At 37.3% G+C, this 144,179-nt stretch overlaps 1 protein-coding gene across 1 annotated transcript; it reads left to right on the plus strand.

The window, feature by feature from the left end:
- The first annotated feature begins 25,030 nt into the window (after nucleotides 1–25,030).
- On the plus strand, nucleotides 25,031–68,764 carry LOC149779080 (uncharacterized). The gene is made up of 11 exons (XM_089938559.1): nucleotides 25,031–25,071; nucleotides 25,918–25,949; nucleotides 41,697–41,738; nucleotides 44,984–45,066; nucleotides 47,172–47,243; nucleotides 48,077–48,206; nucleotides 51,154–51,186; nucleotides 63,413–63,525; nucleotides 63,947–64,015; nucleotides 67,377–67,557; nucleotides 68,482–68,764. The coding sequence occupies exons 2-11, from the start codon at nucleotides 25,925–25,927 to the stop codon at nucleotides 68,544–68,546; spliced, it is 813 nt and encodes a 270-aa protein (XP_089794685.1). The 5' UTR covers nucleotides 25,031–25,071; nucleotides 25,918–25,924; the 3' UTR covers nucleotides 68,547–68,764.
- The last annotated feature ends 75,415 nt before the right edge of the window (nucleotides 68,765–144,179 follow it).

The raw sequence follows: 144,179 nt of genomic DNA on the forward strand, positions 1-144,179 counted from the left end.
ATATATATATATATATATATATATATATATATATATATATATATATATATATATATATATATATATATATATATATATATATATATATATATATATATATATATATAATGAATTACGCAATTGTTACTGATATTTTTTCTGCAAAAATAAATAGGGCATAAAATTTGAGCTGGATCCAGAAAAAAATTCATTTCGAATTATTACAGGCTCATAAGTTTGAAGATAGATATACACTACAAGCGGACTATAAATTTATAAAGCAGATCCAACAGTGTAGGTTCCAATCTTCGGCTACTGTGAAAGATAGAGAAGTTAAAAATTTCGTATCCCTCTCAAGCGTGATTGAGAAAAATTGATTGGCTCAGGAATACGAATCGAAAAATGTTATTAACACGCGCTTGAGGCAGTTTATAATTGTATTGTTTCGATGATTCTTTTTTAGTTCGTCAATAGGATATTCCAGAAAATAATTTAGAAATAACCGTTTTAATTCTGCAGATATAATTGCATGTTCCTCTTTCATTTGCTTAGATAATAATTTGAATAGATCTTCGTTAACAATATGTCTATTATTTTCCCTATCTTGAATGATAAGAAGTATATAATAAATAATATGTAGAGTGTAATGGAGATCTTATTTCTTCTGCATATTTTGGAGTTATTATAAAGTTTTTCTCATCTGTGAGAAAGTCATTTAATTTTGGTTTTGGCGGTCCTTGATGTTCAGGTGGAATTTCAGGCCTTCCTAACTCTGATCAGATTGATGATTGATCAATATCTACAGCATAATTTAGAGAGTTTATTTTAAACGCAGCTGATAAAAGTTGGCTCGTTAACCGCAATATCGATTTCTGATTCTTTTACGCTTGTCGGTTTAATTTTGCGCTGGATAATTCATCATTGATTTTTACAATCTGATAATTACCTGTGGGAATTCTGAGTACGTGCCAATCGGAAGTTTCATCATCTTTATTTTTAATTGCAAATATTATTGAATTATTTGCTGGTAATCCATCGAATGACTTTGATCTGATATTTTGTCATCTGCAATGTTCTCGTAATTGTGCTAGCGCTATTTCTTTCGCTTGGAATTGTAGTTGGAAAGTTAACACTAAATTCTGCATTAGTTGAGCTCACTGATATCATCGTAGTTTTTGACCGAGATTTATTAAAGACAGTCTGGTGAAGTAACACTTTCGGAGTTGACAATATTATTTAAATCTCGATTTTCTATATCAGGCGTGGATTTTGTCAGCGTCATTACGTCCGAGTAAATTTTAATTATCTCCGTGAACTCAGAATCTTATATTTTTCCATCAGTAAGGCTTGTTGATAATAACGAGTGTAATTTGGAGTATGCTAACGTCGCTGTATGTAATTTTATTATATACTCATGTTATTTTGTGTTTGTACACGTGCATATTTTTTTGCGCTGATATTAAGAATACCCACAATTGTTGTTACAGCTGAAACACAAATTGCTACAACCACTGGTAATGTCATTGTAACTGTTGATAATAATACGCCGGTTCCAGCAATAACAGGAGACACCGAATATACAATTATGTCAACAGCAACTACACGTTTGAGATATAGTTTAACTTTTACTGTATATTGGTATTCGATAATGTTTAGTTTTATTTGCGATTCACGGGCTTGATTGTATCTAAAACGTTGAACATTGATTTGGGAGCTCATTATATTTTAAGTAGGTGGTAGTTTAGCAACAAGTCAAGACACCAATATTACAACACGGGGTTATCTTTTCATTCGGGTTCCACCACGAATATTCCCTCGTAGTTTTGATCTAACATCACTTACATATGTCCAGAGGATCCAATTAGTGGAAAACACAATGAAATTGTAATAGTTAATATATATGTCGGAGTGCCGATTATTGAATATATATATATATATATATATATATATATATATATATATATATATATATATATATATATATATATATATATATATATATATATATATATATATATATATATATATACCGTTAACCTCAGCGCGATGTGTAATGGGTTTATGGAGTTGTGACCATAATGCTGATCCAGATCTTACCACATGCACTACACACTCGGTAATTATATTTATATAAGAGAGCTGAATGTCAATGTCAGGTGGATTTTAAAAAATGCATTACTGGCTCTATTTATATTTCTACGAAAATTTAAAAACATTTGCACATGATTAGAGTATTCATATCTAAATATGGTTATTCCATCACTGACTGTCATTATCGAGTTCATCATCGGAATGTTGCTACCATTGACATATTTCTTCGTTGCAGCCTCATCGCTTGATTTTGGTTCTTCAAGACCAGTATTTATATTATTAGTCATACTGAGAGAACCAGTCATTGTATCACATGTGGTTAATAAACGATCACTTACTTCAGTTCAGATTATGTTGTTGATGCTCTCTACATATCGTTTCGTTGCTACTTCATCATCTCATGTTGGTGTTCTTACATTAATAATTGTATTTTACTCATTTTGAGATCGCCGTAGATAATATCTCCATTCTTCTGATACGTCCAGTAATTTCTCCAAAATTGATAGAACTGATTCATCTGATTTTTCAATTTACCGTTTTTTGTAAACACCATTATGTTATCTTCTATTGCATGTGGAACCCACATAATAATATTTGTCAACGGGATATTATTCGTCTTTAATCGTCATTGTTTATCCTGAAAAACTTCATTTTGGTCCACATTTGCAAGACTCAAAAGATTAGCGAGTTCATCCTTGACCTCGTCAAGGGTTGCATATTTAGATAAATCGCCTTGTCGAGTCTTACTCGGGCGAGAAGATAGTCTATAACTATTTACCATTATTCATTAAGATCTGTTAAAAACGATTATCGGCTACTTGTATACTCGTGCACGACTTTATGAGGCGGTAATGTTGATGAAGATATATCGTCGAGTACGGCAATTGCTTCTTGGTGGATCGGTTATTGTTTCTGTATGTAATATCGAATACCAGACAGGAGCTTTTATTGTGTTTACGTAATTTTAAAAATCTTTTGGTGGAGCCAACTCATACGAATCAAACTAAATAATTCCACGCGGATCAATCGCGTATGCAACCAAACGAGAACGAGGACCAGAACTATTAACGAGATTAAAAATGCCTGTTTCAATATTGACTGGTTGTTTTGGTAACTGATCACGCAATAAAAACACCTCTACAATTTTAAGATTTAATTTTAGCAACATCAAGTAAATCAAAAGTTAACATTGGAAAGATTAACGAAGTGTTCCTGTATCTGTATCTGTAGATTAACGAAGTGTTCCTGGTAATCCTAGACCTCTTGCCCTTTATAAATCCTTGTTATGCTGCTTTCGTTACTGCCAGTGCAGCATCAGTTGCAACAGCACGTAGTGCAGCCGCTTTTGCAACAGCTGAGACTGCGAAGGCTATTAACGCTGATATAGCTGCAATAAGTGGAAATATACTGCCTGTTTTAACTAAGTCTTTAACCGCACCTGCAGAAAGTGTAAGTTTAACGTCAGTGTTTGATTGTTTGGAGCTATTGAAATCTCTGAGTTGACGTTCTGACAGTTTATTATGACCACCTTCGGTTTGGTCTTTTTTAGTGATATTCATATTCCGCAGTTATTTGCTGAATTTGATGGAAGATATTTAATCTGAACAGGAGTCAGAGTAACTCTAACATGATGATATGACATAAACATCGTGAGCGATTTAATTACATATTTTCTACTAGAGCATCAATAACTCATTCGTCCGCCAACACCTTCAAATATCATTGCTTTGTCTAAGAGTATAACGCCATCTGTAGTCATTGTCAACCATGATAACAATGATTTGCCACCTGAATTCATAAAAGCATGTAGTTTTTCATCATCAGCAAGCGATGGAGTCATTACCGGCATCCACAGTGATAGTTTAGTTAGTATTACTTTACCACCATCAACTGCGTTGAGTTGCCATATTGTATCATTGTCAGTGGCTTTTCTTAAAAGTACCACAGTGTGCTTAGCTCCAAATATAAATTTTCTATCATTTAAACAAAATCAATAGATATGTGATACTGGAATCACGCATGAAAAATTTTCTACTCCATTTAACATTGATCTGTGTTTAGCAAATCCTAGGTTGACATCTTCTTTCATCGATGCAAATGTGTCCCCAGCTGTATTTAGTCTCACGTTGCTATTCTTGGGGTGATCAGTGGTATCCTTTGCAAACATTATTGACGGACCAGCTGACCTCGAGTAATCATCTCTGTGTCTTGCCACACCCAATATCGTCGTAGCAATATCAACATTTTCGAGACACGAGTCTATATTTTATTCCGTCAATCATATAATAGCACCGTTAAATAATACCATGACACCATTATTAACAAAACCAGGTCGATCTCAAAGTCCATATGCTGTATAATCTGTTTTCAAAAGTCTACATTCTACTTCGATAAATGCTGCAGCAGGCAAAACATGTCTGCTTGTATCTTGAACTTGTAGTTCTCTTCGAAGACGCTGAACTTGTAGACATGCGTCATAAGAATAATACAGATAATCGTGCATCGATTCATCTTTAAGAACAGGTGGGTCCATATCAAACGCTCGATTGGATATACCCTTGAACATTTTTGTGATTATTATTGTCTAATACAAGGACCACTTCCAGAGCTAAGCTTGCTGATATATTGTTTTCATTTTCTTTTGGTATATATACAGGCATACATTTATTAGTCAATTCTGCAGGAACGACTTCATTAACAGCGAACTCTGCTAGTTTTTTTATTTGCAGCTTGATTTACGATTTTACTGACATTTTCAGACATAACTTCAGTACTGGGAAGAGTAATTGGGTGTAGTTGAGGTTTTTGTACTAATCTATCTAATCTTTCTTTGATAAACGAAACTGCTTTACCAGCAAGATTGTCAGCGCAACCTAATGCTTTATTTCCAACAAAATCAATATATTTCGTACCAAATTATTTTGCAATTGGCACGGCTTTTGGGGCCATCCTTCTGAAGAAACCAGTAAAGATATCACCAAGTCCGTTTCCGTAAGTCACTTGGTATGTTGGTAGTCGTGAATGTACTACCCAAACTATTACAAGTCCACGTTGAACATTGTGTATAATCATTTTTTAAATGAAAAGTTGATCAATTAATTGTTTTCCGTCGCTGCAATAATCATCACCAATTTCATTAATGAATGAATGAGATAAACATTACGATCCATAACACCGATTGTAAACAATCTTCGGCAAATATCAAGTATTTTATTAATACTTTCTGGAGGATTATGTCCTGCACGTTTTCCACCGATCAGAATTTCTAGCCGGTCAACATCTGCAAGATCACTTTCACGACTAGTAAAAAGGTAGCTTCCTTGATTAGAAAAAACACTCCAGTTGCTCCTTCTTCCTTACTTATTGTTATATCTGGTTCCTTCTCCCTTTTTCCTGAGACTGATTTCCATTTTGCTTCTTTCTTACTTGGTGAAGAACGTAATTTGTTACTTCGTCTAATTTCTCCAAATTCTAAATCTTCTTCTTATCTTTTTTCCTTTCTCGTTCAGTCTCTTTAAGTCTCAGCTTATCTTTTTTCCTTTTTGTTTCCTTGACTATTTGGCTTCTTCGTGTTGCTGCTTCATATCGTCTATATTTTGTATCCTTTCTTGTTTTTTGGTTCAATACACTCATTTACTGTCTGGTCAAAAATGTTAAAATTGTTAACATGTTCATTAGACCTGATTTACTGAATACCATTATAGACACGATATACACCCCTAATCCAATCGGCATCTTTTAAAAGTTTAACATATTCGGGTTTTACATAATTATCTCTATAATGATATCCAAACGCGGCAATATCAAGTATATTTTTTGTGGGGGGCTAGATATCGGCAATAACTTCAGGCGTGAATGTATTCATGATGTTAGTTCTGAATCTTGGCAAAGGTTCAGGTCGAACTTCAGGTTGTGGTCGAGGAGGTTGCTGAGGTGTTGGTTGAGCTGCTCGAAGACAGCCAGCAATATCAACAAGCAATGTTTCAAGAGCTTTTTGTGTTGCCTCAGTTGCTTTAACAATTGTCTTGGTTGCTTCGACAAATGGTTTAAATAATTGTTCTGTACCTTCTGCAAATTCCACCTGAGACTCCTGGCGTGCTTATAGTTGCTGTATGACATCATCACGAAGAGGAATAAATGTCTTAATGGCCTCTAGTCGCTCTCGAGCTAATCTAGCTACATGCGACTATACATCTAGCGTCATTATTGATATAATGATTTAATTACTCACATATTTATCGCAACAAAGAGGGTGCGAACTCAATGACACGTTCTATGGGTAAACGAACGCACATACAAATTTAGCAAAACACGAACGAGAAAGATAAAGTAACAAAAAAAAAAAACTAACCCAATTAGAGAAACTCTCGGTAAGTAAGAGGTTTCTGTTTGACGTTATTGACATTTCATTTTCATTTTTCGTACAAATCTTTATTTTTCAAAAATGGAATTTCCAGGAAGTGCTCTGTTCACCCTCTCTGCTGCTCAATGAGCATAAGTTTACGCTTATTGTATCCATAAAAACAACATAGGCTGGAAAGATGGATGGGTACAATGATGTGCGGCCTGCATTGACCGACCGGGAAGGGGCAGGTGTCTTCGATATAGATAAACACTCATAATTCAAGACATTCCTCAACGGATATTTGCAGGACCACTCAGATTTCTCGAAACGAGTGATTATACTCATGACAAATAGGTGTTTGCATGTGTGTGCATATCTATTATTTTAAACAACTAAATATTAAAACCACTCTTTTTCTCTTGTGAGATATAGTATGCTCTATACGTGTCGTCATATAATAAATCATTCAATAGATCACAGTATGTGAAATTCAACAGTACCAGGATGTATTAGAAAGCAAAACATATTTAGTTTTTGAGAATTCAATGCGCACTTTTGAGTCTTTTGTTGGTATTGAAAGACATGATAAGTGGTTATGTTCAATACTGGTGTCATCCACTCCTGTTCTTTCAGCATAACTAACAATTTGTCATAGTTTTAATAATTGTCTGGCCAGGTTGAAGACCTTTATTTTGATAAAGAAATATTATATAACGGTGTAGGTACTGCAAGATTTAATTTCGGCCTATAATCAGATCCTGACGAAACTTAAATGGACAAAATATAGCCATATATACCCTAAATATGTATTTAATGCGTATCCTGGACCGCTTTTAATTAAGGATATTAACAAATGACTAGCCTCTGGGTTTTTGTCTCTGTTATGGTACCTATATTCATAGAGCATAAAGATGTTGGCGTAAAAACAATATATAAATGATGTGTATAGTTTCCATTAGGTACGGCGGATTAGCGCTGACAACTATGTTCGCTTTCGTTTAAAACGTTTCGTGCATGTAAATGTCCAGCGCTGATTTGCAGTCAAAATCCTGCCAGAATCACCCCAGCAAAGAAAATTTATATATTACCTAATAATGTTTTAGTGCATACATTTATAACAGCTCTGTGTTTATAATGTGTGTGGAGCAGGGGGAAAAAAGGTCATTACGAAAGCTGGTTTGTTTATGCATGGTTCAGTTGAAAGTTAATTTATGTTAATACTATTTCGGGAACAATTTTCCTTAACATGATGATTGGTCCCAAACTTTGATATATTTCTAGAAATTTAAAGAGAGAAAGAGAGAGTACACGAGCTGTAAACAATACATATATATTACTATATCCACCAAGCATATTTGTTTCGATGAGTTTATTGTCAGGAAGATCAGTCTACAGACACTCGTTTCGTATTATACATAAAATCGGATTCCAGAATGGATGGAATGAGGATAAGCAATTTACATCAGGAAGATTAATACAAATGTATCTTATCGTTGACGTCATGACTGTGTCATAATAAATTAGAACTTAACATTATCCTGTTAATTTTTAAATCTCTTTTTAACACGTGGCTTTTTCCTTTAAGCTTCTGTATATTCAGTGATTAATGTAATTAGAAAACGGCTTAGACTTCCTTTCAGTCACATTTATTTCCCGAGTTTTTAAAGTTTACATTAAATGACATTGAAATTATCGAAGGATCATTATAAATATCAAAATATACACTATAACATTTTCTCTTTATGAAGTTTGTATTCCCGAACCAAGAGGTCGTTATTTGCATGATTTCAAGATGGCATGGTTGCATTCGTCTTCGTGTAAGCATGTAATGACAAAACTAAACCTTGAAATGACGTAGACTACTATTAACATTAGAATGGACAACTAAAAAGGAAAATCAGCAACACTTCTGAGTGATAAAAACGTCCAAAATATTTTACATGGGCATATAAAGTCTTCCTGAAGGAGAAGAATTTATATACATTCACGCGTGCGTGAAACTGACTGCTGGCGGGCACACTCACACACACATACGCACTAAAGAACGACTCCAGGAAAAACAATGACTTTATAAATGAGCCTGTTAAAGAGTCCCACAATAGAACTGTTCTTTTCAAATTTGATGTTGGAAAAATAGAGCAGCAATAGTCGACTAGCTCGCCTAATGTTTTCGATTCAGAAGCACTTATACATCAAGTATATATACATTTAAATATATTATATAAAGGAAGATATATATAAGACGCTTAAACTCCAACAACCGCCAACTATGAGATAGACAGACTGCTAAAGGCTCCATCTCTTTTTCTCTCTCTCACTCTAACACACACACACACACACACACACATTAATCGGAATGATCAAACGATTTATTGTCATCATATCACAGGAAACAACGGAATGATAAAAAATAATGAACTTGATAATGACAATTTGAAATAACAGTAATTGAAACAAAATTACTTTCATTTTTCTTTATTAAGCTAATTTAAATCATATTTCATTTTAGGTCGAGCGCAAAAAAAATATGTTTGAATCTGCGTTTGTTTTAAATGGTTTTTAAAAAATGGAGGTCTTCTGTCAAAACTAAAATATGTTCGCAATTGCGCCGATAAGTTTTGAGGTCTTTGAAGATGTATACATATGGCGAACGTTGCGGTTTTTGACGAACATACGCCCATTTGTTTATGAACAAAATTAAATGTCTATATCCTATATCAGTGTTTTACTATACCATATGTATACATGTTACAGTGGACATGTAGTTACGGTGATATGTGTCTAAATTACTGTATGCGCTCATGCGTCAGAACCGTACGTTTAGATGAAGTTAATACTTCGAGGTTCAAGAGATGCAATGTACGAATGAACCATGACGGAATTAAATTTTATCGTTTTCTTCATATGGCCCACATGCGACAGTGAAACAATATTCAAGTAAAATATTATTCACGGACACCTTTATAGTCTGTAAAAGAAATATGTGAATTTGATTCTGGCATGTGGACCACCTTAATTGGTTTTAAATATCTTAAAGTTTGGCTCAAGTGCTATGTTATGTCTAAATTTGACATGATAAGCGTGTGCCTGTGGCGTCATATAAAACACTGTACCACGGTATCATCATCTCAGATATTCTTATAAATTTCTAAATTTTCAAGCAAAGTATAGGATTTATAGTAACTAGCCCTTTATCGTCGTAACACTTTTTTGGATATATTATTTCAAAAGTCAAATCAAAATAATCAGTTTTTGCTTTGACCAATATAAGGAACGTTCTTGACACGCGACACAAATGTGGAACGGTTCAATGCTTTATTAGCAGAAAATTATAGAGACAGAGAGACAGAGGCATAATGAAGTTCTTATATTTAAAATATCATTCCGCATTAGCCGACATGTTCTTTAAGATATTTAAGTGATGTGTTGGCATTAATTTTAATAACAGTGAAGAGTTTGCAAATTGAGTCGATAAACGGAATTATATAATAAGTTAAACTTTTATGCAGAAATGCAAGTACACCTAAGTACAATACTAAGAAATATTTGTCCATTTATTTCAAGTATGGTCACTCATATTTAGTAAACTCGAAACTAATTACAGAATATAGTCAATTAAGCAATAAATACATACTTCAACATATTCATCAATCCATCCATAAATACATTAGACAGAAAGACAGAGATAGAAATGGATATACGCATCATTCATAAAAATAACTATAGGGTGAAATTCGGTGTATTTATCCTCAATCATTTATTTTATTAACTTGTATCGTTCTGTTTGCCACTAAGCCCTGAGTTATATAAATATCTGACAAATATACGCTTCATCCACGGTACAATCTTCATCGTCTAGTCGATAGTTGTAATCCACTTCCATCTGTAGACAACCTCCATCTTCAGGAGCATCGGGTTCATTAGTCCCCCATAAAACGGAATCTTGTGGAATAGCTTCTCCTCTCACCGTTACATAATTGACCACAGGAGTAGACGAACTAGCTCCTATCCAGATATCATCATCGCATCCTCCTGAAAATCAACAGCTCTGGCTATATATTCCGTCTTACCATACGGAAATTTTATCTCCGTAATAATCATTCTTACATCACTAGAACTAAAACTTTCAACACAACGGAAGCCAAGTAAATCTTTATAATACGGGTGGCTGTGTTAAACCATTATTTGTTTGTGCAAATATAAAATACAAATATTTAAATGTATCCTTAATGTCCAGCTGTTTGGGGCCAAGCCGAAATATCCTGTTAGTATTATCCTTTACTATAATTATTATCCATTCTTATGTCTGATGAATTTATTTAGAATAACTAATAGATACAGTGTAGGGGCCCCGAGTGACCAAGTGGTCTAAAGAGCTCACCGTTACGGATCACTGCCATCTCACCTCTGTCTGCGTGGGTTCAAGTCTCAGGTTCAGCCAATGTGGGTATGTGAGAAAGCTTGTCATTAGCTTCTCGTGGGTCGGTGGTACTTCACGGGGTTTTCCCCATGTTTTTCCTCCGCCATTTATCCTGGCCGCCATGTATAACCTATCTTGTGCTGAGGAAAGGCGTTAAACCCTACAAGAACAAGAACAACACCACACACACACACACACACACACACTGTACCGTATGTTCAATGTAATTATCAATCTTATCAAGGGCAGATTAAACCATAAGTAATATTTTGCTACTATTATTACGTACGAAATATTTGATATTTATTCCAGACAATTTGGTTTCATTTTTGTCTTAACTAGATCTGACCAGTAGAATACTCTAACTTATTTTGTAAACGGCGTACCTCTGTTGACGTATGTATTCTAAGGCCATTGTTATTGCGATGTGTACCTCAATTCGTGTCATTGATCTTCATTTCATACCTAAATAGGGGATACTAGCTCTGTTGGATACATTATCGAGTTGATAGGCCTCTGCCGATTGGAACCGCCATCCATAATACACACAAGCTGTATTTATATATTACTGTGCTGTCTTGTGGATTTATCTGGGAGAAGGTGATTCCATCCTCTCCAGAGTCTTTCTTTTGCTTTGAATTTTCATCAAAATAACGGAAGCTAATAACATGCGTCGTACGCCATTCGTAAGGAAAATACTCCAACATACCCAATTAGTTGTAGAGCACGAGTTTCAGACTTTAATAATTCCTCCCCGAATGACATATAATTAGTATTCAGTTACTTATAGAAACATCCCTTATCACTTTAATATATGATCCTTATTGCACCATTTCACCATTAATTTCATATCAGATTCAACAAAATGTCAGCATTTTTACCTTGGTTTCGCTCCGCAAGATCAATGAAAAAGTCGTAGTAACACGGGTCAACATTCAAAAGATCACCTCCATCGAGTACACAGTATGCCCGAGCGTTGGAAAAGGAGAGGCAGTGTTGTTTTTCGAGCCGATAACAGAATCGTCCACACCTGGTTGAATACAAGCTATATCCAGATGGACATTCTGAAGTAAAATTTCAATATAGATAGCTTTATAGTCATAGGTTGGATCGCGGAACAAGTATGTAGCCCTAGATAGACTTCCACTCTATTGATATTTATGTGATTCACTACTATATGTGGATTGTACATCACGTGATGAATACCGTATATGGGATATATTAGGCGGACGCAAATTGTGGTGAAATTGAATGTTGAAATTGAATTTAGATTGTGTAGTGTAAATCAAGCTGTTTTCTTGTTTGCTAAGAATGCTAAGTGAAATACACGGGAATATTATATTTAGGGATATTATCGACGTTCTAATTATAACTAAAGTTTCTCCATCCTCGTCTTAAAGAAAAGCTAAAAATAAATAACGAGTCAAATACACCAGATACACATTATCCTTCTTTGCGACTCATGGTTATTTCATGCCTTATGATTTGACTTTGTTTTATAATAACATCTAGAATCGTTGAAAAATATCAGGCATGGGATGTTCATGAATCGAAGTTAACATGAAGGGGAGCATTTTGCAGTCACTAATGTAACTATGATATAACTGAGAGACGAAACATGTGAGAGACCGTCAGACACTATTAAAAATAGTTCCAGAACCTGTATCAAATACTGTTTACAGAAGACAAGACTCTGATTGTATGTGGCACAGCGCACTCGGGATGGAGGACTGTGGGGAAGATATTGTTTATTGTTATGTAAGAAAGAACTACGAAAACAATTACATTTCTTAATGAGTCTATTTGAAACATATTTGGTTTCCTTCTTTAAATCAAGAAAGGATTGGACACACGCTCTTACAGTTTAGTTTCGCCTCCTCTCGATCAAAGGTTATTGCAAAATATTAGACATTATAGAAAGTTAACACGCTTACAAAGATACATTTAGAGTATTATAAATATGTTTGATAAAAAACATTTTTAACAACGCATCTCTTCCGTTCAAACTAACAATAATGGATGAGTGGCCTGTTTAAAGAGGATAACTCCGATATTTGCATGCAAATCACTCATATTATGTATTCACTCTTTTTGGGCAAACTATATGTTATTGTAATTAGTCCAGTCAACAATGGGGAAGATGCATCTTAATCCTGATTCAGTATCTTTAAGTACTGCATTCGCCAATGGAGAGAGTTATACATCATGATTCAGGGTTAGCGTTGTCTGAGCCGGAGATAAGTATTTTAACGATGAGTCGGCAAGAAATTATCTTGTTCAACTGTACCATCGGATAAGCTATTGCGTGTATATTAAACAAACATATCAACATTTACGTCAGAGGCATATAACAGGTCCAGTATCATTTTTGATACTCAAATTACCCTTCTAGATGGGAACATAGAAACTTTCGTACACGCCAAACATACTGAGTCTCCCCAGTATATACTACCTACTGGCTGCCACCCTCAGAACGCAATAAAATAACTCCCTTACGGTATGTCTGTTCCAATCAAATGCATATGTTCTAATCCTGCCATCTTTTAAAAAGAGACTCGGAGAGCTCAAGGGTCATCTTTTAGAAGAAGAGGACACAAAAGAAGCTACATTGAGGAGGCCATTAATAAAACTAAAATCGACAGAGGAATACTCTTGACATATCACCCGGATTTCCCAAACTCCAACAGATCATACGCAAGCATTGGCATCGTATTGAATCATCTGAATGTCTCAAGGATATATTTCAAGAAGTTAAAATGGTTGCGTACCGTAGACCTAAGAAATCTCAAGCACCATCTGGTGCGTGCCAGAGTAACTTCAGAGAAGACCACAGATTCAGGCACATATCGTTGCAAAGTCAAGCGTTGCCTAATTTGCAAACATATGGCCAAGACCAAATCTTTCAGACGTTCGACAACAGGAGTTAACTATACGATCAGTCAGAATATTCGATGTCAAGCCACTGATACAATCTATCTTCTGACATTCAAGATTTGTGCCATTCAATATGTTGGCGAAACCACTGATTTCAGAAATCGAATGAATAATCAGAAAAGCCATATTCGTAACATATTGAACACAGAATGCACACAAAAGGAACGATGATGGATACTGCAATTAAAATATCATGGGGAATTAGACCTAAATGACAAAATCTGGCATTCAGCTTTGTCACAATTATAGCTAATCATTAAGTTTGCACCCGAGGTAAATTTTATGCTAATATCTACCCAAGTAACTGCACTTTTTATAATTTTATTGTCTTTATTATTATTATTATTATTATTATTTATCCGACACGCATTTTTCTAAACATCTTTCTCTCCAAGTCTCCTTGGCTAATTCTCCCAAGATATAATGTATGGCCTCTATCTCTCACCATGCTTTGTCTCGTCCTTTGTTCGTAACTTAAAATTAGGTCAAAACATAGTGCCTGGTTCGTAATGTAAAAGATACAAGAACAATTATAATTTAAATATACACCAGACAGAACGTAAAGTGCTATTCCTGGAATATATTGAAGAATGCTTGATACTAGTAGGCAGCATTAATATTTGATATTGTTAGAATAATAATATTTTAACGTAATTGTATGCAAGCATACGCTGATGTCTGTATGCAGATAATTACGTGAGGAGATGTTAAATATACAACGAATTTTCTTTCATAGCAACGTCTTTCAGAGTAAAATGTATTAATGTACTGGAGATAATAATTTTCTGCGTTTAAATGCATTTAAACATTTGTTGTGGACGCAAATGCATTATATATATATATATATATATATATATATATATATATATATATATATATATATATATATATATATATAGAGAGAGAGAGAGAGAGAGAGAGAGAGAGAGAGAGAGAGAGAGAGATATGATAAATCACCTGTTGGTGATGTCGTTGGCAGAGTAATGATCTGTTGCGGGCGTAGAATATTCAGAATAATAGCGACCAAAGCTGAAACAACCCAAACAAATTCCATTACTTACAAATATAGTAAATGTAACTAATTTTCCTACTGGCAAAAATAATCAAGGAATAAAAACAAATATAGAAACAAACAAAGTAGACTATGTTAAACAAATAAATAAAACATGATTCATTTTGTTAATTAGTCGCAATTTCATTCACTCACTCACGCACTCCATCAATCAATCAATCAATCAATCAATCAATCAATCAATCAAGCAGTCAATCAATCAAGCAACATGTAAGTGATATGAGCAACGTGCGCATGTCAACCTTTCAATTTTCCATGTGCAAAGAGAAAAGAAAAAAGCAATATAAAAATCTAAGTATATGTTTTACTAGCGTTAACATAAAAGAAAACAGATATCTGAACTTGTTTTATCGTAAGCGTTCAGTCAAACCTTTTTGGAAAAACAAGTTGAAGCTTAAAGAAAATGGTTCTAATATCAAATTTCATTCAAAATGCTGTATATTAGAATGAAGATCATTGAAACTCACCCTCTCATGATCTAGAATACACATACATACATGCATGCATACATACATACGTACACACACACATACATACATACACATACATACATACATACACACACACACATACATACATACATACATACATACATACATACATACATACATACATACGTACATATATACATACATACATACATACATACATACATACATACATGCATACATGCGAGGGTGTATAATTTGGATTTTTAACGTAGCTTTGACAATTTTTCAGTCATATCGCTACGATATCTGCAGTGTGGCAGTTTATACTGATGCATAGCACTTAAGCATCATGCCACAAACATGTAGCATGATGTCCCACCCAGTCACATTATCCCGACATCAGGCCAACGAGTGCTAAAGCTAAGCTTTTAATGTTGAGCGTCTACAGTGGTAGCTGTTAGTTCAATTTATATGTATTTGGTATGACTCGACCGGGGTTCAGACCCGCGACCTCCTCATTTGAGGTACATACATACATACATACATACATACATATATACATACATACACAAAGATACTGCCTGAATACATGAAGAAAGGAAAAAAGAGAAAGAGGAGACAGAAAGAGAAAGAGAACGAGGTTGATAGGGACCTAAAACTTCGAAAGTAGATCCAAATCCACGCAGTGGTAATCGAGGTGCTGTGGGTATTAAATATCCTTGGAAAAAGCTGGTTATTGGAATAGCACTGAACATCACAAGCAACCACAGTACGACAGATCTCATGATATTTGTTTCTGAATAAGAAGTTAGAATTTAAAATAAACATAATGTCTCCAGTCTATCTATCTATCTATCTGTTTGTCTGTCTATCTGTCTGTCTGTCTATCTATATATCTATCTATCAATGTCTGTTTGTCTGTCTGTATGTCCTTCCATCGATGTCTATCTATCTATCTTGTCTAATAGAATACATAGAATATGGGTCTCTAAAATTAGTCGGGGGAAGCAGTCTTTTCGTCTTGAAAGAATTACTTTTACGGGTGTAGGTAATGCAGGTTATTTGAATACTGGGTGATTTTATTGTCAGTTTATCCGCTCTTTATCTAAGCCTTTAAAAGTTTAATATTATACCTATGAATAGTGCCCTCTATAATACGGGGATTAGCTAAATAGTAGCTATGATTGACTATTACATGGAAGCATTTTGCTATGCAAATGAGGGTTCCGACAAAGAGAGATTCCGGCAGGAGTGCGTATAACAATGAAACAAACACAACTCTATGTTTGTACGAATTCAAGGTTATCACCACGTCTAATGCAGCAAACACTTTTTGTACAATCATGATGATTGTAATAACTATCCTATAGTTCATCTATAACACGGGGATACTGTGAGCTTTATTCTTGACTTAAGTAATTGTATTTAAATGGAGAGAATCATATTTCAAAGTCTGATAAATTCACACGTTTATACTTACCTTATTTTAATCGGATTGATCAGACCTCCATTCCTGCGTATACCATAATGCCGGAATAGTCAGACAAAAGTCCTTAATAATTACATAAGGGGGATGTCGTATAAACGAACATCTTAAGGCGATGAATTAAGGACTCAAAATTCTTGGATATGTATACATAATTCATCAAGCATGCTTCCTTAAACGTGTCATCTTGAGTAAAGTTAACTTTGAAATACAACTTAGGGCGACTTGGATTTTAAGTCCTCTTGTGCATGCATATCGTTTAAATTACCGTAGGGGCATCATGACATTTGTTGTTGCAAGATATGCATGGTATACGCCATCTTGGTGAGTCACAAGCGCATCGTCTTTTGATTATGTTCGTTATCACGCTGTATACCTCCACAAATCCTGGTGATGATAGAAAATTATTTTATTATTTAGTCTTCAATGCAAACATTTAACCTAGACTTCAATAGCTACGGATGTGGATAAAGGTCCTTTTAGAACTGATGCCGTCTGTTCAAAGATTTTCATTTTTGTTGTAAATGTTCTGTCATTTATTTTCTTTATTGTTTGCTTCACTTAATTGACGTTATTTTACAAAGATATTGTAAACTTTATTGTGCTTTGCCATAGCATATCTTCAATCCATGTCTAAAACACACGCTTTTTCATCGTCACATTTTTGTTCTACACGAATAAATCAGAGTAAATTTGCAGCAACCAAACATTCAAATATCCGAAATTCAAATAGCAAAATGGATCACGAGTCTCAGACAGCACATAGGTCAATTTTTTTTATATACTTCAGAATATATGTAATTGTGTAGTAGTAAAAAAATAATTATTAATCGTATGATTGAAATGTTTCGCTAGGGGTTCCTCAGAAATATCAGGTTTCGTGTTTGCTGATAAATTAAAAGTCAGTACGCATGACAAGTCTTATTCAGGATACAGATACTTTATCATACATACATATGACCCTCGTCTCATTTTGAGTTTCGAGCATCAATTTAAAAGGCAGAAAAAAGTGTTAAAAATCAGGCACTCTTTGATAGAAGAAACACTTAATGGTATGCGAAGGTGTTGCCATTAGTTGCATTTAATTTTAAATGAATGCATGTATAGTCATGTAACTTCGCGGTGGTGTCGGTCGTCAGGAATACTACGCATTACTTAAAAACATAGCTACTCTGAATAATTTTTGTTCTTCTGTTGTTACTTAAGTCTTTGTTTTTAATAGCGATTAAGTGATTCACGTACATGTTTTAAACTTGAGTGCATTTACTGAGGTGTACGACTCTTCTTTCACAGAAGTTGATCACAGGGACCTACCATTTTGATTTACTTGCTATGTTATAGGTTTTGATGTTTGACAGCATATTAGCTCATAGATGGATATTTAGTGAAGGCAACGGAAGTAAATTGTTTACCGAAGGATACAGAACGTAACTTGGTCCTCATAGAATTTGAAAATGGCCTTTTGTATTTCGAGGCATGCACACTACGACGGAGCTCCCGCGGATGCCGTACAAGATACAGTGAAGGCATTAAAATCGTGTTGGATATACTCATTTGTCGCGAATTATCAGACAAACTACGGAGTACAAGTATGAAAGCTAGTTAACAATGATATAGCCTGCCATAGCTGAATTCTGCTGTAATTCCACTGCCTCTTTCTCAGGACAAGAAGAATTTTCAACATTTCTTGGACGGTAACGGAAAGTATATCTTTTTTTAAATGATAATTTCTACGGAAATAAATCGATGATGATTTTCTTAAATAAGTTGGATTCTAATGTTATATTTGCTTACATTGTGGGATTGCATTACAAATTACATAGAGGGTGTACACGTGTTCATGTTTGTACAGGCAATGGTTGAGTTTCGATCTGGAGTAATCAGCAAATAATATAGAAAATTAAAATAAAAATTTCCGATTGGCGCGTTGTAAGAAAAGGATGTTTCGTAACAACACGGTAGCCGGATTTCCGAACCACTTAGCATAAACTAGGAAGTCGCTATGCGAGTGTTTTTCATACGACAAATTAGCCAGACAAATTCAGATCAAAACATGCATTCTCTTTTGTACACAGACGGACGTTTGTACACAGACGGACTTTTGTACACAGGCGGACTTTTGGTCAGCTGCTGAACTAGTACAATAAATGGAAGAACATTGTATTGCAGATGTTGATGTTCAACAACAAGACGAACGCGGACAAAGTGTAATAACACAGTCCATTCAAAACTTGGTCCGTGATCGTAAAGTATAAGCACAAATAAATGAAAATTCTCTTTCAAATATATATTGCACTATGTCTAGCTATATAAATCGTTGTTTGTTATTTCATTACTTCATTTACCAATTGAACACTGTTTTAATATGATAGCAACTCATTCAATTATTAAGACGTTTATATTCTCATGGTACACATGATCATAATGAAATATCTTTGAGATTCATTGAAGAAAGCATAGAAGTCTTATGTATATCGATATTGTGCTTAATATTTGTTTATAACTGTACTTTGTAATGATCACTTATAAACAACATATTACATAGCTAATTTTTGTCGATGAGTGTACAGATTATAGTTTTAGAGAATGAGCTATAACTTTTCTTTTCTAAGATTTCAGTCTTAAGCTCGGCCTTGGCAATCAACCTGTTTATAGTTTGTAGAAAATGTTGTATTCGATTGGTTAGTATTATTGCATCAGTCAGGTGAGGAAGTATTGCAAAATAGATCAGGTAGGTATGTATTGCGACAGAGACTCGTAATATGATCTTCGTGATTTATACAAGGTTGATACAGTGAACAATTATTGATTCCTATTTATTTTGCTGTTATTTATTGCATTTCCAATCTGCAGAAATTAACTAATGCTGTCTTGGCATGAGCAATTTGAAACCAGTCATAGTTATTGGAAATAAAAACTGTTAATATGACTATTTGGAGTAAACAATATTTTGGGATTATTCTGAAATTCATTTAAAGACGTTATAAGCAATGTCGCTTTGATACATAAAAGCTATACATATATATCAACACACTGAAGGCTATTGGTACGGCAGCACATTAAATTCGTGAAGTCCATCAGTAAATTCTATTATTTTGGAATTGTAGAATAACTTTTAGGATTATTTAGGACTTAATTAACAATACTGTAGGCTCTTCTTAAGTTTTCATTTTATGACTTATAGAATTAATAATATTTGTTAAGTTTTACAACACTTGCTGGTTTTGTTTCTCTCTTTCACTTGGTTATAAAGATAGACTCGTAATATATAGAGCACATATTCAAAAATTTTGTATGAATGATTCAATGATATTTATCCATTTTGAGAAAATTGTGATTTTAAAAATTAGACCATTTGCTTTTGTAAAACTTGTTTACGATGAATTGATCAGACTTATGAAACAAACTATTAATGAAGTGGAAACATATATATTAACTTAGATTATTAACATTCAACAAAACCTATGAACATACTGAATATAGAGCTTATGAATGACGTCACAGTATTTTAATTATATATATAAGGTTATTAAAATTGCTTTGACAATTAACTCATTGACTTATTTTAAAGTTATGCATGATTGGAAGATTGATTCCTGTGGTGCTAACTTTTCTGAACAGTAAGTTATGTAACATTCATTTTCCAAATAAAATTCATCATGATTATTATTTAGGGAAAGCTCCAAAATTTGTATTAAAAAATGCCACGAATTGTTCCCTTTCATTGCAACTGCAAGAGGCCATCGCGAAATCGCGAAAGATGATGAATCAACATGTGTTCGTACAGCAAACAGCAATGTTCAGCTGATGTAACCAAAACTCCATCTCAATAAATGTCGATCAAGAGAACCAGTTATTGAAGATGGCTTATTTGGTGACTTGAGGTAGTAGGTAGTCATCGGTTATATCAACAAACATGGTCTGAAAAAATGGTCCATCTCATAAACAGTTTGCCTGAGCAACACTTAATGTATTCTGCGAACTCGTTGCATGTATGTTGTTTAAAATGCTTAAAGGGTGTAATTCGCTTGCATTGAAGCAAATTACCATGATTAATACAGTTTTCTTGTTTACGAATGTTGTATTGACCAATGATCTAGCTGTGCCGATGGACGCACTGTGCTTAGCAACCGTGAAGCAACCTTGAAGCGCTCCAAACGACTTCGTACAGCCCATGCGGATACAACGCTTCAGTTGTTCTGGGCAAAAAAGTAATTTCTGTGATTCAGATTACAGCCGTCTGATGATACTGCGACTTAAAAATGTATGACCAGGGAATGCGGAATTTCATTTCCATGTAGTTGAAGTACACTAAGTCACATTTCGCATGATCGTATCTTTCAATACATAAAATACGCGACGTTTGTTTAGTGCTTTGGAATATATTTCAGACACACTATTTGGGGACCATTGAAACTATCGTCAGAGAAGACTTCGTTCCACTGAAAAGTCGGACTTGAATCTTCTTGACTACGTATCGAAATTTAAAAACAGATTTCTTGGCTTGATAAGCGTTCAGATCTAATTTTAAATCTGTCCAATCAAGATTGACACTGAGGTATGACAAACATGCAAACGATAGGAGCTTCAGCAGGGCCATATCCCTTTGGCTCTGCTACCCATACATCAGAATGCATACCACACTCCCAGCAATAATACTAAGATTACATATTGGATAGTGGTGACTTTGAATTGACAAATCTTTGCTATTCTGAAGTTTTGGAGAATCTGGACCAGAAACGGTGCTGCATGAAATGAACGAACCTGAAACCGAATTAAAATTATGAACACATATTTGAAGATAATCCAACAGAAACGAATAAGATTTCCACTCGTTGAAATAGTGAAATTAGCGCCTTTAAATCCTTATATATAAGATTACCTGAAGAAAGAAATTCATTATTTGTTCGAGAACGAATTTATTGAAGCAAGTAAAAGTGACAGTGTCACTAACACAGATGTATTTCTAATTCCTAGGATTGATGACTATATTGACAGTATTGCAAGTGACAAGTACGTCACAAAGTTTGACGTTTTGAAGGGATTCTGCGTAATTATACTTCCGAAGAGAGCAATAGAAATTATTCGTGATTCTAGATGGACTTTACCAATACAGTCATGCCTTTTGGGATGAAGAGTTCACCAAGTTTCCTGAATATGATAATATCTGGAATAGGAACTGACGCTTACATCGATAACATCAACATCTATAACAACACCTGGAAAAACAGCATCGAAGACAACCACAGGAGTTCGCAAAGGCTCAGCGAAGCAAATCTGAAAATAAGATTGGATAAATGTGACGTTTGCTTTGCTGTGCTTGCGTTATCTTTTAAGGACATCTTGTGGGGCATGGTTAATAAAATACATTCATACATACATACATACATACATACATACATACATACATACATAAATTATTAGACTCGTTTAATAAAAATGTGATTTAAAAAAACAATATAAACAATCTTTATTTATCTGAAAACGCTTGTCATTGTCATTAAACATCGTTGCATCATGGCGTCCCACAGAGAAGCAACACATAGCGATTCTTTTCAGTAATATACACTAATTTCTGTTATGTGATAAATACAATGTTAAATGAATATTCATCTGAAAAATAATATTCACTTTCAGTAACGTGTAACATAGGATTTTATTCAGTAAGTTTCGAAAACGTTCTATAATATGAGCTCTGGTGTGAGATTTCACATATCGAGTGATCCGCGGTAACATATCGCTTTGGGAGAAGGTCGCCAAAGAAGTCGAATCTTTAAAGACACAACATTGACATAATTAGGGAAACTGTGCTTGAACACGCGGGTTTAACGTTCCTGGGTTCGTTGAAATCCGTTACATAGATTGTACAATGAGTTCTCATAACTCCTGTAAACGTACTGGATAGCTTTTTTGCTAGATTTATGTTCTTTTCTGTGTAAACAATGAGCTCAAAACATTATAACAGTATTACCAGATGCAATCAATTTGTAAGGCCATGAGACAGCACATATTTAATAAGGGATTGTAAATAGGTCAATCGTTCGTCATGTACCTGTGTAGGTCCAAATTTAGCAGGTCAAAATTAATCTTATCTACAGCTAAAAATAACTTACCTTATGTAGACCTTACAATCGACCAGTTCAAGTTCTGTATCAATAACGAATTTAAATGTGCCAATCCCGCACTGGTTTCATTAAAGTGCCTAAAATTGCAACTGGTAAGGTATTGTAAATGCAAATAGAACACCACATGGATGAAACAAATGAACATCACCTGAAGAACAAAGATCATACAAAACGTAATAAAAATTAGATGAACAAATGATATATTCCATTAATACACTTCACACAAACCTCTTTCGTTAATGATTTATTTAGCTCTCCGTTAATGATTTATTTAGCTCTCCCTCACCGCTAGGATGCAACAAAGAACACATCCTTAAAACATAATGCTTCTGACGCTACCTCACAATCGGAATTCAGAGTTCAAACACTTTGAACGTTTGTAGATTTTAATAAATATTTGTTAGAATAGTAAGCATTCTAGATCGTATATAATACTGAAGCCATCAACCAAATAGTCTAATTTCATGGCATGATAGTAAAAATAAATCGAGAGAACAAACACGAAAAAATGCATTTTTGATGGAAACATATATGAATTGTAAAAAAGAAATGATCTCTAAATAATACATATAGAGCACAGAGACACACTTAGAGAGACAGTTGTAACAAAATGTGTCGACTTGTCCAAAAACATAAGCAGGAGTTGGATAGTAAAGGCAATTAAAAATATCAAAATATCAAATATCAAAATATTCCTCCACATGGAGGAAAAAAAAATGAACATCACCTGAAGAACAAATAGCTTACAAAAACGTAATAAAAATTAGATGAATAAATGATCTATTCCATTAATACACTTCACACAAACCTCTTTCATTAATGATTTATTTAGCTTTCCTTCACAGCTAGGATGCAACAAAGATTTGGATTTGGATTTTTTAACGTAGCTTTAACAATTTTTCAGTCATATCGCTACGATGCCTGCACTGTGGCAGTTTATAGTGATGTCTAGCACTGCGGCATCACACTGAAGAAACGTAGCATGATGTCCCACCCAGTCACATTATCCTGACACCAGGCCGACAAGTTCTAACACTAACCTTTTAAAGCTGAGTGCCAAGCGAGGCAGCTGTAAGTACTATTTTTGTAACTCTTTAGTATGACTCGATCGGGGATCGAAGCCACGACATCCCGCATCCAAGGCGGACGCTCTAACCACTAAGCCACCGGCGCCGTATGCAACAAAGAACACATCCTTTAAACATAATACTTTTGACGCTGCCACCCAATCGGAATTCAGAGTTCAAACACTTTGAACACTTGTAGATTTAACTAAATATTTATTAGAATAGTACGAATTCTAGATTGTATATAATACTGAAGCCATTATCCAAATAGTCTAATTTCAGAGCAACAAGGAGGATAGTACAAATACATCAAGAGAACACGAAAAATGTATTTTTGAGGGAAACATATTATATCAATTTTAAAAAAGAAATGATCTCTAAATACTATATATAGAGCTCAGGGACACACTAAGAGAGATAGTTGTAACAAAATGTGTCGACTTGTCCAAAAACATAAGCAGGATTTGGATAATAAAGGCAATTAAAAATATCAAAGTCCCTCAAACGTGGCAAGTTCATAAAATACAGCAAGGCAAAAGAACAAAAGCTGTTGCATGCATCACTTCTAAGGATCTCATACGGGGCGAGTATATTCCAGTTTCACATGGCCATACGATTTAAATGTTTATAAACATAGCTGATTCTTGCTTTCTATCTAAGGTTTGGAAGAGTAATTACATAATTAATCAATCAATATAGGCATTAATCTAATTTGACTCAATCTTGCAGTGGATTGTAACAGGATTTACATTCTCCTTAACGTTTAGCAGATCCAATGCGTTATTGTCTTTTCGAATAAAGAAACGCTTGCCCATAATTATTGTCCCTAACTACATAAATGTCTTTGGAGGCTATATTAAAACACTTTTGACAAGATTTTAGTTTGCTTAATTAGTACTGAAGCATCTTCACGATGACCTGATACTTGAGTGCAACGGTGTATATGTTTAAGAATTTCTGACCAGTATCCCTTGTAGTGAATGAAACGTGACACCAGTCACACGCTGCCCGTGGGAACACAACCAGATGAATTCTTATCGTTGTGAATAAGGTAAGTATGCCACATTGGAGATAATCAGTTCCACATTAAAGGTGATACACGCAACTTCTGATATATACAGGTAAGTACCTTAGGGACTCTCTAGATCAGAGTCTGCTACCATATGTCAACACTTACATATTGATGCAACTTAGAAACATCAGCTTTACAGGTAGATGACACGAAGTTCTCGAAAAATTATATCCGTTTCATGTAAGAGAAAATACAAGAATGCTTTTGTTTGAATAATTACATTAAATGTGTACTTCGTATATACGGATCATTTACAAATGCTATAATAAACAAATATCCCGCAAGTAATTACCCCTCCCGTAAATAGGAACATATCATAACCCAATGAAAATGATTTACATGTGTCAGTGCAAATCCCGTCATATTTTGTATTACGACCATAGGACAATATAAAGTTTACGACCATTCACGAAAATACGTGAATAGTTTAAAGAAATCTGGTAATTAAATAAGGAAGAAATGGTGAACAGCAAAACTATAAAAGTGGGGGACGTATTAACATTAACATAGAGTCACAACATCTATGACACAGGATATTTCAACTTAACTTATTAGTTTAGGATTTTACTGCATATCGAAAATGAAAATATGGACTTTGGAACGTTGTCCAAACTAAATCTAATACTAGAATTAAGTTTGACAAGTTTGCATTCGATTTGCTCTCCTTGACATGTAAAATGATGATGAATATGTCCATGGTGATGATGATGACAAGTTGTTCTTCGTAATCTCCTCATGGGCTTTTTCTTTATTATATTTTACATTGAAGATCTTGCACAGGGAAGAAATATATAAAAGAAAAAATGTCGATGAATGCTTTACCTTTTGTAATAGCTATGTCCTCGATCTTAAAAAAAAAGGTTTAATAATTTGTTTTTATTTGTATTCCTTTAAGTGAAACCATGGCGCAACATCTAATACTTAATGGTAAGCATCATTTCTTTAGAATTCTGATTAATATAAAAATCGTTGAAGCTAGATACAAACTGACACCGCCTACATAGACACTGGTACATCCATACATCCATACATACATACATACATCCATACATACATACATACATATACACACACACACACACACACACACACATATATATATATATATATATATATATATATATATATATATATATATATATATATATATATATATATATATATATCCATACAAACATACATCCATACATACATACATACATACATATACACACACACACACACACACACACACACACACACATATATATATATATATATATATATATATATATATATATATATATATATATATATATATATATATATATATATATATATATATATATATATATATATATATACCTGGCTACCAGCATGCCTGACTACCTACCTACCTATCTAGTTAGTGGCATACAATGCAACTCCACAATTATTTTATGGCGTTTTGTTTTTATTTTACGAAGATGATTTTCACAAAATCCGACCCTAAAATCGTGATAAGGTAATATTATTTAAATAAGAAATATTTTTAATTAAGGACTTTTAACAGATACATCCATGACCGTCATTCGACCACCAGCACCCTGTAACAACAGAGTTTCGTCAGAAAGTATCACAACATGACATCTATAATTAGTACCAGAGGAAGCAACACGTGCATGAAATTACATATAAACGACAGATTGCCTCCTGAACAACTCCAAATATTCCGCTTCTTCCTGTTCAGGACCCCTCTTTTGATCCTATTCTTTCTTAGTGCATTATGAAGCCCAATGTCCTTTGTCTTTACAGTGATAACATGTATCTTTAATGTTTTCTCTTCTGACACCTGTATTGCTTTTTTCACGATCTGGAAATGCTGTAGTCCAATGTCCTTTCTTCTTGCAGACATAGCAAGTATTTTGACTTTTATCTCGAAACGAGTTGGAGTAGTCCGTCGGCTTGTCTGAAGAAAACTTTCGTACGACACCTCGCAAAGCTCTGACCAGAAGTTCGATCTACGTGGGCTCTTCCATTGTTCTGGTAGGCCTGAGAGTAAAATGAATACTAGAAGGGAAGACACTAAACCTTAATATATATATATATATATATATATATATATATATATATATATATATATATATATATATATATATATATATATATAGCGTTTAAGATGTTCCGTCAAGACGAAACGATCGCATCACGTGGTGGAGAAAGAAGAACAAAGTAAGTGTCAAAAACGTGATTTATCGCTTCGTACAGTAGCTGCAATCTTGGCACAAATTCATGCCAGTGATTTTGTAGGTGACATGGGTGAGCCAGAATCCAGATCCAGAGAGTCTATACCCAACCAACTTTCACCACCATTAGTTGATCATCAAAAGCACTACCACATTCAAGAGACGGAAAAGCGCTTCTCTAAACATTTAGAACTATGGCTTACACGTACAAGGTGAAATTTAAATATTAGAAAAAGCAGATGGATTTATCAATGAGGTGTGAAATTCTTTGTTAACCACACTGAAACGACAATGTGAAGCCAAACAAGACGATTGCTTGAGACCTTACATCCATCACGAAAGTTTGAAGTCCCTAATCTGGATTGAGCTAAGCAGCCCGACAGAACTGTAACCTTCCAAATTGATCGACAAGATTCAACACATGCAACAATTATAATACATGTTTGACATCACCGATGAAAAAGCCTCACTGTTCAATTCACTTTCTCGTCCCCAAGGGACAGGATGCAAAAATGTTTTACTGGTAGACGACCATCGCGGCACCAAAACGAGTGTCGGTCAAATTAACAACCCTCAAGACAAGATGTGTTTATTCCGTGCCATCGTTGTGGGACGAACGTATGCCGACAAGAACCACACTGTAGAATGGAAAAGAGTTTGGCAAACAATTCGAAAATCGAAATATGCCAAACAACGAAGAGATACAAAACTCCTGTTACAGAAAACAGGACTATCCAAAGACACATCCTGTGACATTCATGAACTGCATATATTACAAAACATCTTGGCTCCACGATAGACCTTGAACGTAAACCCTCAAGAAGTGCGTGGATCTCTGTTGTTTCGAGACAAAGATTTCAAAGACGGTAAATACATTCACATAATATCATCGCGATGAACATTTCGATGACATTACCATTATTGCCGTATTCGTGTGATACTGTTATTGCTGTGAGAAATGTGACTATGGCTATAACAATCGAGAGCAACACAAGTATTGTGGAACGAAATGCTAAGGATGTTTGGCTTCTCAACCTTGTTTCGATGAAGGACAAGAATGAGTGTATTGCCCTGCATATCAGCAATGTTATGTTAGCCCAACCTGTTACCAAAAAACATCTGCAGACGCAAGGTTTACATCAGAAATGCGCTTGTCATCTCCTGAGATTGTGCACTACCTGTGGACACGTCATACGTAGCAATATAAAAGGCACACATATGTTCAGGAAAGAAACGAAGTCACATTTGTCACCAAATCGGGGACACGGAACACGAATGCTACATTTCAAAATACTATTCCAGAAAGATGATGACCAGAAGAAAGGCAATTTCGTCTTTTTCGATTTCGAATGCATGCAAGAGACTTGCATTCACATTCCTAACTGAGCATGGTTAATCAAGCGTGCGAGAAGTGCCTGCACTAACCTATCATTAGGCATTGCCCTCACTGCAACAAGATTCCTGGAGGACGTGTTTCGAGGACCAAACACGATTGCCGTTTTCATAAATAGATCTTAGACCCCATACAAAACGTGGAGCCAAGGGGACATCGATCATTACTGATATTGACATCGCCATGCCACGGTGATGGCTCACAATTTCTCGGGCTATAATGGACAGTTTGTGTTGCGAACAAAGTACCCAGCGTCCTACAATCACTTTGAACTGAGCCAAAATCATTTCCATTCACGTGTGAAGTGAAGTTTAAAGATTCGATTAGTTAATTGGCTATGCCTTTGAGTCGAATGCCTAAAACGTTTTGAATGACAAAAGTCGCCAAAGGCTATTTCCCACACCTTTTCAGTACCGAAGATGATCAACACACACAATCTGCTACATTTGCCTGATGATCACTACTACGACCCCGACAACATGCACACCGAACAACGAGTATTGTCGTTCCGACGTGGATATTTCACAGCGCAATTGCTGTACTTGCGCCTAAACGCACAATCAAGACCAGCATTGAAGTGTACGATTTACAACTTTCCAAAGAGAGGAACATACGGCAAGGTCGACCAAATTCAGAAAGGCGTTTTCGCAGACTACCTGGTTGCCTTTTTGATACTGAAACAAAAAGCCATTGGCTATCCATTCTGATACCACACTCCCAAAGACGAAAAGAAATTTAAAGAGGAATACTGGGAGCAGAAAGGCATCAATTTAGGTCACATCGAGAGCAAAGAAGGAAGGCGATTGTTTGTCAAAGTGATGTTAAATTGATTGTGGGGCAATATGGCACAACGACCGTGTTTACCCACGACGGGGTATTGACAGAACCTTCCCGTTACTTACAACGGTTCATGACCAATCCAAATACCTGAAACACGTAGACTTCGTTCGTGAGGACTTGATCTTAGTCAAATAGGAGGACGAACGGGACATTGTAGAAGCCGACAAATTTGGAAATGTTATCATTGTGGCTTACGTGACAGCCAATGGTCGCTTAACATTATACGACGTTTTAGAACTGTTAGGAGATAACGTCATGTACTTTGACGAGGACAGTTGCATCTACATTGATCGCCTGGGCCACTGTTACCCTAAATTCTAAGAAGACCGTTTAGGAGCCTGAATGGACGAGCACCCCGACGACAAAATTCTAAGTTTTGCCAGTGGCGGTCCTAAAAATTACTTCATTTGACCGTGATGTCACAGTTATAACACGAAGTGCATTCGTTGATTGATCGCTACTATTTGTCCGAAACATAAAAATTGCAAACGTACGGGCAACTATTGCAACGAATACAAATCTTTCACCAAGCTTTAGACAAAACAGCTCTGCCCATTCTGAAAATTTGTAAGACCTTCATAAAATGTCCATCACCATCACCACCACTACCACCAGCGTTGAAGACGCCATCACCACCCGCAGTAGTCAAGACATACGCAGCCCCACGAATGCCTGAGGAAGAAGAGGTATGAGAAGTATTTCAAACACCGTCAGCAGCTCGGCGTCTTTGTTGACCCCTTACCCTTTTCCGCAACGAAAAGAACGTATATCTTGGATTAAAAAGATCATGTCCGCTTCTCCTTTGACAGAAGTGAAAATAAACGAAGGGAAAACAGAAGTAAAATAAGAAAAGGAAACAAGATCCACCACCACCTCTACCTTTGACTTCTACTCCCGTGGCGCATTGTACACGAAAAGCCGGTTCCAAACCACTATCTCTCAACCTCCAAAGTAGCATCAGGGAAAAGTGGGTGAACTATTTAAAAATGAAGAATGTGTTAGCCAGCAATTACTACGATCCATCACATCCTGCATGTTACGGACGAGCTACGAAATTATATCATGCTCCCAAAACCCGTCTAAAAAGTCTCCATTTACCTCAAGTGAAACGGTGGTTACAAGAACATGCCAGGTACACTTTACAAACTCCCATACCGACGAAACTGTTCCAGAAGTCGCAACTGAGTGGAGGACATCGATCATGAATGACAAGCGGATTTAGCCAGTGTCTCTCATTTGGCCACCTAAAATCGTGGCTACAAATATTTATTTTGTGTCATCGACTTCTTTTCTCAATTTGCCGGGGTCATGTCATTTACTTCCAAGTCGAGAAGTAAATGAGTACGTGCCCTCAAATTGGTGCTGAAACAAAGCGGTCGTCACTCTCTTCGATGGCAAACCAGCAAAGGCATCGAATTACTGGACCAATCTTTCCGAAAAGAATTAAAGAAACATGACAGTCATTGCTTCACCACCGAGAATCCCGAAACCAAAACCATCATCGCGGAACGTTTTTAACGCATCTTGAAAGAACGCAAGTGGAAATATTTGACTCATCAACAAAGTACATCGACGTCTTTTCACGCTTGATTCAAGCGTACAATTAATCTTACCATCAAAGCATCAGAGGCGACTCACAGGAAGTCACTTTGAAACTGAAATGACCAATATTTTTGCCTGTTTGGTACGTCACCGACAATGTCTGTCCCAAATAGAGGTGATGTGTTAGCAACAGGACATTGGGTGCTCATTGGCTAAACCAAACGCACTTTCGGTAAAGGTTCCTTACCCAATTGGAAATCCTAATTGTTTCGTGTCCCTGGACGCGTGCGTGACCATCATCGTCCGTCTATAAATTGGAAGACATGACCGGCTAAGTGTTAAAAGGGACGTTTTTCTTGCCCGAGTTACAATACGTAAGCAAAAGAGAAGAAGAAGTATACGACATCGAAAGCATTCTGGAAGGAAGAACACCGTAAAGTGGGAAAACGACGTGTCAAATAAGTTAAAGTACGTTGAAAATAATATCCTCCGCGTTTTGATTCATGTATAGACGCTTCGGAAGTCATCAACTATAAAAGGAAGTGACGATGATACCCTTATACACAACCTCAGCTACCGCTACCACCGCAGTGACCACATTTTCACCGAGTTCTTCTCTGACACGTACAAAAGCAACTCTTGTGGGTCTGGTATGAAGAACGTTTGCCTAATACGCAAATCATCTTTTTCTTGAGAGCAGCATAAAATGTCTTGCTGCAAACAGACAAAGGCATTTTGGGACGGCGAGAAACGCATCTAAATGCATTGGACGCTACCAATTCAGTATTTCTGCTTCCCTAGTGTCACAGCAAGGACAATGCATAACGAGACGACGAAAAAATTACCCCTTCAGAAGTCTTCACACTGATGAAGTTAGAAAGACTAAGAAAAGAAAATCCATCCGAGACTTAGACGTTTTTGATTATAAAATCATGGAGACAAAAAATGATGCACCGAGAGGCTTGCGATTGTTTCAAGATAGAACGGGATCTATTTGCCATGCCACCTACTATAGTGACGATGCAAGAATCCCAATCGGTCGAATAACAACCCGTCTTCTCTGTCGAGTACCGCTTTCCATTTGATGGCTGATGCTACTGACAATCCCAAAACTATCATCCAAGACGCTAGACTCTGCTTACTCCGGGCGGAAGTGTTACCTAAAGTGGGAAACGACATCAGTCACACTTTAAGGGGAACGACCTCCAGGTGTCCGATACGACGCGTGGAAGTGTAAACATTCACCATTCACAAGGATCAGCGATCCATGATTGATCGAAGATCATCTGTTCTAAGGACATTTACATTTGGATCGTCGATAATTCAGCCTTCAACAGAGTTTTCAATCAATCTTCTTTCAACTTTCAACACTTTGGGATATCCAACAAGTCAGTCGCGATTGCAAAATCCTTGTGTACAGCCCTTTTGAACATCAGTTTAAATATAAGAATTACTTGAGATCGTACTTGTCCCTGTACGAAGCCACAGTACAGTTAGGAGCTAACAGCAGTCGCGGCATTACGTACGAGGATTATGCTGCAGATTATGGTTTGTGGGCTTTTGATTTTAAACCAGACCAAGGCAGCGACGACGGACATTTCCACCATATAAAATCCGGCCAAATTCGTGTCGAAATTCAGTTTAAAGACCGAGAACCTGATTAAAGGGTGATTGTCTTTGTATGCCGAAGTTGACATTAACATAGATATCAACAGTTTGAAAAAAGTCTGTATAGAGTACTCGAAACTATGGAAGACTGTACTTCCTCTTTGAGTAGTTGATACTCTGTGGAAACTGAATGGGATGATTCCACGGAAACAGACCAAAAAAGACAAAGACAAAAGGACATAGTGATGAAGTCCAGATGGCCAGAACAAGAACAACATTTAGTCTCCTGTTTTGCCAAACACTTAGCAGAAACAATTACGAAATTGATCAAGAAAGTTGTTGTGGGGTTTAACGCCATTTTTCAGCACGTAATAAGCAATACATGGCAGAATCTACTGGCAACATTTCTCACATACCCACATTGGCTGAATCCTAGACTCGAACGCCGCAAATAGAGGTGATATGGCAGTGATCCATGACGAGGAGCGCTTTAGAACATTCAGTCACTCGGGGCCCCGATCAAGAAAGATTGCTATGGATGTCAAAACGAGCATCACAGTCACATTCGCATAAATGTCTGATGATGAATCAAAAAGAACAATTGGAGTATCTAGAAGAAGCTTGGGGCCTCATCTCAGAATAAGCCATGTTGCATCAGTGGTATAAAGACTTCCGTGATAATTCCTCTTCTACACTGATGACTCATGGCTCATTATGCGGAAACGAAGCGAAGAAACGGTTATTTGTCAGAGATTTTCAAGCGAGAAGTTCAGGTTGATTTGATAAATTATCATTACCTGTGAAGAAAAAAACAAGAAACAACACCAAATGGATACCTGGGATCTTCATTAACTTTTGAACTACAGTTCGTACACTACTTCTTGGAATCATATCGTGTATGCTTAAAATAAAATTCCTCATCCCAAACCTCAAGATCATCAATCTTATGTCATCAACACATACGACACTCATCTCCCAAGAACCCACTGGTTAGCCATCTACTTGCCAAAAGAAGGCTGTGTGGAGCATTTTGATTCGTATATGTTGCCAACTTTGGAAGACGACATCATTGACTCTATGAGAAGAAATGCCCAGATAATACGATTCCGTGATGTGTGGACAATATTGTGTAGATTTCCTTAATCAATCCAGCCTTCGATATTGTTTTAAACATTTAGTGACCTTTTTATTATCAGTATTCTAGAAATGATGATAAAGTAGATTGAAGTCTCTGTAACCTTTATGGTTATCTTTTGTATTTAGCTAGGAAACGTAGTGTACAGCAACGGCCCAATGACTTCCATCAGTGGAAGTCTAGCTTGACTTCACAATGTTGTCAACTTTGTCCAAAATTGTTTGTTATTATAAAAAATGTGTGTTTATTTGTTTGATTGACTATTGGTGATTGTTAGTTATTTGAATAAGAATGTTGGGTTTTGGAAAAATGTGTATGTCATTTGTTTTCCATTTTTATCATGATGCATGCCCTTAGACTTCTCTCTATCCCTCATCCTCAGATCAAATTGTGATAGCGTTTCAACTCTAAACATGGCGTATATGTTTTCTATCGAGCCAACGCTTGAACAATATAAAGCGATTCAGTCTCCAGTCTGACCATCAACTGCTGGCTTATCCTCCTATGAAGATATATACAAGACAATCCAAGCTAAACGAAGATTACCTGAATTTGCATCGTGTCAGGCAACGTCTGACACTCAAACATGAAGAGATTGAGAATATCCGAATGTTGAAATTGACCGGAGACCTGATCGAAAAGCTCTTCAGAGAGAAAATCAAGAAGGTAAAATATGAATGAAAAGAGAAATACAGACTTCAGAAGCATAGAGAGATCAGAGAGAGAGAGAGAGAGAGAGAGAGAGAGAGAGAGAGAGAGAGAGAGAGAGAGAGCAGCAGCAGCAGCAGCATAAGCCACGTGAATCAGAGTTTTATTGTCGACTGCCGTGTATACACAAAATAGTTCTCTTTTTCTTTCCGAAGAAGCAAGCCATATTCTGTGGGAAAGCCTGTCACCAGATGGGGACTCAATGTTATACAATAAAAGATTGCCATAACTCCCCGTCCACAAAAAAGCCCCATTGCAGAGCTATCCGATACTCTAGAAAAGAGATGCTAATCCAATTGCCAATTATATGTTATTAATTTTTTTACGGAAGTGTGCCTATAAGCACTTCGTTTGTTTGACTTTGTTAAAAGTGTGTCTATAATCAATTCGTTTCCGTGACTTGTTAAAAATAGTCTGTTGTTTGTTTGTAGTTAGCGTTTGCCAGTAAAATGTGAGTTTCTTTTATGTCCGTGCGTTCCATGTTTGGTCATGGTTGTTATATAGGTACTGTAAGTTTTGGTATCAGGGAACGTTTTCCTTTACGTCAACGCCTTAGTAATGTAAAGGAAGCGCTCTTCAGCCTAGCTACCCATCGTTGATTCGGGAACTACGAAGGCTGAGCATCAGACTAACCAAGCTTCTGCAACTTCAGAGCTATCTTACCTTACCTCATCCTGAGACAGACCGGAGAAGTCAAGAATATGATAAAGACACCGCCCCAGCGACAAGCACACCAGCCACAACCACCACCAAAACCTGTGGTTCACCAGACAGAAAACTGGGACGCGGTATTGGAGAGTCAAAACCAGGCGTGGGAGCCTCAGCGACCACAACATCATTAAACTGATGCATCTGAAATTCAAACAAAAAAGACATTGTCAGGGCTACCCAGATCTAGAAAACAGACTATTCAAATTGCCAATTGGTGAATATTTGGAGCGGTGTGATTATAAAAACTGACTCCTTTGTTGATGTAATTGTGTGTGTGTGTATGTGTGTGTGTGTGTGTGTGTATGTGTGTGTGTGTGTGTGTGTTTGAGTTAGAGGAAGTTTGTGTGGATATATATTGTGTTTGTTTTTCTCCTTCCCGTGTGGATAGTATATTTGGGGTTTGTTTTGGCTCATTCCTGTGTGTAGATAGTATATTTGGGAATAGTTTATTCTACTTTCCTTGGGGAGGATAGTATAATTTGGGGTTTTTGAACGTATATTTGGGAATAGTTTATTCTACTTTCCTTGGGGAGGATAGTATAATTTGGGGTTTTTGATAGTATATCTTAGGTTTATAAGGGTTCCGTGTGTAGATATTATATTTGGACTTTTTTGTTAATCGACGTACAGGAGATCACGTAGCATTCAACAAAGGGAGCGAACGGGGAATTCGCAGAACCTACTTGCTAGTAACTTCGATGCCATAAGAACCCCTACTAGAATTGCAACAGCAGAGATTCGACATAGTAATCGAAAAACAACCATGGACTATGTCTCAGCTTGCCAATAATGCCTTCAACATTAACCGACTCTGTGAGAAATACTCAACAAACAGAGGCACCAAAAGGGACAAAGAGGAAGAAAAGAAACCCAAAAAACAGAGGCAACAAAGGGGGCAGTTGCAATGGAGGTTAACACGATTCAAGGAAAAACTATATATAACATAAACGAAAATTCTATTGACATCATCAAATAATCAAGGAAACTGTATTCAGTAATCTCAGTTGAATGTTTACCCATCCCAACACCAACTCCAACATATTCATCGACTGAGGTAAACCAAATTATTCCTATGGCAAGACATAACTTACAAGAAAATCCAAATGTCGACTCAAGGGCAACAATGCTACAGTCAGATATGAACTCAACAAAAACGAAATCAAAAACGATAACACCAGTCGTAAATGTGGCACCAAAGAATATTGCATTTACACAAAGTAAACTTTAAACATCAAAAACAACTACTGAAGATACAGGAACCACTGGAATTTTGATCACTATAAGAAGTAAGAAAAAGAAGAAGAAAAAGTTAAGAAGATTTACCCATTTCTCTACATTTTCCAGAACAGGACATGCCAAGTTAATTGCAACAGCAGCAGCAATGACAACAACCACCACGGCAAAAACAACAACAACATGGACGGAAAACCCGACCTACAGCCGAACAAAGTGCAAAGATGGTCAAGTACATATTTGACCAGGCCGGAAAATTTGGAATTGGCAATATGATGGCTGACCGAACTGATGTACTAAACTTCGTTGAAGACCTAGGACGTATTTGATGTACAATTACCAAATGACAGAATGCCACGGAAAGTTCTTAATACCACGAGATTTACGTTTCCAGCGTGCAGCACACAGCACCCGCCAATTAAATGATGAATTCCATCTGACTCCGATGCCACTATTGATATTAATAACCAACGAACTGATTAAGGTACGTAATAAGGAAATCCCAAAATTCAAATCTTCACCTGAAATTGAACACCTGGCCATCAGGGATATCATCTGGCCGGATATCATCGAGACAGAAGTCAGAGTGTACAATGCCCAAACATCTGAAGGGATTACTGTTTCCATATGAGGATTAACAACAGTCCTTTTTAGGGCTACCTAATCATTGCCTCTTATTAAGAGATTTCAATTTGGCTTGAGATCTGGACTTGATCATACTAACGTAAACCTAATACAATCCTTTGCCCACCATTGAAATTAAAAACCTTAATTCCTAACTGGACAGTCAAAAATTATTAATGGTCTCCAAGACCTAATTTTCTAATTTAAAATAAATCGATGCACACTATGTGCTTTTGGAATTAAATTAAGATATGAAAATTTAAAACTTCAATCCTAGAATCTAATTACGATTGTGGCTAATACAGAATTGGAGATACCCAATATATAAGTAACTGGACTGAGTTCGGTAATATACATTTTGGCGTTTTAGGTACGTTCCGGCGACCTTTGGTGGTTCTCCTTGGTCATTCACCTCCCTGTCACTTCGGACGTTAAAGACGAGTGTGTGGGCCGACTCCCACTCTTCTTTCAGTCAGGTGCCCCAAAGAGCTTTTACTCACGGAACCGGGGTGAGGTCATAAGCGCCGTGCCTAATCCAGCGAGACGTCTCACCTGCTGTATACAGACACTGAATTAAATTGAGTGCATGTTTGGTCGAATCCGACAACCGATAGCCCACCATACAGGTCGTACGTGACTTACTGTTCCACACCTGCTGGCCTAAAACAAGCAGCACTATGAGTGCATTAATGCGTTGGGAGAAGCTGCTTCTTTCCTTCCCGCTCGAAATAGTTCTTCATCCTCCGTTTTGGCATTAACCAGTCGTGCATGCCTAATTGGGCGAAAACGACGTTAATAAAACTGATTGATAGATTGATCGATCGCGCCATTCAACATTGAATAGTAAAACTGGATTTGTTTAACAACTTAAAATACAATTGGTACTAAATGGTGGGTGCAGCCTATGTGGTGGAAAGGATAGAACATAAATGGAGGCATGAGAGAGGCGGAAGTAGAACAGTTAAGAGGCTTCATTCAAGCAAATTATGTAAGAGTATGAACAATGAAGGAGGCACTTGACGGTGTCATCAAAGTCATGTGCCTTTTAGAAGACATTTTGTATTTGACAAATTGGTATTTTGTAAAGTAGGGACTAGATCAATTAAGTCAAGAGGAGTAATGGTGGAAAAAGATAACTGAGCTAAAGAAAGAAAGGATAAAGAAAACAGAAAGCAAAAAGAGGAGTTTGAAAGACTGAATGAACATTAGATGAAGGTGCAGGATAAATTTAGATCTACGGGACATCATGACTGGATGCCATAGAAGAAAAAGAAACAGAAAAGAATTATTGAGAAAGTTAGGAAATGGTGGACAAACTGGAGAGAATGTAAGAACCCAAATACCCTTTCCGGGGCCACTCATATGCCTCGAAAGATTTGCTTTCTTGCCTAATTTTTTTAGTTGTTGTATAGTTGTTTGTGTTTGTATGTTGTATGTTGTATGTGTTTATATGTTTATGTCCCGCCAAACGTTATAGGGTGTTTTCTGCTCTTTGGTCCCGATTGAGGTCAGCCCCTTGCTATATTGTTACCAAGCTTCAGTAATGTGATGTTACCTGACCTGATCCATTCATATGGTCCCTATACAACAACCTCACATTCCCTTGTCCGTATACATTAATATTGTTCAACATGTTAACTTCCCATTGTCCGTAGAGTGTCCCAGGGTGATCTGAAAATACTGGTCCGTAGAGTGTCCCAGGTGGTCTGTAATGTTTTTTCATATTTTCCGTAGGGTATCCCCCTTCACTACTGGAGTCTCATAAAATGTTTGATCGCTGGCATTATTTCAATATCTTTTCTGGCGTTCACCGATGCATGAATGTCATTACATTCTTCAAACATCTTACCAGAGGCTTTTAATACCCAGTAAGTTATCTGTACAACATCTTGGCCCATATATATTTATGTTCTGTGACGGTTCTTTGATTACTAGGTCTTTACTGTCTATTTTGGGGATGGGGTGGGGTGGAATCAAACCTGCATGGATGGGCTCTTCAAAGATCATCTTGTGGCCTTCTTCACCAAATGTTGCTGTTATGTTTGCATCATTTACTGGTACCCGGGTGGTGCTGAATGTACTTCACTGACGGCTCACCCTTCTGTCATTTCTACACGTTAACTGACTTCTTATCTGACTTCCCAAAATTACCTATGCAAACCAGGTTGTTTTGGCTTTCTTGATAGTTTTAGTACGTTTGCCTATGTTACAAATTAGACCCCGTCCTTATTCTGTTCTAGATATAGCTGCCACTTGGCTTGATGATGCTAGCGTTGCCTTTTTAATATCGTCGGTACCTTCGAAAATTTCTTTTTTTTTGGTTTAATAAGAGGGGCTAATGTTTGCTCCAAACCTCTCGTAAGGTTTTCACGTGCAGTCTGTTGCGACTGTAACATATCTTTGACACTTTTCCTACCTGCCATAACATTACGAATCAATTCCAAATCTTCGCAAGCAGGTTTATGGCGTTGCTTCTCATATTTGTTTATGACATCTATGGCAGATATTTTAATAATGATTATAAATGTTAAATCGAGGAGTTAGACACGTTCTTGTCCAAACCCGCACAATATTTACCGCCAAGGCTGGTAGTTCCGGTCAAATTAATAATGAGAAAAATATACTGGTTCGAACTTCAACGAACGTGAAGTCGGGGCACACATATGAATATTTACAAGACCATGCGAGTCAATGCCACTAAATATCATAATATTACATTTGTCACATATTGCTTTAGACCACGTGAACATATTGCAGGATTGGCTTGAATTTCAAGCATTACATCGTCGTACACGAAATGACTGCTTCGTCGATGGTCGAAAATAAATCAACGGTCGAGTTGCCACTCTTTTCACTCAACGTCTTTTGAAAATCATTTTATACACCAAAACACGGTTTATCACGCAACTCCGCAAGCCTAATCAGCAATAGTTGAGTTTTCATGATCCACCAGAACCAATGATTGGTGCACGAAATGACTTTTATAATATATCAACATGATTGGACGGTTTAGGTGTTCATGTGGGACAATGTTAATGACGAAAAAATCTCCTTTTTCTACAATTATCTATGAATTTTCTTTTTTGTTACGCAATTCAATAATACGGTATAGAATGCAATCATGTCCAAATATTTGTGTGTTACGTTGCGGAAATATACACACTGCAAAACATAAGTGTGTGCGGTATTTATGACGCACATGGAGAGTTATAGAGTAGGCAGCATTGTGACACTGACCCGATATGGTTAGTCGGTGTGTTTATGGCTTCGGAAAGGATTGGTAATCCACGACAATTAACACTTTACTGTTTGGGATATATTAATGAAAGAACAGCAAATCCTCCCAGCTCAGCATTAGTTCGAGAGAACTGCAGGTCCTTGCAGCATATATGGAACTATATACCTTTGACATTATTATGTTTTTGTTCTGGATCCGACCATGATTGGATACCTTTTAGGATCCTGTTCAACATAATCTTCGATTGGTTTCACAAAACATTTGTCTTTAAACTTGTCATCAGCCTATTGTAATTGTTCTTTCGGATAATCGCTGGTATCGAATCCATTGACCTAACGAGTCAGTGATCAGTGATCAGTCTTCGAAGTCTGTTTTGTTCACCACACGGAAAAGATCTATGCGGAAATGTTTGCACAGATTCTCCATGGTCTATCTGAACAAAACATTGTTCATTAGTTTAAGGAAATCTTCAAACTCTTGTTATGTCCGCTATGCGTTTATTCATTTGTATAGACGGAGTCATCTAAGCGTGCCTGCCCGACTCAAGCACTCAGTGGATGTTGGTCACACGCATACGCAGTCGCAAGAACAATACTGTGCATTTGTTATGTTACGCATAGCTGTGTTTCGTCCAAAAATGAATACGCTATAAATGATATCAAATTGAATCGTCGTAAGCCCATGAAGACTTAAAATACCAATCTTGCATGGATTATATACTTAAATTCGTTATGAGTCTATGCACTTGTAAGATGTTATGAACACAACATCAATAAATGTTCATTCAATGCTTGTATCTTGAGTACACTTATTCAACCACATTTTCCGTTACCTACAGTTAGCAGCTGTTGGTCCATAATCAACTCCTATGGATCAGCATCATTTCAATATTCCATACTTCTACTTTATTATATATTGCCATAGTGTTGTTCAACAGGCACCTGTTTGTCTCTTGATTTTTGATTTTTCAGTTAAAAAATATTTTTATAAACTATAAAGAATAGCTTCTGATAGTTACTTCGCTGCCATGATTGAACAACATGCCATTTATTTTCCTTTAGTTCCACATAAAATTCAATGTCACAAATTCCAGAAATCATATAGGTTCAGTATATTAGTAGAAGTAAATTGTTGATGAAGCTGATGTGTTATTTGATGTGTTATTTGAATTGTGATTAACTAGCATTCAACAAATGTGAAGTACAATTTCATCCTTAATGACGTGTAACAACCAAACTTTTACTGTTTTAGCATGCTCAGGATGGTTCATGTATCTGTGTATCAAATGAAACAGTATCGGTAATATTTTCACCTAAACAAGTACTAACAAACCGCTAATGAGTTTTGAACAACTTATTTACTCCCGTGTTCAATTCAGTTTTAAATGTTTAGTGTATTTTTTATTTACTTTTATCAACGGGAAATTTTGATTTTTCAGGTATTTTTCTCACCTGTGTGTTTCTGTCTATTGAAGCCCAAGGTTAGTATAAATACATTCATGACCATTCACAACAACCTAATACAAAGGTTGAGAGATAATGAAAATCAGTATAAAGAGTTCTTCTCTCATATAATTTAAGGCAATATTAGGAATTGAGACGACACAGGTAAACATAGCTTCCATTGTATCAATAAGTGTTTCTGCTTTTTACTACTGAGATATTTATGTTATGGTACAATTACATTTATGATTTTTATACTAAATCTATTTATTAAAAATAAAGAAAGCATTTTAAGATTAAAATTACCATCGCTAGTTCAGTCTTAGAATTTATGTCAATGTTTAACGAAATCTAAACCGCTCATAATTGTATTAAATCAATGACTGTTGCGCCAGATTGTACAAATGAAAAATATTAACATTATTAACGGTATATATCTACTCAAATTGATAGACTCGAGCACCAACTGCTGGAATGGCCGCTATGTTTTCCAAATGTTAATGAGGCACTATGTCTCTGTTCTTGTTTCAGATTGCAATGCTTGATGCACATATCAGATATATATTTCAGCGCGTACGTTATACCATATTTTTACGATATATTGTTCTCAATATAATTTCAAAAGACTATGGTTACAACGTATATGATGGAATATATACTGTAGCACACACAACTGTGGCAAATCGCAAACTAACCTTGAAAAAATACATACTTTATTAAATTAATACGTTGCATGTGGATGCATTGTGATGTAAAGCCGTTAATTGCACGCTTTTGTGTCGAGTATGCTAAAACATCTTTGCCTGCCATGACATAAATGAAGGCGTTAATTATTTGTAGATGTGTTATTTGTTCGGATTTCCTTAATTTCTTTAATTTAGTTTTTTTAAACAATCATGGTTGAAAAATATTTTTGATTAATGTAATCCAAGAATTATATTGAAATCCTAAATTTACTTCATCAACATAGATACTGTACCAATTGTTACATATAACGGCCTTTAATGCCATTAAAATAATGATTGATACAAGTTAAAAGTCTTAGGCTTGTAAATGTTTATAGTTTGCATTGAAAACTATCTTCTTAACAATATGCATGTATGATGATACTAGTAACAAAACAAATACTAACATTTATAAAGCAATTTCCTAATGTGTCCGTGTGGCTGAACTCTTCTGCAGTCGAAGGAAGTGCTTGCAGTCATAAAACGATCACTAAGCACAGAAGGTGGAGTAAATATTGGAATTATTAGATGTTTGATTGACATGATGAAAATACAAGTAGGAGTAAGATTCCTTGATTGAATCTTCTTTTTAATTATCAGGCTTTTACCTTATCACTGCCCATAATGACTGAGTTTGAGTATTAGAACAATCATCCTTACAAGTTCTGGACAAGTAAAACCATTTCCAATTCTTTCTTCAGAGAGATACGTTAAGAAAACAGAGCATAGTAGTGAACAATATGTTAAATATGCATTTAAAATGAATGATAACATATTCAACCCTAAACATGACTACATAAGAAAACATGAGGGCTAAGCAGGTCAATTAACCCATCCAAATTGTGTTGATAGCATATAACTTGATGAATGTATGTATTTAGTACACATGATGTCTCAGATATACTATTAGGTTTTTAAGGTTTATGCAATTATAGAGTGGAAAAAACTTAACAAGGTAAACAAACTAACAATCAGTTAAGAGACAAATGAGAAGAAATCAGTGGAGATGTATATACAGAAATAGAGACAGAGTGAACAGAATGAGGTATCAGAGAATATACTGTTTTGAAGAAAAGGAGAGAAAATCTGTTTTATGATTTTCAAAGTGTTCAATTTTTCATTTACGCAGCATAAGTACGTAATTTCTATCAGTTTTATATAGTTTTCAGTCTAGTACTGTGTATATTAATATCTTTTAAAGCTACATAAAACCTATTCATTTTAGTTACGTATTGTTGATGCAAACGCGTTTACTACAACGTCCATTTGAATGTTTTTGTTTGCTCTAAATATCATATTCTGCAAATGAAAAAACAAAATCTTGCATACCTGTTTCATCAAAACATGATGAAAAGCTTGAAGCAATGTTCAAATACACATGCATGATATAAAATACATGCATAATATGGATGTGTGAATAGAAAACAAATAGCCATCCGTTATATTCATTGTGATGCGACAAAGAATTTGATGCTAAATACCAACGCAGTACCGTACATTAAAATTACTTCAAATCATCAAATCATTATTTGCATGATATATATATATATATATATATATATATATATATATATATATATATATATATATGTGTGTGTGTGTGTGTGTGTGTGTGTGCAAGTAAAGATTTGGCCAATCCTTTTGTTGAATGATGTATTGTTCACTTTATTTGCTTTCAAACTAAGAATTTACTTGCTACCTTTCTTCTAAATGCGTGTAATACAAAATGTTTGTTCCTGATCTTTGTACAATGACATTTCAACTTCCCTGGAATATTGATAGCAGTTTCACATTTTCCACGTTTTGTGTATTACCTTAAAATATAATTCTTCTTTGAAATACAATTATCTTCATAATATCACAATTACTTCAACTATTACTATTGCAGTACCTTCCTTCTATAAGGTCAATCTGATTATGAGGGATAAGGCATAACAGAATATATATCAATTGAACTGTCAGAGCTTATGGAAGAATTATATAAACTATGTTTAGCAGTGAGATTGGTGAAGTTGTTTTGTTATTTTGTTTTAGTTTCTAACAGTATCGCTTTTAACCTGTTTATGCGAGAATCATATTTATTCTTTCCTATAAATCTGTCTTATATAAGAACTAAATAAACCAGCCATTGTCCCAAAAAGAAGCTATAAAGGCATCTGTGGAACTATTATTTCCAGGGCTTTTGGATATTCTGAAAGTTTATTAGAGCACAACCAAATGTCGATCTCTATCAACGGAACTGTTTGGTCTTCATTTGACAGACTTATATCTTGATAAATATATCAACCAAAAGGTAACGGAAAAATAACAACCAAAATATAATGGTAACGTAACAAACAAAAGGTAATAGCAAAATAACAACCAAAAGGTAATGACAATATATCAACCAAAAGATAATGACAAAATAAAGAAACGACTAAGTAAGATCTTAAAATTCGTAAACTACATGTTAATGTTGTGTCGTTGTTAGAACATCAAAACGTTTATAACAATAACAAATATATGTTCATCATCGTGAAGACAACTAAAATGATTGACCATTCTATTTGTATTTGCAGGTCAGCTGCTTGAGTGTAGAATATGCAGAAGCGCTCGAAGTCTTGAGGACTGCAACGAAACGTATGTCTGCTCACATGATGAGGTATGAAGCTAACATAATTTTAGGGGTTTTGGCAGAAATGTGTACTCATATAAAGATGACCAAAGCTAACATTCTATATTATATGTTACATGTCCATTTTGAACGATTAAATGACACTTATTTCACATAAAGTATAGTAATTTTAAGTTGTTGCTATATTTATTTGCTAAAGATCGCAAGATATAAACCTTCTTTCCAGTCGGGGTGGGTGAATAATCCGCAATATCGTGCAATCTAACCGGATCACGATTTATAGTGCATTTACATCTCTACTCATTGTGGCTGCATCACAACATTCAGTTTTACGAGCGAGAAATGGCGATTCACATAAAAGATGACAGTAACCTGCAGTCCCTTTTCTGGTATGTAAGTGTATTTTTGGAGAAGGAGAGAGTAAGGGGGAGGAGGTATGAAGACCTGAAAGCAATACATAAAGTATATTGTAATCCATTCAAACGTTAATGTACAACCTGTTATTATTACCACTCGTATCGTCTATAAATATATATTAATCATATATTTCTGCTCATTAAGAAGCCAATTTATGTTTGTTCCGATCACAGTTGATTGTATATTTTTCCATTCGATTCAAAATAGTCATAATCCCACACATCGTTTACTGAAACGTTTAATAATCAGCGTTGTTACACTTGTAGTCCAATTTAAATTTATCCCATGGCTCTATTCGTTGTCTGTTTCTCCTGTTAGGCAACGTTCGATAATATATCCACCTACTGCGATTTCATTTTTATTAATATACAGTTTATTTAAAACTGCGGGAAAATGTCAGGGCAAATATAAGTAATGTTTAAATGCATCAGGTTGATTCGAAGTTATAAGTAATTGATGAAGTGGCATTCTTCTCCTCAATTGTGATTTGACATCTCTCATGTTTGGGATGAAATATAATATATACCATCAGTATCTGACATAAATCTAATGAATTAACTGTGTGTACTCATACAATTCATGCGCTGTCTATTGATGATCTGATTACTACCGGAAACGATATTGCAGCTACCAATAAAAACATTTGTGATCAACCGATAGATTTGGTGTATTAACTATGGTAGCACTGGGAAAATTTAACCTTTAGGGAAGAAATTCACACATTTAAAGAAAACGTTAGGCAGAAAATGTTATATTTGTGAAGCATTGATAAGGATGTGATTCCATGATTAAGCTGTTTTACTAAATGGATATATCACAGCTATTTCTCTAACATTTGTGAGATGCAAAAATATACCACTGTTTATGTAACAAAGCAAGGCATTTTTAAGGTTGCAATAGCGTATTTTTTCCTAAATTAGGTACGTTTATTCTCATTTCTCGGCTATGGCATGAGTTGAAGGTGGATTATCTGTCACAACAAAACAATTATATGTGACGGATAGACCATATTTATGGCGAAAAATAAGGAATATGTTTCGTACTCAGACACACATCTCCGATCAACCTTCTAATACGTTCTTGAACGTTAATGAATACATTGTACAAACAATCTGCTCTATTAACACTAACGTTTCTGACAATATTCAAGATCGTTTGGTCACTAATTATAACCTTTGATGGAACAAATAACGCATTAATTCTCATGTCAGTTCGGAAATTGTGATCCGAACAGAGACGTTTAATGTTTGAAGTTGAGTTAAGGTTTATGAAAATATCAGATAAAATCGAACACAATATATCTTAAAAGATCTTAACCTTACTGATGAATATTTTGAAAATGATTTCTGTAAAATTTGAATTGATACTAATTAAGCTTACATAACTGAAGATTTTAAAACTCACAAATCTCAAAAATGTTTCATTTCGAGACTTTTTTCTAAATCTCCAGGTATATATATATATATATATATATATATATATATATATATATATATATATATATATATATATATATATATATATATACATGGAGATTTAGAAAAAGGTTCGAAATGAGACATCAACACACATGCAGCAATACAATATTCGACTGACCAAAGTAATATAGGACTTGTATGTAAAGAAAAACAAGGAAATACATAAAGAGAATATCACACACCTTAAATACAATACGCTCTTCCAACACTACTTGCTATATTCTTATTATTCTGCAGGAGTGCTACATAGACGAAATAATCACACCTCAGTTACAGATTATTTTCAATGCCGGTTGCAGATCGAAACAGGTGAGAAATGTAAATTGGCTACACAATTTCTCAGTCTTATATAAATAAATGTTAAACATCACATCTATACCGCTTAATGTAAACATATTTTCATGCAATTATCTTTGGGGATAAATTCATATTAGCCGTGTCGTTTTGTTTATCTGCGTGTATCTGAAACATGTATTTTCAATTCCGCACCTAAAAAATCAGGTAGGAGTTTCAGCAATGAATCTGCCTAAATCAAGTCTGTAGAAGGTCTGAAACTCCGTCAATAGAATACTTTTTTCAGTAACGATATAATAAGGTCTCCGAAAATTGTTTTGTTCAGATTTATCATTTCATTACTAACACTATGTCATGTTATGTTTTATCAGTGTCGCGACCTTTATTGCTTGATCCAATCGAGTTGTCACCATAAGAATAACCGGGTCATTATGGCACGTGAAGCTTTGGATCATGAAATTTTGAGATTGACAACGAAATGTGATCTAGTGGTCAAAATCGCATTATTGTGATAATGATGGATTTCCTATATAGAGATCAATTCTGAGACAATTATAATTTATTATGCAGAAAACACACCAAAACGTTACCACGCATAAACTTGCGTTAATGGGTTGTACTGTACATAATGTTTTGATGCGCGACGTCAGATAGTGATCTTGCATCACACGAATATTTAAAAAAAATAAAATAAGTAACTGTTATATATTGTTGCATTGACAAAATCATGTTTTGGCCCTTTAAGATATTGTACATGTAACACAAAAGATTCCTAATTAATGCTTAACAAACCTTGAACTTCAACAAAATTTTATTAGTTTTTAAATGTATTTTGCCCACTTTTAAAGGTCTGCAATGCTTCTTCGCGAGGCAAAAGAGCAGACAATACAGGTCTGATTGCATGTACACATTGCTGTAATGTACCTAAAATGGCGAATACAACTGAATGCAACTCTAATATATGTGGAATCAAAGCAGGTATGTCTATGTTTTTAACTGCATCGATAACTATCACGTGAGTATTAATTCGTTTATAATTGTAGTCTGGTACGAACACATTTGAAAGCGAAGGTTGAACTTGTAAATGTTATTTCATAGTGCATATTTCACTGAGAAATATACATCGGATCCAGAGGGAATAGATTTAAGTAAAACTATGGACTGCGGTAAATTTCTCCTGTACCATTCACATGTACCAAGGGGAAACGTTTCCTTTCAACCTTTGTGCGTTTATTCCCTGCTTAACTGTAACAAACCACAACGTTTGCCAAAGTCGAATATACATAATTCTATTTTATGCTAGGCATAATCTGAGACATTAATATATTGACTCATGGTTTGTTCTCATGTGATAAATAATACTGTTGTATCTTCTGACAGACGAAAATGATGATAACTAGCAGCAGAGAGGGTAAATAGAACTTTTGCTGAAACGTCATTATGCCAACTAAGACCTTATACGAAAACATTCAAAAATATAAGGTCACTCACGCTGAACCAAAGCAACTAACTTTACCTAGAGTTTCTATAATTGGGTTAGTTTATTTTGTTCCTTGATTTTTGTCGTTAATGTTTTTCTTAATTTGTATGTGTGTTTCGGTTTACCGCAGGACGTTTTATTGAGGTCACATCTTCTCTATTGCTATAATTAAATCATTATTATATCAAGCAAATATCTAATAAAGACATACACGATATCATGTTATGGGATAATTTTAATTTATTGTTATAGATCCGTGTGGAGCACACTGTGCTTTTGAAAAGATGTTTCTAAATTTAATCATGTCCATGTCTCCACTACACCAAGTCTGATGAATATTTCGCAGAGTATGTGTATAGACTCCGTTAAACACAACTAAAATATTTCAATTATCTCTGATGACTTTAGGTATTTGTACATATCGCTGAGTAATATACATCACATCAGTATTCTTGCAGGATTTGTGTCTTTGTCAGGCATAACATCATGGTCAGTATGTGTTAATACAACTATTTCTGAACAACAGTTCAAGAATAATTCGATCGCATGAGTGTTGTATCACAACCTCTAGGCCCATTGAGCTAAACTGTTTTATGTCTTACTACTGGATCAAATACCTGCAGATGATATGTTTGATATCTGAGTTTTTGGCAATAAACACCCTTACTTTCAAAGTCGGCGGATTCAGATTAGTTAAGTTTATTTTCTTGTTTTATGCTCCATCTACCCCATGCAGCATAAGTGCCGACATGTACCTGTGCTCACAATCCTGTGTTTTCTATTTATATAAAATGAATCCGTAACAACTCTTACAGCAAACTCAGAAACTATATTTATCATCGATAATACATTTATCGAAACGTACGCGAGCATTGAAGTGCTTAAATGAGTAAATTGCGGTGACTCACCATCAATATAACTCACAATTGTACCTAATTTACTTCTGTCTGATAAACTAACATTACTTCGACTGATAAATGTATTTATATTCGTTTTATCAGCAATGATAAAATCTAGTTCAGCATCATCTGTAATCAATCTTGTACAATGTCGTTTATGATTTTATGGTCCTCCTAGGGTGAATTTATCAATTATTCTTCTGCCAAGATCTTTTGCGATTGTGCTCTCATCAGAATATTTATTTTGTTGTGGTAACCAGACTTCTTTCTGCCGACAATATGATATTATTGCTTCACTTACTGTTAACAATAGTAGTAGTTTTGCATCTATCATATACCGTAATAATATTGTTGATGCCCAAATTTTTTTGTCTGCAAAATGTTTGCCAAACCAGACATAATAAATCAGATGAAGATTTTCGGCAAACTTAAATGACTCGATACAAGCGAATCCTGCCAAATCAAAATTCGTTAATGGTCCTTTTATCGATGCTCTAGTCATTTTGTGTGTGGGATGTCCAGATATCTCAAAATACTTAGAACAATCTCCCATTCCATGAAAAAGGCCGATTAATATGCAACCATATCAAATGAAATATCATCTCTATAATCGTATTTAGTATTCCATAATCCACTGTGTCCCTATTCGACATAGCTGAGCTGTATTTCAGAAATTACAATCGTGTTGGTTTCCACGAATTTCTCTCTCTAGGAAAATGAGTAGAAACTAAAGAAACTGTAAAACAATTACTCAGTAATTGCCAGCCCTGACATCGTCAGGGTCATGGGTATATTTCAACACAAGATTTTGCATGTCTTCATGCAGCTACGTTGTACGATAAATAATGCGATTAGGTCGTACAAACGGATCATAATTTCCATTATCTGAACTTTGAAAGAGAGATATTGATACATAACCATTCTTATGTATTTCGTTAATAAAAACAAATAATCTCCTTGGTAAAATTTAACCATTCGATTTCGTGGAAATATTGTTATAGCATTAGTCCACGCATGTGTATTAGGACCAATAATCTCAATCGAACCTTCTTTATTGTTCTTACCATTATCGGGAATTATAATTTCTTTCCTAATTCAGCAACGTCTCTGACAGATGCTCCAATATCTTTAACTATTTCTCCCCACTCATTTATTATTTTATTTCTTTTATCCGTTAAACCATTTTCACGTATGGCGTTTGTAAAATGTTCCGTTACTCGTTCGGCTGCACAATTTATTTTTGAAAATTTAATCGGTTTAAGATTATTAACTCTGGGTTTATCATTTATCGGATAAATTCCATAAATAACGCCTGGTACAGAATACGCTGTTTCATAATACGGTTTGTCAATACCAGTCAGCTTTCCTGGTTTGGAATTTTTATTTAATACGGCAATTGTTTCATTATGAAGGACAGTGTCATATTTGTCACTGATATTCCATTTATTGTTTGTTACTGATAACCCAATAAACTTAACTCTGAAAAAATTTCTTTGATCGTTGAGATAATTAATAATCGTTTCCGCTTGTTTGTCCTTCATTGCAGCATCGACGACTTTGTCGACACCATCGGAGTTGTGTAAGTTTTTGAACGTCGACCACACATGAGATGCACCTTTTTGTTAAATTCTTCCTTGGCGTCATGAATAGTATTAATCAAATTTGTATTTGTCGGATCATACAGATCGGTAAGTCGATGGATATTCAGTTATAATATTGGTTCAGTCATCACAATGGTTCAATCAGAAATTTTTGAAGGCATAATTTTATTCTCCATCTATTCGTTCATTTTATAATTAATATATATATATATATATATATATATATATATATATATATATATATATATATATATATATATATATATATATATATATATATATATATATATATATATACATACATATATATATATATATATATATATATATATATATATATATATATATATATATATATATATATATATATATATATATATATATATATATATATATATACACACACACACACAATGATTCAAACAAGGAACAAATGCAGGTGGCTTATGATATGCTCTATAACTCCTTGTGACAGAGCTTGTGTAAACAAATTCTGCGGCTATGAATTACCAAGTGTATGGATAGGGAGTTTAGGACCTAAAGCGTGTCTGCAGTGTGGTGTTGGAGTCAGAGTAAACACACAGTCATGTGTGTAACGTGGTGGTAAAAAATGCAGATAGCTCAAAAGATGTTATGATAAAAATAATAACAACGTCAATAATGCCAAAATTATAAGAAACACTGAAGACTCTCTGGCAAGATTTTCAAATCATAATTTAGACAAATCGTCATTTAAACAAATGATATTATTATATACAAATGGAAAACACAATTTGTAAAGCATCCAGTCATCAAAAATTATGATGCATCAGGTAAAACAATAATATTTCAATCAATGAATGCAGCTGGCAAATATTTTAATATTTGATTACCGTCGGTTCAGCGCGTCGCAGATAATATTGCAAGATATGCTTTTTCGAAGAACAAATAACAGCACAAAAGATAAATTTTCATCATTGATGAAGGGAGATAACTCGGGTCAAGCTAAGGTATCTCCGGTAGAGAATTAAATTAGTTACCTTGGTTTTGAAACTAAAATTATATTACTATTTATTTATTTAATTTTTTGTGTCATTATACTCATTGTTAAAATAATTATTGATAGAACAATTATTTATTCATTCTGAGACTTCTATTCATTTATAGTGAATGTACCGGTATTACATATATTAGTGCACTTCATCAGTTATCAAACATGTAATTTATTTATTTTTGTCAAGTAAAACAATCATGACAGAACGGTTATTTCAACGATTTGAGGCTTCTACTCCTTTTGCTGAAACTTCGGATTATATATATATATATATATATATATATATATATATATATATATATATATATATATATATATATATATATATATATATATATATATATATATATATATAGTAATTGTCGAAGTTTCATGAAACACAAAAATAACTATATGGAATAATTATTAATTTTCATAGAACTATCTTTGGTGTGACAGTATAAAATGTCAGTATTATTGAAGTGAGATAACTCTGTCAAGCTAAAGCTCTCTCCGGTAGAGTAATGCAATTGTTAGCTCGCTTGCTCCTTCGTATTGAGCTCAAGAAGGGAGATAATTCTATAACATATCTTTCTCCGCTAGAGCTTAAATTCTCATAACTGAACCATTGTTATGACGCTATGTGGTAATCCTGACTAACCATTGTCATGACTGCACCATAACTGAACGGTTTTCATGGCATTATGTGATATTTCTGACTGAACCATTGTGAGGACTGAACCAATATTATAACTGAACCATTGTCATGTGGTTTTTCTGACGGAACCATTGTCATGACTGAACCATTATCATAGCTGAACCATTATCATGGCACTATGTGGTATTCCTGACTGAACCACTGTGATGGCACTATGTGGCATTCCTGACTGAATTAGAATGAAAATTGTATATAGTGCTGGTAATAGTTTAAAACAATGCTGTAAATATGCTAGTATATGTGTTGTGCCGTCCTTAGAATTAAGATTGTATATACGTTGTAAATAGCTTAATACATTGTTGTTTTATTTTAAATTTATATATTATATATTATATAATGAATTACGAAAATATTAATGATATGTTGTCTGCAATAAAAAATTAAGAAAAGACGGCATACAAATTCAATTTGATCAAGAAAAAGTTATTTCTGATTTTGTGTCATTGCAAACGCGTAAAATTGAAAATAGACATACACTGCCAGCGGAATATAGATTAATGAAAAGTATACAACAAGCTACGTTCCAATCTTGGGTTACTGTAAAAGATATTGAACAAATTTCCTATGCTTTCAAACGTGATCAAAAATATTAGATCAGAATTAGCACACGAATACGAAACGTATTAAAGTATTAACAGACGCGTGAGACAGTTAAAATTGTTTGTGTCAGATCGTGAATATGAAAATTACGACAGCAGTTAATAGTGAAATTAGTGACGAAAGTCAAAATAGTAAAGAGGATTTTTAAAGTATTGACTACGTCACTGATGGAAATGAAAGTTACGGCAATGTCGTGGTTAATTATCCTCTCACTTCCATTCTCACCTGAGGAAAAGATTCTGTTATAATATTTTTTTTTTGTTATTTGCTTTAACTTTGTCAAGGATTATGTAATAATTTTTCTTCTGTTTTTGAAGAGATTTTCGCTTTTTAGTAAAATTTACCCCATCAGAATTAAAATATTTAACGGAGTGTCACTATTTTAGTACCACTTACCCGATCATAATCATAAATCTTACTTATATTCACTATTTTAGTATTATTTATACCCCATTATATTAACGGAAAATCAGGAGAAAAAAAAATTACTAAAATAAATTTATTTGTTATTTGCATTGACTTTGTCAAAAATGTTATATAATTTTTCTTCTGTTTTTGATGAGATTTTCACTATTTTAGTACTACTTACTCCATCAATTTGACGAAATTGTTTGATAATCTGAAAAATTAAGGGAAATATACCCATTAATTTGATGAAATTTCTTGATAGTCTGAAAAATAAGGGATAATATACCCATCAATTTGGTGACATTATTTGATAATCTGAAGCATTATGGGTAATATAACCATCAATTTAATGAAATTGTTTGATAATCTGAAACAGTTATGGGCAATATACACAACAATTTATTGAAATAAAATTCTTTATTCAGAATTAGACAATAATTTTAAGCTGATTTAATTCAACACAAGAATGTGCATAATTCATAATCTGTTCTCTATCGCACGTAATCATAATAATATGTTCTTGCTGCAGTTCATTTCATTGTTCCGGCGTCAACAAAAAATTGTCATTGCCGTATTTGTCAATAATTATATTAACACTAAATTTGCATGTATTGTCTGGTGGCTATGTCATAATTGTCCTGATCGTGTGTTCAAGCACCTATTTGTCTTTTATGAAAACTCTCACATGTTGGTACATTATATAACTGTAAAACACTCTGTATGATCAAAAATCATTAAGATCTTACATAAAAATTTATATTCAGATTTCATCTCTTAAATCATTACGTGTCCGGATTGGTCAGTATATTTGAACTGTATTCTTGATAAAAACGGATTATGACATCATAGATAACCGGAATAACAGGATATTGTACAATCAAATATCCAGGAGGTATTTGCGGTGAAAAAGTATATAAAACATATCCTAGTTGAGTTTGATTTGATTTTTCGAGATCTGTTTGATAACTGCCATCAATTGCATCACAAACAAGATTAACTACAATCGTTGACGTTATATTTACAAATTCCTGATGAAATATGTCTGCCGAAAATGTATGGATCATTGTTATTTCTGAGAATATGTGCTGGTGGGGCTAATTGTCTCCATGACTCAAGTATTTTAGGAAAGTTTTCGTTAATAATATCGTTAAGTATTTTTTTTATTATTTCGTCGTCGTTAAATCCTGGTAACAAAATGTTAAGATAATTGTTCTGCAGTTATTTTGTAATGATCGAGAAACACTGGTTTTGCATTTGTTATTTTTCCTCTAGTACTAAGACTCGCCTTAAGTGCATATTGAATAGTTTAAATGTTGTATTGGTGCAATTGTTTGTTTTTAGTTCGTCACTAGGAATATTGTTCAAATATTAATAGAGTTATGAACTCATTCTGATGTTCACCTTTAATTTTGTCACTTATTACTTTAATCAGAATTTCATTAACATAGAAGTTTTCATATTTTAAATTTTCAAGGAATCTATGTAAAACATGATTACTAGTCCACGGATATTCATTCTCATATTGGTGAGTTGTTATGCATTTGTCCTCATTTGTAAGAAATTCGTTTAGTTTTGGTTCTGGCGGTCCTTGATATTCTTTCGGAATTAATTGCAGATAATACAGTTGACTCATGAACTGTTATAGTTATTTTAGATTACATTCCAGTTATATATTATTTCCTCGCTGGAATTCATCATTGATTTGCTCTATTTGACAACTGCCTGTTGGAATTCCGACAACATTCCAGTCTGGTGTTCCATCATCTTTATATTTATTTCCAAATACAGGCGAATTATTCGCCTGTAATCCACCGAATAGTTTTGATCTGACATTTGGCCAACTGTGGTATACTCGTATTTGAGCTAGTCGAATTTCTTTCACTCTAATTGCAATTCGAAAATTAACATCAAATTTAGGATTAGTTGAGCTTACTGATAGCATTGTTGTTTTTATTGGAGCTGTGTTCGGTAAAATGTGTTGATGTACTTCGTTAAGAGTTGACATTATTTAAATCCCCATTTTCTAAATCAATTGCTTCTTTGTAGATTCTAATCATCTCCGTGACCTCAAAATCTGATATTTTTCCGTCACGAAGAATTGTTGATAATAAAGAGTATAATTTAGAGTATGCTAACATCGTTATGCTAACGTCGTTGTATGTAATTTAATTATATATTCATGCATATTATTTTTTCAATGATATTAAGCATACCGGCAATCGTTGTCCAAGCTGAAATACAAATTGTTACAACTGCTGGTGTCGTCAATGTTATTGTTGTTAACAATACACCGTTTCCAGCATTAACAGCAGACACTGAATAAATAATATGTCAAAGATAACTACACGTCTGCGATATTGTTTCGATATTGTTTAATTTTGTTTGTCATTCATGTTCTTTATCGTATATAAAACATTGATTGTTAATCGGAATACTCATTATATTTTCATTAGGTTGGAATTTAGCTACTAATTCAAGACACCAATAATAAATGAAGCCGATTTTTTTTCTCGGGTTCCACAGTAAATATTTTCTAAAATCATAACATAGATTCAGGCGATCCACCTGACGGGGATAGTGGATAACACTGTGAAATTGCTTTAGATATTATAAATGTTACAACATTAAATACCGAGAGCTTGTATATAGCAGTAACCTCAGCGCGATTTTTAATGGTTTTATTGAGTGGTGATCATAATGCTTGGTCAGATGCTACTGTATATACCACGCTGATAATCTGCTCGTGGAGAATTTTAATCACAACAATGCTTTGACCATATCAGGAATTCCACCTATAACATCTTCTAGTCTTTTTCTAATTTCATCGAGTAGCTCTGTAAATGATGTAGGATCTCTTATAAGACCTAATCGTTTATTATTCGTGTGAATGCCTGACATAACTGTTTTAATATCAACGAGCTTTACGTCGCCTGTCAACTGACTTCCAATGTATTCCTCTACGATTTCATTAATGTTTTTAACATTACTACGAAGATTTGTCAACAATTACGTGACAGCGTGGTTAAATTTGTATCTACTGTGTCTACATATTTGTTTGTTGCGGCATCTGTATCAGATGTTAGATCTCTTAAAACAAATATTTTATTTCCATTCATTCTGAGTTGACCTGCCATTATATCAAGAGTAGATTGTAAACGATTAGCACAACTTTTGAATTTCATTTATAATAGATGCGATTGATATATTTGAGTCTCTAATTCTATCGCCGTCAATAAATACTGGAATATTATCCATAGTAGCACTGAGACCTCTACGAACTATGTCATTCCATTTGATATTACTCGTCTTTAATACACCGAATTTATCCTGAAAAATAACACCTTCATCTCGGTCTACGCCAGAGAGGTTCATAATATCGGCAAGTTCATCTTTAGTCGAGTAATTTGATTAATCAATATCATCTCTTTTTCTTGTCCTTGATAGAGGAAGATCTTTCGTAAATATCAACCGTAATACTTCTAAGATCTGTTTAAAACGATTAACGGTTACTTGTATAATCATGCACGACTTTATGAGGTGGTAATGCTGATTTTGATATAGCGCTGAGTACATTAATTACACTGGACAACAAATTTTTACAAAAGTCATGTTACTGAAATAAAATTAGTCAATTCTTATCAATTTTTATGTGCTGAACACGAATATGACAGTCAAATTGCAAAATTGGCTGTAGTTTTTTTGTAATCTGCAAGAAATTAATGTTTACATAACGAAATGCATTCCAATAGTAAAAGGTCAACTGTAATAGCCTACCTGTAAAAAATCAAGTCATTGACTACATCTTAGATTTCTTCGCCTGTCTCTTGTACAGCTGTTCGGGAGCATCTCTGAGGAGTGTCCAGCAGTAGTCAGCCAGCATTGTAGTGGACCATTTTCCCTGGTATCTTTGTTCCATTGTTGCGATATCTTGATGAAAACGTTCGCCGTGTTCATCACTAACAATACCACAGTTGCTAGGAAAGAAATCCAAATGGGAATGAAGGAAGTGAATCTTTAGAGACATATTGCAGCCAAGTTTCTTATACTTCATCAACATGTCTTCTACTAGTTCCTTATAGTTTTCTGCCCTAACATTTCCGAGGAAGTTTGTAGAAACTAGGCGAAAAGCATTCCATGCTTGTTTCGCGTCACCTTCCAGCAAGTTGTTGAACCGGTCATCTTTGAAAAGCTCTCGAATCTGAGGACCCACAAAAACTCCCTCTTTAATCTTTGCTTCGCTGAGTCGAGGGAATTTTTCATGCAGGTATCGGAATGCTGGCAAAGTCCGGTCAATGGCTTTCACGAAGTTCTTCATCAAACCTAGTTTGATGTGAAGGGGTGGTAGCAAGATTTTCTGAGCCTCAACCAGAGCTGGGTGTTGGATATTCTTCTCTCCAATGGCTACATTCTGCCTGTGAGTCCATTCCTTCCTCATGTAGTGCATTTCCCTTGCTCGGCTATCCCACTCGCATAAGAAACACATGTATTTTGCATATCCTTGCTGCAGTCCCATTAAAAGGGCAACTACCTTCAAATCACCACAGAGGTGCCAGCTGTACTTGTTATACTCAATGGAATTCAGTAGCTGCCTTAAGTTATCGTATGTCTCTTTCATGTGGACAGCATACGCTACTGGAATAGATGGAAGAATGTTTCCATTGTGCAAAAGCACAGCCTTGAGACTCAGTTTCGAAGAGTCCACAAATAGTCTCCATTCTTGTGGGTCATGAGTGATTTTTAAAGCATTCATGAGGCCCTCAATATCGGAACAGAATATCAGATTACTTTCCTTTCTGAAGAAAGGCTCCAATTGCTGGTGGCGCTTTCGATATGCAGTAATTGTGACATCTTCTTCTAGAAGATTCCATTGTTGGAGTCTTGATCCTAGCAATTCTGCCTTGTTCTTTGATAAGTCCAAATCACGAATCAGGTCATTTAGTTCTTCCTGTGTTATTCTGTGTGGGGTTGATGATGCACCACAGTGAAAATCTGGATCACTGCATGCTGATGGACCAGGAGAAGAACAGGTCGACTCACCTTTGTCTTCGTCAGATGAATCAAGAGAATATTCTGCTGGAGGTTCTGGAATAGGAAGTCCCTCACCATGTGGAACTGGTCTCAATGCAGACGGAATGTTTGGGTAGACTATTCTCGACTTCTTTCGCTTCGTTATTCCGCCGGAAAGAGGAGGAACCAAGCAGAAGTAACAGTCATTTAGGTGGTTGCTTGGCTCTCTCCACACCATTGGGACTGCAAACGGCATTGATGACCTTTTGCAATTCAACCACTGTGAAAGCTGTGTTGTACATGTAGCACAGCATATATGCGGAGCCCAAGGCTTGTCTTGGTCACCAGCCTTGCATCCGAAGTAAAGATGATATGCCTTCTTCACTTGAGAATTGATACTTTTCTTCTGGTTGGCAAATGTCACTTCCCCACAAATATAGCAAAAATTGTCCGCGGTATTAACACACTTTCGAGGCATTACTGTTCTTTATTGTACGTAAATGGATAAAATAATAAGTTTTATGTAACAGTAGCTTGAACTGTCTCGCACAACGTCTAAAATATTTTAAATGCTGAACCTATCTGATTGGGCTTTATATAGTACACTGCTTACGTCAGCTTCAGCAGCCGCCTGGCATTAGTATAATAGGCCTACACATGTATAGTACACTGCTGACGTCAACTTACTTCAGCAGCCGCATGGCATTAGTATTGCATTGCATCAGAAAATGATGCAATCAACTGTGGATGATGTGAGCATGATGGTATTATGCAATGTTACATCATTATTCCGGATGTTGCTGCAGTCCTACTGGAGAAATTTACACAGTGAAACATAGAAAATGAGGTATATGAATATCTTCAAAACGAGAGCCAATACAAATTTTTCAAGGTTATATTCGTGTTCGGCACACCAAAATACTACAGATTAGGGCCTTTTCAAGTCAGTAATGATTTCACTGTTGACCAGTGTTACTTTACGACCACATATTGGCGAATCAGTTAGTGTTTATATTGGCAATGATGAATACCAAAGCGAAATGTTTTTGGCGCATTTTAGAAATTATATTGACGGAAGAAGTCCATATGAATTAAAATAAATAGAACCTCGCGGAGCAATGCATATGTAACCAAATGAGTATCAGGCCCAGACCTATTTTCAAGATTAATAATTCCTGTTTCAACATTGTTTGGTTGTTTTTGTAATTGGTCACGCATACAAACACATCTGAATTTTTTTATTTTCAGTTAGTTGGCAGCATCAATTAAATCATAATATGACATTGGACGAATTAATCAAATGTTCCTGGAAGTCCCAGACCTTTTTCATATCGATAGGGGGTTCCTGGTAATCTTAGACCACTTCCCTTTTTTATTCTCCCTCCTGTTATTTTTTCAGTTATATGTTTACCAACATGTCCAGCAATACCACTTAAAACACCAAGTGCAGCTGTTTCTGCAATGGTCAGAGCTGCAGCGACTATTAATGCCGGTAAAGCGGCAAAAAGTGGACATATACCACCTGTTTTAATTGCGTTTGTAAACGTACCAGCAGAAATATTGCGTTTAACGTCTGTTTATTTTATTGTTAGGCGCTATTAAAATCTCTGAGTTGACGTACTGACAATGATAGTTTATTTTGACCACCTGTAATATGATCTTGTTTTACAGATATTTTTATTCCGCAGTTTTTCACTAAACTGACTAAAGCTTTTTAATCTGACCGGATAAAGTTTGAATATTTTATTACATTTGCCGTTATATCTTTTTCTTTTTCAAACTGAGGTATATCAGCCAACTCTGCTAGTTTTTCATTTGAAGCTTGATTTATTTTTTCCTTATATTTGTAGGCATAACTCCAGTACTGGGTAATTTTACTAGTTATGGTTTTCTTCGTACTAATCGAGATAATCATTGTTTGATCGATGCAAATGCTTTACCGGCAACATTACCAGTAGCACTAATAACTTTATCACGAACAGCCTCAATAGCCTTCATCCCTAATTGTTTCGCAATCGGTATTGGTTTTGGAGCCATCCTTCTGAATAAACCCATAACAACATAACCGAGTCCATCTCCCTAAATCGCTTTGTAAGTTGTCAATTTACTACCCTAACTATTACGTTGAGCAGTGTGTATAATCATTTTTATATTACATTCTTATTAATTAATCGTTTCAGTCGCTGTGATAATAATCAGTGATTTCATTAATAATATAGTGATACATGTTGCGATTCATAACATTGCCTGCAAATAATATTCGACAGAATATCAGATATTTCACTAATAACTTCTGGATAATTATTTCCTGCGCGTTTTCCTCCGATCAGAATTTCTAGTCGTCAACATCGGCAAGAAAAATATCAGGACAAGTAATTAGACCACTTCCCTGAGTAGAAAAAAACACTTTCAGTTGCCCCATCTTCCTCATTTATTGTTTTATCCGCCTTTCTCCCATAATCTTAAGGGTGATCTTTCTACTTCTGCTTTTTTAAGTTGCTGCTTTATTTATTTTCCCTTTTGTCTTCTATCTAATTTTGTTTCTTTAATACACTCACCTACTTTATTTTCAAAGACCTCAAAATTATACATATCTTCCTTAGATTGGAGTAGTAGTAGCGACACGATATGCATCCTTAATCCAATCGGTAGCTTTTAAAGTATTAATATATTCGTGTTTTACATATTTTTCTCTTTCACGATATCCAAACGTGGCGATATTAATTACTTTGTCTGGGTTTTCGATATCCGCAATACATCCTGGCGTAAATTTATCTATTATCTTGGTTCCGACTCTTGGCAGAGGTTGTGGGTGGGTGAACTTCAGGTTGTTGTTGAGGAGATTGCTGGTGGTGGTTGAGCTGCTTGAAGACGGCCAGCAATATGAACAGCTAATGTTTCAAGAGCTCTTTGTGTTGCCTCGGTTGCGTAACAATTGTCTTTGTTGGTTCGACAATTGGTTTAAATAATTGTTCTGAACCTTCTGCAAATTCAACTTGAGATTTTTGACGTTCTTTTAGTTTTTGTCTGACAGAATCACATAAGGAAGAAATTTTTTAATTGCTTCTAATCTTTCTCTAGCTAATCTAGCAGTACAAGACTCCATAGCTGGTGCCATTATTGATATAATAATGATTTAATTATAGCAATAGAGAGGGTGCGACCTTAATAAAACGTGCTGCGGTAAACAAAAACATACAAATTTAGAAACACTAACGAAAATAATAAAAAACTAAATAAACTAACCCAATTAGACAAACTCTGGGTGAAGTTAGAGGCTTTGGTTTAGGGTTAGTGACCTCATATTTTTTATTTTTTTCGTATGAGGTCGTAGTTTTTATAAATGAGGTTTCAGCAAAAGGTCTGTTCACCTTTCTGCTACTTACCTTATTAGACGAAATATTCGACCATGCTATTAACTCTTGCATTTTGTCTATGGATATCATATGTCCAGTCAAAACATGACTGACTTTGGCATATATTTCCAAACGAAAACAAAATCATTAAGAATGTTTAATACTTATATCTACATATATTCAAATTAAATCAGCAGTTAGTTTCATCGGTTTTGTGTTTTGAAACCAACTCAGAACATATAATTGGTACAGACATCCTTGTAGGAGGATGATAAGTCTTGATAATAGGAGACATAATTATCCTTCATCTATATGGCCTTTCTAGAAGTAATCAAGGCTAGGTATATTAATTTATTTTGAACGTATTAGTTTATACGGGAAATTAAGAGGCAACCTACTCAGAGAATTTATATGAATAATAAAGACTTGGAAGCCATAGAAACATAGTGTCTGTATAGCGTCAAAAATTTTACAACTTGGATCATTGTTTTCGCGTTAAAGCATTTCATTTTGTTTGTCAGATCTACCATCTAACAAAATACATTTAATTATTGAGCAACATCACTGTTTTGTTGTTGATGATCAGGTTTCTCTGCTAGCTTTGTATGTTAGGTGCAAGTCAGACATTAGCATAATCAACTTACTGATGTTTTGATTTCTGCGGTTTAAAGAATATTGGATAAAGACGGACGTTATTTAGCCAGTTTAATGTTCACCAACACAAACGGTAAGCCAGGGAAACTTACCAATATATTTATTATGTAATTCTATGAAACTGTAATATGTGCAAAGGGAAATAATTTATCATATGTTCATTCATTTGTTGATCTTTCATAAACCCATGCTGCTTAGTAAACTGAAGTAAAGATTTTGTTAGGAGGTAGTTTTGCATTTGTTTCTATTTTGGGAATGTCATCCACAGTTTTCGTTCTTCTTCAGTTTTCAATAATCTAGATTATAATTTTATTATAATTTCTCCTTGAACATTACTGAAATTTTATCATTACGAATGTTGCACCTTTAGCTCAACTTGTGTTCTTTTCTAAGCACAATATATTGTGTGACCAAACGAGTGTTATGTAATGGCTCATGTTATATTATAGCCAGCTATCACAGAAGACAGTGTTATTATTGTGGACAATGGGCAGACGCAAGGCAAGGTGCAGTCACTGATCCATTACAATGCCGAGTTACAAAAGTATGTGGGGACGAGGAGGTAAATACATACATGGCGATATGTAAGGATGCAGACAAGCTAAAAGTCAACAGAACCACAGCATGTTAGACTTAACAGAGAAACACGTTGATTTTTTGATTTATTAAACAACTGATCATAGAACAACGAGAGGAGAAAACAGATGCGTACGCTTGCAAATTACATTTTATATTAAAAGTGAGAAACACATTGAAAACGAGGTTAAGATATTCACATATTGTCAATGATTCTTGCTAAGCTCATTGTATATAAACTTCTAATTATTTTACCGTCAGATAAGTTATCCGTGTAAATAATTGTGCCTTAGTTATTAATTCTGCTAGTTGTACCCCCAAAGTTACATAATGTAAATATATCTTGTTTGTTGTCTCAATATCTAACATTTTATAATGCTGTGTAACGTCATTTTATATTTATTAAGGTTTGTAGTGTGACAACCAAAAATGCAGTTGGGGTCACTAAGTATGAGTTTGGTTGCAAGCAGTTGCTGGTGAGTAATTGTATAATTGTATCGCATTTATTTACATGTGTATATTGTTCAGACAGGCGTCTAGTATGGAAATACTTAATGATCTTTTGATACATTTATATGATTTATGTATTGTCAATCCATTTAGCTGGAAATAATGAAGCTAATTTCGTAGTGATGCTGTCAATTATTGTTTCAGATATGTACCAATTTGCAAAATAGTGCTGTTTCAAAGTTGATACATGTGAACATCCAGTAGACTTATTGATTGAATTCTCGTTAAAATTAAATCGCTTCTGATCTATAACAAATGGAAATTAACCTTAAAGATTTCTTCATTGCACGGTAACACTAAACCCATGATTTAAAGCGTATTGCTGGTGAAATGACATAGTAAGTTACCTTTTAAAGACTAATATTTTACAAAATTTTAGGCTGGAGTACTGTTTATAGGATTAGACTCTGTCAAATTTATATCCAAAAATAATTGACATTATACATGATGATTTATCACGTAGTCGGTATACCTTACACAATGCAGGATTAAACCCTGTGGAGACCCTTAAGCCCTTAGGCAGTCGAAATCTTGGGGAGACCTTCGCAAATTATCTCCTAATACGTTTTACAAATATTATTTTGGTCCGTTGTCGCGGGGCCTCTAGACCGGTACCTAATCTACCTATTTGGTAATCCCGCACTGACCTTACATATATTATGTGCAGATTAATATTTGTGATGTGACAACATGCGAATATATCATTTTATGTGATTCTTATTGGTTCATATAAACCGATGAAAGTCCTGCACATTATTCTCTTGATTGATCAGCTGCGATCGTGGGGAATTTGTTTAAACTTACATCGCCTTCTGTAACTGCATGTTTTACTGTTGCTATAAACATCATGCCAACTATATGTCAAATCGATTATTCAAAGAGCGTTGTGAGAAATGGTCACGTTTGCAGGAATGTGTTCAATTTACCCCACATGGTTTCGTTACAGATAAAACAACAAGTATGGGTCAATGTATAGAAGGATGATGGATGTATGTAAAACGGAAATCCACACTGTGGCAAGTGTGGAGTAAATGCTTACAGATAAAAGTAAACTAAATCAAATATGTATACGGAGTAATGTGTACCTAAACTGTTAGGACAGAAAGTTATCCAGCTGCAGCATTTGCACGTGTTAAAATATCTGAAATAAACTAATGCTTATTGTCATGTGATGAAATTCCGGCTCAAAATCGGTCTTTCTATGCTAATGTTCAGAAAAAATATAGCAAACATTCTGTCCCACACACATTGCATTAAATATAGAATACCTGTTTGTAGTAATCATCTTCACACGGGAATATTCATCAACTTGAATACTTAGTAGTGAACGTGACACATCTTAGGTGTTAACATTGAAAACGTTATCATGATATATACAGCTCGTCCATCCTGGCCCGAGTCAGAGTATCAGACATCACATGTAATTTTCCGTAGTCATACCGGGTTAAAAAATGATGTCCATGTAAAATGATTTATTTATTTGGAAAAACGATACTGTTTGAAATATAATATCAACCAGATATATGCTTTAGAATGTTCCTGGTTATAGAATTGTGTATTATTAAGTCTACTAGAATCTTGGATTATTCTTTACGCGCAACAATTGAAATTAAAATATTTGAGTCAGAAAGTATTTCTTCTCCTTTCTCTCCAAACTATTTACATTATAATCAAACCACCGTAATAAACGTAATTTCTAACGGGCGATGATTTAATACTAAATATAATATACAAAGACTAGTACAAGGTGGACGTAATTCTACTTGTTTCATAAATTTAATAATATATCATTACCCACTTGAGATAGTTATAGTTATTTAAATTTGGTCAGAACTGTACTTGTTTAATAACGATTTTATCTCTGTCTTGACAGGCCTTAAAACTGGTATACCGTTTGAAATATCATAACGTAGCTAATGATGCAAAATACTCCTCATGCTTAACTGCAGATAATTTCAGTAGATGCCTTTGAGTGCCATATCCTTACCATAATCTGGATCATTTTATATTACAGTAATGATAATTAATTGTATTACCTTTATATCCTTGTTAGTTAAAATAGACGGTGGAATAATATATCGTTACATAGGTAATAATAAGCTGCATTAATAAGGATGGCGTGATTATAAAATAGCCAACTTGGAGCTGTGAATTAAACATTAATATTATTTGATCCGAGTATCTGATCAAGGTAGAAAATAATTGCAATTACATTGAAACAAATGATTAATTGATGAAAGATGTGACAACTTCACGATGATTCCTCTCGAATGTTTTTAAAATTAAAATAAAACAAATCTGAAACACGAGTTATATGGAAATTTGAATATATAGTTACTTTGTAATTTACAGTTATATTCAAGGAACATATAAGCTCAAAACCGAACTGGAACTGTTGAGTGGTCGGCTTAATAAACATATTGTTTCAAACTATATTTGCTAAAATCGAAGTTATATTGTGTACCATCAAATTTATAATATTGTAATAGACTGGAGACAGATAATCACTTTGAATTCATCTTCAAAATGTTTTGTCAGTAATTTAATGGTAGTTTGAATGCTTTCTAACAACAACCATAATCAAGGGTGCGTCAACATCACTTGTATATAATTTATCTTCCACAAGAAGCACACATGCCTTTGATGGTAATACAATCTTGTTTCAAACTAGAATAGGAAAGAAATATTATTTTTTTTATTTATTTATTTTTAAGGATGGTAGCCATATGCCATTGCAAACAAACATTATGTATAAACGTGAAGATACTAAGCAGACTATATATAAAAGACATCTTGTAGCGTGTGGCAATGGGTTCATTATGTGATGGTCTACTAATATATTTCACGTGTTTTAATATGCTTGCCATAAAATATCTTTACGCTTTAAAAACAATGCATACATCCTGTACCAAAGATCTTTACTTTCAGTGAAATATTCACATAAATGTCTTTATGGTTGAATGATCCATTTGAAATTTTGATATTAAATGATCGTGTATATTTGTAAAACGTTTCTAAGTTTAAATTAAGGTCCTAAAAACGAGGCACTGTAAGCTCGTGTAGAGCTTGCTGAGTAACACGACACTGTCCCTTATTATAGAGATTGTCTAGTTATAAACGAAAGAGACATTTCAATAATACTACGATATGGCTCAATATTACAAAATTCTGTTATCGTTGTATGCACTAGCTGATTGAAGCTTGCCAACTGACATATGATACTTCGTAAGATACTTTGACATTCTGTGATTTTACATAATGCGACACGACAAATTTATGAACCGATATAAGGCCAGTTCACTATATGCTCTGAATTCTCATTTTCAGCAATGTCAAATAAGCACAATCGCAAACCTAGAGTTACAAGGCGTCCACACTGGCGTTGATATAATGCAACTTGCTGGTATGGGTACCTTGCACATTATAGGAAGAAAAAGGCAAACAAACATTTGCAATATTTGCTGTGGAGATGATTTCTGCAATGACGCTAGTTGTGAGTCAGTGAGAAGTAAGTACCAATAAGGCGAATGTAAGAGGAAGTGCTAATTGCTGTCTTTCTACTACATTGAAATTTGAAGACAGCTTGGCTTACTTACCATTTAAGCATGTGTAAAACTAAAGATCACCAATACAGCCGTCTTGTCAGTTCATCCTGTCCAATACCAAATAGCATGGACACGTGTATATCCCCTACCAAATAGCATGAAAGAGTGTATATCCCCTTCATGGTTTTCTAAGGCACGTATCCCAACTCAGCTCAGATTTTCAGTACGCTTAAAAATCGTATACCAGATTTTGAAATGTCTATTGTAAATTGCATTCAGGTAGCATACAAATATTTTCTCTTCTCACATACGCAGGAACCTTCTTACATCGGAATCTTTTTATTATACTTGTGCAGAAGTATATGTATACGTCTGAAAATATGTTGGTTGTTAATTAGATGGATAGGCACGTATAGAGAGGGGCCAATGTTGTTATCCTCAATAAGGGTAATTATAATTTCAGATACTATTTCACAATTGTTGTCCATCGTTCATTTAGCTTCGACTTTAACTTAAAATGGCATTGATATCGTCGTTGCAATAGTTGCATTGTGCCCCTACTACTACTACTACTACTACATATTAATAATAATAATAATAATATTATTATTATTATTATCATTATTATTATTATTAGCATTATTATTTCTGTACTTGTTTTTTTATTAATGATATTAGTAGTGGTAGTAGTAGCAGTAATAATAGTTGTACCATTACCAGAAGCAGGGTCAGGAAGGTTACTATAAATTCATTATCAACAGTTTTCCCCTTGTTATTTACATGAATTAGTATTATATGATTGCAATACAATCATAACAAAATAATAAATTGTGTATTAACAATATTTGACTTACACTTAATTATAGATTGTATTATTATTATTGCAGGAAGACTTGTCACATTTGCCAAAGAAAACAGATTTAACTACACCTCCCTAAGGCTCATACAATAAGGTGCATGGGACGAGAACAACGTTTCCAGTTATTTTGCCTGATGACGTAATGATGACATAAATGCAGTATATCAAACAGACTGTTTACTTTTGAGAGACCAGCTGAATTCATCAGATACAGTGTACACTATTTTATTTGTATCTTATAAAATATGTAACAGAAAACAAATATCGTACTGAAAGAAGTATTACGAATAAATAACATTGAAATTAAAGAATTGTTGTTCATAAATGACACTGAGAGACGTAGTCATTCTCAACAATGATTGTTGCAGACTAATGAAATGAAAGAAATCTGTAGTTCATATGTACAAACATAGGCATATAGTCATGTATATAAAACTTCTAAATTCATTAAAACATTGTATTTACATAAATATCGTAATAATGGATATCCTGTCAGAAATGCATTACATATTTTCATTCTTACAGAATCTTTTTTTTTCGATCGCGCATTAATTCATTCACATTTTGATCAGGGTATCAGTATCTGCAAATCGGTAGCCTGAAAATGACCCCTTTTTAGTCAAATCAACACGAATGCAACATACAATGTTCGCATAACAATCAATTTGTTTTGTCATACTGCGAATGAAATTGATGTGTACTAAGTGAAAGCGCAATCTGCAGACATGTTTACAGACAGGCTCTCGTTCGTTTAATACCGTCATCAAAAAGGATACATGTTTGTGAATATTATTATAAAAGAATGCGTTTTCCTTTAAAAGGGGGGACATTGCTGATTTGCAAGAACTAAAAGCGATTTCCTGAAATATTAAATTATTTGTCTATGTAAAAATTCTAGTGACTAATAATGTTCCTGTGTGTTAACTGATTCATCCTCGTCTTTCCACAGTTTGTTGGAAATGGTAAAATATCGACATTCCTCTGTCTCTGTCTCTCTCTCTCTGTCTCTCTCTCTCTCTCTCTCTCTGTCTCTCTCTCTCTCCGACCGATTGTTATGTTCTGTTGGGCCGAAACATCAGTTATGTAGCTTTGTAAAATATCAAGTAGGATTAATCATCGTCATTCATACAATTTATATTATGCGCCTTGTCCACACATAATAGTATTTTTCAATAGACAATTCTGTTTTCAATGAAAACAAGTATATTCTAAGCATTCAGTCTCTTCATACACACAATTATTGGCATAATGGTAGCAACATCGCCCATCGCCTCTTGGCGAACGGTGATTATATATCTAGTAGAGTAGTAAACTCACGATTACAAGTTTACAGCGCGTATTACAGGGATGGACTTGGCGATGTTGTTTAGGGATTATTTACAAGGATAGCTCCAAAAGCATGGCCAATCGCAAAACAATTATCAATGAAAGCCATTAATGTTATTCGTGAAAAAGCTCCGTCTGCAATCAGTGACGTTGCTGGTAAATCGTTCACAGCAATCAAAGACAGAATATCACGATTAATACGTAGACGAAAGGTATTTCAGCAACAACCAGAAAAAATGCCCGCGAATGTCAGTGAAATAATAAATCAGGCTGCAAATCAAAAATTAGTAGTGTTGGATGGTGTACCTTCCGCCAAGGAAATAGAAAAAAATATAACTGCAAGTCTGATAGCAGGAAGTGGTCTTAGTGTTAGACGATAACAACTGTTATAAAAATGTTCAAGCGTATATCTGACACAGCATTTGACATGGACGCACCAGTTCCAAAAGATGAGTTTGTGCGTGATTATCAGTAGTATTCTTATAATGCACGCACACCAGACGCACGTGGAAGGATTGAAGTACAAGTTCAGGATACTAGCAAATATTTCCTACCCTCTGAGGCATCTATTGAAGTTGAAGGTAGACTCACAAAAGCAGATGATACAGCATACGAAGCTAGCGATCGGGTTGGTTGTGTTAATAATTGGTATAGTGGCGTTATTTAACAGAGCCACATACTCGATTGATGCAAAAGATATTGAATCGTGCCTTGAAAATGTCGCTGTTGCCACAAAAAGATACTTGGTCTTGCAACATACTCCGATGACTACATAAGATCGGCTGGTCCAACAATGATGTTTGCAAAAGACACGTCTGATCACCCAGAAAGCAGAAACGTAAGAATGAATGCAAGTGGAACCGAAGTTGGATCAATGAATGAAAGTTACAACATGGGGTTTGCTGCACTCAGAAGAATGTTGAACGACAATGAAGAGTTTTCATACGCGTTTCCATTGACTCATATTTTTGGATTCTGCAGGTAGTCAGAAAAGTTATATTCGGCGCCAAGCACACAGTAGTACTTGTTAGAAGATCCACCGACAGCGATGCAATATGGCATCCTGCTCGAGATGATGATGGTAAAGTAACGCTAACAAAACTGTCACTGTGGATGCCAATAATGAATCCATCGCTTGCTGAAGAACAGATATTACTTTCTTTTATGAACATTTGTGGGAAATCGATGTTATCATGGTTTACAACAACTGCATATAATGTCCCCGTTAATGCCGCTGGTTTGTTCACGTAGCAAATAGCATCACAGCAGGGGGTGTCAGCTCCAGGACATATATTTGATGCGCTTCAGGGAAATACCAGAGTAGGCAGACAACAAGGAAATCCAATGGCATTTGACTCATTTGGAGTTTCTGAAGTTGCATTGAAGATAACACTGGTCAACAGTGAAATCATTACTGACTTGAAAAGGCCCTAATCTGTAGTATTTTGGTGTGCCGAACACGAATATAACCGTGAAAAATTTGTATTGGCTCTCGTTTTGAAGATATTCATATACCTCATTTTCTATGTTTCACTGTGTAAATTTCTCCAGTAGGACTGCAGCAACATCCGGAATAATGATGTAACATTGCATAATACCATCATGCTCACATCATCCACAGTTGATTGCATCATTTTCTGATGCAATGCAATACTAATGCCATGCGGCTGCTGAAGTAAGTTGACGTCAGCAGTGTACTATACATGTGTAGGCCTATTATACTAATGCCAGGCGGCTGCTGAAGCTGACGTAAGCAGTGTACTATATAAAGCCCAATCAGATAGGTTCAGCATTTAAAATATTTTAGACGTTGTGCGAGACAGTTCAAGCTACTGTTACATAAAACTTATTATTTTATCCATTTACGTACAATAAAGAACAGTAATGCCTCGAAAGTGTGTTAATACCGCGGACAATTTTTGCTATATTTGTGGGGAAGTGACATTTGCCAACCAGAAGAAAAGTATCAATTCTCAAGTGAAGAAGGCATATCATCTTTACTTCGGATGCAAGGTTGGTGACCAAGACAAGCCTTGGGCTCCGCATATATGCTGTGCTACATGTACAACACAGCTTTCACAGTGGTTGAATTGCAAAAGGTCATCAATGCCGTTTGCAGTCCCAATGGTGTGGAGAGAGCCAAGCAACCACCTAAATGACTGTTACTTCTGCTTGGTTCCTCCTCTTTCCGGCGGAATAACGAAGCGAAAGAAGTCGAGAATAGTCTACCCAAACATTCCGTCTGCATTGAGACCAGTTCCACATGGTGAGGGACTTCCTATTCCAGAACCTCCAGCAGAATATTCTCTTGATTCATCTGACGAAGACAAAGGTGAGTCGACCTGTTCTTCTCCTGGTCCATCAGCATGCAGTGATCCAGATTTTCACTGTGGTGCATCATCAACCCCACACAGAATAACACAGGAACAACTAAATGACCTGATTCGTGATTTGGACTTATCAAAGAACAAGGCAGAATTGCTAGGATCAAGACTCCAACAATGGAATCTTCTAGAAGAAGATGTCACAATTACTGCATATCGAAAGCGCCACCAGCAATTGGAGCCTTTCTTCAGAAAGGAAAGTAATCTGATATTCTGTTCCGATATTGAGGGCCTCATGAATGCTTTAAAAATCACTCATGACCCACAAGAATGGAGACTATTTGTGGGCTCTTCGAAACTGAGTCTCAAGGCTGTGCTTTTGCACAATGGAAACATTCTTCCATCTATTCCAGTAGCGTATGCTGTCCACATGAAAGAGACATACGATAACTTAAGGCAGCTACTGAATTCCATTGAGTATAACAAGTACAGCTGGCACCTCTGTAGTGATTTGAAGGTAGTTGCCCTTTTAATGGGACTGCAGCAAGGATATACAAAATACATGTGTTTCTTATGCGAGTGGGATAGCCGAGCAAGGGAAATGCACTACATGAGGAAGGAATGGACTCACAGGCAGAATGTAGCCATTGGAGAGAAGAATATCCAACACCCAGCTCTGGTTGAGGCTCAGAAAATCTTGCTACCACCCCTTCACATCAAACTAGGTTTGATGAAGAACTTCGTGAAAGCCATTGACCGAACTTTGCCAGCATTCCGATACCTGCATGAAAAATTCCCTCGACTCAGCGAAGCAAAGATTAAAGAGGGAGATTTTGTGGGTCCTCAGATTCGAGAGCTTTTCAAAGATGACCGGTTCAACAACTTGCTGGAAGGTGACGCGAAACAAGCATGGAATGCTTTTCGCCTAGTTTCTACAAACTTCCTCGGAAATGTTAGGGCAGAAAACTATAAGGAACTAGTAGAAGACATGTTGATGAAGTATAAGAAACTTGGCTGCAATATGTCTCTAAAGATTCACTTCCTTCATTCCCATTTGGATTGCTTTCCTAGCAACTGTGGTATTATTAGTGATGAACACGGCGAACGTTTTCATCAAGATATCGCAACAATGGAACAAAGATACCAGGGAAAATGGTCCACTACAATGCTGGCTGACTACTGCTGGACACTCCTCAGAGATGCTCCCGAACAGCTGTACAAGAGACAGGCGAAGAAATCTAAGATGTAGTCAATGACTTGATTTTTTATAGGTAGGTTATAGGTAGGCTATTATAGTTGACCTTTTACTATTGGAATGCATTTCGTTATGTAAACATTAATTTCTTGCAGATTACAAAAAAACTAGAGCCAATTTTGCAATTTGACTGTCATATTCGTGTTCAGCACATAAAAATTGATAAGAATTGACTAATTTTATTTCAGTAACATGACTTTTGTAAAAATTTGTTGTCCAGTGTAAACGGACATCAAGAACCTTCTGAAATATTGCTGGATTTTGAACACAATCATGTTGCACGTGCATATCATCGATTAATGTCGTATATGGGACGTGTTCAAAACGTAGGCACTGTTTTGCAAACATCTCAGCTCGATTTCACAACACTGTATCAGATCTATTACTTTTCGCTTGCACATTTGGATTTATTCAGACAATCTGTCGTTAATATACACTTCCGTGTTCGAGTATCTCGAATACCGGCAGAGTAGCTGGTCCACCGTCTCTTCCTGATGGTGCTAGAGCACTCGCGGTTATATTTAGCGACAAGGCAATGTTGCTTGAAGGATATGGTGGCAGAAAGAAACTCCTTGACGCACCAGTAGAAAACATGTAATGTCTTTCAAATATGTAACGATTTAAAAACAGGAATATTTTATAAAATGTCTTGCCATCACGTTAGTGTCAGTCTGACTCCTGGTCAGATTAAAAAGCTACAATCCGCATCAAAAAAAAAGAAAAAACAAGGAACCACAATAAAGTGAAGAAAAAAAACAATTGAATCACAGGCGGTGAAAATAAACTGTCGTTGACATCGCGTGAGCTTAAACATCTCGATAAAGCCAGACAAACCAAGACCGGAATACGACTTAAACTTTCCACTGGTGCCATTAGCGACACCGCTAAAACCGGAGGTATGTTTCCATTACTCGAGACAATACCAACGCTGATAGCCGCTGGAGCCCCAGCTGTTGCAAAAGCGGCCGCGTTAGGTGCTATTGGAACCGCTGATCGAATGGCATTAAAACAAGCAATGAGAAAGGGTCTAAGACTTCCAGGAACACTTTGTTAATATCGCCGATGTCAAATTTTTACTTACTTGATGCTGCCAAGCTACTAAAAAATAGAAATGGTTAGAGGCAATTTAATGCGTGATCAGTTACCGCAACCACAAAACAACACCAAGATGGGTATTATTAATCTCGATAATAGTACCTGTGCAGGAACTCATTGGGTAGCACATGGTATTGATCCCCGTGGAATTATTTATTTTGACTCTAGCGGGTTAGCTCCACCGCAGGAATTTATGCACTGTGTCACGCCGTACAAAATCGGACAGAGTACCAATCTGGTACTCAACGCTACCAACATAAACACTAACCGATCCACCAATATGCAGCCGTGAAGCAATTGCGGTACGTCACGCTGTATCGGTGACGCCATAGTTGCCACCTCACAAAGTCGTATCTAATTATACAAGTCAACAGTTTGAGAAATCACTGATTTAGATCAGAAGGAAAAAAAATTATATTTACGGATGGTCCCGTGGTGATACTACCAAGAGTTAAAAAAAAGTTCGACGAAATATATTTGTCAAATTACGCGACTAAAGACGAACTCGCTGATATCATGAATCTCTCTGGGGTTGACCGAGATGAGACTGTTGTATATCAGGATAAATACGGCGTTTTAAAAACGAGCAATATCAAATGGAATGATATAATTCGTAGAGTTTTCGGTGCTACCACGGATAATATCAATGTGTTTACTGACGGCGGTAGATTCAGAGACTCAAATATATCATTTATAACCTTAGAGATGAAATTGCAAGAAACGTTGCTAATCGTTTGAAGAATACCGGTGACACAAGGACAGGTGAACTCAACATGAACGGAAATAAAATAGTAGTGCTCGGAGATCCAACATCCGACAAAGATGCCGCAACAAAAAATATGTAGACATTAACTACAACAATGTTGATGGTAAATTATCTACGTTGCGGGCCGAGCTTGACGTTCACGTAAGTACTTTTACAAATCTTCGTAGAAATTTTAGAGATAAAAAATTAAACCGCAGGGGAATTCTTTGGTACTCCGTTTACCGCTGACGTGAAACTCTCTGATATCAAGATGAGCATTGATACAATTAAGAAAACACTAGAAGATGTCATAAGTGGAATTACTGATATCGTTAACAAAATTGATCTGATTAAAATTTCTAACAGATGACCAATAACATATACACAATGTCATCGGGATTCTCGACATGGTCACAGCAAATTAATACTATCAAACATACTGCAGAAGTCACTGGTGTGTAAGACTGTCTGTGTTCAGCGCTGCAAAATTTAGTATATGCTATACATTCCGTGGCGGTTTTCAACCGATATGTTTTCCGGGGTTGTGTCTGTTGTGTTACATAGCCGGAACGAAGAGACATTTATACTGGAAGCAAGAGATAAGAAATTAACCGTTGCATCTTACTGGTGGAACACTTGACTGGGTAGTTGTTGGAATATCAACGGGGAGTTATCAAATCGAATAGATCAATGATGAATTTCAACGCAGAATAAAAAATATCACGGGGAAAAAATCCAAGATAGTCATCACAGCACACGAACCAAAGCTATCAGCCGTGATAGAGATAAACTCTCTCGATTGCGCAGTTGATATATATCAGTAATCGATCATATCAGAGCTAGGATGGCCTGAAGTTGCCCCGAAGGCACCGCAACCGATACCTGAACCAAAATGGTCTGATTTTACTTCAGCGAATCACTCGTATTGGAGTATAACTCCAAATTATAAAAACAATCCGTTGTGGAAAGATAAAAGCTAATCCGAACCATGGGGAATTACAATCTTACTTTAGTGAAATATGGTGGTTGTATGGAACACCAAAAAGGCCGTATATTGAGAAAGACATAAGGAACACCTTTGATGATGCTAATTGTGAACATGAAACGCAACAAAAACAATTACGCCAATTATCACCGAGTATCTCTTTGACCTGACGATTGCGGAGAATGAAATCATTAAACAAACAGAAATATTAAATCAAATTGTATTTTACTTAAAAAATGTTCATCAAAGCATTGTGCAAGCAGTAATCAAATCCAGTAGTCAGGACAAACAGTATTTTCTGGATAAACAGAAATAACAGCTGTTCTACCGAATTTAATTTTCCTGGATATAACGTAGATGAGTTTAAAAAATTCGTCAACGATATCATCGATGAATATTGTCCTAAAATACTCGCTGAACAGAGAACAATAACATTCTCAGATTCAAAATGGACAGCATGCAAAAGGCCGTCATATTTCTCCGGGAATTGTAAATATAACCTCAACGATCGCAGTCATTCTTGTATGTGACGTAATTGATGGAAGCCATTAGCAAACAGAAATATCAAATCAAGCACAGCAAAGATATATCTTGTATACTCTTACACCGCAAGTCCCACCTGGATCTCTCGGTGTGCAAGAACCGATCAATCCGGTGTATCTACGATGTCATAATCAGCTATTATCAAGAATATATTTCAAACTTACTGACCAGAGCAATAATTTGATTGACCTTCGCGGAGAAGTTTTAAGTCTGAATTTATCAAGGACAAGGACAAAAAGGACAGCACATACTTTAAAAATGCCACTGACGTGTGATACACATTAACAGCAGTATAAAAAATTCCCCGTCCTTGTCCTTGATAAAATCATGGGGTAGATATTTTTTACTGACAAATGGACTAAAATCAGTGGGAGAAAGACTTAAATCTGATACACTTTCACTTTCATTCCACGAATGACTCGAACTTTCATTTACATTACCACTTACAGTTTCTGATACAATTTTTCCTAATTGTCTTATGTAAGTATTTATTGTCTTTCTAGCTTGGTATTCGCGAGACAGTTCTAATCTTATTTTTTCTGCTGCGTGAAAGAGAGGGATGAATTCCCTCAGCTCATTTTCTTTTACTGTAGCTAAAGATTGAAACATCCCCGTTGGAATTCGTTTGACAAACTTGTTTTCGGACGGTAGCGTGTATCAACCTTCATATTTTCGTTTTTGTAATGTTTCAAAATCCGAAATAATTATTTTAGGATTTAGTTCATCAGATACATTTATGACGTCTTTTTCAAAATTTTAATAGCATAAATAATATCATTGATATTTTCACAATTCATTACATACTAAATATACGTTTAAAAAGAAAAATTACACGCTTATGTGAACTTCTAGATTGCCATATGACATTCAAGCAAGTCCAGAAGGGTGTTTTTTTATTACAATTAGGACGACACAATCTCAATGTGAAACTCCTAGATTATCATATGACAGTCTACCAGGCTCAGGAAGATATATTTACAGTAAACCTTAATTCTAAGGACGGCACAGAACATGTAGTATATACAAGGACGGCACAATCTCCCATGAAACCCTAGATTGCCATATGGCAGTCTAACAGGCTCAGGAAGATATATTTACAGTAAACCTTAAGGACGGCGCAGTACATAAATCTTAATTCTAAATCTTCATTCTAAGGATGGCACAATCTCCATGTGAAAAGACTAGATTTCCATATGACAGTCTAGCAGGCTCAGGAAGATATATTTACAGTAAACATTAATTCCAAGGACGGCGCAGTACATGTAGTATATGCAATTTTAATTAAGGACGGCACAACATAAACGGGAGCCAGTCTCTACATTCAACAGATTTTCGCACAACCTCTCCCAAAATCAACCCCGGGAGAGTGCAAAAGGGCAACCACCACGTGGTGACATGGCGGGTATGTGTGTTTTTTTCTGTTGAGTTTCAAGGCAGGAGGCTGGGCCCTCAATTTTATATAGAAAAATCGCGAAATATTCGTAACCATAGACAGTTGTCAGCCATGTGATTCGATCACCAGACCTCGAGTATCCGAGTTCTGTGCTTTAGCAATGAGCTACAGAGACATCTGACAGCTATATGTTTCAGACATTATTATAAAGTATTATATGATGGATTGCAAGGAAATAATAGTTATTACAACTTGAATTTATTTCTGCATAAACAAAATCAGAAGAAATATGCTATTATAAAGGTTTTTCTACTTGACAAATCAGGTTTGAAACGTTAGTATTTTCTGGATAAAATATACACTTGAAAATCATTCAGGAACTGGTGTAGCTGCTCGCTGTTGTTTTTATTAATTACGATTACTGAAAAAATGTAGATGAACCAGAAAACTGGACGGTTTTCAGTAAAACGAGAATATTGTTTCTTAACAAAACTATGTTCATCTTAAATAAACGATTACACATACCTGTACTGATAGTCCTTGATAGAAAACAACTGAGACAACTGTCAGAGCTTCAAGTAGATTCCATGGTTTGTAATTCCTGGTGCAGCGCAGGCTCGACAGACCGTAGTTATTTACTTCCGAGTTTGTCGAATTAACATTACAATATTACATATTGTTTTTTTTAACTGTTAGATTTTGTGACTTTAGAAATACATGACCACCGGAGTGTAACTCCGGAAGAGAATTAAACACAAAAAATTTTAAATTCAAATATTACTGAAATCTACGATGAATTTATCAAGGAAAGTGTCAAGCGAACAAAGATAACTCTATAATCCATATTACATATCCGAGGCTAAGTTGTCTTCAATGTTCTTATCAAGGAAGCTGTAAGTATCTAACACAAACGGGATGTATTCAAATGAAATCCAGTGTTCATTCTTGTATGAAAACGCTGATTTTTGTATTTTATCTGCAACACGTTGTACCCCTTGTGGGTGAATACGGAAATACTTGCCCGCCGCGTTCATTGACTGAAATCTTTACCAGCAGTAATATTTATAGATTTGACGGCTCTCTTTGCAACAGTTCTGCATTTTCCAGAATTCCCGTATGTAGAATTCTCACTATGTGTGATAGCTCGAAGTTTGTGTAAAGAGTTATTTTTTATCTTAGTCAATATGAGCAGTCACAAGACCATTGTTGATCCCCCCGTAAAAAGTCTCATACACAAACCTGTGACAGATATAATTTTTCCCCTTTTCGGCCGTGATCAATAGATAATCGGCATTATTAACAAAACCAACTGGTTTTTTCCGATGACAGTGCCAGACAAATTACTTTTGCTCCATACATATAATAGTATTTGTCTAAATTTTAATTTGTCTTCAAATCTAGGTATATAATCTTCAGGGTTTCTTATAACTTTATCAAGAGCAGAGGCCTTGACGGAGTCAGAGTTGTTATATTTTTAATCATAATACCATTTTAGTTCTCTATATCTTTTGCCACCACATTACACACACAACTGCGTTTTCCTTCTAACTCAAACATCACACCGTAAACACGGTTTTGGACCAAGACTCGATCGTCTTACGCTTTGCAAATGCTGTCCGCAGAATTCATTTACACAAGATTTGTTACAAGGAGTTAAAGATCCAACCATCAACCACTTGCATTCATTCCTTAATTGGGAAATTATCTACCATCAGAATTTGAAACCTTCGTTTCCTGAATCGAGATTCGATCTTGACAATAACTCCTGACTCGCGGAGACAAGCTCTTGCTGATCCGTCGAATAATCTGATTAATATTATTCGGGATGCTAAAAAAGAATTTCCTGATGATGGGTCATCTCAAGTATGGTCGACATTCAAAATTATACGCAACATCAAAGGTGTTACAAAGTCATCGACAAAGGTGTCAACGAAGTTATTCATGCTGTAATGAACGATGAGCGGGCGAAAACGGTTATCGATTATCTCAACGATCAAAAATATTTGTCAGAATAACATTTGTTGTATTATCATAAACCGAGTCTGCTGAGTGGATTATCCGTGACAAACGTGAGCCTGTCCTTGCTAATGGAAATACTGCTGTGCTAAGTAAAAATTTCACGCCAAACATATTACGCTCAAGCATATCATATGACCGTGGTTATTTATGGTATTTATCAGGCAAATGATAACCGCAACATTATTGATCTAGCGCCAATAAGATTTTCAAAGCTGAACTGTGTAGCCGAACGAGTAATTGAACATTTTTCAAACTCGATGCGTGGAAATGGGTTAATAGATCTACGACGTGAAAAAATAAACAAATGGGCTGAATCAGTCAAGACTATCTGAGCTACAATAAATGATGTGGCCGAGTTAGGAAATAAATTAAAATTTCGAATAAAAGTAGCAACGAATACCGTAGAGATTTTATACGAATCAAAGAATAAATCGAGAGGACCCGCAATTGAAATTATAGATCATAATGCGCACGCGTGGACCAGCGCAGTTACAATATTTCCACGAGATCGGACTGTAAGATTTTACCAGGGAGGTATGTTTGATTTTATTCGCGAAATAAGTAAAAACTATCCTCTGTCAATATGGCTATTTGAGAGTTCCAATAATGAAAAATATGATCAATTTGTGAGACCTAACGGCGAATATATCGTAAAGAATCTCTTCATGAACAAATGAAACATCTTGCGCAGAAATTTTCAAACGAGAATACTGAGCAATTACAAAATTATTGTTATCCAGTTCCGTCAGTTGCTGTTCACCTTGCAAGAGAGAAAAATTCATGGAAGCCAACACGATTTGAATTTCTTGAAGACGTGCATCTTAGCTGCTGTGAATACGGACACAGTGGACTATGGAATAATAAGTATAATTACAACGGCGTTATCTCCGTCGATATGGTCGCGTGTTATCCTGGACGTTTTCTTGGCTAAGGAGAGTGTTCTGGGTATTTTAAAAGATTTGGACATCTCACAAAAGAAATAATAATAACAATAATAATAATGAGGACTTTGTATAGCGCCTAATCTTTAGAAGCTCTAAGCGCTTTACAACTTTAGAAAACACCTATAAGATAAGAAACATAATAATATTATTACAAAAACAAACAACATGAAATTAGAAAAACATTAATAAAAACATGCTGAGAATATTTCAGGTAGGAAACATTATTAGGTCTTTAAGTTTGTTCTTGCAGTCGAAATGAGTGAGTTTTGAGAGCCCTCTTGAAAATGATCACTGTGTCTTTGTGTCGAAGTTTAGTGGGCAATTCATTCCACGTTGCTGGGCCCTGGTATGCAAAAAAACGCTGTCCATATGACTTTGTTTTCATACTAGGAATAATGAGTATACGACTGTCAGAAGAGGAGCGTAAGTGTCTTGCTGGTGTGTACACATGAGTGAGGTCAGATAGGTATGTTGGACTAGAGTCCGACACTGAACTGTAGCACAGAGAACAAATCTTGTGTTTGATTCTGGATCGAATGGATAGCCAGTGTAGGGTACAGAGCAGCGGGGAGGTGTGCTCTGATCGTGGTACCCTAAGTATGATCCGAGCAGCTGTGTTTTGAACTTTTTGAAGTTTCTGGAGTAGATATTGAGATAAACCAGACAGAATTGAGTTACAATAGTCCAGTCTTGAAAGTACTAATGAACACACAAGTGTTTTAGTGGCATCAGCTGAAAGATATTTGCGAATTGAGCTGATGCGGATCAGCTCAAGATATGCAGCCTTGCATATGTTCATGACATGTTGGTGCAATGTGAAAGTACTGTCCAGAGTAACACCTAGGTTTCGTACTGATTGTGTGAATTTAATAATGGCGTTGCTGATATTTATTGTTTTAGGTAAAGGATGTGAATGAGAAAGTCTTTGTGTTGTGATCAGAATGGCCTCAGTTTTATCATCATTCATCTGCACCTTGTTACAAGTCATCCATGATTTCACGTCAGAAATGCACCTCTCTACAGCTTGGATGGTAGCATCAACTTCAGTTGGGTGGTAAGTTTTCTATATTTGCGTGTCATCAGCGTACAATTGATGAGACACTGGATGATGATCTATAACACTTGAGAACGACTGAGTGTACAGAATGAAGAGAACAGGTCCAAGAACAGACCCCTGTGGAACACCACAACATAGATCAACTGGGATGGAGCGTATTCCATTTGCAGATACAATATGTGTCCTGTTGACCAAATAGGACTTGAACCACAGTAAGGCTGTATCATGAATGCCAAATACATGCTGGAGACGGTGAAGCAATATATCATGGTCTATTGTGTCAAATGCTGCAGACAAATCAAGGAGGGTGAGGACTGTAATCTTTCCGCTATCCAATGCAGAGAGAATGTCATTAACTACTTTTAAAAGAGTAGTTTCAGTACTGTGGCAAGGGTGATATGCAGATTGTACATTGCTAAAAAGACTGTTTGAATTTAGATGAGATACAAGCTGGGATAGAACAACCTTTTCTAAGATTTTTTAAATAAATGGGAGATTAGAAACTGTGCGGTAGTTCTTTTAATCGTTATGGTCTAGTGTTGGTTTCTGCAGCAGAGGCTTTCCAATGGCAGTTTTGAACAATGATGGGAATTCCCCAGATGAGAGAGAGGTATTAATAACATCAGTTAGTAAAGGCAATACTGGATCTAAGCACACAAGCAGCAGTGACGTTGGAATTGGATCAAGTTCACATGACTTTGGTACACTCTTCATCACGATTGTACGTACGAAATCCATAGAGACAGGTTCAAATGCTGCTAATGGTTGCCGCTCAAATTCTGTATCCCAACTGTATGGTGACGACGAGTCAATTGAACTTGTGGTGTCAAGCTTATCACTAATGGTTTGTACTTTGTCACGGAAAAAATTTGCAAACATGTCCGGAAGGTCGACTGGAGAGAAGGTAGTTGGAAGTGGTGTTGATTTGTTCCTTGACATTAGCTTGTTAGTAATCTCGAAGAGCTCTTTACAGCTGGAACTTTCCATGATCTTAGTAGTGTAGTGGTCTGATTTCGCTGTATGGACTATATTTGTGACGTTCTTCTTAGCGACTTCATAGATTTGCTTATGAATAGTGAGTCTGGTGGAAAGCCAGTGCCTCTCAGCTTTACGGCGGTCTCTTTTAGCAGCGCGAAGCTGGTCCCTAACACTGCTATACCATGGAGAACACTTTTTAATTGATACTCTGCACTTGGTTGCTGGGTCATGTTTGTCAAGTAATGAACGCAGACAGTTATCGAGTTGTTCTGCGGTAGGAGGTAAGCAAGTTGTTAGGTAAGCTTGGATGCCTTGCATTAATTTGGTTCTATTTATCATACGGAGGTTTCTCTTAGAAGCAGATAAAGGTGGAGGGTTAGGGACTGATACGTCAAGATGGCATAAAATGCAGAGGTGATCTGATGCAAGGTCATGGGATACCAGGGATGACCGTAGAATGTTATCATCAGGTCTATGAAGAATCCAGTCTAAAATGTGACCATGTTTATGGGTGGGTCGGTTAACTGACTGTTTGAGGTTGAAAACATTAATGAAATCTAGGAGTTTTGATGTATTTGAGTTTCCGGGACAGTCAAAGTGAAAGTTGAAATCTCCAAGAACAATTAGGTTGCCACCTATCGAATTTCCATAGTCTAGGAGATTCGGAAACTGCTCCAAAAAGAGAGAGTCAGCCAGCTTGTTTTTTCTACTAGGAGGATAGCGGTATAGGCATAATAACTGTACTGACCTTTGCTCCAGTGTGAGTGTGGTTTGGACTAGTTCAAACGATATGTGGTCGAAATTGAATGTTGTAGTGTAGTTCAGACGTTTTATCATGGAGTTCTTTGTGATGACAGCAATTCCACCTCCGCGAGAATTACGGGGGAACGACTTGATAGAGTAACCAGTGGGTGTTAGATCCGCACACTTGGGCTCATCGCCTGATGTTTTTAGCCATGTTTCTGTCAAGAATAATATGTCAACATTTTCCAATAATATGTCAACAAATGACCAGAGAATCGATAAATGGACCACTACCTGATTTTACTCTGACCGGATTCGCTTGCATTGTGTCATTCGAGTTTGCTAAAGGTCTTCATCCGATCTCTTTGTTTGATTTGGTAGACACTTTTTAGAAAAGGTCTTGGCACCAATAGTTTTATTACGAAATATGCTTGATTGAATATACTAATATATTTGATTGTAAGTGATGCAATTATCTCGTATCGGAAGCAGACCGAAGTTTGGTTATCACCACCTGAAAATAAAACAGCAAAAGATCTCGGTAGAAGAATAATCGGTAAATTTATTCGAGGCGGGACATATGATTATAAACGATATTATGCACTATTAATTCTAGACGATGCTGAATATGATTTTCTAATCGGCGATGCAACAAAGAGAGATATATTTGTAAGTCGAGAAAACGCTTACTTGTCTAACGGAACACGATTAGATACAGTTGTTGGTTATATTGATGGTAAGTCACTTCAGTTTTTTCATTTAAGATCTTCAATGTTTGCTAATGTTTCAATACATTTACTATCGATGATAAATAGATTTCCTACCACTTCAGTCAGAGTTGCAATGGATTCATTCGAAAAAATATACAGAATTACTGACACAATTTACTTCTCATGATGCATCGTGGTTTGAATGGATAATAAAACAGGAAATGTTATATAATTATTCTGAATCCGCAGATGTTGCAATCAAAGATATTTATTATGAAAATAATCACATATCAGAACTATCGTCTGCGGCATATGTGTATGATCCATTATCCACACACAAGACGGTATATCAAAACGGACTGGGTAGGTCTGGTAAAACAAAGCGAGTTATAGAATTAGTTCGGCAGAGTTCGGATGATATGGTTGTATTAACACCTACACACAAGAGAAGTTAAACAATGAGGATAACAATCGTGTATTTATCATAGCGTTTTCGATACAAGGGTGGCACATGGACTCCTGATCGAATGGGAAAGAAATATATTCCAAAGATCATCATTTGGGATGAGATATGTACAGTGTTGCTAGATACATTAAAAATGTTCCTCGATTGGCTGTTATTGAAAAAACAGCTGTGTCATCATGGTCAACCACCACCGTTTGTTGGGCCATCTCCGCACGGTTGGCTAAAGATTTGTATGGATTATTACGAGGAGATAAACTTATGATCATATATCTCTTGATGTAGAATTAAGGGAGTTTAAGGAATTAATCAGACTGAAACTGAATAAAATTCAATGTGAAACAATGTCTAAAATAATTTCAGAAACTTCTATGAACGATTTTCTGCAAACGTGGAGACCAAATGATTTAATAGTGGCAAGTAGAAAGATACTTCGTGATACACTTCAACGGAGGTTATTTCAGTTGCATAAAGAAAATATTTCAGATCTACGGGTACCCTTGTGTTATAGACCAGCTGATACATGATGACAGAATATCGACGTTGATATACCAGGACAGACTGAGAAACAGAATTTCGTATTAAATGATGTTGTCGCAGCAGTTGATGCTAGTGTTGTTGAGGCGCTGTTAAATCCCCGTGGACACCGGGGATACGCGATGACAATTCATTCATCTCAAGGGTCAACCATCTATGATACTCGAGTTCACATTGTCGATGATCGAGTCGAGTGGTCAAATATATATATATATAGCTATCGTGGCGCCCATTTGACGTCCAAGATGTAACTCCAGTTCCACTCGCTATAGTCAATGACCAGAGAAGCGCCCACGCACGGTCCGCTCTTCTCAGTATGTTGAAAGATCCCCCGAGAGCCCTCACATCAATCACAGACCCGATGGTCGCGAAGCCCTGGTCCCTCGCATCGAGAAAACCAGTACACTATTCCGATCCAACTTCACCATAACACAGCGTATACGACACACGAAACTACACAGAGTTATTTGACTCCACATCAAACCATTATAAGGCATGGCAGCATGTATAAGGCAGCTAAAATTATAACAACTAAACCGTGTATTACATATGACACGGTTAAGTACTTCTGCATTGATATATGTTGCGCATGCGCGAACATGAATTCGTTACCCATTACATTAATCGTTTATTGCATGCAGCGTATAATTAAATTCAATTTGTCTGTTCAGTTACAACAAATAGCTAACTCGAACCAGACTATAGTATTTCTAATATGGCGTTGTATAACCTAGGTATTGAGTCTGTAGAATTTAGTATAAATTCTAAAACATATAAAGTATGAAATAATTCTGTCACAAAACGAATAGCAATAAAGAATACTTAAATTTCATTACCTCTACAAATGGAGATTTGCTCTCGTAAATGGGTAAGCTTTCTGACAAGATTCATCGTAATGTAATTTGGTTATACATAATTTGCTCTATATGTACACTAACTGTAACAGATATGTGCAGCTAGGTACTTAGGTGTTCCCGCTGCATGCAATTCGCACATGCAGTATGGTCTGAGTTTCGCTCAGTATTTAGAAATAACTAGAGCCGAAAAAATATACCATCCTCAGGTGACGCTGTACGCAGCAACGAAACCCGAGTACATGTCTGACAACATATACATATTAATATAACTCGTACACAATACCGTGACATTGGTCATACGCGCGAAAATGTGATGCTGACCTGTCTTGAGTGTAATCGACGGAGGCGTGCGAGTTAAGTGATGGCGGTGGTAATTGTGTATCCGTAGGAATTACTTGTAGTTGTTCATGTATAAATCCACGTTGAGGAGCAGTTGAATCTGGTCTGTAGATTGCAGGTCTACCCGCGGTTCTTACCACGCTGGAAATTGTATGTGTCATACTCCAGATAGGATCAGTTTTTACCACCTTCAAGTTCACCGGGTTCAGATAAATATCTTACAGTAACATTACCCATTACTGTTTGTTTTGAAAACTCACGTCTTTGTATGATTTTTGTTATTGCTTTAGTTGGTTTCATGGTAGTTGTTCGAGTAATTTCATGATTTAATGCAGCTATAACACTTGGTAATCTTGCAACCCACTCGCGAGATCTTTTCTTTTTGAATTATTTCCTTCGCGTATTGATTTCCAAACAATCTCTCAGCAAGCGTTCGATGAAATCGTTCAACAATTTCCTGATCACGATGAATTCCGGTACGTCCTCGTCTGATTTTGACATTATGATTTTTCATCAGCGATGACACTGCGCTCTGAAATTCTTTGCCAGGATCAGCCTGTAGCAGCTGTGGTCATCGTAGACCAACACGCTAATAAATTCGTTCAAACGCAGGAGCTTCTTGAGTTGCTGTCTTTGTTGCTAGTGGCTCTGCTTCTTTATATCGTCTAGCAACATCAACGACACTTTACGCGTATTTGTATGTTAAAAGACGTCTTCCAATTTTGATAAGAATGTGTGGTAAAAATAAAATATCAGCCTGATGAACTTCATTAGGGACGCAAACATAAAAAAATGTGTGTACTGAATCGTTTTACGTGATGGTAGGCAAACTTGCCATATTGCATGTCGTGCTAACCATTTTTCAGCAGTAGAACGTTTGACACCTGCTGCTTCGGCATGTTTACTAAACGCTGCTCTACCTTTCCATTATCCTCTTGGGCTATAATAAATCGACTCCATTATAATAATAAACGGTTAATTAATTACCAGTTCCTAATACAAGCTTACCCTTCATCGCAGCTGTCACCAACAAATTAGCTAATGATTATTTGAAAGATTTGATTTTTATGGAATTTAGCGCGTGAATTAATTTTACGTTTGCGATATGTCGCTGCTGAAGATCTTTATTTTTATAAGCTACATCATGAACGTGAGACGCTTTATCAAAGGCATTTACTGGATACTCAACACCTGTTTTTGGCTGATCATGGTTATCAAGTCGGATATCAAGTCGACTACCAGGACCACAGTAGTTATATCCTGGAAGATGTTTTTTCCTGGAGATTTCTCCCATGGAGTTCCTGGTAACTTTGTTATCTGGGCGGCAATATCACTTCCTTTTTTTAATACCGTTTGGATCAGGAATAAATTTAAATATTTTTATACCACATTGTTCACACTTACCTGTAACTGCTTGTTTGTTTTCTGTTGTAATTGTTGTTAGTCCACCAGAAGAGTACATGTCCTGCAATTCACACAATATAAATCCACATTATTTATTATATTTCTATAACATGGAGGTCACTGATTTCTCGGCAAAAAGAACGCGCGAATCGGTCAAGCATGATCCAGTGTTACCAAATTATGTCCGAATGATTCTAATTTGGGCCATCTGGAAGTGGTAAAACGCAACTGCCGCTTAATGTGATCATGAAGTGGATCAAATGGGATAAGTTGTATTTGAAATCTCCGTCAGTTGATGATCAATGATGTTATAATGTACTTAAAGACTTTAACGAAAGCGTGAGGATGATAAACGACGAGGATGTTATTGATTTTATTACTGATATCAATGATGCACAGTCCGTGGATGACCTTGATGGGTCTATTAATAATTTACTCATGTACGATGATGTGATGCTGGACAAACAATCAAATCCAGCTCAGATATTCTCGCGGGGTAAACATAAAAACACAGATGTGATTTATGTTACTATACAGTACACGCAAATACCTAAAGTGATCAGGGATAACTGTAATATTATTGCTGTGTTTAATGGTGCTGATACGCATACGTTGCGAAATATTTATCAGACTTGGCGCATCGGAGATATGGATTATAATGGTTTTAAAAATTTATTTAGTAGCGTACAGAAAACCCCGCATGGTTTCAAGACAATGAACTTGTATGATCCACGGTCACGATATCGAATCGGTCTTGATAAAAAAATTAATTAAAAGCAGCAGAGAGGGCGAAGTCTCATAATCGGCACCCAGTCACCGCGATCACATTTATTTGCAACTTATTTTGCGATTTTCAGGAAGGCTTATTTATTCGAGGGTGAGTCAATTAGAGTCTGTTCGCCCTCTCTGCTGCTCAAATACACAGTAGGACACAACGTCTCAGAAAAACATGAACATAAAGATTTAATGAGGCCTTGTAGTGCATAGTATTATGTATATGTATCATTGTTCTGGTCGGTTTCACGACGTGAATCATTTTGAATCTTCCCGGTGATGTTTTGAAACAGCTCTCATCCATTGCATGGAGTGCTGTTGGTGTAATTGTTCTGGCCTTAGCACAAAGACCCATTGTTACAATTTTTGAGACATCAATACCCTACTAGCCCCTCCCCCCCCCCCAAACACACACACAGATACACCAGACAAAAAAAACAACAGAGTCTCATGTCTACTTTTATAGACACAGTTTTTCAGCCCACTGAAAGATGACTGATTGAAGGTGATCCATAGACACAGCACAAGGCGGCTTTAGCAACACATCCCAGTGAGTATCATCCATTAACAAAACTATAAACATTTATATAGCAATGCATAATTGGCAATAATTACTACTGGTCAGATAAACTCAGATAGATGATAGCTAGACGTTAACAATTAGCGATTCAAACTTGAAAATATTCAGATACTTCATAAGGTTCACCTTGATGATAAGATCAACAGATGAACATCTACGAGCCATTATTTTATATTTTCAATTTTATAACTTTTAGTATTTCAGATATTTAAAAAAATTAAGTTTAGTTTTGTTAAATAAATAACAGGCAGTGAACTTTACCATTATCCATCAATTCATTTAAATATCTAATGAATAAAGACATGAAATATATATATATATATATATATATATATATATATATATATATATATATATATATATATATATATATATATAACAGAGAAAAAGATTCTGTTGAAACACAGAATATTTAAGACAGTTGCTATTTTAAACCAAAGAACAAACGGTTGATCTACATTATGTTGACTCAAGGCATTATATACGACAATTGTGGCTAAATTGGGACCCCTATGTATTTTAGCTACAACACTTTATGAGCATAACAGGAATTTAACATGGCAACGGCACTTGGATGTATAACGTGAATTTGACATTCGGATGACATTTCGGGGGCTGTTATTTCACTCGTATTTCCACAATGTCAATATTGGCATAAAATGAGATCTGGGACAAAATATTCCATTCTCGAAAGGAAAAGTCACGGTTAAAGTAAGTTTTAGAAAACGATTTTCTAGCTCCTTGTAAGTCATGCATCCTGTGAACCTAGGAGTTGCTCGAAAACGAGGACATGGTTTTGGAAATAACTTCAAATTAGCGTTTCGTTCGGTAGCCCCCGTCTTCAAACCAATGACGATACGAGGATTGCTCACTTTCAAAGATGCTTCCAAAATGTCAGCACTGACAAAGAACATTCCAAAGAAGATTTTTTTCTTGAGAGCAGGCTAGAATGTGTTGCTTTAAACTGGAAAAAACTTTACGGCTTCACGAGAGGCCCTTATACATGAGCTGCAAGCATTCCATCCTCTCTCACGCCATAGCAAAGGCAATGCCAAAAGCGATGCCGACCCCATCCAGAGCTGAAAAACACTTTGTGAGAAAAATTAAGAACGCAGAGCAGCCAGAGAATTAGATATCTTTGATTACTAAAGATAAATGTTGCAACGAGATTCTTGCGAATGTTCCAAGTCAAAACTGAATGTGTTTGCCATGCCAAACTGCCATGATGACGATGCAAGTATCCTAATGGTTTGAATTTCACCCCGTCTCTTCTTTTTGCGACTTCAGCCACAATCAAATTACAAATCAAAGGACAGTCTGAAGATTATGTAGATCGTGATAACAGTTACTTGTGCCTGAAAGTCAAAGTCCTGAAAACAGGGGATGAGGCCAGGTAGCTCCCATCACTAACTTCATGCATTTGTTTGTTCAGCGAAGCTGATCTCTACTTTAATAACAAGCTGGTCAGCACCATCATGGATACTTACCCTCACAGAACTTACTTTGAAACTTTCTTGACGTTTGTAGAAGAAGCCAAGATCAGACTTCTAGATGATTGCGTGTTATGGAAACCTGATATGATGAAGAAGTTCAACGACACGGCGGTCACAGCAGATGACGATCCTCACAATGTAGGCTTTAATGCCCCTCGAAACAATGGGTTGGGTAAAGAGTTGATGGATGGTTTGCATTTGGATATATTGTTACAAGACCATTGCTGTTGAAGGGAGTATATATCCGCCTGGGATTCAATCGCAGCAGTACCGTTTTCCATTTGGTTGTTCATGCTCATGAGTACAAAACCATCATCATGTCCGAATTCTTGCGCGAGTGGAACTGTTACCCAAAGTTGGAAACGACATTAGTCACACTTTGAGCAGAACGTCTTACATGTGTCCTATACGATGAGTAGAAGCAAAAACCTTCACCATTACTTGTGGACTCCTATTTAAGATCTTAGATCATATTTTCCAAATACAAATATCCAAACATTTCTTCATCTGTATCGTAAACAATGCAGCCCACAACGGAAACATCAAAGTTCTCTCAAGTTTAAGTACTGCAAATCTTCCAAGATAGAAGTCAGTTGAGATGGCTAAACCTAGTGTATCAGCAACTTACCTGTCGCTTTCTGATGTCACCGGACATTTAGGTACCAACACTAGTCCCTGTATTTCGTACTACGATTATGTAGAAGAATTCGCTTTGTAGGCTTTTGATTACACTCCAGAACAAGGCAGCGCTGAGGAACATTTCCACCATATAAAAGTATGTCAAGTTCGTGTGGAAACTTCAGTTTCTACAAGCTTCTTTGCAAACGGTGAACGTCAACTTGTATGCAAACTTTGACATTACTCAATAAGTCAACAGCTTGAGATAAGTGATCCTGGACTATTAAAAACCATGGAAGAATACCTACCGCCTTTGGAAAGCAGAACATATTTGACGATGTTAGAAGAGGATGTTCTTGAATCAGAAAAAAAAGACAAAAAAAGAAGAAAAGACAGATTCATGATGTCGAGATGGTCAGACCACGAATAATCTTATTCTTCTCTTTTGCTAAGCTCCTAGCTAAAACAATTACGGCTCCGACCAAAAAACTTTATTACGGATGTCAAAAAGATTATTCAATTCAGATTCACTAACATGCATGACCCATTTGATGCGATACTCATGCTTGTAGCTTATATAAAATTGATATTATGGAAACCAATATTAGACAACTGGGTAAGATTTGACCACGGCGTTCGGGTAATGTAACTGTGTGGACTGTGTCCTATATCTGGGTCATTTTTCCTTCCTTCACTGCTCTGACATCAAAGACGGGTGTGTGGGCCGAATCCAACTAGTCTATTAACCAATGTCCCGAAAAGCACGCTTGAACTAAAATTTAGATACACAGCTGCAATGAGAATGTGTTGGTCTCGAGTCCCACTCATTCATCTTACAATCAAAGTCGAATGGGGAATAATTGTTCCACGACTTAACTAAATATCCCACTTTGATGTATTATCGCGTTAGAGAGTGTTGCTCTTTTTCCCTGCACTATAAACTAAGTATCCCACGGTGTGGAAATTAACTCGTCGCACATACCTAAATGTGCGCAAACGACTTTTATCCAAGGAAAGTACAAAGGCTGTCTGGCCATCCATATTTGACTCATCAGCCTGTAAAGATGTCTGCAAAAATTGCCAAGCCGTATTAGACATATGTGCATTTACACCAAATCTGGCAGACCTTGATTGTGAAGACTGAGGAATTGGATAATGTAACAACGTTAAAAATGGCTCAAAACCTGATAGATCAAATTTTCCGTTAAAAAATAAAGGAGGATATTGCAAAGTGGACAGAGAACTATGGGTCCAGAGACAGCAGCAGCAACAGCAAGAAAAGAAGGTTTTGTGGATTGTCGAGTGAACACCAACGAGTTTTCCTTCTCCTTCAGAAGAAGCAGGCCTGAACCGGTGGGGACATATGCAAATAGAAGGTGTCGTCCTCCAAGATGTTAAGACAGTAATTGCCAAAACAAAACAAAACAGCCCTTTTCTTGGCAAGCCAGATCTTTAGAAAAGAGTGTGATCAATTGCCAATATATTTTTGTTTGTATCTTAGTGTGTTGGGGTTTGTATCATGGCACCGTACACCATGCGACAAAGTGACAGATTTAGTAAGAGCTTGGAGTCTTATCAGATAACTGATTCTGGAGGAGGGGTTGAAGATGAAAGGGTTCTTTATATTTGAACACTGTAAGGTAGGAAAAATTAATGGAGTCAGGGGATTGTATGGTATAAGAGAATCATTGTTTTTCGACACGTAGAGGCCTGCGTCGAGTGAGCGTTCGCACACATAACCGTTGTTAAAAAAAAGGGAAAAACGCTTTATACAGAGCGGAGGTTTCGGTGAGGAAAGTCATGAAAGAAGAAATAGCGAAGATCAAGGCTACATGGGTGAAGGATGGAAAGGTAAACGAAAAACTGGATGATTTGGCATTCAGACTGGATGCCTGGGGATGGTACGAAAATGAATTTCCTCCATACACTGAAAGGATAATGGAAGAACTGGAGGAAACAGAAGAGGGAATTCAACGGTCCTTTTCAGGGATATTCATTTGCCTCGAAAAGATACATCAATCGAATCTTGCCTCAAAAAATAAATTGTCTTTGAGTTTATAAAGTATTTGTTTCTTTGTGTGTGTTTTTTTGTCTTCATAAACACTTTTGTCTCAATAAAACCCTTCTGACTTTATAAATCCATGTGTCCATATAAACACCATGACGTCACCAATGTTAAAAACCCTTTTTGTTCCCCCGGGTACCATCTCCATGCTAGATTCCCGTTATACCCCCCAAGTGTCATTCTCATGTTACATCCCCGTTATGCCACTCCCGTCGTGCCACTCCCATGTTAAATTCCCGTTATGCCCCAATTTCAGTTCTCTTGTTAAATTCCCATTATGTCCTATATTTTAGTTTAAAATGCATAGTAGTCCCATATTACTCCAAGTGTCATATATAACTACTGACAAAATACAGAGGTAAACATAGAGAGATCATCTTTGTTACCATACACATTATTAATAACTTTGCTTTTGCTACTTTGCATGTAATAATTCATTGGGCAAATAACGTAAAAGAAACTTCCAATAAATAGATAAAAATTATATCAACAATGTAGCAGACAAAATATCAAACTGTAAGTTATGTAAGTTAGTACTATACAAAAATAGCATTTTTATGTACATGATCGATTTCTTGTTGTAAGATGTGTAACACATTCTCAGGCAATTGACTAGGTGATATAATCTTTTCAATGAAACAAATACCTTGATGCATAGTCTTGTAAATGAGAAATTAAGTGTGTTGAAAGCATTCGGCAACATAAAATATTATAAATGTAAGATTATATTGACAAAAATGGCAATGCATTCATATGCGTATATCAGATCCTTTAAAACGAGTATAGACAGGCTGGTTCAAATCGATAAAAATGAAGAAATGTGAAATACAGTGTTTACAGAACACCAAAGGAAATAGTTCATGACCGATGAGTTCTGATATGAAAAATGAGAAGAAACATGGTTCAGCATGGCAAAAAAATGCTAAATGCTAGAACAGTGTATCGATTGATCTGATATGTTTTCCTTGTATGAAGAGGCATCCACCAATAGTCCGGGTCGAACCCTGAAAGAGACAAAGGCATTCAAATTGACCCTTCTCAAATAAGTATTGGAAGTTCCAATCAAGTTCAACCGTTTTAAGGCCACTGTTCCCTCACCATCGAAACTGGCATGCACACAGCATAAATCTGCAGCACAAGTTGTAGAGACTGTGAACAGGAAAGATTAGAAAAACAATCCGAAAGAAATAACCGAAGTAGATTTGTTGTCAGGAAACACAGAAAGCATTTTTGACATTCAGTGTGATGGTATGTGTAATAACGTAATGTATTCAGGAATTGGAAAACACCAATCATCACTGCATCTTAGTACAGTTACATTCAGGTAGAAAATGTAACTCAGCATAGCAGTGTGATTGATGTATAACTAAAATCAATCTCTGCACATATGGTTAATCTCTTTTCTCATACCTTTCTTTAAGAAGTTGATAACTGTGTGTTGCAAAAGTACCTGTGCAAGGGATATTATGACGAAAAACCATGTTGTCCCATAAATAATTATCTGCGTCATATACAATTATACAATGATAGCAGAGCGTCAAGCTTGATTACAATTGTGATAAGAAAAACTTAACATGTGATATTTTCTGCACGTATAAACAAATGTCATAGCTTAGCAATGTACGATTCCCGCAAAATAATTTTTAATTTCCCCACAAAATGGAGAATGACACATTTTGAACTAGGTGGTTGTAATTTCGATCATCTACTGTTCTATCTGTTTCGCGTTAACGGATCATACAATTAATATATTTTCCGTAGATATCAATGTTAACGATTGAGAAAATACCACTGTTTTGTGCACCATGTTACCCAGTACTTCACATACGAACTCTTTGTCTAAAGCAATGATAAACGTTTCAAGCCGACAAAATTGTGTGCTTCACGACATTATTCTAAAGCGGGGGTGCAGACAAAACCCACCTTAGTTATAATCTTCGTAACAGGTAGTCACGTGTTGATTTACGCCTTCCTGAAGTAATCAAATCTTTTATATACGCATGCATAATCTATGTTGAAGTTGAAAGGTATCAAAAAATTACAACGTTCCACACTGCAAATGGCTTGCTTCTGCGGGTACTAATTAAAATACATAATATTCCTTTACTTCTAAACTGGTATCCCGCTTATTTAATGATCCGTGGTCTGATTCACTAAAATTAATTATTGTTGCACAATTTGCCCTACATCTTTAGACACTATAAAGTTTTCGCTGAATAATAAATTAAGGCACCGAAATGTTTCCGACAGACTTCTATTATTTATGTTTGTCCCTTTTCTTTCAACACACAGTAAGCAAGATTAGAAAGCATTTTCAGGCCGTATATTTATTATGGATTGTTTAATAAATTTTGCGAAACATTTAATACAGAGAAACCAAAGTCGTGATAAAGTCAACTTCCTATAAGAGAGAGTCTGTCAACCATTATTTTTATTTCCTCAAAAACTGTTTGAAACGTATGACTTCGTAACTGTTATATTATTTATATTCATTATTTTCAATGCAGCATCGATCGATACGTTATATCCATCACAGTAATAAGTAGCAAGACAAGCTAAATTGACTCTTTAATATTGTCGGTTATTCGTATTTGAATGTCACATCACTAAATCGTTCAATGTCACATAAAAATAATACATTGAATGTATTTGTCCCTCTATTTAACCTATATTATGAATTAATCAAAATAATAAATGCAATATTTTAGTTGAGTAACTTACACCAATTTGCGTTACAGTTTAAATGATATTTAGAGCATTTGCCACGTTCTAATCGTTTGAGCCAATATATTTTCCTTTAGGATAAGAGGCATTAGTCTTATATGCCTCTTATTGAACGTCTTTCTGATTTTATTCAGAGTGTGTGTAAGAGAGAGAGAGATAATTAGGCTCTAAGGAAATTAAGTGTTCGTCACACCCATTAAATATAGAGATCAGTACCTATGTATGAAAATAATTACATGAAAGGAAATGTAAACTTGGACTATTATCATAATTATGAATATCTTTGTCTTTAAATGTCCTATATACGTATCACTTATAAAATCTGATATAGATCTATATTATGGTAGAAACCAAGCACCTATAAAGCAGCAGGGAGGGCGAATCGGACATTTTGTCCAAACGTCATTTGGCTTAATTAATACCTTCTGCACTCAGCGGATCCGGTGTCGTCAGCGCCTGGTAAAAAAAAAAACGACGTCGTCGTCGTTGTCATCGTCGAGGGGCCAAATCGACAATTGTCCGGACGTCATTTGGTTTAATTAATACCTTCTGCGCGCCGATCCCCAGCGCCGTCAGCGTCCGGTAAGCACAGCGACGACCGCGTCGATGTCATCGCCCTCCCTGCTGCTAAGTGGTTATTTACAACTAACCGAATATTTGGTCAAGTCCGATACGATATCGTGTCCGAGGGTCATGTAAATTTATCGTTACAAATCCATGTGGGGTCGACTGAGCATGACTAAAAAAGTTTCGAAAAACATTAAAGTCCATGTCACCGCCGCACCATGTCTGCCAAATATTTCGCAGCGTGTGTGTATCAACGCCGTTGAATACAGCAAGAATATTACAGTTGTCTCTGATTACTTTTGGAATCTGAGTGTATCGTTGAGTGACATATATCACGTCAGTGTTTTTATGCCTGCCTCTGGAAAATATCCTAGCTGGGTTTTTTTGATTGTCTAACATAACATCATCGTACACGACTAGATTGTTAACGTCGCCATCAATATCATCGATACCTGGTGCATCATTGATATCTGTAATAAACTCGATGACATTTTTTTTAGCGATCGCTGATGCATTCTCGTTGAAATCTTTCAACACCTCGTAGCATCGTTGATCATCTACGCTAGGAGCAACCAAATACAACTTATCCCACTTCATCCATCTCATTATTAAACTGAGTAACAATTGCGTCTTGCCGGATCCAGATGGTCCGATGATAATCATCCGGATCGAGTTTGGTAACGCTGCAACATGCTTAACTGGTTCTCTTGTTTTAGTCGCTGAAAAGTCAATTATATTCATGTCTCTATACATAAATTATGGATCTATATTGTGTAAAGTGTAGAGTGCGTACTGGCACAAATGATATGACAACCGTTACAACAAGAAATAACAGATCGGCGCTTACTGGCAAGTGTGTACAATGCGGTACAAAGAAATTTAGATTTATTTCTATTAGACCCGGGGATGTTTTTAAAAAAAGCGAGGAGGTGACATCGCAGCCAGGTTATCAAAACTCCCCGGAACCCCGTGGGCAAAGTATCCAGGAGAAAAACACCTCCCAGGATATAGCTACTGTGGCCCCGGAACACGATCAGATATCAGACTCGATGATCAAAATCAGCCCAAACCCGGTGAGTATCCAATAAACGCTATCGATAAGGCGTGTCATGCTCATGATGTTGCTTACAAAAGTAGCGATCTGCAACAGCGTCATATCGCGGACGTAAAATTAATTCACGCGCTAAATGCTATTCCTGATAAATCCTTCAAGGAAAAATTGGCCTCATGGTTGGTAAAATCGGCTATGAAAGGTAAATTAATGATTGGAAGCGGAGCTTCTCGCGCTGGTAATTGAAAACGCTAGCGTTTATAATAACAACATGGAATCCATCTATTATTCTCCGAGGGGATACTGGAAAGGGAAGGCCGCAATTGGTAAGCTTGCAAGCGCTGCGAAAGTAACGAGGGCCACTGCGGCTAATTGGTTATTCAAACAGGCTATATGGCAAATCTATCTACCACCGCCTAAACAAATCAACTTCTCGCGCTTTGATGTTAGCGTACCTAATGAAGTTCATCAGGCTGATATACTATTTCTGCCGCATGACAACGGTTACAAATACGCGCTAACCGTAGTTGATGTTGCGAGTCGATACAAACAAGCGGAGCCGTTAAAAACAAAGTCAGCAACTGAAGTAGCCGATGCGTTTGAAAGAATTTATCGAAGAGGTCCTCTGCGCTGGCCAAATCTATTACAAGTTGATCCTGGTAGTGAATTTCGCGGCGCTGTTTTATCAACGCTGAAACATCATAGCGTCGCGGTACGACGAGGTCATACTGCGCTACATCGTGATCAGGCAATTGTTGAACGATTCAATCGGACTCTTGCTGAACGGTTATTTGGATATCAATACGCGAAGGAATTCATCCAAGAAAAACGATCTCGTGAATGGGTCAAAAGGTTGCCAGGCGTAATTTCAGCGTTAAATAACGAGATTACCCAAGCAATCAACATGAAGCCCAGCGACGCGATTAAATACGAGTATATACCCGGAAGATCAAAAATAGATAGCGTTTCCAAGCCGATTCTCGGCGATGTCACCGTGAGATATCTGTATGAACCAGGAGAGCTTGAAGGCGGTAAAAAAAGAGCTACTGATCCTATCTGGAGTGTTACCACGCATAACATATCAACGATAACACGATCAACTAATAGACCACCGATCTATGGACTGGATTCAACTGCTCCTCAGCGCGGATTTACACGCAAGCAACTACAAGTGATACCTGACGATACTCAATTACCCCCGCGTGGTCTTAACTAGCGCCGTTGCGTCTATTGCACTCAAGACAAGTCAACCTCACATTGTTTTTGACATGACCGAGACTGTTATCGATTCTGTCCACGGTAAATTGGCGAGCGTCTTTATCCGAATAGCGCCAACTCATTATACAATTACAACTCGCGCAGTGATTATTCTGTTGTTGTCGTAACGCAATTATTAATTCGGCATCAATATCAAAACGCCGCTGTTTTTTTTATCCTGTTGGCGGTAACCCGAGAGTTTTCTATCAATGACGCTTGCATCGATGATGTCGTTGTCGTTGGTGACTCCGTCAGTGACTCCGTCAATAACGATTCTTCGAAGCTGATTTATCCTCCGTACTCGGGACACCGCAAGATAGACTAGATTTGACCATTCGATGCGATTATCAACTATCCAAACAATTGTGTCCGTGATGGTTAGTCCCTGCGAGGAATGTATTGTCGTTGCGTATCCTAGCGTCCACGGGGATTTATCAGCACGTAGCGCGTCCTCGACGACGCTGATATCAACGAGCACAATATCATTCAGCACGAGAATTTGTTTTTTTGTCCCTGACGCTGTCGGGGCCGGGATTTCAACTTCAGTGTTCTGCCGCCGTGTATCAGCGGGTCTATAACATAACGGCACTGGACGCGTTGGAAACTTTTCCTTATGCAACGCAAACAACTTCCGCTGAAGTGTGTCTCTGACTATCTTTCTACTCGCTACAATCAAATCGTTTGGTCTCCATGTTTCCCAGAATTCATTTAACGGCGTTTCCGGAATTACCTCGCGGATTATTTCACACTGAACTCTGTCCGGCTGTAATCTGATTAATTTTTTAACCTCGCGCAGTTGTTCATCAAGTGCCCGGTAATCAGTATCGGTTTCTTCATAATAGTCCACAAAACCCTTTAACCAATCATGTGGGCCCTCGCCGACAAATGGTGGTGGTTGACCATGGTCGCCAGACATGATCACCGCTGTATTCGCGAGCAGCAACCAATCAAGAAACATTTGTAAAACATCTAACGAAACAGTACATATCTCATCCCAGATGATAACCTCAGGAATAAATTTTTCCCCCATTCGATCAGGAGTCCACTCACCGCCGCTGTATCGAAAAAAGCTGTGATAAGTAACGGCGTCAACATTTCGTTGTTTTATCTCTCGCGCTAGTCTATGGGTCGGTGTAAGCACGATTATACTTGCCCGCGTTCGAAATAATTCAATTGCCCGAGTCGTCTTTCCTGACCCGCCACAGCCGCTTAAATAAACTGTTTTATGTCTACAAATTGGATCAGAACACGGTGGTGCATTAGACCATTCTGATAAATTATCACCGCGTAGGTAATTGTTTTCAACGGTGACATCTGCTGACGGGGAATAATCGCGTCGTATTTCATTTTTAATTCTCCATGTACCCCAACTCTCGTCCGGACTAGTAAACCCGGCTACGTTTTCCTTGTACTTTACGTCAACATAAAACGAATCAACGGCTACTCTAACCGCGGTGTCGGGAAATTTATTTATCATCGAGAATAAATTTATGCAAGCATAACCCAGCATAGACGCCCTCAAATGCGGGTATGCCGGGCTGTCTCCATCGCTGTAGGTAACAACTGTACCCAACCTTGTTCCATTGGACAAGAAAGCTGTTTCGCAGTTCACGTATCTATTTTTCGCCACTGCGTCCTTGATTACGAAATCATATTCTGCGTCATCTATAATTAGCCGTGAGCAATATCGTTTGTAGTCGCAGTTTTTTCCACCTTGTGTAAACTTACCGATTATTCTTCTACCGAGATCTTTTGCCTCGCGGTTTCGTTGGTTGAATATCCTCCTGGACCATTCGATGATATATTCCTCGTCGGCATTGATGTGTTTTCTGGATTCGTCAATTATGCTATCTAGACGCTCCGGTTCTGGTAACCAGACTTCAGTCTGCGCTCGGTATGATATAATCGCGTCACTGACAATCAACGATACAAGCATGCTACGATCAATCATATACCGTAGCAGCGCTATTGGCAACCACTTTTTTTCAGCCATGTGCCTACCGATCCAAATATAGCAACAGCGATGAAGTCCTGCCGCAAACTCAAATGATACTACGCGAGCGAATCCGGTTAAATCAAAATCAGGCAGTGGTCCATTAATAGCAACACGAGTCATTTCATGTCTGGGGTGTCCAAATCGTTTGAAATACTCAGCGGCGGATCCATACCCGAGAAAACTCGCTGGATAACAGGCAACCATATCAACGGAAATCATAGCGTCGCGGCTGTATTCAGTGTTCCATAGTCCACCGTGATAATATTCCAAACAACTGGATTGTACATCCGGTAGAAATTCCTTGCGCGTTGGACTCCACGCATTTTTCCTTGCTGCAACATGAGCCGCAACCGATGGAATCGTAAAACAATTTGTTAGCAGTTGTTCATCATGCTCTTCAAATTCCATGGCGGTTTTTTTCATCTTATTGTGAAACGCTTCAGTGCGATATAATTCACCGTTTGGTCTTACAAACTGATCAAAGGTATCAGCGCTGCGAAGTAACCACACTGATACAGGGTCGTTTTTACACAAACAAGCAATAGCATCAAATAGTTTCCTCTCCGCGAGAAAACCATCTTGTATAAATTCCCCCGGGATATACTTTACTGTTCTATCCCGTGGAAACACTGTGATCGCGGGCGTCCACGCGTGTTCGTTATGATCAATAATTTTGATTGGGGCTCCCTTTGATTTATACTTTGATTCGTGTAATACTTCACCGGTTATCGTTGTAACGGTTATTGGAAATCTCAGCGATGTTTCTAATCTCGCTATGTCGCTGATGGTTGCTCCTCGCTCGCGCACTGTCTCCTCCCACCGGTTGATTTTGCTACGTCGTAAATCAGTCAATTTGTTTCCTCGACATGCATTTGTAAAATGCTCTATTATTCGTTCTGCTACACAATTTATCCCCGTTGACTGTTTCATCGGCGCTAGTTTTCCGATATCAGGTTTCTTATTTAACGGGTATATTCCATAAACAACTGCTGTTTCAGGATACGCTCGTTCATAGTATGGTTTGTCAATTCCGGTTAACAGCCCCGGCTTGGAGTCGCGGCTAACAATGACTGTTTTCTTGTCGCTGAGAACCGGTTCAAATTTATCACGTATGATCCAATTGCCTGATTCCACCCGGACAATAAATTTTACTCTGAAGAAATACTTTTTACCGTCAAGTTGTGATATTATCGTTGCTGCGCGTTTGTCGTTCATGGTAGCATCAACAACGCCATCAATTCGAAATGTTGACCAACTATGAGATGCACCATCACGCTTGAATTCATTAATACAATCACGTATTTTATTTAACAGGGTTCTATCGTTTATTAACGCTTTTGGTGCGCCCTTGAGGGCTCTATCGAGATTAAACTTAATATTTTTCCAGGGCTTAATTGCTGATAATCTCTCGAACTTCTCCTCCATATAATTAAAACAAGTATTTAAATGAAAGAATTATCATATAATGAATCACTGCAAATGGTTGATGATTGGGTCGGTAACCCCGTGCAATAAATCATGTAGAGGTGAATTCTGTGGGTATCATTTACAAAGCGTTCGCAACGGGTCCCTTGGCCCTCTTCCGTGCTTGGTTTGCCGCGTTGGTGTAAGAGGAAAATCGCAGTTGTGTATCAGCTGCGGTGGAAAACGATACAGAGAGTTAAAACGTTATTACGATAAACGAACTAAAAACGCCGTCATTGACCCCAACAACGACAGGATTATAAAAAACCCTCAAGACTACATTGAAAGGTTTATAATTAAAGCAAATAATGAATTAGACAAATAGTATTATTATACAAATGAACCAGGACTTTAGACTTCACCCCGTGCTTGTTAATTACGAGGAATCTCGCGACGGTGTTGTTAGAAATTGTAGACTGAAGAAGCCGGTTGGATGGAAAAACAATCACGGGTATTTAATGTTTACTGCTGGAGGGAAAAAATATCTCTGTCACAGAATCATCTATGAATGTTTCCACGGATTGATCAAAGATAGTCTCGTTATTGATCACATTGATTCTAATTATCAAAATAACAGACTGTGTAATCTGCAAGCTATCTCTCAGAGTGAAAATATTAAAAAAGGCCAGACTGGTAAGTACTTAAAAGCAGCAAGGGGCGTCAAATCATTTGATACATCAACGCACGAGGAAAAAATATTTCAGTCAATGAATGAGGCAGGAAAATATTTTGACATTTGTAGCGCCTCAGTACGATTTGTTGCAGAACGAGTATATCAAACAGCTTTCTCAAGTAAAAACGGACATATAATTCGATTTTCATATCTGAAGGGGGATAACTCGTGAGGGTATGACGAAGTCGCCATGATAGAGTTATGCTGTCACGTGATTGCAAATAGTCGTCTGTTTCAATGTAAATGAGTTACCTATGCGCGTTCACCTGGAACGCACTACGTGCTTATATTTTTTAAAAACTCGTTATTTGTTAGGTGCGTCCGTAGTCCGATGCAAACATGTTTGACTATGAAACTCGAGTCAACAATTTACGGGTTCGCGCCTCGCAGCGGGCAATTGCCTGGCGGGAAACGGTTAGATGTTTTTTTTTTCTATATAATTGGGGGGGAGGGGATAAAGCCCCCTTCGTTGAAGTTCAAAACGAACCAAAACGCAGCCCACACACTATCATTCATAGTGTGCGCGGTTGGTTTTTTCCAACTTCGCAACCATGATTGATTTTTATGGGTTGCGTTTTGGTTCGGTTGAGTGCAAACCACGCCCCCGTCATTGTTTGTACTGTCCATAATTAAGTATATGTATGCCTGTAATCTGCCACAAACACTTCTGCAACATCGAGTGGAGATTTACGGCATTGTACTGTCCATAATTAAGTATATGTATGCCTGTAATCTGCCACAAACACTTCTGCAACATCGAGTGGAGATTTACGGCATTGTACTGTCCATAATTAAGTATATGTATGCCTGTAATCTGCCACAAACACTTCTGCAACATCGAGTGGAGATTTACGGCATTGTACTGTCCATACAAAAAACGGGGTCAAAAATGACCCCCAATAATTTTATTAAAATTTTTGATATTAGAAATAAGATGTTTATAAGAATATGGATCCCCAAGACATCAATAATATATTAACTGAGATTTCAAAATTAAAAAATCAAGGAATTGTATTATCTGATAGGCTCAACAGCGAGGAAATATTATCCGATTATGAGGTTATAAACGAGCAATCGAAGCGTGGGCGTTTTACGCTAGCCCGCGAGTATTCTTTTATAAAACGATTACAACATACAATTAATGAGAACCTGTATGGCAATGACGTAAGCGTATTCATTGGGTTATTCACTGCCGTTGAAACAATACGAAAAAAACTCGGGCAGCTTTATGAAAAACGCCGCGAGATCTCTAGTAAGATTAAAAACATTAGGAGGATTATAGACGAAACCCCTGTGGGGAGCCTCAGCTTGAAATTACCTGTGCCCACGTCGCGTGACGAAGTCGGCATACCAATGTAACATTATATACATGTGATGTGAAAAAGTAATGGTTTATTTTTTTTTTGATAAAGTCGTACTATAACATTTTTAATTACCTATCCATATACACACAATGACACAACTTTTGCTTTGATATATTTCTGCCACCATGGAAAGACTCGGCGGAAAATTAGAAAATTTTATTTGAAATTGCGGATCAATTTACAATAATGGTAGGTGAATCACTTACTACTCGGCTAGCCAGAGAGCGGCTAGCAGCGCTTAGAAAGTTTATACCGTTACGAGACAGAGTGAGAGAGAAACTTCAAACGCGACAACAAATGCAAACTGATTTTGCTGTTGGAAGTGAACAGTTATTTGCCCCGGTAACTAAAGCGACTAAGGATGTTACAGCGGCAACAGAACGAGCAATATATGGAGATATTCCTAAGGAGGGCGAGCGACGAGAAGTGCCTCTTCTTCCTGTACTTGAAAAGATAGCAGCAGAGACCGAACAAACAAAAAAGTCTCTGGAAACACTTCCGGTGGATATAACAACTACTGGACAGCAACAACGACAAAAAGAACGAGTACTAGAAGAACTACGACGACAAGGCGATACTAAAGAGGAAGGAGACGTTACTATAGAAAAAATGTATTCACCACAAAGTATATTTACACACGATGTATACAATAAAATTAAAAGTTTAGATGTCACTGAATTAGCTAGATTCACCGCGCTGAATTTTTCACCTGATCTAAGAGAAAACGCTGTAAACAAAATGTATAAAGAGTACATAAAAAATGACAAGAATTGGATAAAAAAAATATACCTGGCAAAACGCGGCAAATTTAAAATCACAAAAAATATTCGCAATGATTTCGAGGATTTTAAAATGATGGTATTGAGTAGAGTGGATAAAGAAAAGTCAACTGGATTTCTTGGTAAATGGGACACAACTGGAAATGGATATTTAGGCAGCGGCTTAGTTGGAAACGCTAGTGTTACTTGTCCTGGTAATGTTCTCAGTGATATATCACGGCTGGAAGTACTAATCGGAGGAAAACGAGCCGGAAATAACTCTCCGGAAATAATCAATGAGGCCGCTGATATTTGCAAGCGTTTATTTGCGGGCGGTATTATGGACATTAATGCATATCGAACGCTCATAGACGAGTTAGTGGATGATTAATTGGAAAACTGGTGTTTTTAATAAGGATGATCATACACTACAACCATGATAAACCAGTACTCGTCTACGTGGTAAACTCGCGATTGCCTGTTTACCGCGCGTACTATGGAGATGGTCTCGGTAGCACCATTGCGGGGTTATTTACAAGAATGGCTCCAAAAGTAGCGCCGTTAGCCAAACAATTAGGAATGAAGGCTATTGATGTTATTCGTGATAAGGGTATTAGTGCCATTGGAGATGTTGCCGGAAAGGCGCTTTCAGCCGCGCGGGATAAACTAATGTCATTGGTGAGAAAAAGAAAACAGAAACCACCGGTGATGCCATCAACGACAGTGATGCCTGCAAATGTCAGTAAAGTAATAAATAACGCCGTGGAAGAAAAACTAGAGTCGTTGGCGGCTCAGTCATCTACCAACGCGCCCATGAACGCAATAGCGGGGGAGTGGTCTTAAACAGAATTCAAAGAATTTATGACGAAAAAATCGCAATTGAAAACATCAACATGATAAATAATAAAATGTTTGCGCGAACCGCTGATCCCGCGTTTGATATAGATGCCCCAGTGCGCAGGGATGATTCTGTCCGCGATTATCAATATTATTCTTATTATGCAGCGCAACCTGACCTACGATCGCGAATTGAACTTCAAGTCCAAGATACCAGTAAATGCTTTCTGCCGTGTGAAGCGTTTATCGAAATCGAGGGAGAACTCGTGACAAATGCTGCCGATAATGCACCGTACGCAGATGACGATCGTGTTCGAGTTGGTTTTGTCAACAACGGTATCATGGCGTTATTTGAGAGGGCCAGATATCTTATTGACGGGCGAGAAATTGAGTCAATAGAAGGCGAGGTTGATGTTGCAACGACGATAATTGGGTTAGCGAGATAATCGGATGATTATACAAGATCGGCGGGCCCATCTATGATGTTTGCGAAGGACTCCGCCGATAACGCTGACCATTTTCAGTACATCAACGTGCTGGTGGAAAGAGATACCGCAGTTGCTAATCAAGCTGAAGCAGCCAATCCAGACCGCAGGGCAAGACCGGGCGCTGAGTTCAATATTATGAAAAGTATTAACGATAATTACAATATGGGATTCGCAGCACGAATATTGATGCTAAAAAGACCACGCCGACAGTTTTCATGCGCGATTCCACTCCATCACATATTTGGATTCTGCAGAAATGTTAGAAAAGTTATCTATGGGGCTAAGCATACAATCGCGCTGACGCGAAGGGGCGATGATAACAATGCAATATGGCGTGCTGCTGGCGTCGCTGCCGGTAAAGTCATTTTAACTAAAATGGCATTGTGGATGCCGGTGTTGACTCCATCAGTTACCACGGAAGCACGATTGTTATCATTTATGGAACAGGGAGGAAAATCGTTGTTGAGTTGGCTAGCGGTAACAACTGATGCTAAAAAGGATAACGTCGCCGATACGTTTACATGGCACTTGGCGTCAAAACAGGGTGTTTCGGCCCCGCGTCATATTTTTATAGCGCTACAGAATAGGGAACGATTGGGCAGTCAAGAACGCAGCCATATGATATTTGATCAATTAGGAGTCAGGGATGTTTCGCTGAGAATAAACGGACAACAGGAACCATCCGAGGATATACAGCTTAATTACGGCGACAACCATATCGCACGTGTGTATCATCGACTGCTGTCATATATGGGTCGTGATCAAAACGTCGACACTGGTTTGCAAATATCACAATTTGATTTTAAAAACCTGTATCCAATTTATTATTTTTCATTGGAACATCTTGATTTAACGAGACAATCCGTCGTTGATATACACTTTAGAGCTCGTATAGCCCCGGGTGGTGTTAATTATAGAGCGGTTGCTGTCATTCTCAGCGATAAATCAATGCTGTTGGAAGGTGTTGGCGGACGAATGAGAATCATTGATGCGCCAGTAGAAAACATGTAATTGAAAGCACAAACGTGTTTACAATAAAATGTCGTATAGTGTCGTCAGTGTAGAGTTGACTGATGGTCAAGTCAAGAAATTACGATCAAAGTCGACTAAACAATGCGGGACCACAATAACGCTGAAGCCGTCGCAGATGGCGGGTGGTAATCATAAGATATCGTTGACGGCGCGTCAAATAAAACATTTCAATAATGCGATGAAGAATAAAAAGGGTGTTCAGATAGATTTCTCGGCCGCAGCGATTAAAAACATGGAAAAGACCGGTGGGATATTTCCGCTGTTAGCCGCGATTCCGGCGTTGATTGCCGCGGCCGCACCAGCAGTGGCTAAGGCGGCGGCGTTGGGGGCCGTTGGTACCGCGGCGGGAATGGCACTGAAAAAGGCAACCGGGAAAGGCTATAAAAAAAAACGATCCGTGGCCGGAAAGGGTCTAAGACTACCGGGAACCCCGTATTCATGGTACTCGGGAAAGGGTCTAAGACTACCGGGAACCGTTTATTAACTCAAGAGTCTATGACTCCTATGTCTAATTTTGATTTAATAGACGCCGCAAACGCGCTAGCGATAAAAAACTTCAGAGGTGTTTTTATGAGGGATCAATTACCGGCGGCACCAAGGAATATTGAAACCGGCATAATTAACCTCGATGGGTCCTCCGGAGCGGGAACTCATTGGGTTGCGTACGCGATTGATCCGCGTGCGATCGTCTATTTTGATTCATACGGGTTAGCCCCGCCGAACGAGTTCATGCGGTATATCCGGGCGTGTTCAGCCCGGTTTTTTATTCCACGCTGCCAACACAGCAATTAAGTGACCCACCGATATGCGGCCGTGAGGTATTGAACGTACTCGCGGCGATTTCATCATCGCGGAAACCACCTCATGTGGTTGTAAACGAATACACTAGTGGGGTCGTAGAGGCCCGGCGGGTTAATTAGAAACACCGTTTTTTTTTACAATAACGATGATTGATATTTGGGGACGACCGGTTTCGGCATTGAAAAAATCCACGGAAACGCCCGCCACCGATGACATAAAAAACTAATCGAGGATGAAATCGCTGATACGTTGAATTTAACAAGTGTTGACCCAGGCGAAATAGTTGTATTTCAAGACCGCCAGGGTAAATTGAAATCCCGTAATGTGTCGCTGGATGACGTTTTAACACGACAGCGTGATGCCGCCGAGAACGCTATCGCGCTGTATACCAGCGACGGACGACTCAAACCGGGTAAACATCTGTCGACGGTGACGGATAGGGTAACATTAGTCCAAGACGGTTTTACAAGGTTAGATAGATCGGTGGCCGAACTCGACGCGCAGGTGAAAAAATCTGTCACCGAGGTGAAAAAATCTGTCACCGATATACAATTCTCTACCGCTAGTTTTTTTGGGACCCCGACGGTAACCGAACCGAATATTACAACAATAAAAAATACTATTTCGGAGTTTACAACGCTGTCGGGTCAATTTTACACGTTACGAAAAAATGTTAACAGGATCGATGACAACTTTGATAAATTCTTTGGTAAAAAAAATACCAAGCTGGATGAGATTACAACAACTATAAATGATATCACTGCGTATGGACAGGAAATAAAAACAATCAAAACTGATGTTGAAGCGAACAAAAAAAATGTAGACGCGAATGGACAGGAAATAAAAACAATCAAAACTGATGTTGAAGCGAACAAAAAAAATGTAGACGCGTATAGAGGGGAAATAAGAACAATCAAAACTGATGTTGCAGCGAACAAAGGGAATATAGACGCGTATAGAGGGGAAATAAGAACAATCAAAACTGATGTTGCAGCGAACAAAGGGAATATAGACGCGTATAGAGGGGAAATAAGAACAATCAAAACTGATGTTGCAGCGAACAAAGGGAATATAGACGCGTATAGAGGGGAAATAGGAACGATCAAAACTGATGTTGCAACGAACAAAAGAAATATAGACGCGAATACAGGGGAAATAAAAACAATCAAAACTGATGTTGCAGCGAACAAAAAAAGTATAGACGCGTATGGAGGGGAAATAGGAACGATCAAAACTGATATTGTAGCGAACAAAAAAAGTATAGACGTGCATGAACAGAGAATAGGAACGATCAAAACTGATATTGTAGCGAACAAGAATGATATAGACGCGCATGGATGGAGAATAGAAACAGTCAAAACTGATGTTGCAGCGAACAAAAGAAATATAGACTCGCATACAGGGGAAATACAAACAGTCAAAACTGATGTTGCAGCGAACAAAAAAAGTATAGACGCGCATACAGGGGAAATAGAAACAGTCAAAACTGATGTTGCAGCGAACAAAAAAAGTATAGACGCGTATGGAGGGGAAATAGGAACGATCAAAACTGATGTTGCAGCGAACAAAAAAAGTATAACCGAGAATACACAGGAAATAAATACACTCATTACTAAGGTTACAGCGAACAAAAAAAGTATAACCGAGAATACACAGGAAATAAATACACTCATTACTAAGGTTGCAGCGAACAAAAAAAATGTAGACGCGTATGAAGGGGAAATAAGTACACGCATTACTAAGGTTGCAGCGAACAAAAAAATGTAGACGCGTATGGAGGGGAAATAAATACACTCATTACTAAGGTTACAGCGAACAAGAATAATATAGACGCGAGTCGGCGGGAAATAGAAATAATCAGAACTGATGTTGAAGCGATTAAAGACGGACTACCGAGAGTAGCAGAGCAATTCGAAAAAATAAAAACCCCTCATGAGAACATCATCAACACAGTATACACAATTCTGCATGGATCATTCGATTGGACTCCTACACGGAATACAGTAAATATCACCGCAGCTGTTAAGGGCATTTATCGATTGACACTGGTTTCAATGATGCAGTTTAATATATTATCGTCGAGTTCATCCGGGTTTAACAATACAATATCAACAATTATAGACAAGAACGCAATTGAACAGTTTACAATTTATGCCGTTGATGGAAATTTAACCCGGGCAAACATCACATGGTATGTGGAATTTGTAGCGAATCTAATTAATTAAAAACACTAGCTCTTTTAAAATAAAAATGACCACCAAGGTAATTGAATCAGAGGTATCACCGACGTCACATCAATATCGATTCGATACCGCAAAAGAATTCTCCGCGAGCTTAAAAACGCTTTCCGAACAATACCGTATAAAAATAAAAAAATACCGCCGAAGAATAACCGCCATCGACGTGGCCGTGTACTCGGTGTCCGGTATAGTAGCTGGTGCCGGTGTCATTTCATCAACAATGACCATGATGGCCCCGATCACCGTTTCAATCGCTATCTCCGCGGCAACAACAATTGCTGGAGTCGCCAACGCAATCACCAGAAAGATATCATCGTGTTCTCAGAAAAAACTCAACGAGTATACAGCAAAACATCAAATAGTATCCGACGCGTACTCGAAATTATCCGGGTTGATCTCGTTGTCGATTGATAATTCGTTCATATCCGATGTTGAATTCTCCACGATGGTCCAGTTGTATGGCTCCGCGATGTCAAAAATCGAAAATTTTCAACTGGAAGCCGGAACCACTTCAATGACCTAAAAACAAGATTCGGTGTTGAAATTAAACACTAAAAACAATGAATAATAATAATGTCGCTGAACCCCGAAGGGTTTCAATTACTTCAGCGAATCGCGGAGAATACCACTCCGGTACAAACAAGTATGATATCAGTGACATCAACAAAACCCGAATTTAGTGTAAACTTCCCATCACCGGTTCCAGTGAAGGAAATAGCGCTGGCAAAATTGCGAGTATATCACAGTTGGCCTAATATTCGAGCAGACGCATTTAACGGACAACAACCTAATAACTCGCTGGTTTTTGCATGGACAAATAAGCCCGATGGGACCCCAGACTGGAAGGAGGTTACAATACCAACTGGGTCATACCAAATAGAACAAATCAATAAAGAATTTCAACGCAGGATAAAATCGATCACAGGAAAAGAATCAAAAATCGCTATTACGGTTCATGAACCGACGTTATCGTCAACGATTGAAATAAGCACACCGGGGTATATGGTTGATATTTATGGTAGTTCAATAAGAACCATACTAGGATGGCCTAAGAATCCACCTCATGAAATCCCCGCGGACGCCCCCCCCATCAACTATCCTCAGACACGATAACGGAGATGGTGGTAGGCATATTGCTCCATACAACGTAAATATTGCATCGGTGATAGCAATCAATTTAGTGTGTGATGTTATCGAAGGGAGTTACCAGGTGGATACCAAGCAATCAAATCAGGCTCAACAGGGGTATATCCTTTATTCATTTTCACCAACAGCCCCTCCGGGATTTTTAATCCTTGAGAGTCCGATTAATCCGGTCTATATGCGATGCCATAATCGGTTTTTAACGAGAATTAATTTTAGAATTACCGATCAGTCAAATAACCTAATTGATCTACAAGAGGAGGAGTTAGTGATCACTCTGTTTGTAAGATCATAGCAGCAGGGAGGGCGATGACATCGACGCGGTCGTCGCTGTGCTTACCGGACGCTGACGACGCTGGGGATCGGCGCGCAGAAGGTATTAATTAAACCAAATGACGTCCGGACAATTGTCGATTTGGCCCCTCGACGAAGACAACGACGACGACGTCGTTTTTTTTTTTACCAGGCGCTGACGACACCGGATCCGCTGAGTGCAGAAGGTATTAATTAAGCCAAATGACGTTTGGACAAAATGTCCGATTCGCCCTCCCTGCTGCTTATAAATTGTTACTATTACTTAAAATGAATAGTTAAGAAATGAAAAATACCTTTGTAAATATGTGTCTCATAAATTCCTACTTAGATTATCATCTCACATTGTCTAGGTTTTTTCTCTCTGTATATGTTCACAGGATTGTATCGCCATTATTCATTCATCTATTCATTCATTATGCAACAGTGTATTGTATATGAATCATGTAATGTATTAACTATGCACTTTTTCCAAACGTCAAATCATTAAAATTATATTCTATTCTGTTCTTCATCACGATTCACTTCTAAAGAAACAATAATTTTATAATTGATAAATGACGAGTACAATATAAAGACTCAAACTGGAACTGTATATATACTCAAAGATAAAACGGAAAATAGTTTGTAATAGATAGATGGAACCTACCACCCGCACGTTCCACAATTGTCAGAGAATTCATATACACGCCCTGTTCATCATAAATTGGATTATGGCAATGTTACCTAATTTCCTTCATATGTTTTGTCTGCATCCAACAAAAACATAACCATTTGTAACTGTTTATATAGCTATTCATTTTAAATGAACCCATTATTTTCATTGGAATTTGATCATCGCCTCATACATTTAGTAATATCTAAGTTATATATCCAAAACCCCATTTTAATTTAAACATGTTTGTCTTAGAATAACTAGAAAACGGCCGGTTATCTGAAGGCTTCACCCAATCTATGTTAGTCCACTAACTTCAATTACTTGTCCTACAAAGTATGATATCGACCCCCAAAACATGAATATGAAGGTCGATGTGTTACAGTGTAGGACTAACTTAAATGCTATGCATCTCTCTCTCTCTCTCTCTCTCCATTCAATCTTGGGCGACTTCTCTAACCACCCTGTGGCGACCTCTCAGAACATCACAGATCCAAATCTACCATAATATACAGAACCAACATATCAGTGAGTATCATATTAATTTAACTGGTAAGAACAGAGCTTCAATGATGACTCCTGAGGTTGAAACTCTGTTGTTATATACTGGAACACTGAACGAAATGTGACAATATTACTGAGATATACTGATTTTACAACAAATGAGGTACTTCCTATGTATCTTTAACTTAAATTATTACTAGCACTAATACAATATTACATCAATTAATAACAAGAATGATTTAACATATCATCCAGTTTGCTCGCGCCCATAATGCCGACTGCACTATATGGTGCTTTATTGGGCTGTACACACTGAGGCCAACATTGTTATAATGTATATACCACTGGATGCTTGTATACACTCAGTATCCTGAGGTGTCAGTTTTAATTTTAATTGAGAATTAGAGTTGCGTCAGATGAGCAGGTCCAATCTTGTCATCTATAAAATGTTTTCTTTACAGCCAAAACGCCGTCTTGAACACATACATACCAAACCTTAAATTATATCTGTACAATACAGCGTGTCTATCCATTAGTGGAAAACATACAAAACTCCACATTCAGCCTTTCAAACACTTATGTTTTGTTGATTTTGAGCTACCCACCCATAGCAGTACACATCTCGGTTCAAAGCAAGAATAGTATTAGCTTGCCACGTCCTCTACAAATCAACACAAGATGATGTGGTTCATGATCTCCACCCTCGGCCGATTCCTTGGCAATTATTTGTATCACGTCAGCATGTTTGGTATAAATTATGTGTTCCAAATTTGATCCTCATGTACAATTATGTACTTTAGTGACCATTTAATAATCACTTTAATGCGAAGCTTTTTCTGTAACTTCATATATTGTGTACTTTCTGGCTTCACTTCTGATGCATCGTGCAGAGAACTATGTAAAATTGAAATCTGATTGGTGATTATTATTCGTTCCAGTTCAGGGTAAATAATAATCACAAATTAGACCTTAATCTAGCTAATTGCCTATGTGAAATAAAAGAAGTACTGGCATCGAAACACATCGTAGTAGATACCGAAGAACAGAGACAGTCCACCCAAAATGAGTAATGAAATGATCTTTAAAGTATATGAATCGCTCATGAAGAACATGTTTCTGATGTCTCTTTTGATGGTAATATATATGTAATTAGCATAACATAGGTGAAGAGAAAATTTTCGAACAGCAAAGGTCTGTCACCTTTCGTAAATTTGTTAATTTTGTATAGAATGGGAGTTCTTGGTGTCAGTAGTTTTCTTCTTTAACTCACAAAAAACAGACATTGAATGCAGCATTTGTTTTGCATCCTCAACAGTACAATGTGATAGATTTAATGCCATTAATACTACTTCCAGTCTCTGGCTTGTTCATTATGCAAAAGAACTGCGATATTTCTTCTGTTTTGAAGATAACACCGTAATGTTTTTAAAGTTTAAGTGAAGACATGCAATTGAAGATATAATATTTTTCAAGCATTCATGCATTGCAAAACAAAGGGATTAGTGACCAAGATGACATCTGCACCGGATCAATTTGAGCAGCCTATAATAGCCTAAAAGTTAGAATTAAAATCACTGACAACTTACAGATAGTCTGTTTGAAAGTACGTGTGTATCCTTGGTACAGAATTTAGCCCGGCTATAAATCTGAGACCACTCCTCACGACTTATATTTTTATTTAATAATTGCATCCATGTTCTTGCTTAGCAGTGTGTTAACTGTTAGCTTTTTTTAATGATCTTTCGGTGAGTGAATTTGGTTTTGCAAATCCATTACTTTATCCTACTGCATATTTTAAAATTATTGTGTGCTAAATGGTTTTTAATGGCGTCTTTCATGCTTTTGGAATTTGGGATATGAACGAGGAGTATTTCAGGAAATCATCGCTTCTTGCTTTTTGTTTTATTATTTCGAAAGGTATTAAATTACCGTAATCATCTACTAAATCATTCAGAATTTCAAAACCGGCTTCTGTCCAGGATTTGTATTGACCTTGCGGTTCCTCTTTCCAATTAGATATTGAAAAAATTACATATCTACAAAAACTGTTTTAATGAGCTTACTGATTGCTTCTAATCTCTTCTCACTCAGTTCCAAATATCCTTTTTATTTCTGAGTATAGCTGCATTGACTAAGTTCTGCCACGTTCCATTTTCCTTTTCCAGCAATCTTTTAACCCGTCTTATCTAAATATACCTAATGAATGAAATATGTGTATCATATTTATTCCTCCCTCGTTTTCTGGGGATACTGGTGTACCACGATTTATTCTCCCTACCTTTTTACCCATAGAAATTAAAATAATGTGCGACTTTGTTCTGCTTAAACTTTAGCTGATGGATTTGGAAGTGATGAAAACACATGTATGAATATGGGCAGAACAAGAGTTTTACAACATTTACCTTACTAACTATTAACAGATGTCTTTGAAACCAGCGTACCAGTATTCGTTTTGCCTTTGTTAGTTTCTTCATTTAATTAATATCCACCATTTGTTGTAAATCTGGTGAAACATCTATGCCAAGGAGTGTAAAGTTAGACGAGGACCAAATTAGGCCCATTTCGGGACATATTCTTTCATTAGAAAAGTTCTTGCTTCCAATCCAAATAGCTTTTTTGTAATGCTACATTTAAGGCCAGATAATAGAAACAAACCGTGCAAGATATTCATAGTTGCTTTAAGAGAAAATTGAGATCCGACCAAAAGATTAAAAGCGTCATCGGCATAATGACCCAATTTGTATTTACTCATGATATTCCCTTACGTTCACATTTTACTTTAAATTCATAGCTACAATCTCAATCACGATGATAAACAAACATCCTCTTTCAAGTTTGAAAACAGATGACATAACACCCATTATTTATAACACAACTTTTAGAGTCATTACAATATAGTTTAAACAACTTACAAACGGAAGAACCAAAGTTAAAACATTGTAAAGCTTCTTCCACAAAGGTGCAGTTAACTGAGTCAAAGGCTTTTTCAAAGTCTATTAACAATAATAAACTATATATTTTCATTCTCAAGTTGGACCATTATATCTATGATAGGCTGGTATTTTCTCCACTGAATCTACCCTTCATATATTCTTTCTGAGTATCACTGATTATTGATGGAAGAACATTTTTATTCCTAGCTGCAATGCCTCCCAAGCATTATAGTCAATATTTCAAAGTGATATAGGTCTCCAGTTTTTAAAAAATCTTCTGTCTTTTTCTCCTTTGGTAGACATGTGATGACTTCTTGAGTCTGAAAAACTTGAACGTTTTCCTACAGTATATCCGTAATTTATTGATCTGCATTTAAATCCCCCAAGAGACTTCCAAAAGAATTTATAGATCTGTACAGTGAATCTATCTGAGCCAGGACTTTCTTCGTTTTCCATACGTTTTATAGATATAATGAATTCATTGATTGTAAGCAGACCCTTGCATGACCCTCTGTCCTCTTGACTAAGTTTAATATTATGATTAAAAAATCTATTTCGAGTTTCCAGAGTAGTCTTATCATCAAGCTTATCATTTTTACCTTTGTATAATTCCGTATAAAACTGATTTTGAACTTTGAAAATATCTATTTGGTCAGATATATTTGTCCCATCATCTAAAATAATTTCCTTAATTGTCTTATTGACATAGTTTCTTTTTTCAAGGTTCTTTGTGCTTTTTTCCCCAAATTCGTACCATCTAGCTTTAGATCTTAATATAACACCTTCTGTGTATTTTACTAGATTCTTCTAATTATGCTTTTTTCTGTAAATATTCCAGAGTTTTCATATCTATGTTATTCGACAGTCCCCCTGAATTTCCATTATTTCCTGCTCAGTTTTCTTTAACTTTTCCCGTTTCTCTTTTGTTTTCCTAATATAATAACATATAGTTTCAGATCTTATTTTCATTTTCAAAATTTCAAAGAACATTTAATCATTACAGGAAAGAGAAACATGTAGATAATCATCTTTATTTCCTCTACATAATATTCATTTACAGTATCAGTTATACACTTGTTGACCAGATCTGTATAATCAATGTTCCTCAACAATTGGGCATTACATTTCCAATATCCTTTTCCCCTTAGACACGTTGAAAAAGCCACTCTCAAAACAATAGCTGCATGATCAGTCTTATACCCAGGTAAGATACATGCATCATTTGTATTCATATGAATGTCGTCCGATACAAGAAACAAATCTATTCTACTTTGTTTCAAGGGAAAGTTATGCTTTCAGGTATACTTCCTTAAGTCTTGTTGGAATTTATGCCAGGGATCAGTTAATTCCAATTCGTTTTTCAGGTCTTGAATTGCTGCCCTAGACTGTTGGTGTTTGTCATGTAAAATATTATAAGTATCCAAATCTAAGTCTTGAACAGTGTTCCAGTCTCCGCACATTATAATTGATGAGTTCTCAAAAAATAAGATCTCCTCCTTTAACTTTCTAAAATGCTAGGATTATCATTATTATAACCATACAAATTCACAAGGGTTATTCTGTTGCAATTAATTGTATTATCTAAAAGAAGAAATCTCCCTTGACTGTCACATCTTTGTCTATGAATTATGAATTCAAAGGTATTTCTAAAAAAATATTGCAACCCCAGCACTATTACTAGAGCAATGGCTAAATATACATTTGTATCCCCATTCAGCTTCCCAATATATTTCATCGTTCTTTGAACTATGAGTTTCTTGTAAGCATACTATAGATACATTATTTTGTTTTACCCAGAGAAAAATGTCCTTTCGTTCAAAGACTGAACCTTGCAGGCCCTTAACATTTATAGATATAAATAATTTGTATGTTATTAGCTATGAAAACAGCAGAAATATTACATACACATGTTCTTGTACAGGAATATATGACGTAACTATAACCTTGAGTTTATCATATGCATTTATTTCACAATCAAACTGACACAGAATACAAACATCCATAAACAAAATCATCCATGCTGTTACAGTACGTGATGTAGATTTGGCTGCAGTTAACATTGATACAGTATTCGATGGACAGCGAGTGAAGCAACTCCATTTCCGATACCTCTTATGCACCTCTGGCAGATTTCTCCGGAGATAAGATAATTTTATAAACTAAGAGGCACAGATTAATAGTAGCATATATTACAAATTGCTGAGTGAAAGAAGGAATAAAAGGTACGAAAAAGTATAAATGAGATCATTAGTGGAAGTGGTGTTTGATTGAATGAATGAGCACGAATGGGAGACTGAAAAATTGAAAGTGGTAGAGTAGTGTTGAATAAGGTGAGTAAACGACTGAGTAAATGAATGTGTATAGGAGTGAAAGATAATTTATGAACTCGTGAGTGAATTGATTAGGGAGAGATCTGACACAATGGAAGAGCGAATAAACAAATCTATTAATTACTAACAAACTGGTAAAGAAAGAAGTGTCTAATGAAAACTATTAAACAGATTAAAGTAGAAAAAGGAGTATCAAAACGAAAGTTCACATACCTATTTGGTAATGTCATATGTTCATAGAGTTGCATATAACATTTATATTCTAATTTTCTCATCAATTTCATCATAGATGTCAAATTTTATCGTTATTCCTGATTTGGTTTTACCGTACACTAATCCACTGCATTACCATGCACTATCAATTTCCTGATGCCTGGATAATTTATTGAAAAGTTCAGTATTCATCCTGGGTCACATCCTCTACCAGTATAATTCCTTTGTTCTGTTTAAAATCATTCCGCTTCTTGATAATTGGAAGTTTACAATCCAGACTCCAGTATTTGACAATCACTGGCCTTGGTTGTCCTTGTCGGCCTGGGATCCTATGCACAGCCATTATGTCCTTGTTGTCCAAATTACTTTTTGTGACTTCCTTCAACAATTTCGGAATTCTCTCTTTCAGACTTTCATTTTCCTCCTCCTCCTCCCTTAAACCTTTAACGTTCAGCTTCCAAGAATATTGTTCGATTTGGCTTGAAGCCGCACTTGCTTGACTCGATCTTCTGTCAGAATATTCCATGTCACTCTTTATTTTATCATTTTCCTTATTTGCCTATTGTACTTTTTCTTGAAATTGGTGTTTTTTGAATTCCAGTGAATCCACCCTTTCCATCAACTCTCCTGTCCACTCCTTTACTACCCTTTCAATTTCTACAACTATCTCCTTTCTCAGACTTCCTTAACATTCTCTAACAATTTCCTCACAATAGTCAGCAATATCAATCTGCTTTTGAAATGCTCCCTCCGAGACTTTGCTTTATTTCATCAGTCCAGCTGAATTGTATTCAAGCTTGATTCACTCATACTTGTGGCAGATGTCTCCATTAGGGCGCTGCTCTGTAGTCTGGTTTTTATTTGTTGCTTGCCTTGATCTATCTTTCTACTCATGCTTGTAAATAATTTTTGGACTAATTTGTTCTCACTACTCAATTGTGACACTGACTTTTATTAATCACCATGTACCAAACAATTCTTACAATTGAAGGCAACTAATGGACAGGTAACTACAATGAAACAAGTAAATGAGTCAAACAAATCTTGATCATGCTTCCTGTGTTTTAGGCCACAATTTGGTGAGGGTTTTGTTGCACCTATCTCTTTGGCAAGGATAATCGGTAACATTGTTTTGCATACATGTACATAATTTGTAAATTTTTATTTGGATACTTAGCTCAGTATGCACCCATTATACAATTAATTATACCTGGATTCCAGAACTTAAACTAGAAAAGCATCGTGATTAATATTTCACCTTAGAATGAAAGGTATGCCACAGTGACCCATTGATCATTTTGTTTGGTTTGAATTTTTTGTTTCCACTTTTCATTATTGAACAATTAAACCTAGATTATTGTTTACATTACTACTAGTACCACGCGTGTGCGAAAGGGTCACTGTGACCTACATTTCATATTTTACTGTTTTATATTAAGGGTTTGTATTTAGCTCATGATCTGGTAGGTTTTCGACCTTTTGTCTACATACTTTAATGCAACTTATTGAGGAAATGAATGTTGACTAGCTTTATTAAAATCGGTAATTCTGGCCCATATTGTATGCATCAATGACTTTGGCTCATTGTTTGATGTTCATTTTTCATGTAATGATTATGATAGAATTCTTACATCTGTGATCGTATGCATCTCTGTTAGTACCATAAACTTATAACAAAATCAAACCTCAGTATTAAATATATATTTTTTCACCTTATAGTTATAAATTTAGCTCACAATACGTACTTGAGCTTCTGGCATGCAATAGGCACTCTTGTCTACTTAGAATCATGAAGGAATATATCTTGAAACGTAATGCACTCTTGTTGCTAAAATGTTTTATGTGGCCAATATTTCAAGCTTCTGTGATTTTGCTGAAATCTTTGGTTTACGTGTCATTTATGTTTGCCGTCTCCGACAGAATCATGAGCAATAATGATGGCTTCATCTCTGATGTTACCACGCCATTAACAAACAGACAAGGTCACTGTGAAATATATTGTATGTTCTATTAAAATAGCATTACTGTTTGTGTGTAGCTATAAGCACATACAGTTTTATATGACAGCCAGTCTAGTCTAGTTGAAAGAAGGAACAAAGGTGGTTATCCTGGGGTAAACTTTCCATTTCAATTATTACACATTGTATATTGTGATTGGTTACCGTCAACAGGTTACGTATGTATTAGACACATGCAAGGGTGTAGGAATTAGATTGGTGTGTGGTGTTCTGCACACATTTCATGGAGTCGTTAATTGAGGTAATGCTTTATGAATGAACATTGCTTCTAATGCCGGTAATACTGGGTGTCACTCCAAAGTCACCCAATGCCGTTATAATGCACCAAGTACATTCCGGCAGGCATCTAAATAAAACAAGTGATAATAGCACCTGACGCAAACGTTAGGAACAGCGCTTTAGAAAGAAACAATATCAACACGTTATAGTAAATATGCGTCAACTGTGATATGATAGAGAAAAATGTTTCCTTTAACTTTCCGTATTTAAGCCATGTCATAAGGGACATCATCTCGGAATGTGGCATCAAAATTTATCTCATACAATAACTGTAAAAGGAGATCACTAGTCTGCATGACATTGGGGCTAAGGTCACAGTCGTGGACAATTTGGTTTCGTGTTTTGGTTAGCTGTTTTGCACCCACCATAAGGTCCATACACTCATCAGTACATCGTCTGTCTCATTTTTGTTTCCGCACAAAAGGCCAATTATCAGCAAACACAGCTACTAAACTTTGTAGATGGAGTGCAATTGTGCTAAGGAAGAACACTAAACATTTAGATTTAAGAGCTAAAATGTCAGGTTAATGACTTAAAAAAAGGAAAATATATTTCTGCATAAAATTTAAGTTCAATAAATTATGTTGACCTTATCCAAAACAAAACAAAATCATTGTGGAGAACGATAAGAATATATGGAGGACGAAACGGGCCAACAAATTCTCTCTAAATTTACTCCTGAATGACTGTTTCCTGTAGAAGAACTTGATAACGTTACAAAGAAAAGAATTCTGTTTGATGATATAAAACTGACAATATCAAGATGAATAAAATCAAAGAAAACTTTAACCTGACCCGTAGTTCAAATTGTATACACATAACTTACGATGTTCAAATATATGTTTTCGTTTTCTTTTTAATGGTTTAGATGATAAGGGCAGACGCTAAATGTGATTGTCATTGTTTCCAGTGATGTCAACAATTAGTGCCGCAAGGAAGCATTATAAGAGCAATACATAATTTTGATACAACAGCCATAAATATCTTCTGAAAGATACCGTATATGCGTTGACCTTTATTACATGTGTAGACCAAAATAAAATTATTCATCGTTTTTCGAACTAGTTGTGTATGTTGCAATACAAAATATATAATATATTACTATAGAAAATGAGCAGGTTACTAATATTCCGAAATGCAAAGGAATAATTTAAATTGGCTTGGTAACATTAAAACATAATCAAAGAATTTTACAATGCAAACTAGGCAAATGGGAATTTCAGTGGGAAGCTGAAGAGCCAGAGTGGCACCGAATAATTAAACGTTTAGCGAATAATAAAGATAAACAAACATCTGTAATTCAAAAGAAAGCTCGCAGGCCGAAAACATTCGTATAAAATGCATGATGGGTTATAATTAAGAAGTTGTATTTTAACCCTAATACATTAAGTTATGTTCAATTTGTAATGTTTTGTCTTTTCCCCATGATTACGTGAACATCTATATTGTGTGATTCACTTCGGTTAGTAATTGAGTTAATTGTATCCCTGCCTAGTGACGTTTATTCTGTAAATAAAAAAACATAGCGAATATTTCTCTATCATTATATATTAGGTACTCAGATTAGTATTAATGGAGATATGCATGAGTAGTGAAGTGGGCCACCCTATCCTCAATGGGAATTAGCATTAAAAACACCCCTGGGCCACTCTAGCCTCAAGGGGAATTTAACATGGGGGAAAAAGTCTTGGGCCACTCTAGCCTCAAGGAGAATTTAACATGGAAAAAAATAAAATCTTGGGACTGTTGACCGACAAGGGAAAATGGAACAGGGTCGGGACCCTATTTTAGTATGGTCCCGACCTGATGGGTCTATGGAAATGGAACAGGGGAGAGGGATAGAACACACACACACACACACACACACACACACACACACACACACACACACACACATATATATATATATATATATATATATATATATATATATATATATATATATATATATATATATATATATATATATATATATATATATATATATATATATATATATATATATATATATATATATATATAATAAAAAATTGGGGCTAGGCAATTGAAAGTCTATCTCTTTTCGAGAGATGCGGGTGGCCCTGAAAAGGGCCTTTGGTTTTCTTCTTCTTCTAATTTCTTCTATTTCTCCACCAGCTTCTTATTTTCTGTCCTGCACTTTTTCTCTTCTTTTCTTTCTTTTCTTCCTCCCTTTTATTCTTTTTCTCTTCTTTCTGCTTCTCCTCCTCTTCTTTCTTCCTCTTCTCATTTTCTTCTTCTTTTTCAATTTTTTCGTTCCATTCTCTCATCCTTATCCTTTCCTCTTCATCCTCCTTCTCCTCCTTTATTTCTTTCATCAAAACACTGATCATGTCCTTTACTTTTCTTAAATTGTTGATCTCCATCTTCACTCGATGGGGACTATAAGAATAGTGATCCTCGTTTAGCCTAACGAACATTTGCTCCATCATACCCAAATTGTCCAGGACGTCTTGCAATGTTTTCATTTTATCAAGTTGGTTTGAAGCCATCTTCTTTATTATTCTCTGTAGAATGGTTTGAACGACGAATACTGTGGGTTCTTATACGAAAAGCGCGGACGTGATGGAAAACATCCCCCTAAAGCCCAAAAGTTATATTACCTAGATCATCACTTAAAACGTGCGGACGTGAAGGAAAACATCCCCTACTGTTCTCATTTCATATTATATACTATCCACATAAGTGAAGCAGCAATTACAAACACACACACACACACACACACACACATACAAGGAAAAAAAGAGTCAGTGTTTATATTCACACTACTCTCCATACACACATTGGCAAATGGATTACTATTTCTTTTCTAAAGGTTTGGGTAGCCTTGAAAAGGGCTGTTTGTTTTTAACTCCAGTCACACCTGGTTAATGATGGCACCTTCCAGGCCTGGCACCACACACACATCTTCTTCCCTAGTCTGCTTTTTTTTTTCTTAGGAGCGCAGAGGCGGGATAAGTGGCTTCAGAATCCCAATCTTCTGTCTCTGGGATTCTGAAATTTCCTCTCTCCTTTTCCTCCTCTTCTTTTTTTCTTATTTCCTCCTCTTTCATCCTTCCCTCTTCGACGATGGCCTCCGCGGCCAGTTCATTTAGTATGCGCCTGGCATATTTCAGGTGCATCTGGAGTTCTAGAAGTTTAGCTAGTCTGGTGTTCATTCTGGTGTTGATCAATCAACAACAGTAGCTAGACTGCCTAGTGATTTTCAATTTATAGTGAATGCGCGGACGTGAAGGAAAACATCCCCCTAAAACAAAAGTTATATTACCTAGATCATGACCAAACAACGCGCGGACCTAAAAGAAATACTCACTCACTTTTTTACTATCCATTACTAATTTAAAAATTTTCATTAATCACTTCAATATACTATCCACATATGCAAAGCAATCCAATCAAACCCCAAAACTACTCTCCACGCACCTCAAACAGCAAAAAAACACGATCATTATCTAGTATCTACACCAACACATACACTCACACCACAAAAGAGTCAGTGTTTATATTTACACTACTCTACATACATACATTGGCAAATGGATTGTTATTTCTTTTCTAGAGATTGGGGTAGCCCTGAAAAGGGCTGTTTTTGTGTGCGTAGTTGAAGCTAGGGCGATCTTTTAGTTTCTAAGAATGCGATGTCCTCTGACGATAGACTTTCTGACGATAGGTCTGCTTCTTCGGAAAGAGAAGAAGAACTCTTTGGTGTCGATACGACAATCGACAAAGCCTCCGTCAGGTTCAGGTTGCTGCTGCTGCTGCTGTTGCTATTGATGCTCTCTCTGCTGTTTCTGAAGTCTGTATTTCTCTGTCCATTCTTCTTTCTCCCTGTTCACTTCTTCTCTGAAGAGCTCTTCTATCAGGTCTTCAGTGACTTTTAAGATTCTCACATTCTCTATCTCTTCTGGCTTCGGTATCAGACTGTGTCTGACCCTATGCAAATTCACGTAGGCTTCGTTTAGCTTAGCTAGTTTGGAGCACATCTTCGTAGGAGGATGAGTCGACAATGGATGGTTAGACTGAAGGCTACCCCCGGCTTTAAAGTCAAAGCGCGGACGTGAAGGAAAACATCCCCACACGTTTTTCGAGCCGCAACGTTCAATGAGTGTCATGAGAGGGATAGTAAGAAGTCAAAGAGCATGAATCAAAATTCCTATAGCCAAACAAAAGACAAAGGCATTTTTTTCAAAACACAACATTTTTTATTCAAAATCACTTAACACTAACAAACAACTCTAACATTTTTAACAATAATCCAACAATATAACATTAAAACATTTTTTTCAAATGACAAACATTTTTTTTGCAACTCACACATTATTTTGGACAGGGTTGACAACGTTGTGAATGAAATTGTGATTTCCACTGTTGGAAGTCATTAGGACATTAATGGACACTACGTTTCCTAGCTTGAGACAAAAAATAAGCATAATGGTCACAAAACCATCGATCTACTTTCACATCGTTTCTAGAAGAAGAACGAGGATCAAAATGAGTCACTAAATGTTCTAAGGAATAACCCAGGCTGCGATGATGCAGAAAGTACACGCAATATTGTCCACACACCAAGGAATCTGTGCCTTGTAATTTCACATTAATGAGTCGGGTGGTCTGAGCATTTCATCTCATAAAATCAATGATATCGTCTTCCAAAGGAGGCAATCCATAGGAATCTAAATATTCCACACATCCTTCTTGAGGAAAGTAAACGGCTACCCAGTGGGTTCCTGGGAGATGACTGTCGTCCGTGTTGATCACATAAGCTTGATGGTCTTGAGGTTTGCGATGAGGGAGTTCATCTTTAGCACAGACGACAGGATTCCAAGAAGCCGTGTACGAACTGTGGTTCAAAAGGTAATAAAGTTCCCAGGTATCCATGTTTTGTGTGGGTTTTTTTCTTCACAGGTAATGATAAGTGATCATTTCGATCCTGACTTTTTGCTTGAGAATGTCTGACAAGTAAAAGGCGTTTAGATCCGACTTCTTACTCTGGTCCAAGAGAGATTTGATGCGACGCCACTCCAGAGACGTTAATGGAGGAGAAGAATGTTTATCCAAGCCTTTATACCACTGGTTCAACACGAATTCTATCTCGATGTGATCCCAAGCTTTGTCCAGATATTCGTCCAATTTTTCTTCTTGACTCAACATCAGACATTTGTCGTGTTGAATTTGACTGGGATGATCGTTGTGACATCCATAGCACTCTTCCTTGATCAATTCTTTCATTATATCTGCCAGGAATGTAGCAAAACAGGAAACTAAATGGGCTTCTTGTTCTGGCCATCTTGACTTCATCATGATAACTTCTTCGTCTTCGGATTCTTCTTCTTCTTCCCCGGTCTCCTCACATTCCATCTCCAAAGTTTCTCCACTAGGTAAAGAGGGATAAAAGTCTTCCTTGGCTTCTAATAGTCTAGAATGACTTCTCTCAAACTGTTGATTTCTATGGTATTGTCAAATTCTGCATACAGGAGGACGTTCACTGTGTGATCTGGAGGTGGATTTGCAAACTGAAGTTCCACACGAATCTGACCCGATTTTATAGGGTGGAAATGTCCCTCGTCGCTGCCTTGGTCTGGAGTGAAATCAAAACCCCACAAAGCATAGCCTCCTGCATAATCGTCGTACGAAATACCGTGATTGGTTTTGGTTCCTAACTGTCCCGTGGCTTCGTACAGGGACAAGTACGATCTCAAATAATTCTTCGCGACACCAAAGTTGGGCTCAAAGGGTCGGGTACACAAGGTCTTGCCGTCGCGACTGACTTCGATCTTGGACACACTGTAATGTTGAAACTCAAAAGGATTTTGATCGTGAGTTCCGTTGAAGGCTGAATTCCTGACGATACCAATAATCAAACGCTAGGGTAACTGTCCTTGGAACAGATGATCTTCGAGCATAGATCGCTGTCCAGCGGGAATGGTGAACGTTTTCACTTCTACGCGTCGTATAGGATACTTGGCGGTCGTTCTGCTCAACGTCTGACTGACGTCGTTTCCCACTTTAGGTAACACTTCCACACGACGCACGTAAAGTCGGGCTTCTTGAATGATAGTTTTGTATTCATTGGCATGGGCCATCAAATGGAAAGCGGCACTGCTACGATTCAGTCTCAGACGGATATCCACCCCGTTCAGCAAATACTTTTCTTGTAACCACATGTCCAAATGCAAACGATCCATCAGTTCTAAGCTTCGCCCTTGCAGAATTTTCTTACGACGGTCGGTAAACCTCACATTGTTAGGATTCTCATCTTCTGTTAGGACTGTGTCGCTAAACGTGGCTACACCTGCCGTGTCATGTTTCCATACCACGCAAGCATCCAGATGAGTATTCTTGGCTTCTTTTCCGTACGTCAAGAGATTTTCCAGGTAGGCACGATATGGGTAAGTATCCATGCTGCTGCTGACCAGTTTGTTATTCAAGTACAAGTCCACTTCGCTGAACAAGGAATGCATGAAATTGTTGACAGGAGCTACTCTAGCATCGCCTCCTGGATTGGTGTTGTCCGTTTTGATCACTTTCACTTTCAAATACAGGTAACTGCTATTCAGATCGATGTAATCTTCGGGCTGACCTTTGATTTCAAACTCGATGGGAGCGGAATCCGTCAAAGAGGAGACGGGGTGAAATGCCACCCACTAGGATTCTTGCATGGTCATCATGGTGGGAGGGGGGCATGGCAAACAGATCCAGTTCCGACTTGGAACAAGCGCAAGACTCTCGGTGCATCATTTTTCTCTGTGTCTCAATAATCGAAAACGTCTAAGTCTCGCACGTTTCTTCTTTTCTTTGCCTTTCTAGCTTCAGACGTGTGAAGTCTGGTGAAAGGGTGTTTTCTTCGTCGTCTCTTTCTGCCTTGTCCTTGCTGAATGCCTGACTCGGTAGCGTGCAGCGCATTTATAGGTGTTCCTCGTCGGCCCAAAATGTCTTTGCCCGTTTGCAGCAAGACATTTTTGCCTGCCCTCATGAAGGCTTCTTTAGGATTTTGTTTGTCGATGATGACATTTTGGAGAAATTCTTTGCCTTGCGTCAGTGCCGCATCTTTCAAGGCGTGCAATCCGCGTGTCAACATCGGTTTCAACACCGGGACCACCGAACGAAAGGTCGATTTTAACGTATCTCCTAAACCGTGTCCTCGCTGTCGAGCAACCCCTCGGTACACTGGATACATGACTTACGAGTCGTGAGAGAACCGTTTTCGAAAATGGAGTTTCACCGTGACTTTTCCTTTGGTGAATGGAATATTTTGTCCCAGATCTCCTTTTATAGTAATGTTGACCGTGTCCAAATACGACTTGCTGACAGGCAAATAGTGAGGATGTACAAATTCGCGGTGAACGTGGTAAGTGTTTCCACCTTCCTCGTCAGTGACCGTGGCAGAATCCACTTTGAAAGAAATGACACGCAGTAACGGCACAGAGGTGTGTCCAACCACGTTGTACTCCACCACATCGGAGTATACAAACATCAAATTCAGTCCTTGGTTCAGTTCTACCGGGGCACGAAATAACTTGCTAAAAGACTCGTTGTCGTAAATGATTGGTAATTCGTTTTTCTTGAGCATGACCATTCTCATGTCCATGTCTCCGCCCAACATGTCAAATAATTCAGGACAAAATAAAATGGACATGATTTTACTCCCGTCAAATTTCATCAAGAAGCGACGAGCTGCTTTGTGGTATTCCATGGTGACACTTTTTTGACACTTTCCAAAACTTTCAGAAACACGACATTAAACCTGGAGGCTATGGTGCTCACCAAATGTTGACCACTAAAATAATAGCCTGGGGGAACGAACAAGTGATAGGTGGTGTACTTTTGATTTTGTGTGCCAGGGGTTTTGATGTTATATCTGCCATGGGTATCCAAGTACAGTTGCATTTGCTCGTCATAAACTTCCACATCAAAAGAATTTTGATTGGAAAGGACATTGAGGACTTGGGTCGGGTGAATGATTTCTACTAAAGCCACTTCCCAATGGGCTTCGAGATCTAATGGGATCGTCTCAGGTAATTTGGCCGTGTAACAGCACAACGTGCTCTTGGGAAACACCTCCATGGAACTGTCACTGGGTAAGGTTAAGTAAAATTGGTTTTCGTGACTCATAATTCCAGAGTTCTGTGGCTGTCCGAGGGGTTACTGGACGTCAGAGGCGTGTCTCCGCTCAAAATAGGGTTGTTGTTGTTGTTATTGGAGTGGTGACTGACACTGGCACTGGACACAAGGTTCCCGTGGTTCCCGTTGGAAGAGAATTTCAGGGAGGGATTGGGAAGCAGGTAACCGATGTAGCTGCTCAATAAAATGGTCCACAATTGTTTGTCTCCTTGTTGCAAACTCAAATTGGCGATGGCTGCCCCGATGACACAATACACCACGAAGATTTGGCAGAAAAAGACGATTTGCGTTTTAGGCACACGTTCTCCACACCACACCCACAAAGGTTGTTTTTGTAAATCTTGCAGAGAAGAACTATGTGAAGGAGTGGTCGACGTAGTTGCGTCTGTGTGAAAGGGCACGATGGTCACTTCTTTTTATAGTCGATGACTTGCGAAGCGTCGATCCAAGAATCAAAACTGGGTGGATATCCTTTCCAACGTACTTTGACTTCTTTGACACGTCGTTTGCCCACTTTACGGGTTCTGCGTTCGAGAATGCTTTCGATGTCGTACACGTCGTCTTCTTTTTTGGTGACACGTTTTAACTCGGGTAAGTAAAACGTTCCTTTGAGCACTTCTCCGTTCATGTCTTCCAATTTATAGACGGCAGGATGACGGCCATGCACTCGTCCAGTGACGCGAAACAATTCGGTCGTCCAGTTAGGTAAGTAACCTTTGTCGAAAGTGCGTTTGGTTTTGCCAATGCGCACCCAATCTCCTACGGTCAACACTCCACTTTTCTTGAGGACAGCCCTCGTTGGGGACGTACCAAACAGGCGCTCAAACACCAATACTTCGTTCTCGGGAGTCACTTCTTGCGGGGCACGTCCGATGCTTCGATGGTAAGATTGGTTGTACGCTTGCACCAGGTGCGGTAAGATGTAGATGTACTTCAGAGTGTGGTGATGCGTAAAATATTTCCACATGCGTTCTTTCAAAGTGCGTTGAAAACGTTCCACGATGCTGGCTTTGGTTTCAGGATTCTCGGTGGTAAAAAAATGAATGTCACGTTTCTTTAATTCTTTTTGGAAAGCTTGGTTCAGAAATTCGGTGCCTTTGTCCGTTTGCCATCGAAGAGGGTGACGACCGCTTTGTTTCAACATTCGTTGCAGGGCTCGCACTAACTCACTGCTCGATTTGGAAGTCAAGGGCACGACCCAGGCAAATTTGGAGAAGACGTCGATGACACAAAACAAATATTTGTAGCCGCGATTGTAGCTGGCCAAATGAGAGACATCGGCTAAATCGGCTTGCCATTGATGATCGATGCCTTCCACTCGGGTGCGACGTCTGGAAAACTTGCGTCGAATGGGTTTGTGTAAAGTGTAAGTAGCTTGTTCTTGTAACCATCGTTGCACTTGAGGTAAACGGAGACTTTTCAGTCGCGTTTTGGCAACACGATACAATTTTTGAACTCCTGCGTAACCTGCAGGATGGGAGGGATCGTAGTAAATGCTGGCTAACACTTTATCCAATTTTTTTGTGTTTGTGTGTTAATAAGGCACCCACTCTTGGAAGATGCTAATCTTTTTCTCTTGGGGTACTTTCTTGGATTGTAATGCTTTGCGTGTGCGACCGGCAATAGGTGTCGCAGAGGAGGATGTCTGACCAGGGGATATCGGTTCTTGTTTCACTTCTGTTTTCACTTCTGTCTTCACTTTCTTTTTCTCTTGTGATGAAGAAGGAGTGGTCATCAGCTTTTTAATCCATTGAATTCTGGAGGTAGGTGGTGTTGTTAACTTGCGTACTTTTTCTGGAGGAGTTTGAAATCCTTCTTCTTCTTTTTCTCCTTTTTCTGTCTTGGTCACTGGCAGTGGTGGTAGTGGTACTGGTGATGGTGCTGTACTTTTCATCAAGGTCTTCAAATCTTTCAGAGTGGGAAGAGCTGTTTCGTCTGAGGCTTTCTGGTGAAAGAGTTGCAGTCGTTGCAAGAGTTGACCGTACTTTTGCGATTTTTCTGTTTCGGACAAATCTTGGCGATCCATCAAGGACTGCAATTCGTGTTGTAACTGGGACATTTCGCTCAAATGGGGATTGGGAGGTAAATGCCGGGTGCGTTGTTCTTGCCAACGGTGGTATTCCATCCATCGTTTGTAAGGCACTAAAGCTAGTTTTCGTCCTTCCATGGGATGTCAGGGGTCGATTCTGAGATCTTGGGACTTCAGAGGGCCTTTTTATCTTGCTCCCACCAGTCCTCCCAACATGGTTCCCAAGACTCCTTTCAGCAATGGGCCTAGCAAGAGGGGTAAAATTCCTCCACGTTGGACCAACATCTTCTTCTTTTGACCAATGGGAATTTTCTTTTGAACCATTTGGCGAAGAACGTGACGATGTTTGCCTAAGCATTGTTTCTGGTGTTTGGACAAAGGGATCGTACCTTTCAAGACGTTCAAACAACATTCGCACACGGTATCGATGACCTCTTTGGAGGCTGATTGAATGAGTTTTTTTCGTAGGGGTGGAGAAGCTTTGGACAGGACAGATAACATGTCCCCATGTTTGACTAAACGTGGTGGCAGTCCTTTCCTTTTCTTTCCTTGGGTTTTAGAAGAGGGATGTTTTCTGGAGGGTGACATCTTTGAGTCTTCAGGAGCACCAAAAAACACTGATACCCCGACTTGATCACACACACCTTTTTATACTGGAACGCGTCGCCACTGATTGTCTTTACGTCGTATCAACTTCAGGATAGGCATGACACGTCGTGCAGGGGTATGCAACGGACTAAATCGAGCCAGTTCTTGCTTAGACAAATCCAGTAAACTTTGTAACGTACCCGATCTTTCTTGGACTTTGATTTTGGGAGCAGGTACTTTGTGAGCAGCGGCCACTGCCGCTAAATTGGAGGGATCTGCCACTGGGGAAGTTTTTGGGGTCATCAACGGAGATGTTCTTGGTGTGATCAACGTCTCCAAGTACTCTTCAGTTCTTGGTGACATCAACGGAGAAGTGAATGAACCTGAGGCTACCGGAGACGCGGTTACCGCCGTTGATGGTCGTGGTTTGCGAGTGTAAGGTTGCGTCCTGGCCGAAGTGCCTCTCTTACGACTAGTTTTCTTCTGTGGACTTTTCTTTTTCTGGGGACTATTTCTCTGTTTCTTTTTCTGGGGGCTTCTTTTTTTCCGGGGTGGTGACTGGTAAGAGGAGGATCCTGCCACTGGAGAAGTTCTTGCAGACACGGGTCTCCTTGGGGACCTGGTCTTTTTCTTCTTCTTGGAGCTTCGTTTGACTTTTTTCTTTGGGAGAACTTTGGGGGCATTAGGATCCCATCTTAAGAGAGAGCGAATGATGACCCCTCCTAGAGTACCGCTCCCTCCAGGTTTCAAAATGATTTGTTTTTTGGTTTGAGTGTCGATGCGAGAATCGGCCAGGTGGGTCAAAGCGACTTTGTTTCGATAAAAAAGCGTTTGGTTTGATGAGGAATCTGAATGATCCCTTGTAGTAATTGACGTGCTGTCACCTTGAACCATCGTAAGACTTCTTTGAGACTAGCTTCTATGACACGAGCCCGTATTTGTGGATTTTTTTCTCGACTGATGCCATACAAGGCACGAATCAATTTGACGGGAAGATGCGACTGAAGGGACGTCATGTTCAAACTGTGTGTGAGACAGACGAAAAGTGTCTGAGGTTTTATAGATTTTTTTTGTGGAGTGAAGTTAAGTTGAGGACGGAGACGTGTACAGGACAGGCCCTCCGTCTTGGCACCAGTGGTGAAACAAGTGGGTACGAAATCGCAAATCATCGGGGGTCGTAGGTTTCAAATCGACGAGTAAATAGGCGTGTGGAGTTTGAGTGGCATCGTCGTACGCCTGAGTCAGCCAAGGCGTTCCTAACTGTTTGTCTAAGACTTGCACTTGCGATTTATCTCGAGGGCTTTTAAACAAGACCACGTAATGTGCATTGAGACTGATGGTGCGATGGGCTTTACTTTGTTGAAACAAATTTTGGGTGATGTAAACGACACTGGCATTACGATGATGCCCTTTGCGCGTGAACCACAGTTTAATTTCTTCTTCGTCTTCTCCTAACATGTCGTTGAAAATGACCAAATGGGTTTGACGGGAGTCAGAGACGATGCCATCGTCTTCTTTAGGAATGCCTTCCACAAACACGATGGAATCGCCTTGACTTTCTCGCAAGAGGCTGTACGCCGATTGCCACTCTTTGTAACACCACACGATGCGTTGAGGTGGACAATCGATCAAATGATGTTTATGTTCGATCAAACGTTTGACGAATTCGGTTTTGCCTGAACCGCTAGGTCCAGCAATGAGCATGTTAAAGGGATGGCGAAGATACAAAGCCTCCCAACTGGCACGATCTAAGTGTTCGTCGATGACTTTGACAGTGAAGGAAGAGGGAGCAGAGACAGCAGAGGTAGCCATAATGTTAGGAATGTCACTTGTGACACGAAAACAGACAAGACAAGGGTTTATATACTTTTTTCAGGACACGTTTATTGAATGTTTCAAATATGAACAACACGAAAGACAAAAATACATAAAAGCCAAATAGTTATGTACAGGAATAAAAAACACATCAAAACGATCAAACTGGAATATAAACAAGTCTCTGTACAACATGTTTTGGGTAACCAAGATGTCCTAGGGACAGTGTGTAATGTTCTTACAGTCTCTACATGAGGTATTGTCACACAAGTGTCCTCCCGGAATGACCTTTCAGGAACGTCCATGACAGTCCTGTCCTGAAGCGAGTGGTTGTTCTCGGTGACGGGCTCTTCTGGCACTGTCACTAACACAGGTTGAAAAGTAACTTTTTTCCTTGAACAACTCTTGTGCATACTGGGCCACTTCTTGGGTCCAAGCCTCAAAAACCCCCTTTTTCCAGTCACGAACATCTGTCCAGTGGGGGTGTAAGTCACAAGCTAAACACACATCGTCATACACGTCTTCGGTAGCTAAAAGTTGACGATTTTGTTTTCCTGTTGAGGTCGAGAAGTATCCAGATGAAAACGCAAGGCTTTAAGCAAAAGGAGTCTTTCGTAACCATTTAAGGCCATTGGGGTGGTAAGTACTGATCGTAAAGAGCCCACAAAGAATCGGCTGGTAAACGAAATCCCAGAAAACAAGTCACTAAGACACACACTATGCGTCTTCCCAAATTGAATGGATACAGTTCTTGTAATAATTGATGGTAATGATCCACGGTTTGAATATGGTCATTGAGTTCCTTCCACGGAATCTGTTCAATCACTTGTGACATAAGCCGTGGCATGGATTCCTGATTTTATAGTCTCTTTATTTCGGAAGCAATAAAGGTACTTTATAACTAGACATCTTCGTTCTCCAGTAGGGAATCTAAATGCACCAAACTGTAACCTAAACTTCAGAGTTTGTCTAGATGTTTCCTCTTCCGCTAAGCAGATTCCACGTAAAATATGTTGGTAATCCTTTAAATCGTCTTCCTCAATACGTTGCTCTAGGTGACTCTCGAAGTAACCAAAATTACGAACATTTAGTTCATTCACTAACTGAAAGTGTTGAACAAGGTCTGACCACTGAAACAATTTCTGACGAATCAGTCCTCTTATACCATTCAGGTACCAGTGGTTAAAGATCTGGTGACGTAACGGATGCAACTGTTCTTTACGTTTGACTTGTATTTTGACCAGCTCTCGGTAAATGCGTTCTCTCAACTCCACAGGCAAAGCACGAATGTTCTCTTGTAAAGTATCCATGAATAGGTCAGTCCGTACAATTCACAATCTTCTCCTAGAGCAAAAGTAATCCACATAGTAAGTAATTTCTGACCACTGCCATTCAGGGTAACGTCCAAGAATGTCACTGAACTCTTTTGATGTAAACGGTCTAGAGTAATATAATAGGACGAATGCACACTTGACCCAGAGAAATCTAACACACTGGTTGACTTTTTCACTTTCGTCTTGTGAATTTCTCGGCACAAAAGTTCTACAGTTACCCATTCAGATTTCACTCTGGCAAACCCCTGCCAAACTTCCTTGTAAATCTTCTCTTGCAGTTCTTTAGGTAATGATTCAATATCGTTTTTGAAATAAAGTTTAAACACTGGTCTCGGTGATGTCCAACATTTGACTCCTAACCAATCTGGTTTCTTCTTCGTCAACGACATGGTAAGTTACTTCAATGTCTCGGTCTCACTAAGGGTAAGTAATGACAATTCGGTGACCAACGAACATGTGGTGAAGTGACACACCGCAACTGAAGCACTTGACTTTATCCCCTTCGCCCAAGTAGAAAAATCCGGCTCTGGCTAATTCTTCGGGGGTCGGTCCTCCCAGATACTTAGGCCATTTTCCTTTGAAAGATTGAAGACGATATTCAAAGTCACAGTATTCCGACAAACGCACAGGGAACTAATATTCGTCTTTCACAGGTTCGTTTTGATGGGGGTAGGGTGACATGGACAGGAGTTTGCACAGGGCTGGATGACATCCGTAGGGAGGTAGACGTGAAGGTGAACATTCACCTTTAAAACGAAACCCAGTAAAGTGTCCAAGAGGACGAGTGGCATCGCTTTCGCATCCCTCAGGTTTGACACGCACAGCATCACTTTCCATGATAGGGGCGGTGAGAACAAAGTTCCCACGATACTTTAAGGCATCGCTAAGGTCACAGCGTACAGCATCGTTCCCATTGCAAGGCTCACAATCGTATTCCACTTCAGAGCCCCCAAACTTGAATTGTGCCCTTCTGAACTTGTTTTGTGTTTTTCTGAAAGTATTCATCTTGTTCGCTTGGTCTTGGTAGTCACAATGAACTATCGATCTTGCCTAGGGTTCCTTTTTTATATACAGACCAATACCGGTGTGACCGTACGGTAAGGTGAAATGATTGGGAAGTCGAACTCGCTTCTGGTACACGATTTGATAGACTTTTTTCCAAGGGTTGACTGACGATGTGGTGAGTGGGTAAACGTACAATCTTGTTGGGCTGATAGGTGGTCACTTTAAAGTGTTCATCTTCTCTAGACTGCAAGGCTTCTTTCAATACCCCAAAGTTGACCACTCGACTGGTACGATAATTCAGAGTCAATCCTTTCACTTTACACGTCGTGTGCACTTCTCCCTGTTTGTCCCGGTATTCGTAGCCGTAATTTTTAGGACCACCACTGACGAAACTTAGAATCTTGTCGTCGGGGTGCTCGTCTGTCCAGGCTCCTAAACGGTCTCCTTCGATGTCAGGGTGATGTTGACTCGGGTGATGGATGTAAATGCAACTGTCCGTGTCAAAGTACAGGACACGTTCCCCTAACAGTTCTAAAGCTTCGTACAATTTTAAGCGAGCATGAGCTGTCACGTAAGCCGCAATGATGACATTTCCAAAGGGTCGTCTTGTACAAAGTCCAGATCTTCTTCGTAATTGACCAAGATCAAATCCTCGCGAACGACGTCCACTTGTTTCATGAATTTGGTTTTGTCGTGAATCATCTGGAAGTAGCGGGAAGGTTCGGTCAAATATTCCGTCTTGGGTAAACACGGTCGTTGTGCCATTTTACCCCACAAGCAATTTAACATCACTTTTGCAAACGATCGCCTGCCTTCGTTTTTCTCGATGTGATCTAAAGTGATGCCTTCTTGTTCATAGTATTTCTCTTTGAATGTCTTTTGGTCTTCGGGAGTGTGACACCAGGACGGATAGCCGCTGGCTTCTTGCTTCAGTTTCAAAAAGGCATCCACGTAGTCTGCGAAAATGCCTTTCTGCGTGGGTTCACCCTTGTGGTATTGTTGTGGCTTGGGAAAGTGGCAAATTTCGTACACTTCTAACAGTTGGTATCCCATGTCCAGAGCTTTGAATAATTCTACGCTGACCCACGTCCCCGTCAAGGCCCGTTCTACTGGGTGTGATGACAAGGTTGATCTTGGTTGCACGTTTCGGCACAAGTACGGCACAAAGGAAACATCAGTTTGCCTTGGCAATGGTGAGGTAAGACGGGATGGTATAGGTTCGTGGGAGGCAGAACTTTGCACTTGATTAAGCCTTCGTATTGTCGAATGTTTTTCAGGTCGATGTGCTCGGTGAACAACTGTGGGTGCCCTGTAGGAAAGCGACAATATTTGCACACGTAGGGATACAGCGAACACACGTCCAAGTATCTGATTTCTTCTCCTTTCTCTTCGTCGGCTTGGTACAGCAAACAGGTGGCATTGGTCCTTCCTCCGTACAAACTATCCCTCGGGTTCAGGGGGTCCATGAACTGGTAACTTTCCACGAGGCGTTTAAACTCGGGATCGGTTTTCAAACGGTGATCGTATTCGTGTTCCCACATTTCCACCACTTGGTATCCTTCCTGTTCTAACTTTAGGCGTCGCTGACAAGTGGCCTGGTACAAGTCTTCCATGGTTCGTTGTAAAAACTGATTTTTAGTGCCACGGTCAGGATAACAGACGGGACATCCGTGAAATAAGCAACCGTTAAACTCGTACACGATCTTGGGGTTTTCTAAGTCCCATCCATCGACCGAATGCGTTCCAATGGTCTTTTCGCCCCCTCCGTTGCGGGCATGCTGAATCCACTTGTCTTCCTTGTCGCACAAGTAATGTAACCAGCGAAGGGCTTTGACCGAATATTGACGTTTGACATAGTTGGTCGTTTGAGGACTGATGACAGCCACGGTGTTTTCAGGCATGAATCGTTGGCGGCACATTAAGGAACACGCTTTGGCAATGGTGCAAGCTTCTTTCAAAGGATCGACCCTTCCGTGTTCCATGAACAGTTCTCGAAATTTTCCACAGCAACGCCGTAAAATGTCCACGTCGGAACGACAATACTTTAGCATTTCTTCCTGAAAGTCGAAAGGGTCGGAGGCGTGAGCCTGGTACCAAGCGTAGAAAGCTTCTCTTTGTTCGGTACGCATGTTGTCGGGGTCGTAGTCTTTAGCCTTAGGCAAATGGGGTAGAACGGCATGTTGATTGGCTTCGGTATTGAAAAAGTGTGGAAAGTACCCTTTAGCCATTTCTGTCATTCCAAACATTTTAAGCATTCGGCTCAATGGCATGGCCAAGTAGTTCATCGAATCTTTAAACTGCACTTGTCCCACTTGTATGAAAATGATTTTGGCTCCGTTCAAAGTAAATTTAGGACGCTCGGTGCCTTGTTCCGTATAGTATCTGAGAAGAAACTGTCCATCGTATCCGGAGAAATTGTGAGCCATCACCGTGGCATGACGATGACAATCTCGATAACGTTCGATGTCCTCTTGGCTCCACGTCTTGTCGATGGGGTCTAAGACCTATCGGGCGAAATCGGCTAGCGTGTTCGGTCCCCGAAAGATTTTTTTACGTCCTCCAGGAATCTTGCTGCAGTGAGGGCAATGACTCAAGATAGGTTCTTGAATGCACTTCTCGCACGCTCGATGAGCCACGCAGAAATTAGGAATGTGAATACCGGTCTCTTGCATGCATTCGAAATCGAAAAAGATGATATTGCCTTTCTTCTTGTGTCCATCCTCTTTCTCTGGTTGGGATTGGTATTTTTGCACGTAGCATTGATGTTCCAAGTCCACGATGTGGTGACAAATGTGACATTTTTCCTTCCTGAACATACGTGTACCTTGGCATTATTGGTACGTATGCCTTGGCCACACGTAGGGCACAATCTCAGGAGTTGACAAGCACATTTCTGTTGTGAACCTTGCGTCTACAAATGTTGTTGGTAACAAGCAGGGCTGACAAACGTGCGCTGACAAGTTGAACAATGCACTGGTTCTTGCCCTTCGTTCAGACAGGGTGGAGAGGACAAACATCCTGAGCATTTGGATCCACAATGCTTGTGTTGCTCTCGATTGTTATAGCCATGGTCACGTTTCTCACAGTAATATCTGTATTCCAGGAATCCGGTGATAGGGGTAATGGTATCGAAATGGTCATCGTGATGATAGACATGAATGTATTTTCCATCCTTAAAGTCTTTCCCTCGAAACAACAGAGGCCCACGCATTTCTTGAGGGTGCACTTTCAAGGTGTAGCGTGGAGCTAAAATATCTTGCAATGTTTGCATCTAAGGAATGCCACAGGGTGTGTCTTTGGGCAAGCCGGCTTGTTGTAACAGGAGTTCTGCTTCACTTCGTTGTTTGGCTCGGTCCGATTGTCGAATAGTTTTCCAGGCTCTTTTCCATTCTACCGTGTCGTTCTTGTTGGCATAGGTTCGTCCCACCACGATACCCCTGGCTAAACACATCTGGTCTTGAGGGTTGTGAATTCGGACGACACTTGTTTTGGTGTTGCGAAGGTTGTCTTCCAACAACACCTTACTGCGTCCAGTCCCTTGAGGAGGAGAGACGTGGGTCATGTCCAGTGTGGCTTTTCCATCGGTGATGTCAAACTGGTCATTGGATTGTTGTACGTGTTGAATCTTGTCCATGACTTTGGAAGCGGTCAATTCTGCAGGGGTGCTAAACTCGATCCAAACCGGGGATTTCAAGCCGTCGTGTTGTATGGAAAGTCTCAAGCGATCGTCTTCTTTGGGTTGACATTGTCGCTTGAGTGTGGTGAACAAAGAATCCCACATTTCGGTGATGAACCCTTCTGCTTTCTCCAACGGTACTTCGGACTTGAAATCTTTAAACTTCACCGTGTATTTGTAAGCCGTGGTTCTAAATTTTCTAGAGGGACGCTTTTCCGTCTCTCGAATGGAATAGTATTTTTCAGGGTTGACTAAGGGTGATGAACTTTGTTTAGAGGGTTTGGATTCTGGTTCACTCATGTCCTCTTCAAAATCACTGGCATGAATTTGTGCCAAGCCTTCAGCCCTGGTACGAGGCGATAGATCACGTTTCTGCCTCTTACTATATTCTTCTTTCTTCTCAAATGAATTGGATCGATTCATCTTGATAGCAAAACGTCAAATGAGTAAAGTTTAAACACCATGGACTAATTTATAGTCATAGCAGACCAGCGTATATAAAAGGGTGTGTGTCTTGTCCTTTCACTATTCATTTCACTCTCTAACCGAGCACAACGATGGAAGAGACTACCCAAATCGAACGTTTCATCAGAGCTTTGCGAGGGGTCATTAGAAAATTCTCTTCAGACCAGCCGACGGACTACTCTCCTTCCTTGCGAGATAAAAGTGAAGATACTTGTTATATCTGTCAGAAGAAAGGGCATTGGTCTTCAGAGTGTCCAGAACGTCAAAAAAGAAAAAAAGGGGTTAGAAAAGACAAAACTCAAAATACCTGTTATTATTGTCAAGAAAAAGGACATTGGTCTCCAGATTGCCCAAAAAAGAAACAAGAGGAGTCAGAAGAAGAGAGGGATTCTTCAGGGAAAGAAGAAGAGGAAGAGGAAGAGGAAGAAAGCAGCCACGTAAAGAAAAAGAAACAGGAGAAGAAAAGAAGAAGGGAAGAAAGTGAGGAGGAAGAGGAGGAAAAGAAATTTAAAAAACAAAGACACTAAACAATGAGACAGAAGAAGTGTATGAACTTTTTAAAGTGTTCTGTTGAGAATTGTGAATTGTGAATTGGATTGTAAATATTTATGAAAGAATAAATTAGGTATAAAAAGGTAAGTGTCTTTGAGTTTTGATTTTAAAATAAGAACGTAAACTCACACATTCATACACACGTACTATAGGGGTAAAATGGGGTTTTTTTTGAGTTATTGGCAATTGAAAGTCTATCTCTTTTCGAGAGACGTGGGTGGCCCTGAAAAGGGCCTTTGGTTTTTGGTGTAGGGGTGAGTTTAAGCAAGCAACTTTAACTGTCTTAAGCCTTTGTCACGGCCAAGGCCTACTTCTGGACTGCGTACTGTTGATGATGATAATGATGATTTGATTGAAATCACTAAGGGTGGCACGGTAGGCTTAGTCACAGGGTTGGAGTGTTTAGCTCGGGAAGGTCGTATTCTCTTCGGTCGTAATAAAGAAGTCTGATACATTTGTTTCAGACTTCATAACTCCGCTAAAATGTCTAACAGTACCGTGACCGTTTGATTTTCACACCCTTGTTTCTTTGCTGCTGCTGCTTCTTCTTGTTGCTTTTTTCTTACCTCTTCTTCTTGCTGTTGTTGCTGTAGGAGAAAAGCTTGTTCCGCTTCCTTTTGTTGTTGTATAAATTTCTCCAATTCTTCTTTCTGTCTCTGTCTAAAATTCTCCACGTGCGGTAATGAAGGAGACGAAGGTTCTGGAACAAATTCTTGCGAAGTACGAAAATCCACAAAATCCCAATTTATCTCTTCTGAAAGTAAGTCCGGGTTCCCTTGGGCGGTCTTCACTGCTGGTGCACCCCAATTGATCGTTTTCTGAGTTTCCGTCATGTTGAATAACTGTCGCATAGATTGACTGCACACAGGCGCTAGCGAATCTATATAGACCACGTGACGTCACAGACTGCTCTCTTCCGATTGGACGATGGCTGACTGAATTTTGTAACACGTGTTTGGATTGGTTAATGAACTCAATCCGTTTCAATCCTTCCTCTACCTATAAATAAGCGCAGTTCACTGCATTGATTCACCTGTTCTCGGCGCCTCAAGATGTGGAACGACGTACACTTTTCCACCCTTGTGTCAACGATGATGTTCCGGACGGACATACCCATGTACGTCCGATCCAACTGGACAGTTGTCCATAGGACAGACACCAGTCTGTGGATACGTAGGATCTACGTAGAAAGACAAGAATGCCTCAAAAGAGTCCTGATTTACGGTCCTACAGTGAGACGCAGCCTAAGGACAAGACGAAGACCAATGCGGTGCCCCTTATGTTAATGGATACATTAACATAAACCCAAAGGCCCTTTTCAGGGCCACCCACATCTCTCTAAAAGAGACTTTCAATTGCCTAGCCCCATTTTTTTATTATATATATATATATATATATATATATATATATATATATATATATATATATATATATATATATATGTGTGTGTGTGTGTGTGTGTGTGTGTGTGTGTGTGTGTGTGTGCGTGTGTGTGTGTGTGTATGTGTGTGTGTGTTCTATCCCTCTCCCCTGTTCCATTTCCATAGACCCATCAGGTCGGGACCATACTAAAATAGGGTCCCGACCCTGTTCCATTTTCCCTTGTCGCTCAACAGTCCCAAGATTTTTTTTTCCATGTTAAATTCCACTTGAGGCTAGAGTGGCCCAAGACTTTTTCCCCATGTTAAATTCCCCTTGAGGCTAGAGTGGCCCAAGACTTTTTCCCATGTTAAATTCCCCTTGAGGCTAGAGTGGCCCTGGGGTTTCCGTAATGTTAAATTTCCCATTGAGGCTAGAGTGGCCCAGGGGTGTTTTTAATGCTAATTCCCATTGAGGCTAGGGTGGCCCACTTCACTACTTGCATGTTTACTTGCATGTGAGTTTTGGACATTGGCTTTTCACATAAAATTTGCCGATCGTGTCGACAAAACAAATAAACTAGAAAAGAAGGTGTCCTTCATCTTGATTCTCTAATTGCATCTTAGCTTTTTGTGTTAATACTGTGTACTTAATAATTACTTAAACCGTATCTTAACATCAGTCTGAGAGAAATCAGTTTAAGTTGCGTTTCAGTTAATATTTGGGAGGATTGTTTTCAATTATTCACTGGAACTACAAAGTGCTCATTCATAATTCTTGGACTAAATCATTAATTTGGAAACATTGCAAATTTATTTAATGGCATTTGTTTTTATATCATAGTGATACATCCAGGCTATTGGGACATTGGTATGTTCAATACTGGAATTAATTCACATCACCGTTGGATTAATTCGGAACTCTATGTTCGGACGTCTATTACAACTTTAAGGACTCTTTGAGATTGAATTCACAATACTGAAAGTTCTTTTTAAATTTACAGTTTGTATTCTACGGAAATACATTATTTTTTGAATTGTAAAAAACTATCTTATGACACCTAGTTTAGGATCATAGAATCGTAACCTCGAGCATTGTAAATAGTGTGTTAAAGCAAAACGATTCGTAATGAAAAGAAATCTGAGTAAACTATATAACGATAATTTGGAGAGAGAAATATGTAGAATCCATTAGTAGCTTGTTTGTGAAATAATTATCAGCATAGTGAATACTAACGTTTTGGTCTTCCAAAAAGAATTTATTTCATCCCAGGCGAGGCCATTTTGTTGATCGCGAGAGGTAAATTGCTTAATATCAAAGGCAGCAAATGTTTGGATACATAAGCAAAATCAGATCCCTCCAGTTACCCATTACCAAATCTAAGGTATGGAAAAACAAATTACCTTAATGCACTACTGCTTCCGAAATAATGATATCTAAGTTATGAGAGACTGAGAAAGACTGGCAAATATGTGTTAGATGTTATCACAGTTATATCATGTTAACCCACTACAACTTTAATAATAATAATAATAATAATAATAATAATAATAATAATAATAATAATAATAACAGTAATAACAATAATAATATGAATAACAATATTAACACCAATGACAAAATGAGAATAACAAGAATAATAATAACAATACTACCACTACTACTAATAATAATAATTATGCCCACTTTGTATCCAGTACAATTTTAAACCCAGTGACAACTATTGAATTCCCGTAGACCTTTACCTTCAATGTTTGGCTAAATTATTATATGTTTATGTAAGATCGGCACATCAAACTTGAATCTTATGAATAATCTATGAAAGAGGAAGCTTTTGAAAACAATTCCTTTGTATAAATATTCTCCACGTTTTTATC

This window comes from Sinohyriopsis cumingii, chromosome 17 (genome assembly GCF_028554795.1).
Source record: "Sinohyriopsis cumingii isolate HCF-2022 chromosome 17, ASM2855479v2, whole genome shotgun sequence".
Classification (NCBI taxonomy): domain Eukaryota; kingdom Metazoa; phylum Mollusca; class Bivalvia; order Unionida; family Unionidae; genus Sinohyriopsis; species Sinohyriopsis cumingii.

Excerpts from the sequence above, each read along its gene's own strand:
- LOC149779080 (XM_089938559.1), top strand. The coding sequence starts at position 25,925 with ATGGCGCAACATCTAATACTTAATG. Across the intron at positions 48,207-51,153 it reads TATATGTGGAATCAAAGCAG|CATCGACGACTTTGTCGACA; the intron begins GTATGTCTATGT and ends CCTTCATTGCAG. Across the intron at positions 67,558-68,481 it reads TAGTTGTGAGTCAGTGAGAA|GAAGACTTGTCACATTTGCC; the intron begins GTAAGTACCAAT and ends TTATTATTGCAG.